The sequence below is a fragment of the Magnolia sinica genome, chromosome 4, assembly GCF_029962835.1.
Source record: "Magnolia sinica isolate HGM2019 chromosome 4, MsV1, whole genome shotgun sequence".
Taxonomy (NCBI): Eukaryota; Viridiplantae; Streptophyta; class Magnoliopsida; order Magnoliales; family Magnoliaceae; genus Magnolia; species Magnolia sinica.
The window spans coordinates 1,323,391-1,467,569 of NC_080576.1; the positions used below are offsets into that span (position 1 = coordinate 1,323,391).

General features: G+C 40.8%; 11 protein-coding genes, 2 long non-coding RNA genes and 1 pseudogene across 15 annotated transcripts; 6 read left to right on the top strand and 8 right to left on the bottom strand.

Annotated features, from left to right (window-relative positions):
• Nucleotides 1-30,133: 30,133 nt before the first annotated feature.
• On the bottom strand, nucleotides 30,134-31,551 carry LOC131242087 (wall-associated receptor kinase-like 1). Its single transcript, XM_058240488.1, has one exon. The coding sequence runs from the start codon at nucleotides 31,387-31,389 to the stop codon at nucleotides 30,409-30,411; it is 981 nt and encodes a 326-aa protein (XP_058096471.1). The 5' UTR covers nucleotides 31,390-31,551; the 3' UTR covers nucleotides 30,134-30,408.
• A 4,679-nt stretch (nucleotides 31,552-36,230) lies between these two features.
• Nucleotides 36,231-37,397, bottom strand: LOC131241972 (wall-associated receptor kinase-like 18). The gene has a single exon (XM_058240329.1). It carries the CDS (start codon nucleotides 37,395-37,397, stop codon nucleotides 36,231-36,233), a length of 1,167 nt encoding a protein of 388 aa, XP_058096312.1.
• Nucleotides 37,398-43,919: 6,522 nt separating this feature from the next.
• Nucleotides 43,920-48,366, top strand: LOC131242091 (disease resistance RPP13-like protein 4). Of its 2 annotated transcripts, none has more exons than XM_058240493.1 (2): nucleotides 43,920-44,038; nucleotides 45,380-48,366. In XM_058240493.1, the coding sequence occupies exon 2, from the start codon at nucleotides 45,389-45,391 to the stop codon at nucleotides 48,002-48,004; it is 2,616 nt and encodes an 871-aa protein (XP_058096476.1). In that variant the 5' UTR covers nucleotides 43,920-44,038; nucleotides 45,380-45,388; the 3' UTR covers nucleotides 48,005-48,366. The 2 variants fall into 2 exon arrangements, with proteins under 2 accessions (XP_058096476.1, XP_058096477.1); XM_058240494.1 differs by lacking the exon at nucleotides 43,920-44,038 and adding an exon at nucleotides 44,292-44,875.
• Nucleotides 48,367-50,832: 2,466 nt separating this feature from the next.
• Nucleotides 50,833-56,657, top strand: LOC131242093 (ATP-dependent zinc metalloprotease FTSH 6, chloroplastic-like). The gene is given in 6 exon segments (XM_058240496.1): nucleotides 50,833-51,877; nucleotides 51,879-51,998; nucleotides 52,092-52,632; nucleotides 54,321-54,634; nucleotides 55,680-55,920; nucleotides 56,147-56,657. Coding segments are annotated over 6 exon segments (2,025 nt in total). The 5' UTR covers nucleotides 50,833-51,410; the 3' UTR covers nucleotides 56,489-56,657.
• A 498-nt stretch (nucleotides 56,658-57,155) lies between these two features.
• Nucleotides 57,156-59,495, bottom strand: LOC131242092 (pentatricopeptide repeat-containing protein At3g47530). Its single transcript, XM_058240495.1, has one exon. It carries the CDS (start codon nucleotides 59,477-59,479, stop codon nucleotides 57,272-57,274), a length of 2,208 nt encoding a protein of 735 aa, XP_058096478.1. The 5' UTR covers nucleotides 59,480-59,495; the 3' UTR covers nucleotides 57,156-57,271.
• Nucleotides 59,496-61,546: 2,051 nt separating this feature from the next.
• On the bottom strand, nucleotides 61,547-64,196 carry LOC131241973 (protein RKD3-like). Its single transcript, XM_058240330.1, has 4 exons — nucleotides 64,099-64,196; nucleotides 63,866-64,008; nucleotides 62,569-63,038; nucleotides 61,547-62,009 (listed from the first exon to the last, which is right to left on the bottom strand). Exons 1-4 carry the CDS (start codon nucleotides 64,194-64,196, stop codon nucleotides 61,788-61,790), a joined length of 933 nt encoding a protein of 310 aa, XP_058096313.1. The 3' UTR covers nucleotides 61,547-61,787.
• Nucleotides 64,197-64,320: 124 nt separating this feature from the next.
• On the top strand, nucleotides 64,321-70,844 carry LOC131241974 (pentatricopeptide repeat-containing protein At2g36730-like; annotated as a pseudogene).
• A 498-nt stretch (nucleotides 70,845-71,342) lies between these two features.
• LOC131244326 (uncharacterized) lies at nucleotides 71,343-74,783 on the top strand. The gene is made up of 3 exons (XR_009170253.1): nucleotides 71,343-71,468; nucleotides 73,340-73,410; nucleotides 74,695-74,783. It is a non-coding gene; the product is annotated as an uncharacterized LOC131244326 (long non-coding RNA).
• A 1,460-nt stretch (nucleotides 74,784-76,243) lies between these two features.
• Nucleotides 76,244-77,688, top strand: LOC131241975 (ABC transporter B family member 9-like). Its single transcript, XM_058240331.1, has 3 exons — nucleotides 76,244-76,450; nucleotides 76,864-76,922; nucleotides 77,055-77,688. The coding sequence occupies exons 1-3, from the start codon at nucleotides 76,244-76,246 to the stop codon at nucleotides 77,686-77,688; spliced, it is 900 nt and encodes a 299-aa protein (XP_058096314.1).
• A 997-nt stretch (nucleotides 77,689-78,685) lies between these two features.
• Nucleotides 78,686-81,998, bottom strand: LOC131242094 (pentatricopeptide repeat-containing protein At2g36730). Its single transcript, XM_058240498.1, has 2 exons — nucleotides 81,782-81,998; nucleotides 78,686-80,869 (listed from the first exon to the last, which is right to left on the bottom strand). Exon 2 carries the CDS (start codon nucleotides 80,794-80,796, stop codon nucleotides 79,234-79,236), a length of 1,563 nt encoding a protein of 520 aa, XP_058096481.1. The 5' UTR covers nucleotides 80,797-80,869; nucleotides 81,782-81,998; the 3' UTR covers nucleotides 78,686-79,233.
• Nucleotides 81,999-82,728: 730 nt separating this feature from the next.
• On the bottom strand, nucleotides 82,729-83,737 carry LOC131242095 (uncharacterized). Its single transcript, XR_009169504.1, has 2 exons — nucleotides 83,607-83,737; nucleotides 82,729-83,270 (listed from the first exon to the last, which is right to left on the bottom strand). It is a non-coding gene; the product is annotated as an uncharacterized LOC131242095 (long non-coding RNA).
• Nucleotides 83,738-87,306: 3,569 nt separating this feature from the next.
• LOC131244327 (beta-amyrin 11-oxidase-like) lies at nucleotides 87,307-88,950 on the bottom strand. Its single transcript, XM_058243954.1, has 3 exons — nucleotides 88,416-88,950; nucleotides 87,698-87,784; nucleotides 87,307-87,564 (listed from the first exon to the last, which is right to left on the bottom strand). Exons 1-3 carry the CDS (start codon nucleotides 88,608-88,610, stop codon nucleotides 87,370-87,372), a joined length of 477 nt encoding a protein of 158 aa, XP_058099937.1. The 5' UTR covers nucleotides 88,611-88,950; the 3' UTR covers nucleotides 87,307-87,369.
• Nucleotides 88,951-96,574: 7,624 nt separating this feature from the next.
• Nucleotides 96,575-108,252, top strand: LOC131242096 (uncharacterized). The gene is made up of 8 exons (XM_058240499.1): nucleotides 96,575-96,731; nucleotides 97,281-97,585; nucleotides 98,803-98,874; nucleotides 104,049-104,116; nucleotides 104,352-104,508; nucleotides 104,654-104,734; nucleotides 104,847-104,936; nucleotides 107,871-108,252. Exons 2-8 carry the CDS (start codon nucleotides 97,292-97,294, stop codon nucleotides 107,991-107,993), a joined length of 885 nt encoding a protein of 294 aa, XP_058096482.1. The 5' UTR covers nucleotides 96,575-96,731; nucleotides 97,281-97,291; the 3' UTR covers nucleotides 107,994-108,252.
• A 13,015-nt stretch (nucleotides 108,253-121,267) lies between these two features.
• On the bottom strand, nucleotides 121,268-127,459 carry LOC131242097 (probable arabinosyltransferase ARAD1). Of its 2 annotated transcripts, XR_009169505.1 has the most exons (5): nucleotides 127,316-127,459; nucleotides 125,363-126,361; nucleotides 124,414-125,067; nucleotides 122,681-122,967; nucleotides 121,268-121,794 (listed from the first exon to the last, which is right to left on the bottom strand). XR_009169505.1 is itself a non-coding variant. In XM_058240500.1 (3 exons), exons 2-3 carry the CDS (start codon nucleotides 126,347-126,349, stop codon nucleotides 124,546-124,548), a joined length of 1,509 nt encoding a protein of 502 aa, XP_058096483.1. In that variant the 5' UTR covers nucleotides 126,350-126,361; nucleotides 127,316-127,459; the 3' UTR covers nucleotides 124,201-124,545. The 2 variants fall into 2 exon arrangements, 1 of the variants encoding a protein (XP_058096483.1); XM_058240500.1 differs by lacking the exons at nucleotides 121,268-121,794; nucleotides 122,681-122,967 and having other exon boundaries at nucleotides 124,201-125,067.
• Nucleotides 127,460-144,179: the final 16,720 nt, after the last annotated feature.

Genomic DNA, 144,179 nt, shown 5'->3' on the forward strand with positions numbered 1-144,179 from the left:
TTAAACCTATTAAAAAGTAGAATTTATAAAAAAAATAATAATAATAATAATAAATAAATAAATAAATTAGGCGGCGTACGCAGTGCAGATACGCTGCATGCATGAGTGCATAAATACTATTTTCACATCCAGCAGGTTTGGCCGCCTAATTTGCAACGCTCTAGACTACGGGACTGTGACCACTGGGCATTGAAAAACCATTTCCTCTCCCAGCTTGGTTTCCTCCACGTTCTAGCAATGTGTTCATCTTACATGATGGGCCTTATTTTGAGCTTGTGTAATATTGGTCTTGTTATAATTAAGCCCATCAGACGTCTTGTACTCTTGTCTTGTTTTTTAGCTGTCCTATTCCAATGATCTGATGGAGAAATGTGGCTGTAGGTTGATTTTATCCATTGGCTCACTCTTGGCCATAAATTGGCTGCATCATCAAGCTGCTTTCTGATCAGAACAATCCAGTTTGTCTTGGATAGCCAGGATGACCCCATCATATATACAAGCATAACCAAAACAAGAAATATGCTAGTAACACATGGAAAACACACACACACTTACACAAATTCTATAATTCAAGGCTTGAATTGAAATTCTCATTTGCATCTATACACAAGCTGTGTTTCAAGTCACATGGCCAAACAGCTACCAAAGAAGAATCTTGCGAGCATTCCTCAAGGAGAACGCCCCTTTTTTGTATTTGTCTTAGCCCTTGCGCCACTTCCTTCATTGTCGGCCTATCAACTACCACTAAACAAAAATTAATATTAATAATAATAAAAAAAGAATTAAGGATGAACAAATTGGTCAATAAGTCAGCTTTGCCACTAGTTGATGATTACTTCCAGTCAAATGGTTTGAAATTTATACTTAAATGTGTGTGGTTAGGTTTGAAATTTATTCTTCGTGGAATAACCCAAAGAAATCTCTCTAATCAGATAATCTTATGGGTCAGAAGGTTTCCCTTCTTTTCCAAACCCAGCAATTTTCCAATGCATGGATTATAATTAGGATCATTTGTTACCATTACTCTTTGGAACCATAAACCATTCATGCGAAAAGACCCACCAAATTGATGGTTTAAATGGTAGGGTGTGTTTCTTCATAAGCAATCTTTCCATCCATTTTGCAAGTGAGTGATTATATGGCTACGAGTCATCATATGGTGATTTTTACAGGATAATCTGATGGATTGATTGGATCTTCCACGTATCCCTATCTAAGATGGAGACTGGACCATTTCTTAGTTCTAAAATGCCATAATATGATCAATCAAGAGGATTGATGCGGATACTATAATCAGCGGAATCCATTGAGTTCGGTTGTGTACCACTGAGAACATCTCCAACATGTCATTCCACATTTTAGGGTGATCTACGCCACTAATTGGGAGTCCCACACAAAAATCAACATGGTCTTATTATGATATCCTCCAACCATCAGGTCCATCACAGCATGCATGCTGGCCCATTCACATGATAGTTCACCACATGAACATGGCCAATTACTATACACGTTACTGCACACTAATGCCTGCATTGCGTGGACTTTCCCAAGCGTCCATGTTTCTAGCATTTGCCTTTCTCACTAGATGTTGGTAGAATTTCCCTTTCAAACAAGTGGTGGTGGAATTTGTCCAAATGGATGGAATCTTAAAATTACAGGGGGAAATTATAGGCTGCTCGGCATTATAACACAGATAATGTGCAGAACGCACCTCTGCTGTAAACATGGCACCTACTTCATATCCAAACCACCCAAGTAGTGGGACCCACTGTAGAACCGCCATAAATGCGAACCCATAAATTCAGCTGAAAATATTGGCCCATTGGTGGAAGTTTAATGGATAGAAAAAGGAAAAGCAGCAAGCAGATGAAATTGAACAAATTTTCTAATCACAAGTCTAAATTGTTCAAGAATCTATTTATTGGATATGACCAATCTATAACAGGATCCACCATTTGGACAGTTTGGATTTGAGCATCATGTGTCCGAATTAAGGGAGCCCTCAGCACCTTAGATATGATGAAAAGCAGAGCACCCTATCATTCCGCCAAATGGAGAATACAGTCCTGCAGCATTTATATTACTTGCATAGTATCTCGTATTACATGGTAGCATCAAGTAAGAGGTTTCTTAATCCCATGTGCATGTTTAAGGTAGTCCTTCTGCAGGCTATCATCTATGTCAATGTTGTCCGTGGCCATCCATCAGGTGGGTCTCACCATGTAGATGCCCGGGCCCATAAATCAGACCAGCTGGCTTGTCATATACGGCATAACGTCAGGACAAACAAATAGCTCAAACCCAGTTTCTAAAACCAAAAAATCAGGCCAATTGACTCATCATGAGTTTAAAAAATAAAAAAATAAAAAAGTGTGTTCCATTAGCTGTACAAAATTGTGCATCCAGAAACTGATAACAGGAACCATCAAAATTCAGGAGCCAAAACTTTTGGGGATGTGTAATATGCATTTTGCCCATGCTTAATTGAAATCCCCGACTCTCTTTCATGTTTGATGACTGTGTTGGGATATGTGAGTCAAAATACAGAGCTATATATAATTCCATCTTTTCTGTTTTATCAGCCAGTAGCTATATATTCAGCAGTGATATCTTCCATGGTCCCTAAATCACAGATCTTTATTATTGAACTGTGGAACTGAATTTTAGCAACTGAAAATCCTCTTCAATGATCCACATCAGCTAAACAGAACGATATTTAGAATCATGTCAATTCAGTACCATTCATGTATTTTCCCAAAAGATGGATAATTGTTGGACCACATGTGCATATGGGCTCTATTGGGTATCTGTAGTCATGGAATAGGAAAAACAAATCAACGTCATCCATCAAAATATAAATTCCATTTGGGTGGACAATTGTCCAGCCATGTAAGATAAGGAAAATAGAAGGGTGGGAGTGGCACTGAAAATAGGAAAAATCCATACTTTTTTGAAAACAGGTAACAAAATAAAGTATTAAGTTATCCATTGTCCAAAAATTGAAAATTTAAAAGAGGTAAGTATTCATTCTATTCGAAGGACTGGATCACTGCCCAAATTAACTCTTGAAAAAATAAAAATAAAAAATCAGTGGACAAAAAACACTGCTCCAAGAAGCATCTTCCAACTAGATATTAAGGAGCCAATACCTACTACTGCTTTGAAGAACTGAGGCATTTCTAGAAGTCCAGATCTCAGCATTCATCATCACCACCGATCATCACTTTCAATGTAATAGAAGCATCACAGACCCAAAATCAACACGGAAATCCACAAAACCAAAACATTTCAAAGGGAACCACCACCATAACAAGAGCAGAACTAGCCATCCATATTTGTGGCTTCCACGATCATCAATTTCCAAGGAAAACCCCCTGTATTGGACCGTAAAAAAGATAGAGAAAAGAGAAGAGGAGAACAATGGCCATACAATTTCTCAGATGATGGCCATCCTCTATAAGCCAGCAGCACTTGGGTTGCTAATATTCATGATTCCAAAAGCCATCTCAGGACATCATTAAACCAGCACCATGAAAGAAAGAACGAAAGATGGAAAGAAATAAAGGAGAAATAGGGAATTTCATAGCCATAAACCAGCACAACCAAATGATACCCACCAAACAACAGTTTAACATTCCTACAACTTTAAATCCAGGAAAAAAAGGGTGTTTTACATGGATTACCTTGGAGAAAAATCTCTTACATCGGAAAGATCACTAACATCGGAATGTCTTTCAAGATCACTAACATCGGAATGTCTTTCCCTTTCTGTCCTAAACATTGGTTCGTACGAGTACCTTAGTATCCTTCTGAGCTCCTGATGCACTTCCTCCATGGAAACGTTTTCCGTTTCTGTTGTATTCCTTGTTTCCAAAGATGATCTTATTATCCTTCTAAGCTCTTGAACCACTTCCTTCATGGTTGGCCTTTCCTCACCCTTTTCTTTGAGGCACCTTGATGCAAGCACTGCAAAAGCCAACAATTGCTCCGTCTTTCCCTGGCTCCAATTGCCAGCATCCAATTCCGGGCGAAGCAACTTATCTTCAATGAATGAAATGGCCAAATCAAGGGTTGCATCTGTCGCGGATACCAGAAAACGATTACACTTTCCAGTAAGCAGATCAAGCAGAAGCTGCCCGAAGCTAAAGACGTCGCACTTTTCTGTTACTTGTCCGTACAGGGCGTATTCAGGACAAATATAACCATATGTGCCTCGAATCCGGTCCACTATTAGTTTTTCTTCTCCTAAGGGAATCGACATTGCCAAACCGAACTCAATTACCTTAGCAGAATAGTTGTCATTCAAGAAAATATTAGAAGGTTTTAAGTCCAGAAGCACGATGGGCTTGACAGTGGCTGTGTGCATGTAGGTGAGTGCATCTGCAACTTCCGTAGCGATTCTTAGACGGTCTTCCCATGAAATTCTTCTCCTTGGGCCGGAGAGGTCCGCATCATCAATGTACTGAACAAGGCTTCCATTGGAGACGAATTCGTAGACAAGCATGGGAAGTTCCGTCTCAAGGCAACACCCCAAGAGCTTCACCACGTTCTTATGCTTCATCTGTGATAACACGGTCATCTCGTTGAAAATTTCATCACGAATACCAGACAAGCGTCGGTACTTCTTTACGAGAATGGTACGGCCAAGGTAGGTTCCCTTGTAATAATTTCCAACGCTGCCGGGGAAAACTGGATTGGTGTTGCCAATGGCCTTTTCTAGCTCTGCTGCTGAGTACATCCGGATGGGATTCACTCTGCCATCACAAGAAGAGATGAATTCCTCCAGCATCCGCCCTCCGTTCTCTATGAAATTTCTCTCTTTTTCTTTTTCTTTTTCTTTTTCTCTCATCTTCTTTAAGCCCAACTTCATCTCCCAAAATAACAAGGAAAATCAAAATAGCTTTTCTTTCCTTCTCTGTCTGACGGAAATTAAATATACAAAAGAGACTGCAAGGGAGGAGTCTACACAGTACGCTCGGCTTTCAAAACAATTCGCTTGCAGTTTCCAGGAAATGTCAGCCGTCCCGCGTTCTCGATCAGGCTTAGATGCTGATGACGTCTGATTTCTCCATCAATTAGATTTTGAGGTCAGACGACCTTTCCTCGTCTCTTCGTCTCCTTTCTGGACGCGGATTGCCTCGAGACGAATGCGGATTGCGTAGTGAGTACGCTTTGGGGCCACCATCGCTGTATGTGTCTGATGCACGCTTTGGGGCCACCATATCCAAAGCTCAAGTAAACCACATTGTAATAATGATATCCACCATCCAAATCTTCCTATGGCTCATACTCATAGAATCACGCTATGAATGAAGGGAAAATACAAATATCGGCGTCAACCCCTGTAATAATATTGTCCAACATTCAAACCTTCCTAGGGCCCACATCACATAGACATAGATAAACGGAAAACACAAATACCACCTTGAACCAAAAATTATGTTGTCCTGTGAAGTTTATAATAAGCGTTCAATTAATACTATTTATTGTGGTGTGGTTCGTCTACATCACTTGATCAATACAGCTGTTGTGTGAAGGCTTTTGTCTAAAAATATAAAAACTAGTGGTTAAACCTTTTGCCATATTATGTACAAGCAAACGGCCAAGTATACCCTACAAACAAAATCTTCAAGGATATCATTAGGAAAATGATAGAGGATAATCCGTGGGTGTGACACTTAACATTGTCTAAGGCACTTTTTTTTAGAATATTTTGCCATTAAAGTGCGGATTGATAAAATTATGACATTAAAATCGCTACGGGTTTATTCACTTTTATGAGTTCATATAATTCATGTTTCATATGCTAAAAAGGCTCAAGTGTTGGTGGACCCTTGAAATAGTATTTTTAACACTTATCTCTTGAAATTATGGCTTTGATTGTAAGTTATGTTAGAGTTAAGAGAGAGTTAAGATTTTTTGTTTTTTTTTTTTTTTTTTTTGAGAGCCTCCAATGTGAGAGAGGTATGAGTTTTTGCCGTAAGTTCTCTCTATCCTTATAATATTCTCTTAATAGTGATTGATTATCACTTTATGCTATGGTTTTTCATGCAAATGTTTTCCACATAAAAATCATGTGTTATGTATGTAGTTGATTGGATTTTTCATTTTTTCTTTTTTGTTTCAATCTAGATTAATGTGTTTCCACATGGCCGATTCTCTAATAATATTTCCTTCAGTTGATTGATTGTAAACATACCTCCCATGGATCAAAACGGCTCTTAGAGCCGCAATTGGACAGGTATAGTCCGTCATTGTAATTTGGCCAAAGCCCATGAATGCTAATATATATGGAAGGATGTAATGGAGAGAGGAATCATGTGTTGAATGAAGTAGAAGATATTGAAATCTTGGGCATTTGACAAAATTACAAGGGATGCCACCAATGTAAATTATAGTTTGGAATTGAAATGGACTGTGCTATGCATCGAGCGTGGAGATTAAATAAACTAGATAAAAGGCATACCTGATTGGAAAGTATTGCCATAGGTAATTGTTGGAATCTGTTGGAATCTTCCGCACCTTACACCCATAGAGAAGTATCACAGTGGGAAGTAGAGGTTTCATACAAATGTATTAGTTTGGGTATCTAACTCTTGTTTAAATAATTGCAAGAGAGAGGAGTTTGTAACCCATCCAAACACCTCCTCCTCAAATAAACTTAGTACTGAAAATCTGTTTGACAATTTTATATATATATTCTTAAGTATATTTTTTCACACAAATTTATTTAGTAAAGATAAACTATAAATGTTTGAAAGTTGACAACTTATCATATTTGTTCCAATCGTCTTAACTTAATATCTTTTGTAGAAAACGAGAGAAAACCAGTTATTGCCATGCCTTCAAATTTGGCACACATTTGTCCAATCCAATAAAATTTCAATAATTTCCCACGAAATAAAGCCAAGTAAATAAATGGTCCAGTTCTTTTATGCTTACTATGTGCAATAACATGAATTGAATGTAAAGAGGCAATTTGATGGTGCTCATCACAAGAATGTGTTCATACTTTAAATTTCTACAAGCATGGCCTTTAATTACGTGGTCAAAGTGCATTGGTGAGACCTGCCATACCATTGATGGACTTCATTTTAGATGGAAAAATGACTCAAGGATTATACGTATTGGATGATTTTAATCCATCTAAATTAGCATATTAATATTGTAACTGATTTAGTTTTAAACATCCATTTAATAGCCACAAATTTAATTGCTAGACCTCTTAGATGACCTTAATTTTGATGCTATGATCTGTTTAAGATAGAACCATTGTTTGGACAATCTGAGCATGCATACATCAATGCAATGCAATGTATTTGCTACGTTATGACGAACTATCAAAATAGTCTCCAACGGACTTGGACTCAGCGAAGTCAGTGTGAGTCGTGTCACTACAACAAAAATGGGTTTAACCAGCAATTTCAGAGTGGTCTTTTTTACGGCGCTAAGCAAAACCGGGCGCTCCTGAGCGGATCTATAAATACAAAAAAAAAAAAAAAAAAAAAAAAAAAGAAACAACCTACCCATCGGAATCCCAGCCCCAACTCTCACCTTCTCCCCGCCCCTGACTCTCTCTCTCTCTCTCTCTGCAACTCCACGACGCGATGGAGTCATTTCAGCGACTCTGAAACTTGCGGCAGCAGCTTCAGGACAATCTCCTCTCCCTCAAGGACACAGGTCAGTAGATCCAGGACCGGATCGAAAATCGACGGCTCCACCAGCACCACCTCATCGCCTCCCTCCAATCCCTCGTCCCCAACCTCGTCTCCTCCCTCGATCTCTCCCTCCAGCTCATCTCTTCCTTCAACGGCCAATCCTACACTCCAAACCCTAACTCTAACCCTAATCTTAGTTAAGTCACCAAGTTCTAGAACCATGTTTTGGAACCATAATTTTAGAACTATGGTCTACCATGTAGAAGCTATAGTGGATGGTCCATGGTTTTTAAAATTATGCTGGTCTGATGATTTGAGCCATCACTTCTCTTCATTTTTCCCCCCTGACTTGCAACTTTTAACCGAGTGAAGATTATTAACTCTCTCAACATGGCTTAATCTGTAGTGTAATCAGAGTCCAGATACACATCGTTGGTGGGGGCAATTGATTCAGCAGCAAGAACCAGTACACCTAGATTAGCTTTCTAGTGGGTGGAACTTGTCCTAAAGACAACAATCCAAAACGCATTTGGACTCCTCTTCTTGTAGTTTCAACAGTCAAGAATACATGGTACAATGCGAATTCAAGAACAGAAATTAAAATAAAATCATGGGTTGCATGGTAGGCCTGCACATGAACTGGGGAACACACAGCGAAGGTTGTGGTTTTGGGACCAAATGAAGAACACCCAATTTGCTTATCCGTCGGAGCTCTTGTGCCACTTCCTTCATTGTTGGCCTTTCCTCCCCCTTCTTGTTGATGCACTTCAAAGCAATTTCTGCAAATGCAATGAATTGCTCCATCTTTCCGTCGTTCAAAATCCTTTCTTCCAAAACTGAGCCAAGGCGTCTCTCTTCCATTGAAGAAAAGACAATCTCCCCCAACCACATGTTCCCTCTGCTTGCCTCAAAAGCCGCCTTGCCAGTTAAAAGCTCAAGTAGCAAAAACCCAAAGCTAAAAACATCACTCTTTTCTGTTAATTGTCCTGTGCAAATGTATTCAGGATCAAAATGACAGAGAGTCCTTGCTTCAGTTGATTCTACATGCTTTTGACCCAGCGGAATTGATACTGCAAGACCGAAATCAATTAGTTTGGGATTGTAATGTTCATCCAATAAGATATTTGTGGATTTTATGTCATTGTGCACCCTCCAGTTAAGCTGACCATGTCTTGGATGAGTTCATGTCCACAATTCCCTTTCATCGGAAGTTCCAAACTATCCCAACACATTACCCATGATGGCCAAGATGAGTTTTCAGAAACACTCCATGAAAAAAGAATGCCCATGCGCCTGATGGATGGACGGTTTGGATTCATCTTATACCATGTGATCAGACCCACATGAATAGCTGACGTCACTATGGCTAATGTTATGAACATCAGTCAATCCGTTTCTGCAACAGCAGTAGTATAGTTCAATACAACATGGATATTGCTGGTATGATGCATATCAACCAATCCTCCTCTCACATTCACAGTAGCTATTTATTAGTAGTGTATTACGATACAACAAGTATTGCTTGTAGCTGATATGAAGCACATCAGCCTATACGTGTGTATAGCCATATATGACACATGGGCCCACTTGTACATCAGCCATATATAACACGTGTGTACTTCAGTCATATATAACACACGTGTGTACATCAGCCAATACGTGTGCACATCAAGCAATTCAATTTTACATCAGCCAATTCACCCGTATATTAGCCAATTCACGTGTGTATAGCTGAGTGCATGTACAGCTGCCAACACATGTATACATCAGCCAACATGTGTAATCATGGGACTGATACGTGAACACGTGTACACATGGGTCTGATGTGTACACGTGCACATCATTTAAGTACTTATGTTTACACGTATTTAAGTTGAGATATGTCACAAGCAATTCATGTACACGTGTTGTAGTTGAATACAACAACTTATGTATACCATGTTATTGGTTTATGGAATGGTCCACATGTAGTACTCCATGCATGTACACAAGGTGTATGGAATCATAAAAGTCTACATGATCACCTTGGTCCATCATTGTCGGGTTCACTTGCACATGGCATACGTGTATACAAAATTCAAATCCAATCCACTATACACATGGATTCCAATCCAAAAAAAAGGAAGGGTTACTTACCTTTTTAGATGAATATAATCGAAGATCCGCCGTTAAATATGCTCTGATACCACTGTAGGGAAGCGCGGAAGGTGAGCCCTCAAGATCTGACGGTCTACACGATATTTGGAACCTTTACAAAGCAGAAGATTGACGCTCCAATGGCCCGCCTATCTACTACTGGAGCAGATGGAACTATTCACACCTCTGATCCTACAGTATATAGTGGCCCCGGATCGCGATTTATGAATTAGATAGTCCTAAGGACAAGCGAGAATGGACAGACTCTCGTGCGCAATATTTCTCTCTCCGTTTACTCTCAGTATTTTATATATTTCATAATGCGAGAGAGAGCGCAAGCCTTTTTATAAGAAAGGAGAAGAGTTTGAATGAGACCATATCATCCGGTCTTATCTCTATCTCCTATCATAAATCAAATTCAATTTTGAATTTGAAATATAACAGAAAAGGAGAAAGGCCGAAGATGCTTAAACTTATGGGACCCACCCACTAGTTATTGCTCACCAGTGGGCCCCACCGGCCTACGTCCAACAAAAACATACTCTGCACTTCTTTGGCTATCATTCCAAATTATTTCCCTTTTAATGAAAATTGGCCGGCCTTGGTACAGACCCTTATAATTAGTACTGAAGCCTCCACAACCAATTTGGAAGTAATTCGCAATAATCATTTCGATCTCACCTACAGAGAATATACGGATGGGGTTTTTAACTTTGCCATCGCAGGAAGACATTAGCTCCCGTAGCAACCCTGCTCCGTTTTCTAGGAACCATTGTGCCTGTTTTCTCTTCTTCACTGAGCTACCTGCAAAAACTATAAGATTGAAAATTCATTCATTTCAGCGATAAGCAAGCATGGTGACAGAGATCAAATGTGGGGATTTTCAGAACGTAATCAAATAGTTGTTGGGTGAAGAGTAGGAGAGCTAACCTTTAAAAGCCATTTTTCAGAAAGCTATAGGTGTCTTCCGAGGACCCCAATTGCTCTAAATGCAATGAAAAATGCCTAATTAATACGGGATAACAAATGCAAGTGATGGAAAGGCCGCCTACATGCAACATGTAACATGTATTTGGAAACTCCCGGGGAAGAAAGAGCATATAAAAGATGAAGATCGTATTGCCACCTTTGGAGAATTAATCCCAGACTGCAATAGGGTGGATAGCTGATAAAGAGAAAATAGATGGGAAGGGGCTCAATTATTTTCAGTCAATGCCTCGAAATTCAAGTCAACTGGTCGAAATTTTATGGGATTTCATGTCTATCAATGCTCAAAAGTCAATGAATTGAAATTTCAAAACGGATTAAAATAAAGGACAATTTACCACCAATTTTTAAGTTGTTTCACCCATCGTTTTATCATGCTTTATAGGCTTGGCAATCCATACTGTCCAAATGACCAAACGACCAGCATAAAAAATTCAATCAAATAAATCAGATGGTTGAGATTGTTTGATCAGTGTGAATTTCGGGCTATGCTCTAACTACAACGCGATCCACAACTTGTCCGTACAGGGTAGGGTGTCTACAAAGGGCTATAAAATTTTTTGATCAAACTTTTGTGTGTGTTTTCCTTTGATCCAGGTCCATGTGACCTTTCGACAGGTTGGATGGCAAATAAACATTATAGTGAGCCTTAGGAAGTTTTTAATGTTGGGCTCATGATCACTACTATTTTCCTCTAGTGTGGTCCACCTGAGATTTGGATCTACTTATTTTTTAGACCTTGTCCTAAAATGAGTTTGAAAAATGGATGGGCAGAGTTGATATACAACACATACATTAAGTGGACCCCATGGTTAGGACCTCACTCTACGTTGCTACCCTTGCCTCACCTAATCTGCACTTTGGAAGAATTTTATAAACCCTAATGAGCCCGGCCAGGTCTTGTTGGGCTGACAGGCTTCTGGACATCCTTAGTCCAACCTAACCCATTTATAAACATGCTTAAAACTTAAGCCCAAGCCCCAATGTGGGCCTAATTCTCCAGTTCGAGCTCAGCCCAAGGTGAGCTAGGCTTGGAAACCCGACAGACCAACCCGACTCATTGACACCATTAGGGGTCATTGGATGCCTATAATTTTTTTAAGTTGTAAACACATTACACTTGAAAGGAGTTTAAGGTGTATTTGGTTTACATGCTATTTTGTTTAGCTTTTAAGTGGTAATCTGTTTACAGGAAACAATTTGTGTTTAGCTAGCCTATAAAATATTTAATTCCCATGAATAAAGCAGGTATTTATACTAGAGAGTTTGGGCGGTGAACCTTTCAAAATCTGCAAAAATCACATAAGAAGGACTTGATTTATTTTATTTTATTGAGCCCTAAGAAGATATTAAAGCATACACTCACAAACAGATTGGCTCCAAATGCAATTTAGAAGTTTTTAATGGTGGACGTCCCATCCTTCCCTTGTGCGGTCCATTTGATAATGTTTTAGCTATTTTCTTAAGGCTACGGGAGAGCATCAATGGAAGTACATGTCGGTTGTACCATACACATTATCATGTGGCCCACATATCATGAGTGTACATTGACCATTATATTCTAATATGTATAATGACTTTTTAATAGTAAAGACTTTACCTGTATTATGAAACACATGAAACATTGACTTTTTAATTACCATAATTTTTTATTATAGTTAAAAGTTGTAATCTATTTACATCCTACCTTTAGAAACAAATACGTGCATAAATCAGAATACCTGTAAGCCCAGGACTTTACAGGCATTCAAACGACCGCCTAGGTATACGTCTCTAGCTCCCTATATAATGTTCATTTACACCAAGCGTGGCACCATGTCATGTGGCTTCTTTTGGATGGTATGTTCTGGGCGTGATCGATCGGGTGTAAACAGTCCCATTATTATGGTTTCTGAACCAAGGGCCATCAGAGCATATTACACTGGTTGCACGGTCGGGATCTACAGTCTCACCTGCCACGTGTAAGGTAGAAAGGTCATCTATCGTGTTAGTAAAGAGACTGTCTCTGTCGCATCATTTCCAAGAACCATGTTGCCATTACCGACTCTCGATCTTAAACTTGCATATAAAGCGTGTGGAGCTAACATTTTCCACATTTTGAGTTTCGAGATCCCACTGCTTAGAATTTAGAATTGCCAGAAGATCAATGTTACTTGCCCACTCTTCCACATGCTATGGTCGAATACAACCGAAACGTATGTGCCAGTGGCCCACATGTCAAGATCCAGGTATGTTACAGGCAGATCTGACAGCGTTTGGAAAATAAATAAATAAAATTCAATTCCATCTAACGTATTAGGCGGGCCACACATGTGCTGATAAATGTGGACTGTTGGTTCTTATTTTAGCTGCCCATTTTATGGGCACATGCATCCCATCTGATGAGCACACCGGCCTGATTTTGCGGTTTAGATTGCTTTCATTGGGTGGAGGGAGTTGTTCCAGTCAAGGCTTCCAAAAGGTTAGTGGATTTATTCGAAAGAACGTGCAAGGAAATATCAAGAAATCATTTGATAATCCATCTTTTCTAAACGAGAAAAGGGTGGAATGACAGAAGAGGGTTCTTGTAGCCGACTCTAACTAAATTGCATAAGGTTTAGATGATAATGATATTGAGACCACATTCACTTGGTGTACACCTAACGAATAGCAGCCGGTGTTTCACGCGCATGTGCCAATTCCAACAGTGGGACCCATCTGCTCGGAATTTGAGAATGGTTCAAGAAAAGAGATATAAACAGGCATGGTCTCAAGTCCATCTATGTAGAGCCGATGCCAATGATGCAAATAACCCATCTAGTAGTCCTGCATCAGATGGGCAACTATTTGAGCATCATGTTGGTCAGGCATTTGGATCCAACTGTTAAAATTAAACTGGCCATAAATGATAGAAAGATACAAACAAAAACTCTCTCAGTTATCAGGAACTAGCAACACAATGGAGAATGATGACTAGCAAAAGACATCAAGTGAAACTGTTCCAGGGGCTAAGAGATGGCCTAAATGGAGGGACCCATTGGAAGATAAGGACTTCAGCCCTCTCTCACATTTACACGAGAGCTAAGAAATGAAAAGCCTCCTGAGTTTTTATCCAGAACTCAAAAGCTTAGGGCTCTATTTGGGAGCCTATATATTAACAAACGATAAGACTCCTAATCTGGACATAAGTAGAGGCTTACCAATCAAAACACTTTGGGCCTTTTATGGAGGACTTTGGACATAAGGAGAGGCTTACCAATCAAAACATTTTTGAATCTATGGACCAATAAGCAAAGAGATATAGAACAAAACAAAAAAGGAACTCTTTTCCTCTCCTTTCAGCTTGCTTTGCCAAAAGACCAAAATTATATATTCACTAGGGTCATGTGGACAAAAAGGCTGCTTAAGCCATATATGTGGGTCCCACCTCCTGATGTAGAGCGGGTCGCGGACAGTTACATGGCTAAAATGGATCAGAAAAGGCCCGGTCGACGACAGAAGTTATCGAGACCATCAAACCTTAAATCGGGCGTATCTTGCAATCCGGAATGAGTTATCTGACGTAAAATATATGATTTTGGAGTAGAACGAGCTACTTTAGCCAACCAACCCCGTTATGCCGGGTTGCGCAGCCCGAAATTGCGAAAAACCCCTAGATCGATGGTCGTTTCCCTATTTTAATTTCGTTTTTACTATAAATAGTAAGTTTTAGCTTAATTATAACTCTTCATCCGTCGGGCTTTAGGAGTTGCGCCCAACGTGAAAAGAGCTTAGAATAATTAGGAGAACGGGTTGGTGAAGCCAAATAGGACACTAACTATTTTTGGCCGAAAACCTTGCGCACTAGTAGACATCACGACCGTCTATAAATAGTAAGTTTACTATTTATAGTAAGTCGCGGATTCTAAGAGTTTGAGTTGTAGTTTGTATTCTAATTTCCTTCCCATTGCTTGGTACCCCTATTTAAAGGGTTGTAAACTCGTTTTTATTCATCAATTAATCAATTTCGAATTTATTAGAATTTATTTCTATTTTCTGCTTTCTTTCCTCGTGGATTCGAGAAGTCTCTGTGAGGAGTCCAGAGAAGCTCCGTGAATTCGGAGTAGTTATCCTCATCACGTTCTGTAAGACCCGTGTCCTAATCCGTACCATTCCGTTAGCTTCCGCGGTCCTTCCGGTCAAATTCCGGCAACCTTCGCACCGTATTCGGTGTTTGCGCACGATCCTAAGCCAGGTCCCGCGCACTGATGTCGGCTTGATCCGAAAGTTGTATCATAGCGACCGCGTCGTCGCCGCGATTCCAACGCCGTGACTTGCGCACCGAACCGATACCCAGGCAAGAAGATGCCGATCAGCGTTTATTCCGAAGAAACACCGCGCGTTGCGGATTTCGAGGGAATCTCTACGCAATTAGTCCCATTAATCAACATTAAATGCATCCCATACATCAAGTACTACACCCATTCCCTCTTTTTTCAAAAGTCCACCATTCTTTCCACCTCACCACTCCTCTTTTCCAAATTTCAACAACAACCATACACCTTTACAATTTTTTCAACCCAACCCATCACTCCATCACCTCACCTCACCCATCCATATCTTCTTTCTCTCTCTCATTTCTCATATCTCTCCCAAGCAACTCAACCCCCCTCACGTCCAAGCTTTCTCTCCCTCTCAAGTGTGGTCCACCTTTCATCATCCATCTACACCCTCCCATCTCTCATCCCCACCATCAAGAGTCCATCATCCTCCATCAAAGTTGAAGCTAAGGGGCATTGGAGTCTAAGAGACCAAGAAGAAGGAAGATAAGGTGGGTGATTTGTCATTATTTTAAATTTTAGGGCCCACTTGTTGGTGGAACCCATTTGGATGTATGTGATTTAATCTAGAGGGCCCATAGTGGCGGGGTTCCTCTACCTCACCGAATATCTCTCTCTCTATCTCTCTCCCTTTCTTTCTTTGTAATGGTGTAGATCCCACCAATATGTGTTACATCTACCCCGTCCATCTACATCAGACGGTGTGGCCCACTCTATTGCAGGTGATGATCCACACCATCCATTGTTTAGATGGCCCAATGCTTTATATATATATATATACATATATATATATATATATATACATTATGTATATAATAATATACAGTATCATATATAAAATATGTATAATATAATGTGTATCATATATATAATATAGTATATATTATATACATATAAGATGGTGGGCCACATCTACGTGGGACCCACCATAGCAATGAGATTAGGAGTTTGGTCGCTGGACGTTGGAAGTGAAGTGTGTGCACTGACGTGGATGTGTACCAGCAAACACAAAAAAAAAGAGGGGTTAGTTGCCTTTTTGGGATGGGCCACCTATGTAGGCCCCACCTTGATGTATGTGCTCAATCCAATCCGTCCATCTTCCTCTCCAGCTCATTTTAGGCGTTGAGCCAAACTTTGAGGGTAATCTGATTCTCAGGTGGGCTATACCATAAGAAATAGCGGTATCACCCTTGAAAACCACCTAGATCCCTTAATTCGTCAAAAGCAGGCCGTATATTGGACTCGTTTGATCGGTCTTGGTCCATGGAATCCGATGGCTGGAGTGGATTCATCCGATGCGGGCCCCACACAGGAGTTTCTGCAAAAAAATAATTTTTTTCAAAAAAAAAAAAAACAACAAACTAAGGCAGCAGCGCCTGCTACTGCCATTGTCAGGACGCCAGAGGGCGGACGGACGGACGGACTGGTTCCACGTCCAGCCGTGGGCCCCACCATGATGTGTATTTTGCACATCCACACCGTCCATTCATTGCCCACCTCCCTGGCCGTGGGCCATTCAAAAAATCAGCCTTATACGAAATTCATGTGGGCCATACCATTTAAAATCATGTGAAGACATGTCAAAATATATAAGATCACTTGGTGGGGCCTACCTGAGTTTTGGATGTTGCTGAAACTTGGTCTGTACCGTCATTTATATGGGACCCACATAATGGGTGGGCTGGATTGTGAATCACATCTCGGTGGGCCCCAAAACAAAAAAAAATATATATAATAATAACATTTTTAAAGCAGCAGTGCTGCTGCTGCTGCAGTGACGAGCGGACGGACGCTGGGGCCTCACGGCTCCAGCTGTGGGCCCCCACGGTGATGAATTTCGATCATCAACACCGAGCATTTGATGGGTCCCCACAGTTCATCCGTCCACGCCAAAAGTCAGCTGTATATGGAACTCTGGTGGGCCACATCATTTAAAATCATGTGTAGTCATGCCTAAAATATATAAAATCGTTGGTGGGGCCTACCTGAAATCTGGATGCGACTGAAACTTGGTCTGTACCCTCAGCCAAGTGGGACACACATAATGAGTGGGCTGGATTGTGGACCACATCACGGTGGGCTCCCTATCCATGTGTAAAATAAAATAAAATAAAATAAAAATAAAATAAATAACGGTGGGCCCTACCCACGGTCCGTGTGACCTTATGAATAGTTTGGGTGGAAAATAAACATTCCAGTGGGCCCAGTCCAGTGGGCCCTACCTTGGTTCAAGTAGCTTTATGAACAATTGGGTGGAAAATAAACATTATGTTGGGCCTTAAGTTGGGTGGAAAATAAACATTATATTGGGCCTTAGGCTGGGTGAAAAATAAGCATCATGGTGGGCCCCACTTATGTAAGTATTGTAAACCACACCCTCCATTGGTGTGGGCTCCATCAGGATGCATGTGTTTCATTCGACTATCCAACCATTTTTGAGATATTTTAAGGCCCATTGTGGAGGCCCATCTTCATGTACTGGTGATCTTTGTTGAGGCCCACCTTGATTTGTATAAGGTCCATATTATGAGGCCCATTGTAATGTACGCAAGGCCCATGTGACTAGGCCCATGTTGATGCATGTGTAGCCCGTCATTGAGGCCCACCTTGATATGTATATATGAGACCTATGTATGGGGCCCATTTGATGTGCTGGAGGCCCATAGGTCAAGGCGCAATAGGACATACATAAGGCCCACTGATAGGCCCATGCTTGCAGTGTAATTCCGCCATGGTATATGTGTTGATTTTGTAACGGGTCACGTCTTGGGAGTAATGCTGGTTTGACGTCCACATTGATAATGTTGGTTAAATGTCCGCATTATAGTTCTCCCTAAGGCCCACTGATAGGCCCAAACTTGTGGTAAGTAGGCCGTCTAGGCCCATCTCCATTATACCTAGAACCCATCTCTTATTACATGTTTAGTATAGATGCATGATTCATGATCATTCGCACCATATGTATGCCTGATGTGAGGAGTGACCGATCATAGCATATACCTTTTGATAGACCGTTTATGGGCTCCCTGATAGGTGGAGTTGCCTCATATAAGTGCATGATATATACAGAACCGTTGCATGACTGATAGTGTGACTCATGCACTTGCATTTGTGTGATTGTAATTACTGTATGCCCTAGCGACATCAGGGCCATAGCCTCCATAGACACATCGTGGATGGCTGAGTTGGATACCGAAAATATTTGGTTCTAGCATACGGGCGTCATAGACGTCCCTGGGTGAAAATCCCTAAACCCGATGGTACCAGAGGATGACTCCAATGTCGAGACCGAGTGGAAATATGAGCGCACGAGGGCCGAATACCAGGAAGCCGCGTCTCCCACTGTGTCGTGGTCGGTTGGAAAGGGGTGTGGCCTTACTCGCCCGAGAGTAGGAGGCAATACTAGGCTGAGTTTGACCAGCTCGCGAATGGGTCCGCTATCGACGTGCCGGATAGGTATTGGCAGACTATTGGCCAGGCGGATAGTGAGGTTTCTTATGCTCACTTGGACTGTGCGGCTAGGAGAGCGACAGTGCCATTTGGAGTGTATTGAACCCCGGTGATTATCCAGAATGAGAACTGTACTGATACATGATGAGGATTGGCATGCTTGAGTTGCATCTCGCATCGCATGGCTGTGTTATGGCCGATAGCATTCATATCTTGCACCGCATAGCCTTGATACGGCTGATTGCATTCATGTGCTCATCACCATGATTCCGCATTACTCTGACCTTGCATTTTGAGCACGTTTATATTGCGCACATACTTACACCACCCTCTAAGCTTTCCATAAGCTTATGCACGATTGATGCGTGCAGGTGACGCCAGGACGCAGTCGCAGCCATAGTCTCGCTGTAGTTGGAGCGTGCAGCCGAGCTTCTGGAGTTTTGTTTCTTTTATTACATTGTATTTCCCCTTTCTGCCGCATTGTACTCAAAAGTTTTTGATCATAGTGGATTTTGTGGTGGTGTTCTTGTGGTTATTGTTTGTGGGTTATGCTTTTGTTATGCTCATTATGAATTAGACTGATGACTTGAAATCCTCCTTGTAGTATCCCAGGATCGGAACCTGGTAAATGGGTGCCGGGATCCGAAAATGGGGTTCTACGGAGGCTGTCGGTGCCGGATTCGGCGATCGAAAATTTTGTGAGCCCGGTTTCCAAGTTCGGGGCGTGACACGTTCATCCCTGCGTCAATTGGTATCAAAGCGAGGATTTTCCTCGGGCCGATGGCAAACAACGAAGGTATGAATCAAAATCCTGTGGACGGTGATTCAGGGATTCGTTATCTTTCGGAAAGAATGGAAGCTTTCCACCGGGAGAGTCAGTTGACTATGTAAGGGCTGCAGGCAACTCTCGACCGTCTTGCGGCTGCCCCGAGCCCTAGGCGATGCTCCACCACCCATGGTGGCTCCACCACCCATGGTTGCTGTACGACACAACCCCGATTTTCGTAGAGCACTACCAGTGGCAAACCGTAGGGCTACACCAGATGATTCAAGTTCTAGCGACGAGGACCTTAATGAGGGTTTTGCTCGACGACTAATCCATAGAGGTGATCATCTAGATCGTGCTGAAAGAGACTATCGAGGTAAGGCTGAACTTCCTAGTTTTAATGGTTTATTACGTATAGAAGATTTTCTCGATTGGCTAGCCGAAGTAGAGAGATATTTTGATTACATGGACGTGCCAGATCATAAAAGAGTAAAATTGGTAGCGTTTAAATTAAAATCTGGCGCTTCTGTATGGTGGGAACAATTACAACTCTCACGAGCCCGCCAGAACAAGACACCCATCTCATTATGGCCACGGATGAGACGTCTTCTTCGATCACGATTTCTCCCCAGTGATTATGAGCAGATATTATTCCAGCAATATCAAAATTGCAGACAAGGAAATCGAACTGTCACAGATTACACTGAAGAATTTCAACGATTGGCTACACGAAACGATCTGTCAGAATCTGAGTCACAGAAGGTGGCACGATTTATAGGTGGGTTGCGACTGATAATTCAGGATCGAGTTCAGATGTACCCAGTCGGGACCGTTGATGAAGCAGTTCAATTGGCGGGTAGGGCAGAAACACAACTTGCAAGAGCTCCTGCTCGTCCATATCCTTCAAATCGACCCTCCATGACGGGTTCCACGCAGGATCCAATGCTGCCACGAGGAAAAGACCTAGTACCTCAACTTCCTATAACCGCAAACCGTGATACGGGGAGTGGCTCATCCAGACCTCAACGTGCAGCACCCACAACAACAGGTCCGAGTAGGATTCCAAATCCTTATACTTGGCCAAGGTCGAACAATTGTTACCGCTGTGGCCAACCAGGCCACTTATCAAACACTTGTCCTCAACGTCCCGCAGCGCACTTGACTATAAACGAAGGGGGCACTGAAGATGAGGCCGCAGAAGAAGACCATCACTTTGATGAACATGAACAAACCACTGAAGAAATAGCAGGTGGCAATGAAATGACGGGCGAGGATCGTGGCAAATTTTTAGTTGTGAGGCGATTACTGTATGCCCCACGAAAGGAATTACATCCACAGCGACACAACATATTTCGTACTCGTTGCACCGTCAACGGAAAGGTCTGTGATGTGATCATAGACAGTGGTAGTAGCGAAAACATCGTCTCAAGAGTAATGGTGGACAAGTTGCGGCTACCAAAGATGAAACATCCTTCCCCATACTCTATTGGCTGGATAAAAAAGGTGAATGAGACCAAGGTAACTGAACAATGCACTATCTCGTTTTCAATTGGCAAAAATTATAAGGATCAAATACTTTGTGACGTGGTCGATATGGAAGCTTGTCATATATTACTCGGTCGACCTTGGCAGTCAGACCGTGATGCGACCCATCGGGGACGAGATAATGTCTACGTATTTGTCAAGGATAGTCGAAAAATAATCCTTACCCCTATGGCACCAGAGAACCACCTTGAAGCCTCTAAAGTGGAGGGGAGTTTCCTCTTAATCATTTAAAATTTTATGGAGGAATCTAAGGAAATCGGCGAGGTATACGCCGTAATAGTGAAGGGCGAGGAAGAGGAACCCTCAAACATCCCTCTAAGTTTAAGACTATTACTAAACGAATTCAAAGAAGTCTGGCCTGAGGATTTACCTGATGGATTGCCCCCCATGAGGGACATCCAACATCACATAGACCTCGTCCCAGGGGCTAGCCTGCCCAATCGCCCTCATTATCGGATGAGTCCGAAGGAGTGCGAGATACTTCAGGGGCAAGTGGAGGAATTGATCCGTAAGGGTCTCTTGAGAGAGAGCATGAGCCCATGTGCCGTGCCAGCATTATTAACGCCAAAAAAATATGGAAGCTGGAGCATGTGTGTCGACAGTCGAGCAATCAACAAAATTACCATCAAATATCAGTTTCCAATACCACGGTTGGACGACATGCTCGATATGTTAAAAGGGGCTAAGGTGTTCTCTAAACTAGATCTAAGGAGCGGGTACCATCAGATTCGTATTCGACCCGGTGATGAGTGGAAAACGGCATTCAAGACTAAGGAAGGGTTGTATGAGTGGTTGGTCATGCCCTTCGGCCTATCGAACGCACCAAGTACTTTTATGCGTTTAATGAATCAAGTTCTAAAATCGTTCACTGGCCGATTTGTGGTAGTATATTTTGATGACATATTGATATATAGCCAGGATGAGGCGGAGCACAGGAAACATCTCAGGCAGGTGCTACAGGTCCTACAACTTAACAAGTTGTACCTCAACTTGAAGAAGTGTAGTTTTTTAACTGACAGCCTATTGTTTCTAGGATTTGTTGTAACGTCCACAGGCATTCGTGTGGACAATGAAAAGGTGCGAGCTATTAGGGAATGGCCGATCCCGACAAACATTCATGAGGTGAGGAGTTTTCACGAGTTTGTGACTTTCTATCATCGATTTGCGCGAGATTTTAGCACCATAGTCGCGCCTATAACAGATTGCATGAAGAAAGGACTGTTCCAGTGGACCGATAAAGCTGATAAGAGCTTTCATGAGATCAAGCATCGTTTGTCTACAACACCGGTCTTGGTGCTTCCTAATTTCGACAAATTGTTTGAGGTTTAGTGTGATGCTTCATACGTCGGAATTGGAGGAGTATTATCACAAGAAGGCAGGCCGGTAGCCTTCTACAGGGAGAAGCTCAGCGAAGCCCGAAAGAAGTGGTCGACTTATGATCTTGAGTTGTACGCAGTTGATCAGACGCTGCGACATTGGCGACATTATCTGATTCAAAGAGAGTTTGTTTTGTACACTGACCATCAAGCATTAAAATTTATTAATGTCAGACTAACGTGAATCGTGTGCATGCTAGATGGGTTGTGTTTTTACAGGAATTCACGTTCGTTTTGAAGCACAAGTCAGGGCAGCAAAACAAGGTGGCTGATGCACTTAGCCGTCGTGCATCACTACTAGTTAAAATGAGCAACGAGGTAATCAGCTTCGACTGTCTCAAGGAGCTGTATGCCGAGGATGAGGACTTCAAAGATTCTTAGATGAAGTGTCAAGAAGGTCACCCCAGTGACCTTCATATACAGGACGGTTTTCTCTTCAAAGGGAATCGATTGTGCATCCCCCAAAGTTCTCTGAGGGAGCAGATTATTCAAGAGCTACATGGAGGTGGCCTTGTTGGACACCTGGGACGAGACAAGACGCGAGCTCTTGTGGAAGAGCGGTATTACTGGCCGCAGTTAGTACGCGATGTGGGAAAAGCTGTACAACGTTGTCATGTTTGTCAGACCTCCAAGGGGCAATCTCAGAATACGGGCCTCTACACCCCGTTACCTGTGCCTAACGGTCCTTGGGAGGATTTATCAATGGACTTCGTGCTTAGTCTCCCACGAACACAACGCTGCATGGATTCAGTGTTCGTGGTGGTAGATCGTTTCTCAAAGATGGCGCACTTTATCCCATGCAAGAAGACCCTCGATGCAACACACGTGGCGAATTTATTTTTTAGGGAGGTTGTTCGGCTACACGGGGTCCCCAAGACCATTACTTCCGATCGTGACATGAAGTTCATTAGCCACTTTTGGCGAACTTTATGGAATCGATTCGATACACGACTTCAATTCAGCAGTGCTTACCACCCACAGACTGATGGGCAGACCGAAGTTGTGAATCGCACATTGGGAAACCTCCTTCGCTGTATTTCAGGAGAAAAACCGAAGCAGTGGGATTTGTCCTTATCCTAAGCAGAGTTTGCATTCAACAATATGGTGAACCGCTCGACAGGGAGATCACCATTTCAGATTATCTACGGACGAGTGCTTCGCCACATACTTGACTTGGTCCCTCTACCCAAGCACCCGGGCACGAGCATTGCAGCAGAACATATGGCAGACAAGATCATGGGCATCCATGCAGAAGTGCAGACCAAGCTACATGCCTCGAACGAGAAATATAAGGAACAAGCGGACAAGTATCGACGACAAAAGGTGTTCGAGGTGGGCGACCGCGTTATGGTCCATCTGCGCAAAGAGAGATTTCCGACCGGGACGTACAACAAATTGAAAAATAAGAAGATTGGACCCGTCCCAATCATCCGAAAGATCAATGATAATGCTTATATTGTTGATCTTCCAGATGACATGGCAATCTCACAGACTTTCAATGTCGCGGACCTGACCGAGTATCATGAATCAAAGTATGACGAGAACTCGAGGACGAGTTCTTTTGAAGTGGAGGAGACTGATGTAGAGCAGGTCGCGGACAGTTACATGGCTAAAATGGATCAGAAAAGGCCCGGTCGACAGCCCGGTCGACGACAGAAGTGATCGAGACCATCAAACCTTAAATCGGGCGTATCTTACAATCCGGAATAAGTTATCTGACGTAAAATATATGATTTTGGGGTAGAACGAGCTACTGAAGCCAACCAACCCCGCTATGCCGGGTTGCGCAGCCCGGAATTGCGAAAAACCCCTGGATCGATGGTCGTTTCCCTGTTTTAATTTCGTTTTTACTATAAATAGTAAGTTTTAGTTTGATTATAACTCTTCATCCGTCGGGCTTTAGGAGTTGCGCCCAACGTGAAAAGAGCTTAGAATAATTAGGAGAACGGGTTGGTGAAGCCAAATAGGACACTTACTATTTTTGGCCGAAAACCTTGCGCACTAGTAGACATCACGACCGTCTATAAATAGTAAGTTTACTATTTATAGTAAGTTGCGGATTCTAAGAGTTTGAGTTGTAGTTTGATTCTAATTTCCTTCCCATTGCTTGGTACCCCTATTTAAAGGGTTGTAAACTCGTTTTTATTCATCAATTAATCAATTTCGAATTTATTAGAATTTATTTCTATTTTCTGCTTTCTTTCCTCGTGGATTCGAGAAGTCTCTGTGAGGAGTCCAGAGAAGCTCCGTGGATTCGGAGTAGTTATCCTCATCACGTTCATCCCTGCGTCAATTGGTATCAAAGCGAGGATTTCCCTCGGGCCGATGGCAAACAACGAAGGTATGAATCAAAATCCTGTGGACGGTGATTCAGGGATTCGTTATCTTTCGGAAAGAATGGAAGCTTTCCACCAGGAGAGTCAGTTGACCATGCAAGGGATGCAGGCAACTCTCGACCATCTTGCGGATGCGCTACTTCCGTCCCGAGCCCTAGGCGGTGCTCCACCACCCATGGTTGTTGTACGACACAACCCCGATTTTCGTAGAGCACTACCAGTGGCAAACCGTAGGGCTACACCAGATGATTCAAGTTCTAGCGACGAGGACCTTAATGAGGATTTTGCTCGACGACCAATCTATGGAGGTGATCATCTAGATCGTGCTGAAAGAGACTATCGAGGTAAGGCTGAACTTCCTAGTTTTAATGGTTTATTACGTATAGAAGATTTTCTCAATTGGCTAGCCAAAGTAGAGAGATATTTTGATTACATGGACGTGCCAGATCATAAAAGGGTAAAATTGGTAGCGTTTAAATTAAAATCTGGTGCTTTTGCATGGTGGGAACAATTACAACTCTCACAAGACCACCAGAACAAGGCACCCATCTCATTATGGCCACGGATGAGACGTCTTCTTCGATCACGATTTCTCTCCAATGATTATGAGCAGATATTATTCCAGCAATATCAAAATTGCAGATAAGGAAATCGAACTATCACAGATTACACTGAAGAATTTCAACGGTTGGCTACACGAAACGATCTGTCAGAATCTGAGTCACAAAAGGTGGCACGATTTATAGGTGGGTTGCGACTGATAATTCAGGATCGAGTTCAGATGTACCCAGTCGGGACCGTGGATGAAACAGTTCAATTGGCGGGTAGGGCAGAAACACAACTTGCAAGAGCTCCTGCTCGTCCATATCCTTCAAATCGACCCTCCATAACGGGTTCCACGCAGGATCCAATGCTGCCACGAGGAAAAGACCCAGTACCTCAACTTCCTACAACCGCAAACCGTGATACGGGGAGTGGCTCATCCAGACCTCAACGTGCAGCACCCACAACAACAGGTCCAAGTAGGATTCCAAATCCTTATACTTGGCCAAGGTCGAACAATTGTTACCGCTGTGGCCAACCAGGCCACTTATCAAACACTTGTCCTCAACGTCCCGCAGCGCACTTGACTATAAACGAAGGGGCACTGAAGATGAGGCCGCAGAAGAAGACCATCACTTTGATGAACATGAACAAACCACTGAAGAAATAGCAGGTGGCAATGAAATGACGGGCGAGGATCGTGGCAAATTTCTAGTTGTGAGGCGATTACTGTATGCCCCACGAAAGGAATTACATCCACAGCGACACAACATATTTCGTACTCGGTGCACCGTCAACGGAAAGGTCTGTGATGTGATCATAGACAGTGGTAGTAGCGAAAACATCGTCTCAAGAGTAATGGTGGACAAGTTGCGGCTACCAACGATGAAACATCCTTCCCCATACTCTATTGGCTGGATAAAAAAGGTGAATGAGACCAAGGTAACTGAACAATGCACTATCTCGTTTTCAATTGGCAAAAATTATAAGGATCAAATACTTTGTGACGTGGTCGATATGGAAGCTTGTCATATGTTACTCGGTCGACCCTGGCAGTCAGACCGTGATGCGACCCATCGGGGATGAGATAATGTCTACGTATTTCTCAAGGATAGTCGAAAAATAATCCTTGCCCCTATGGCACCAGAGAACCACCCTGAAGCCTCTAAAGTGGAGGGGAGTTCTCTCTTGACCATTCGGGATTTCATGGAGGAATCTAAGGAAACTGGTGAGGTATACGCCGTAGTAGTGAAGGGCGAGGAAGAGGAACCCTCAAACATCCCTCCAAGTTTAAGACTGTTGCTAAACGAATTCAAAGAAGTCTGGCCTGAGGATTTACCTAATGGATTGCCCCCCATAAGGGACATCCAACATCACATAGACCTCGTCCTTGGGGCTAGCCTGCCCAATCGCCCTCATTATCGGATGAGTCCGAAGGAGTGCGAGATACTTCAGGGGCAAGTGGAGGAATTGATCCGTAAGGGTCTCTTGAGAGAGAGCATGAGCCCATGTGCCGTGCCAGCATTATTAACGACAAAAAAAGATGGAAGCTGGAGTATGTGTGTCGACATCCGAGCAATCAACAAAATTATCATCAAATATCGGTTTCCAATACCACGGTTGGACGACATGCTCAATATGTTAGAAGGGGCCAAGGTGTTCTCTAAACTAGATCTAAGGAGCGGGTACCATCAGATTCGTATTCAACCCGGTGATGAGTGGAAAACGGCATTCAAGACTAAGGAAGGGTTGTATGAGTGGCTGGTCATGTCCTTCGGCCTATCGAACGCACCAAGTACTTTTATGCGTTTAATGAATCAAGTTCTAAAACCGTTCACTGGCCGATTTGTGGTAGTATATTTTGATGACATATTGATATATAGCCAGGATGAGGCGGAGCACAGGAAACATCTCAGGCAGGTGCTACAGGTCCTACAACTTAACAAGTTGTACCTCAACTTGAATAAGTGTAGTGTTTTAACTGACAGCCTATTATTTCTAGGATATGTTGTAACGTCCACAGGCATTCGTGTGGACGATGAAAAGGTGTGAGCTATTAGAGAATGGCCGATCCCGACAAACATTTATGAGGTGAGGAGTTTTCACGGGTTGGCGACTTTCTATCGTCGATTTGTGCGAGATTTTAGCACCATAGTCGCGCCTATAACAGATTGCATGAAGAAAGGACCGTTCCAGTGGACCGATAAAGCTGATAAGAGCTTTCATGAGATCAAGCATCGTTTGTCTACAACACCGGTCTTGGTGCTTCTTAATTTCGACAAATTGTTTGAGGTTGAGTGTAATGCTTCATACGTCGGAATTGGAGGAGTATTATCACAAGAAGGCAGGCCGGTAGCCTTCTACAGTGAGAAACTCAGCGAAGCCCGAAAGAAGTGGTCGACTTATGAGCTTGAGTTGTACGCAGTTGTTCAGGCGTTGCGACATTGGCGACATTATCTGATTCAAAGAGAGTTTATTTTGTACACTAACCATCAAGCATTAAAATTTATTAATAGTCAGACTAACGTGAATCGTGTGCATGCTAGATGGGTTACGTTTTTACAGGAATTCACGTTCGTTCTGAAGCACAAGTCAGGACAGCAGAACAAGGTGGCTGATGCACTTAACCGTCGTGCATCACTACTAGTTACAATAAGCAACGAGGTAGTCGGCTTCGACTGTCTCAAGGAGCTGTATGCCGAGGATGAGGACTTCAAAGATTCTTGGATGAAGTGTCAAGAATGTTACCCCAGTGACCTTCATATACAGGACGGTTTTCTCTTCAAAGGGAATCGATTGTGCATCCCCCAAAGTTCTCTGAGGGAGCAGATTATTCAAGAGCTACATGGAGGTTGCCTTGCTGGACACCTGGGACGAGACAAGACGCGAGCTCTTGTGGAAGAGCGGTATTATTGGCCGTAGTTAGTACGCGATGTGGGAAAAGCTGTACAACGTTGTCATGTTTGTCAGACCTCCAAGGGGCAATCTCAGAATACGGGCCTCTACACCCCGTTACCTGTGCCTAACGGTCCTTGGGAGGATTTATCAATGGACTTCGTGCTTGGTCTCCCACGAACACAACGCGGCATGGATTCAGTGTTCGTGGTAGTAGATCGTTTCTCAAAGATGGCGCACTTTATCCCATGCAAGAAGACCCTCGATGCAACACACATGGCGAATTTATTTTTTAGGGAGGTTGTTCGGCTACACGGGGTCCCCAAGACCATTACTTCCGATCGTGACACGAAGTTCATTAGCCACTTTTGGCGAACTTTATGGAATCGATTCGATACACGACTTCAATTCAGCAGTGCTTACCACCCACAGACTGATGGGCAGACCGAAGTTGTGAATCGCACATTGAGAAACCTCCTTCGCTGTATTTCAGGAGAAAAACCGAAGCAGTGGGATTTGTCCTTGTCCTAAGCAGAGTTTGCATTCAACAATATGGTGAACCGCTCGACAGGGAGATCACCATTTCAGATTATCTACGGACAAGTGCTTCGCCACATACTTGACTTGGTCCCTCTACCCAAGCACCCGGGCACGAGCATTGCAGCAGAACATATGGCAGACAAGATCATGGGCATCCATGCAGAAGTGCAGACCAAGCTACATGCCTCGAACGAGAAATATAAGGAACAAGCGGACAAGCATCGACGACAAAAGGTGTTCGAGGTGGGCGACCACGTTATGGTCCATCTGCGTAAAGAGAGATTTCCGACCGGGACGTACAACAAATTGAAAAATAAGAAGATTGGACCCGTCCCAATTATCCGAAAGATCAATGATAATGCTTATATTGTTGATCTTCCAGATGACATGGCAATCTCACAGACTTTCAATGTCGCGGACCTAACCGAGTATCATGAATCAGAGTATGACGAGAACTCGAGGACGAGTTCTTTTGAAGTGAAGGAGACTGATGTAGAGCGGGTCGCGGACAGTTACATGGCTAAAATGGATCAGAAAAGGCCCGGTCGACGGCCCGGTCGACGACAGAAGTGATCGAGACCATCAAACCTTAAATCGGGCGTATCTTGCAATCCGGAATGAGTTATCTGACGTAAAATATATGATTTTGGGGTAGAACGAGCTACTGAAGCCAACCAACCCCGCTATGCCGGGTTGCGCAGCCCGGAATTGCGAAAAACCCCTGGATCGATGGTCGTTTCCCTGTTTTAATTTCGTTTTTACTATAAATAGTAAGTTTTAGTTTGATTATAACTCTTCATCCGTCAGGCTTTAGGAGTTGCGCCCAACGTGAAAAGAGCTTAGAATAATTAGGAGAACGGGTTAGTGAAGCCAAATAGGACACTTACTATTTTTGGCCGAAAACCTTGCGCACTAGTAAACATCACGACCGTCTATAAATAGTAAGTTTACTATTTATAGTAAGTCGCGGATTCTAAGAGTTTGAGTTGTAGTTTGATTCTAATTTCCTTCCCATTGCTTGGTACCCCTATTTAAAGGGTTGTAAACTCGTTTTTATTCATCAATTAATCAATTTCGAATTTATTAGAATTTATTTCTATTTTCTGCTTTCTTTCCTCGTGGATTAGAGAAGTCACTGTGAGGAGTCCAGAGAAGCTCCGTGGATTCGGAGTAGTTATCCTCATCACGTTCATCCCTGCGTCACCTCCACATGAGGAAGGACCCCCAACAACCTGTGTGGAGAGAGGAATTTTTAGGCGGCATATGCGGTGCGGATAGGCTTCATGGGTGCATAAAAACTTGTTTCGCATCCCAGCAGGTTTGGCTGCCTAATTTGCAACTCTCAAGACGACGGGACTGTGACCACTGGGCATTGAAAAACCATTTCCTCCCGGCTTGGTTCCCAGGAGGTGTGGAGATACTATTTCCACGTTCTAGCAATGCGTTCATCTTACATGATGGGCCTTCTTTTGAGCTTGTGTAATCTTGGTCTGTCTTATACTTAAAGCCCATCAGATGGCTTGTACTCCTGTGTCTGGTTTTTTAGCTGTCCTATTCTGATGATCTGATGGAGAAATGTGACCGTAGGTTGATCTTATCTATTGGCTCACTCTTGGCCATAGATTGGCTGCATCAGCAAGCCACTCTCTGATCAGAACAATCCAACTTGTCTTGGATGGCCAGGATGACCCCATCATACAATCATAACCAAAACAAGAAGTACGCAAGTAACACATGGAAAACACACACACACACACACACACACATAAATTCTATAATTCAAGGCTTGAATTGAAATTCTCATTTCCATCTATACACAAGCTGTGTTTCGAGTCACATGGCCAAACAGCTACCAAAGAAGAATCTTGCTAGCATTCCTCAAGGAGAAAGCTCCCTTTTTTGTATTCGTCTTAGCTCTTGCGCCACTTCCTTCATTGTCGGCCTTTCCTCTGCCTTCTCTTTGATGAGTGCTATGGCGAATTCTGCACAAGCTTCGAATTGTCCCATCTTCCCCTCTTCAAAAATGCTAGGATCTAATACCAAATTAAGCCGCTTCTCGTTCAAGGACGAAGCGACGAAATCCACTAATAGAACATCCTCATCCACATGTGATCTCCTTAGATCGAAAGCCCTTTGACCAGTCAAAAGCTCAAGCAACAACACCCCGAAGCTAAAAACATCATGCTTTTCTGTTAATTGGCCAGTACGAAGGTATTCAGGGTCGATGTGTCCAAGTTTGCTTGCAAAACCCGGTTTTACATGTGTTTCACCTATGGGGATGGCTATCGCCAGCTCAAAATCTGATAGTTTGGAAATATAGTTTTCGTCCAATAAGATGCTGGAGGCTTTCACACCCCTATGAACAATGGTCTTGGGAGTGGCAGTGTGTAGGTATGTAACTGCATCTGCAATTTCAATAGCGATTCTTATACGAATTTCCCATGAAATTCGAGTTGAAATGGTGGTCTCTCGGATATGGTAGGCAAGACTTTTGTTGGAGATGAATTCATAAACTAGAACGGGGGATGCCGTCTCGATGCAACAACCCAAGAGCCTCACAACATTCCTATGGTTGATCTGTGACAAAATAATGATTTCATTGAAAATGCGGTCAAGGAAACGCTTACAGGTATTTTCATCATGAGGAACAATTACAAGCTTCTTTGCAACAATCGGACAGTCATGGTAGGTTCCTTTGTAACTGATGAATTTTCCCTCCCTAGTCAAAATCCGTCCCTCATCATAGTTGTTGGTGGCCTTTTTGAGCTCTTCTGCAGAGAAGATCCTAATAGGATTAACTTTTCCATCGCAAGAAGAGATCAGATCCTGTAACAGGCGAGCTCCGTTTACAAGGTACATTCTCTCTTCTTCTATTTTCTTTGATGAGCCCTTACCTACTAAAAAATTACAAAACAAAAATCAAAATGGTTATTATGGAAAGATGAATGCTTTTAAATTTACAGAAAGTAGAACAAAGATCTATGTGAAACACTGTCATCACGATCATCTACGCTTTATCCCAAAAATTTACATTCAACCAGGAGATTGTAGTCAGCCAATGTAATGGATCACAACTAGATAGCATTTTATTGTAATAAAAAACTTCACGTTTTCAGCGGGCATTAAACTTAGAGAGGTTACCTCCATGCATGGAGGTTACCTATTATGCAAGAACTTCCACCATGAATCTGAACAAAAAAGAAGAAGAAGAAGAAAGTTGAGAGATAGATAGGTTACCTCCATGCATGTTTTTTCTATGTTTCCTCGAATGCCTGTTGCTGTTCTATTTCAATTTTCATCAACTACATGTAAAGATTAAGAAAGTGACCCGGGCATTGTGGCATCCAACCTACGTGTCCCACACATGTAATCAAAGCACATATGTAGAGAATCTAATCAACTCATTAGGTGGGTCACCAGTGGATATGTCTTGGTGCAAAAATTAGGTTACCTGGACAATCCTAACCAATGGGCTTGAGCAGTGAATTTGGAACATTGGTCAAGCTTATTTGAGCCATCCATTTTTATTTTTTATGTCCTTCCAATGCAGAAGGCCTGGATTGTCAACCACTCTGGGTCCAGCTGATAAACAGATCTGAAACTGTACGCGTGTGCTGGCGTGTAATACAGGGTACCAATATTATAAAAGAAAGAAAAAGGGCCGAAGGCACTTGGAAAGTGCTTAACCTTTTCAACATTTTCCTCCATTTCCTTTTTTTTCAATCTACTTCTTGGAATATTAATGGCAATTTCACACGAGTCGGCCAATGCCCTACATTTCTGACTGTCCGACAGAGCTTTGGTGTTTTATGCGTAAGGGATTCACACGTGGGTGCAAGGGTATTTCAATAATGTTTCAATTTGCTTTTATATAATAATGTGCCTTAATATACAATATATAACATAAGAAGCCGAGTATATTTTTACTTGTTCAATTAGTTTTATGAGGGTGGTGCCTTTTAAATTTTATAGAACATTAAATGAGATTTTCAATACAGATTGATTACACTAATGAAATTTAAAATATATGTGTGCTTATATATAAGCAGCTTGGATTTTAGCTGCATCTCAGGAGGACTTAGATCTTACCTGCCCCTTTTTCGTGTAGCCCATCCCCACCTCCCTTTGCAATATCGTATAGCCCACACCACACACCCATCCAACAAAGTCTATGCGGGGCCACATGATACCGTGTAACATTAAACATACATTTGTTTTGCCGCCTCATATAAGACATCAGCCTAGATAAGAGGCGGGTCTAAACAAGAGGCAGATCTAAATTTGAGTGGGCCACAAAACAAGAAAAAATGTAGATGGTTCGTGGATATTTTTGCCCTTATAATTAGTTGTTAGACTAGAAATGTTTTGGCCTTGTCCTACATGGAGGGATTTTGGTCCTTTCAACTCCTTAGGAATAAATAGCATGCACTTCATCATTTCTTTAATGTTAGGGAGCCTGTGTGACAAAGATTCTTTGGACTGAATATGATGAATATGTAACATCTACACCACATATCTATTGTGTTGGCTCATGTTAAGATATTGGTGCAAAAACGAGGGGTATCTGAAGCTCAAGTGGGTCACAGCACCAGAAAAGGTGGGCATGGGCTGCCCACCCTACTATAGAAACCGTCTTTTCTCTCCACATGCAACCACGATGTCCAAGCAGCGATAATAAGGCTCCCCCAAATCTATTGTTTCTTTCTTCCTTGGAACCTCCTAACTATTTCTATCAATCAACATCACATTTCCATCACTCATTCTGAGGTTAGCAGAATCACGAGTACCAGCTATGGGCAAGGATTAGGCGTTGTATGTTGGGATCCCGGCGAAAATGTTTCATGGGGCTTTTGCAGCAACAATAGACTTCATAGAGACATGTGAAGTAAATTTTGAAATCATTCCGGTTGGCCTTTACAAGTTGCTCTGGTTTTAGTTGAATTCTATTCGAATTGAAGTGCACTCAAAGAACATGGATTAGGCGTTGTATGTTGGGCTCCTGGTGAAAATGTTTCATGGGCTTCTGCAGAAACAACTAACTTCTTAGAGACGTGAAGTAATTTTTCTAATTATTCCGGTTGGCCTTTACAAGTTGCTCTAGTTTTAGTTGAATTCTGTTCAAATTGAAGTACACTCACAAATCCAGCTGCAAGGTAGCTTGCATCCAAACAACACAAATTCTCTCTAGTTTCCAGGATCACAGCATGCAACTTTTCTTTTAAACCCACTCACACACAAACCAGATGAGCACTCGAACCCAGGACCTCATTGTTGAAATGCACTCTGTTTATCATTGAGCCATGGATTAGGTTCCCACTCACAGCAGACAACTTGTTCCCTCTTGTCATAGCTGAGTTTTTTACATGATGAAGGAAGCAAGGATCTGCCCAAACTCCTTTGCAAACAATAATAATATTAATATTAATAAAAAGGGAATAGTTTGATTGTCTTGCAGCTGGGCTGCGCAACTTTACTCTTCTTCTTGTATTATGCCTCTTCTTTGCTTTGTTCCCCTGACCTGTAATTAGGCTCTGTTCCTCTTTGGTGGGTAACAAAATCTGTTGTTTACCTTCCAGAAAAATTAATAATAATGAAATGAATTTTCAATTTAGTTCACCATTACCATTGAGTTGCAGTCTCTCAGCTGTTGTATACGTGGCATGCACGTTCGCCAACCACACCAACTAAATCGTGGGGCTCATGCCAACGGAGCAATGCCTGAACGTGAGTGGATAGCTGATAAAGAGAAAATGAGTGGGAATGGGCTTAATTATTTTCAATCAATGCCAAAAAATTCCAGTCCACTGGTCGAAATTTCTTGGGATTTCATGTCTATCAATGCCCAAAAGTCAATGAATTGAAATTTCAAAACGGATTATAATAAATGACAATTTACCACCAATTTTTAAGTTGTGTTGTCTCACCCATTGTTTTATCATGCTTCAGAGGCTTGGCAATCCATACCGTCCAAATGACCGAACGACCAGTAGTCAAAATTCAATCAAAGAAAACAGATGGTTGAGATTGTTTGATCAGTGTGAATTTCGAGCTATGCTCTAACTACAATACGATCCATAACTACTTGCTCAAATTGCTGTGCACTGTGCATTTATGTCATGTTTACAATGGACAGGACACCATAATTAACTGAAAGAATGATAGGTTTAACCTTGATTGGATCGGTGAGACCGGTGTCGGCAGGATCTGGTCATGGATCAAGTAGGGTCGGCCAGTTGAGCATATAGAATTTTATACAAACCAAACACTACCCACTTTGCTATGCGTTTAGTTATTAAATTTTATCATCTCGACTATTTAAGTAATTTCATGATTGAATCAATCGCCCCATCTGAGTTTTATGACATTGGGATGTAACTATGTAATATTGGGATGACCATGGCAGAACAACCCCAGTAAACAGTAATGCGAAATGTCAAACATCCAGCTGAGGCAGGGGTGATCTCAGTCCCAACTCTCAGTGATGAACTGAGGGTTCTTTGCACCACGAGCACCTATTGCTGGGCCACCAGATGTGTAGTCCGGATTCGAGGACCATACAGCCACAAAGCAATGGGCCAAGAATGGGCCTGAAAGCTCCTCCAAAGCTCAAACTCAAGAACTATGATGGAGAACTAATTACAATACTGCCCCTTCTCCATCTGAACTCTTTTCATCATGATCCAGCTTGTCCACAGGTTTCTTCGTCGAGCACAAGCAGTATTTTTTCTCTAATTTCATTTACACAAGTATTTCAGCATAAAATTAAAATCATAAACACTCTCATTACCAGTCTAAAATCATCAACATACATGGCTAAATAACCTCATAAAACCCAATCTTACATTCCAAAAGGCCATGCAACAGAAAGTCTGTAGAGAATGAAAGAATTGACAAGAGCCTGCTTATGAAAATGTTGAGAAACACGGCCATGCTTACAGTGAGATCCTTATGAATAATTATTGGATCCTATTATTCTTCTGAAACACGGTGATGCTTAAAGTATCAAGTTCTCCGTTGTCCAAAAATTGAAAACTTAAAAGAGTTAAGCATTCATTCTATTCGAAGGACTGGGTCACTGCCCAAATTAACTCTTGAAAAAATAAAAATAAAAAATCTGTCGACAAAAAACACTGCTCCAAGAAGCACCTTCCAACTAGAGATTAAAGAGCCAATACCTCCTGCTTTGATGAACTGAGGCACTTCCAGAAGCCCAGATCTACGAATTCATCATCACCACCTATCGTCACTTTCACTGTAATAGAAGCATCACAGACCCAAAATCGACTAGGAAATCCACAAAACCATACATTTCAAAGGGAACCACCACCATAACAAGAGCAGAACTAGCCATCCATATTTGTGGCTTCCACGATCATCAATCTCCAAGGAAAACCCCCTGTATTGGACCGTAAAAAAGATAGAGAAAGAAAAGAGGAGAACAATGGCCATACAATTTCTCAGATGATGGCCATCCTGTATAAGCCAGCAGCACTTGGGTCGGTAATATTCATGATTCGAAAAGCTATCTCAGGACATCATTAAACCAGCACCATGAAAGAAAGAAAGAAAGTGAGAAATTAAGAAGGAGAAATTGGGAATTTCATACCCATAAACCAGCATAACCAAATGATACCCACCAAACAACAGTTTAACATTCCTACAACTTTAAATCCCGGGAAAAAAAGGGTGTTTTACATGGATTACCTTAGAGAAAAATCTCTTACATCGGAAAGATCACTAACATCGGAATGTCTTTCTGTTTCTGTCATAAACATTGCTTCGTACAAGTACCTTGATATCCTTCTGAGCTCCTGATGCACTTCCACCATGGAAACGTTTTCCGTTTCTGTTGTATTCCTAGTTTCCAAAGACGATCTTATTATCCTTCTAAGCTCTTGAACCACTTCCTTCATGGTTGGTCTTTCCTCACCATCACGTTTGAGGCACCTTGAGGCAAGCACTGCAAAAGCCAACAATTGATCTGTCTTTCCCTTGCTCCAATTGCCAGCATCCAATTCCAGGCGAAGCAACTTATCTTCAATGAATGAAATGGCCAAATCAACGTTTGCAACTGTCGTGGATGTCAGAAAACGACTGCGCTTTCCAGTAAGCAGTTCAAGCAGTAGATGCCCGAAGCAATAGACGTCGCACTTTTCTGATACTTGGCCTCCAATGGCGTATTCAGGACTACAATAACCATTTGTGCCTTGAATCCTGTCCACAGTAAGTATTTCTTCTCCCAAGGGAATCGACATTGCCAGACCGAACTCAATTACCTTAGCAGAATAGTTCTCATTCAACAAAATATTTGAAGGCTGTAAGTCCATAAGCACGATAGGCTTGGCAGTGGCTGTATGCATGTAGGTGAGTGCATCTGCAACTTCCGTAGCGATTCTTAGACGGTCTTCCCAAGAAATTCTTCTCCTTGGGCCGGAGAGATCCGCATCATCAATGTACTGAACAAGGCTTCCATTGGAGACGAATTCGAAGACAAGCATGGGAAGTTCCGTCTCAAGGCAACACCCCAAGAGCTTCACCACGTTCTTATGCCTCATCTGTGATAACACGGTCATCTCGTTGAAAATTAGGTCACGCTGCCAAGAAGTACGATCACTGTTCAAGTTGAACTTCTTTATGAGAATGGTACGGCCAAGGTAGGTTCCCTTGTAATAATTTCCATCACCATAAGTATATTTCCAAAGTGGATTGGTGTTGCCAATGGCCTTTTCGAGCTCTGCTGCTGAGTACATCCGGATGGGATTCACTCTGCCACCACAAGAAGAGATGAATTCCTCCAGCATCCGCCCTCCGTTGTCTATGAAATTTCTCTCTTGTTTTGTTCTCATCTTCTTTACGGACAATTTCATCTCCCTAAATAACAAGGAAAATCAAAATAGCTTTTCATTCCATCTGTGTCTTATAGAAAATAAATATATAAAAGAGTCCGCAAGGGAGGAGGAGGAGATACATCTAGAACCCAACCCTTCTTTTATTTTTTTTTCGTTTCTTTGCCGTCTTCTACGCCTTTCCCTTGATGCGTCTCTCATCTCTGCACAGTATGCTCGGCTTTCCAACCAATTCTCTTGCAGTTTCCAGGAAATGTCTTCCGTCCCCTATCAGTCTTAGATGCTGATGATATCTGATTTCTTTATCAATTAAACTTTGAACTCAAACGAGCTTTCCTCTTCTCTTCGTCTCCCTTACTTCCGGACGTGGATTGCCTGTAGACTGGTAACTAAGGATATCCCGACTATGTGGGCCCACCATGAACTATGTAATTTATCCACGCCATCCATCCGTCTTGCCAGAGCATTTTAGGACATAATCTAAAAAATGAAGCAGGTCCAAAGCTTAAGTGGACAACACCACAGGAAACAGTGGGGATAATGACAACCACCGTTGAAACCTTCCCAGGGCGCAACGTGATGTTTATTTGCCACCCGAAACCTTCACAAGGGCATGAAACACAAACATCAGCTTCGGGAAGTTTTGAACAGTAAGCATTCCATCCATTTAATGTTTCTGTAGTCCACTTGACCTTTGGATCTGCCCTCTTCATGTATACAATGATTGGACAGAAAGGATAAATGTCATGGATAAAATACATACATTACAGTGGATTGAGAAATTTCCTACTGTACGACTCATATATGGCCACGAACCTTTTTAAGTCCACTTACTTTTAACTTTCAAGAATAAGCCCCATCTGTACGGACAACTTTTCTCAGGTCGTAAATGCCCCTGCTTTTCCTTCTGGAAGGCGATCGGCTAGAGCTTGAAGACAAGCGCTGACGCTCGTCGAACTCTGAGTTGTATGAACGGTTCAAAAGAGATCAAAGTTACATGGCTCTCACAGTCATATATTTATTATATACACAACGTTCATCCATATTTCGAGATCATTTCGGAGCATTATCCAAAAAATAATCATGTCCAAAGATCAACTGGACCACACCACAGAGCAGTAGGAAAATTAATTTTCACGTTAAAAATTTTGTACGGCCCACCATAACATTTATTTTCCATCCAATTTTGTAGGGAACCATCTTGATGTATGTTTTGGATCACTTTGAGGGGCTCATACTGGCGACCCTCTCTCTCTCTCTCTCTCTCTCTCTCTCTCTCTCTCTCTCTGATGTGTGGCCCACTTGATGTGTACATGGCAGCCAGACCGTCCAGCAAGGACATAGACGTCCAAGCTCACATTGCTGGCCGTTGGGCCTGCATGGGTTGGACAGCCACACAGGCCTGGTGAATGGAAAACATGATTAATACCTTAGGTCTGGATGTGTGCGGCCCATCCAGGAGGGCCCTACCCTGATGCATGTGATGTATATCCACCCATCCAGCAACTTGTGGGTTACACCATGTAGCAGCACGTTGCTGTCAACTTTTTAGGCCCACATTGCTGACCATTTGGATGGAGTACTATCTCCATTTTCAGCTTGATTTTTTTTATGGGAGTGGGGTGGCCCACTGGCGTGAGGACCCCACCTTGTTGTATGATTAAATCCACACTGGCCAGCCTTGGAAGGATGCCCCTGGACTGGGCCCGACAGGCCTGGACAGTCCATGTTCAGGTACGGTCCAGAAGTCTTGGATGAAGGGAAAACTATAAATATCAGCTTGATCGTTGGGGCTGGTGGGCCACTCTTGTGGACCCCACTTGTTGTGCATCTGATAAATACACTCCATTCATCCATTCCCTCATATCCAGCAGGCCCTGGGCCCAAATTTGAGAGCAGGTCCAACGACCAAACTAGGCCAAGACGCTGCTGGACTGACTGTCCAGCAGCTGTCCATCTTTGATATATGTGTTTTATCTTCTTCATTCACCTCATTTGTGGCCTGCCTAATTGAGACCCACCTCAGGTATATGTGTAGCATCTAGGCTGTCCATCTATGGGACGCCACAAGAAGGGCCAGCAGCCCATCTGCTGGACACCCCAACTAGGCCAATGTCTAGCAGGGGTTGACCGTCAGCCCTGCATGGCCCACCACGATGTTTGAATTGTATCCACACCGTTCTCCGTTTTTGTGGCCCACCTAGACGTGGCCCACCCCCTGGTGGGACGTCTACATGCGGGGCCCACCTTGAGTATATTTAGGCCAGCCGTCCAGGCCTCTTGGACCGTCCAGCAGGGCAGGGACGCTGCTAGACTCGTTGTCCAGCAGCAGGCCCACCCTGATATATGTATTGTATTCATGTCGTTCATCTGGTGGGGCCCACCGTGATATGTATGGGCTACCATGAAGTGTTTATTTTATCCAGATAGTCTATCTAGTGGACCCTAGTAAGCCCAGGGAGATGGGAGGGCTAGACATCCAGCAAGGGCCCCAATTACTGCCTGAAATTGACTATTTTGAAGTTATGAGGCCCACCAGGTTGAAGGTGTAATGCATACACACTATACATCTATTTTCCTGGACCATGGGCCCCCACCAGAACCTTGTAAGGCCCACTTTCCATTTAAATGAATTAGAACCATGCTGTCCAGATTTTTGGACGTCCAGCAGGCCCAGATGAGCTGGACGTCCAGCCTTAGAGCCCACTTTAATGCATGTGTTGCCCATCCATTATGTTGATATTTGTGGGCTGTTTTGTAAGCCCACCATGATATATGTGTTATACACCTTGCCCAGCCATTTTATAGAGTATATGGGCTGCCCCATGAGGCCCACCAGGATGCATGTGGTATGTCTTCCCTAGCCATTTATTTTTCTAGGATATGGGCTGCCCCATGTGGCCCACCTTGATGTATGTAGACCATGGGCTGTTTCTTGAAGCCCACTATGATGTATGAGATGATATGCATGCTGTCCGTTGATTGTATGAGATGATATGTATGCTGCTCATTCATTTCCTAGGTAGTATACGGGCCATGGGCCCCATTATAAGTTAGATTTCGTGATGGACCGCACTCTAAGGGCAATGGTGGTTAAATGTTCACATTGTAAACATTCCTAGGGCCCATTGTTAGGCCTATTCTCATCACCTCTTATTGGGCCCCCATAAGTATTACCCATCTTACCTTAGTGGGTTAACCCAAACTGTTGGGCCCCATTGATGCTAGTAAGATTGTCCAAACCTTGAAGCCCCACCTTGATGGGTCTGTTATATGCATATAGTCCATCCATTTTAGACCGCAGGCTGCCTTGTGCAGCCCACCATATTGTGTGTTATAAGCACACTGTTAGTCCACTTCCGAGACTTTAGGCTGCCCACCCTGACATATGTGTTCTACACGCGCTACCCAACCACCTTCCCAGCTAGTCCAAGGGCCGTGGACCCCATCGTGAGTTAGATTCGATTCCCGGTGGACCGCACCATAGGAATAGTGGTGGTTAAATGTCGAACGTGGTAAACTTCCCTAGGGCCCATTAATTGTTAGGCCCATATCCTGTTCTTCCTTCTTTCACCCAACACTCTGAATCTTACCAAGGCCCGCCTTATATTCATATCGAACCCCCATAGGAAAGCCCAGCGTTACACGACAAAGAGAGTGAGGAAGCCCACTTAACTCACCCCATGAGATGTATCCTACCTTTGTAATAGGTGGTTAGGACCTCGTGTTATATATGTATCATCCACACCGTCCATTTACCTTCTTAGGACGAGTGTGAGATCCATCTTTGATGTTAGCACATCATCATCACCCCCTTGCTGTAGATGGAAGAATATGTGGTATCATGTTTGGTATATCAATTATATAGAGCCTATCTCAACGTATGGACTAGACTCGTCGTCCCCGTCTTGGATTATGTAGAGCTTTGGGAGGCTAATGTAAGACATACCGCATGGACTCCTATAATTGTAGAAGGAGCATGTCGTTTAGTTTATACTCTGGGTATATGACATGCCGATGAAAGTCAATTATGGATTATTGTTGTTTGCCTTATCAGATCATCATGGCTATGTACTTTATTACATCATGGCACATGCACATACGCATCATATGTATGCTTGTTATAAGGAGTGATTGATCATAGCATATGCCATTGGGCTAATTTATTATGGGACTCCTTATGAGACAGAGTTACCCCACATGAGCGCGCGGTACGCACAGGTTTGATGCATGACTGAATAGTATGACTCATGCATCTCGCATTTTATGACTATTTGCCCTAGCGACATCAGGGCTGTGGCCTCTACAAGCATATCGTAGATGGCCAGATAGGACACCGAAAATGTTTAGTTCTAACATATGGGCACGTTCGATGTCCGTAAGTGAAAGTCCCTAAACCCCCGTGCCAGGGATGCTCCAACGTTGTTCACACCCCAAGTATAGGGTTGTGATGTAGTAATAACGGTAAGATCGAGGTCGAATCCACAAGGATTAAACCTTGTACGTAATTTGAAAATAACTCGAACTAAAACTAGGATAAGATGAAATGTAAATCAGGTAAAAGAAATGGAATAATTGTGAATTTATTTAACTAAAACTCGTGAAATTCAAAAGTAGGAAACTAGGGTGTCAAGGATCCATTTGTATCAATTAGGAAGTTACCTTATATTGATTAAAGGACACAACTGTAATTGGACTCCTATCTTATCCATTTGGTAAGAAAAGATTTGTCAAAATTGCTAGTATTTCAACTTATTCTGATATTGTATGACTCATTAACTTGCCAGTATTTCCATCTTCTCTGATATTGTATGATTTATAGGCTTGTATTGTATGTTTAGCATATACCTTACGCACACACGTACACCACCCTCTAAGCTTTATATAAGTTTATGCACGACCGTTGCGTGTAGATGACGTTAGGTCGCAACAGTGTTAAGGTAAGAGCGTATGTCAGAGTTTTTTTTTTTTGGAGTTTTATTTCATATATTTATTTTCCATTTCAGCATTATACTCAAATGATTTTATTAGTGGATATGCGGTAATGATCTTTTGTGACTCGGTTATGTTTATGGCTATGCTTCTTTAAAAATAAAAATAAAAAATAAAAAAAAATCATACTGAAAATCCTCCTTATAAGATTCCATGATCGAAATTTTGTAAGTTCGATTTCTGAGTTTAGAGCGTAACATTATATATATATACACACTACAGAGCCTACCGGCTGAAAAGTCCACAGTAGCCATGTGGTTGGAGCCTCCTAGTATCCCGTGCTATTCATTGCCTGTCTAGGAAAAAGATTTGGCTTGGGCAGACTTTGACCTTGAGCTGTTCCAATCACCAAGGGAGTACTACCGTTTGGCCCCATGGTCCCACGTCACGGAAGCGGTGCAATGAGGAAATTTCTACCTGGTTTCTCCTGGTACTTGAATGGTGAGCAAGAAATTTCCACGCAACAAGTTCGCTAGCCCCACAGGCTCCGCTCCACACGCTTTCAGTTCCTGCCTGCCAAGTAAGCAGGACATTTGTGCGCTGAAGGTGGACCCTGCCATCCACATGGACACACTCAAAAATCAGTCTGGTCAGCCCATCTAGTGGACCAACCTCTTAGTGTTTGGAAAACTTGCGAGATTCTAACATTCAATATGCATGACTGGCTTTAATTTTACATAATCATCCTTAAATTGTTGGGCACATAAGCAATCTTAGATCTGATTTAAACAAGTAATAGAGAACTAAAAAAATTCAAATAAACACAAAATACACGTCAATTTTAATGTAATAAATTCCTGCAAGAAAATATCATGATACAAATGAACAACCAATCCACTATAATTAAAAGAAGATTATGAGGGATAAATAATCTATTATAGAAATTGTATCTTTCCTTTTAAAAATTATAAACACTTGTGGTAAGCTTTTTCTTTCATTCACTATAATTGTAATCAAGAGGATGTTTATACATTTTAATTAGACCGATAGGAACCAACTCAAATCACTGATCGAACAAAAAAACGTACAAAAGTGTCCCACCTAACACCTAAGAATTCACCTCTAATTCAATCCTACTGAAAATGATACTGGTCAAATTGAGGGAAGATTTCTCTAAACTAAGATTAAAGGCACTCAATTAACATAAACCACCTCACAAATGCCGTCCAAACTTACCAAGATGGAGCGTGTAACTCCAGGAGAATCCAAATATAGCAAGTGCTAGTTGTACGGAAATCTAGATCGTCCAAATTGCTGACCAAATTGTGGATTGAACATAAACCGAAAAATAAGACTATAAGACCATCTGATCATTCACTTAAATTTGGACCACCAACTATTTTACTTTTAATCTATTTGATAACAATTAGTTGTACGGTTAGGATTACTCGATCCATGTGACTTTAGGCATAGATCCATTCACAGTGTGCCCCACAACCTGGATGGTCTGGATAGACGTACAGGAGTGCCACGTGTGAAGAGGATGAATCACCACCATTTTCAAATGTGGAATTTTGGATGATAATTCTACTTCTTTTAAAAGTCAAAGTCAAAAACGAGTTGGAAGACTTCTTTTTAATAAAAGGGGGGAGGCTTCGCGTCCTGGTTCAGTCAGGCTTTATCCATCAATTGGTTTGGTCTGTCCGCAACTCCTACTCACCCTTAGATTTGTAAGCTCTTCTCTCTCTGTGCTATGATCCATCTGATCTGTTTTTTCTTCTTATTTCATTTCTTTTCTGAATTTTTGCTATTTTTTCCATTTGTTGGTAGTAATTATTTTGGTTCTACTTACAAATCTAACACGCAAGGGACTAATAAATAATTTATTTTAAAAAAAAAAAAAAACCCATCTGAGTTATTTTTTATCATCATCAACAACAACAACATCAATTCCTCTAAAATATATTTGTGTCTTCTTCTTCTTCTTCTTCTTCTTCTTCTTCTTCTTCCCTTTTATGATGAGTGGCTTAAAAACTGAAGTGCAATGATATTGGGAGATGCGCCGTAGATGGGCGCGGATTCAGTCAGGTCGGGAACTGACCGAGTTCCGTCCGGTCTTTTCTGTGGGGCCCACCTCGATGTATGTGTTCTATATTCACGCCGTCCATCCGTTCTCATTTTAGGGAATAGGGCCAAAACTGAAGGAGATCCAAATCTCAGGTGGACTACACTACAGGAAAAAGTGATAATTGACCATTAGAAGCTTTCTGTGGGCCACAAAAGTTCTGGATGAAGCTGATATTTGTGTTTTACCTTCATCCAGGTCTTTGTAACATTATCAACAGGGTTGGATGGCAAATAAACATTACGGTGGACCCTAGGAAATTTTTAATGGTGGGCGTTCAATGATCACTGTTTCCTGTGGTGTGTTCCACCTGAGATTTGGATCTGCTTCATTTTTGGGATTAGGGGCCATGCCCTAAAATAGGTGGAAAAGCGGATGGACGGCATGGATATACAATGAATACATCTAGGTGGGCCCCACGGAAAAGACCTGACAGAACTTGGTAAGCTCCCGGCCTGGCTGAATCCGCCCGTCCGCCGTAGAGATAAGGTTTTCTAGCATATTATCTAAGAAATTTTACAAAAAATACTCCCTAATTAAATAGAATTTACATTCCAGTGCCTTTCTCAGAAAGGTTTTCCTGCCGTTAGATTTATTAACAGCCGTGCGAGCAAAGCCATCACCTGCTCAGGTGGGCCACACCCTGATGTTTATGTGAAATCTACCCATCCCCTGTTAGGCCCAACACAACAAACTCAGCTATTCCTGTGGACCATTAGATGTGTAATCCCATGTTAGATCCAGGGTTAAAAAATCAGCATGCCCTGTGATTCAGATTGGCCACACCAAAGGAAACAGTCGTGGGCCATTTATCTCCTTATAACCATTTTGTTTCATGCCATGGATGGCATAGATGGATGATCTAGATCAATTTTCTTGGCAGTGCATCCATAATCATGTCTGTCATTCCGTGGATAGATGTTGAAGTGTCGATTGATATTTGCAGATCAAAGAAATGGCTGATGCAGTCGTTAGTGTCTTCTTGGAGAAATTGGTTAATGCTCTAGCAGAGGAGCATCGAACCGTGATTGAATTCCAAGAGCAGTTTGAGAGGATGAAGAGGCAGCTTCAGCTCATGCAGAGTTTTCTCAAAGATGCTGATAGGATGAAACGGAAGAACCAAACTCTTCATACAATAATGAAAGACCTCAGAGAGTTGGTTTATGATGCTGAAGATATATTGGCAGATTGCCAAACTCGACTCAACGAGGAGACTGAGATCGCAGGGAGCTGTTTGATCTGCTTCTCTCCTACAGAAATTCCGTTCCTCTCGCAAACAGGAAAGCGATTGAAGGAAATCAACAAGAAAATTGGTGAGATAAGAGAAGACATGAGGTCTTACCTAGCTCCTCTGCCTGTCAGTCAGACAAGTGCAGAGGACTACAGGAATGAGGTTCAAAGATGGAGCTCGCCGATCTTCGACCAGACCCAGATTGTCGGATTGGAAGAAGATGCAATGAAGATCAAAGGGTGGCTATTTCAAGCAAACGATGGGTTGAATGCCATTGCATTTCAAGCAAATGATGGGTTGAATGCCATTGTATGTCAAGCAAATGTTGGGTTGAATGCCATCGGTATCGTTGGCATGGGCGGTCTGGGTAAAACTACCACTGCTCAAAAGGTATTCAACGATCGGGAGGTGGAAGATCACTTCGATAGGAGAATGTGGGTGTCTGTTTCTCAAACATTCAGCGAAGAAGAGATCATGAGAAGTATGTTGAAGAACTTGGGCGACGCTAGTCTGGGAGACAGTCGAGGTGAATTATTGAATAAGATTCACCAATATCTATTGGGAAAGCGGTATTTGATAGTCATGGATGATGTTTGGAGCTTAGAAAATGGCTGGTGGGCACGGCTATGCGATGGGTTGCCTAAAGGAAATGGGAGTGGCATCATCATCACTACAAGAATTGAAGAAGTCGCACGGAAGATGGGAGTCGTCAAAGGTCGAATCCATCAACCCAGTTTGCTCTCCAAGGAGCTAAGTTGGTTGCTGTTTTCCAAGATAGCATTTGCTGGAAGCCAAGGCGAGTGTCAATATCCAGAATTGGAAGATGTCGGGAAGGAAATGGTCGAGAAATGTGGAGGGCTTCCACTAGCAATCAAGGCAGTTGGAGGGATAATGTTGTGTAAATCCCCTTCTTTCGATGAATGGAGACGAATTGCAGATAATTTCCGTGATGAATTGGCAGAGAACGATGATTCGGTTATGGCTTCTTTGCAGCTGAGCTACGATGAACTCCCAGCTCATCTCAAGTCATGTTTCTTGTCTTTCTCCATCTATCCAGAAGATTGTGTGATATTGAAGGAGCAGTTGGTTCATTGGTGGATTGGAGAGGGTTTTGTTCCCACAAGAAATGGCCGTTTAACAATCGAGTTGGGAGAAGCTTGTTTCTTGGGGCTGAGGAACCGATGCTTGGTGGAAGCAGCCGACAAGAGCTACCATGGGAAAGTTCTCACCTGCAAAATTCATGATTTGGTGCGTGATTTGGTGATTAAGATTGCGAAGGAAGAGGGGTTTTGTCAGTTAAACAGTGCTCGTTCCCGTCGTCTGGGTCTCCGAAGCGACATCAATGGGAGGCTCTTGCAAACCAATTCTAAGCTACGGGCATTGTTGTCGACGACGAAAACAGGTGAAGCTAACAAGGTCAGTTCGAGCGCTGCAAGAAGGTTCCGCGAAATTCAATACCTGAGGGTGTTGGATCTTTCAAAATCGATATTCGATACACACCTTAAAGATATCTTCAGTCAGATGGGATCCCTCAAACTCTTAACATATCTCAGCCTGCAGAACACCCACCCAATGATTGAAGTCCCTCACTCCATCGGAAAGCTCAGCAACCTTCAGGTGTTGGATCTAAGCTATTGCCACAATCTCAAAACACTTCCTACATATATCACAACATTGGAGAAGCTAACCATCTTAGATGTGAGCAATTGTGGCTCGCTTGAATACATGCCTGAAGGTTTGGGAAAGCTTTCCAATCTTCAGGTGTTGCTGGGCTTCAAACCTTCGGGACCAAGCTGTTCAGATGGTTGCCGGGTTGCAGAGCTGAAGAGACTCACTCAACTCAAGACCCTTGAGATGCGAATAACACGTGGCAATGAAATCGCATATGATGAGCTGGGTGTATTATCGCACCTCCAACAACTGCAATTTCTAACCATAGATTGCTTCGACAGTCATGGGAGTGATCTTGCAGGGAAGCTGGATAAACTCTCTTTTCCTCAACAGCTTCATGAGCTCTCTATTAAATTCTTTCCAGGAGAGCTAACGCCTGCTTGGCTCAACCCCATCTCCCATCCCAGGTTACAGTATCTTTCTATTTCTTCGGCGAATTTCTCTCACATGAATCCAAGGTTTTGGGGTACAGATACTAGTGTTTGGAAGCTGCAGGGCCTGATGTTGGAATCGCTATCAGACTTGGAAGAGGAGTGGTCGAAGGTGCATCAGGCAATGCCATCCCTCAGAATCATGAGTGTTAGCTGGTGTCCGAAGTTGGAGTCATTCCCCGTCGAAGACTTCGGTTTTAAAGGGGGTGTATGGAGAAGGGAAGAAGAAAGGCGGTAGAAGAAATGAGAGTGGCTACTCTTCTCTCTACCAACATAAAACTACCATATTAATGTGTTGATTGCTATTTCCTTGCCGTCCATTTCTTTTCGTTAATGTGTTGATTGCTATTTCCTCACCATCCATTCCTTTTCAGCATTTGATTTTCACCATTTAAGTTTTTATCACTATAAAGATTCATATCGTATTATTATTTTGATTCTCCTCTTGTATTCTTCCTCAAGGATTGTATTATTGTTGTAATTGTCCTCTTGTATTCTTCCTCAAGGATTGTATTATTGTTGTAATCGTCTCCTCTTTTATTCTTCTTCAAGGAAGCATTTTTAGAGAATGGAAATGATCAAAATCTGTTTTTCTTTTTATCCGCAGCAAAAGGATTCATTGGAAAAAAAAAGGTAAATACAAATAAGCCGAAACAGAAACAATGCAGTACTAGGGACCTTAAACAAGACCTTAAACTGCAAGCTAGCCAGGATCAGACTTGCATTGAGGTCTTCAGAGATCATCTTGATATGTGAAGGTCATGACTATGCATTTGATCATTTGTGACTGTTAATCCAGTGGGCCATCACCTGGTAAAAATTGCAGTGAATCATTATCTTACAGTTAGATTGTTACAGTTTCGCCCATTAAATGTGGACTCCTTTTTTTATGTCTGAAGCCTTGAAAATTTCTATCAACCCTCCATTTTTAGTTGGCTAAACAGATGAGACATCTATGGTCAGTCGATTCATTGCCCACCAAATCAATGATTCAGCTCAAAATGAACATATGCAATGTGCACAGTTAACATGTCTCCAATTGCTTTGCAGAATTCCTTGTAGCCAATCCATTTGCTAGCAATTCATCAGCTAACTTGCATAAATGGAAAACCCAGGTGGGGGACATTTTCTGTGGCCCCCACCAGTGGATGATGGCCCATTCAACAAAAGGGAGCTTTGGCAACTAAAAACTTCCAGGTGAGGTTTTAGTGCCTGGAGCATCCTGGGGGGCCATAATGTCGACGGTATGGATCTCTGGTTCGTGAGCCCCACTTGTTCAAGACAGGAAACCCCTGTGTACTGTGGATCTTCTGGGTATAGCTCAAAAGCGGAAAACTCAATTCAACTAGATGTCTAGCTACGATGGGTCGACCCGAAGATTCAACTCGAGTCAACATTTAATTACTAATTAGATAAGAGTATTTAAATAATAGCACCTATTTAAATTGTATGAATATAAAATAAAATAAAAAGGGGATTTTTATGGCAAAATGCCTTTAGGATTTGGATTTTACCAAATAGTGCCTCTAGGTACCCAAATTCTTGGAGTGTTTTTTCTGATGCAAAATCATAATGCTGCCCTCTGTTTTTTTTCTTTATAAAGTGGAGAATCTAAATTTATGGGGTGCACTTAGTATGTGTCTGACATCTAACCCGTCCAACAAATGCACACCAACAAAATTATTAGGCTAACAAAAAATATGGAGAATCTAATTATAAGGTGGGTCAATCTATAAAAAATAATATACACCACTCAAAAAATCTAAATTTGATCAGCTTGATTTTTTGTTTATACCATCGCTATGGTGGGTTGCATATATTGGATGGCTTGGATATTATATACATACCACATGAGTCTCACAAGTCTCGACTTTTGCTATATTTTTTAAGAAAAATTTAGATGAGAGCATTTGTATAATTTCCTTCCTCAAAAAGTACCTCCTTATAATATCTAATCTTTCAGGCATTATTTAGTAAAATGATAATTCCTGAAGAATTTTGCAGTAAAATTCTCTAGAAAAGTTAAACTTTGAAAGCCAAGTGCATAGATTGGTGGTAAGAAAAGCACGGGCTTGAATCTCACCCTCTCCCTTTCATTTTATGAAAAGCAATCACCTAGCAGAGTTACTGTAACTAGTCTCATCGAGTTGACCAAGTCTCAATAGAGTCAAGCTCGCCAGCGAGTTTCAGGGTGACTCAGCTCAAAATCTCATCGACTTGACTCAGACAAGTTTCTGCGATTAAAGGATGTGCAACGGCACACTTTTCACAATTTTCAATCCTAAAAAGTGGGACTTATGGTTCAGTAACCTGGACCGTTGGTCCACTGAGTCCCACCATAGGTGGACCATGCCCAAAAAATCACTTTAATTGTGCAGCCTCCAAATGGTCCACAATCAACTGAAAAATTCCAAGATGGATGGTTAGGATCTTCAAATATGGCTTATTTTGGGCACATGGTCCATCCATGGTAGGACAGAGATTAAGGAAGCTTGGGTATTTGTCAGAAATGAAAACCCAAGTATACTGTGCACAACTCCACTCTCTCCAAGATTTTGTAATCTTTGAAAACGGTCCCACCTTACTCCCCTCGTTCATGAACCTTCTAGCGACTCTTCGGGCTACTCACAACCACATATTTTTCAGGATGGCCTTGTGTTCTCAGTCTGGAAGAAGAAAAATGCATATTAAAGTCCCCATTTCCTACCATGGGTCTCCTCTCCAGCATCTCCACTGCATACGTGGCACAATTTTTTATGTTAATCGGAACCACTAGATTGACAACCCACCAACAATCCAAAAAATAATAATCAAACTGAGGTAAGAATCCAAGCCATCTTCTCACCGTTGATCATTTATTTGCTCAGCATATTATTAACTGTCCATTTCTGGATTGCTAATGCCAAGGCCACGATAACCCAATCACACTGACTTCTGAGCTTCGGCCCTTTCATGGGGTGGTCCACTAGAAACACTTACAATAATCTCATAGTAGTTTCCACCAATGACAAATATCGAAAAAATAAATAAAAATCTCTCCAGTTTTCAATTTGCGCAATTTGCAATCTGATTACAGCTTACCACCTCCTTCAATGATGTTCACATGCAAGACTTTTATCTTCTTTTAACCAGGAACAACAGTATCCTGTGAAGCAATATGCCACCGTCCACGTGTGTGGCCCCTCGACGAGTCTTCATACTTGGAGAAGCATATCCCATTGCCCCTGGCATGGACCTACACAGATTCTTTTCAGTGTCCAACTCAGACTCCACGGCACGTCCAAGTGTATGGCTAGCAGAGGCTAACAATCTTCTAATTTGGACTCACATCTCTCATTGCCCTTGACATGGAGCAATGTAGAGTCTTTCAGTAGCCATCACTGTCGAAATGAGTATCAACAACCCTCTACTTTCACAAATCAGCACCCTCTAGACCCTTCAAGAAAGAAACAAAGATCCAAAGCTAACGAAAGAGCTAGAAGCATCACACTGCTCTATTAATTAACCATTTGACATTTCCCTCAAAACCACCTACTGGCATTACTTGAAACTCTCCAAACAGAACAAAACCCAACATTTCAAAGTTCCTGACTCCATCGTTCAAAAACCCAAAACAGCTCATAAATCTAATCTGAGGGGGGGAAATGGCATCCACCTTATCCCTATCGATTTCCCATCTACCCATCTGCAAATCACAAGACCATTCCAAGGAAAGCTTTCCTAAAACCACTGCTAGAGAAAACCTGAATACCAGAACATCTTCAGATGTCAACTACAGCAGAAGGGGCTTCCTAAAATCTACTGGTTTGGGCCTTCTAGGAGGAGGGTTGTCTTTAGTTCAGCCTGCAAGAGCTGAACCAGAGAGCCCACAGGAGGCTACTTCCAGTAGAATGTCTTACTCGAGATTCCTGCAGTACTTGGACAAAGGAGCCGTGAAGAAGGTAGACCTGTTCGAGAACGGCACCATCACCATCGCTGAGATATTCAATCCTGCACTTAACAAAATCCAGAGAGTCAAAATACAGTTGCCAAGATTGCCACAGGAATTGCTGAGGAAACTGAAGGAAAAAGATGTCGATTTCGCCGCCCATCCTATGGAAGTCAACATGGGACTTGCTTCTCAATTTGTTGGGGAATTTAGCCTTCCCTTTGCTTCTGCTTGGTTCTCTATTTCTGAGAGGAGGGCCGATGAATACTCCAGGTGGCCCCAACTTGCCATTCGGGCTTGGAAGGTAAGCACTGAAATACTTAACGAAATTTGCTTACTGTTAGAATGATGAAATCATGTGAAGATTGATATAAACTGCTCTGTAAAATTACAACAGGAGCAAAGCCAAGTTTCAGATGGAACCCAACACTGGCATCACATTCGATGATGTAGCTGGAGTTGATGAAGCAAAGCAAGATTTCCAGGAGATTGTTGAGTTCTTGAGAACCCCAGAAAAATTTGCGGCAGTCGGAGCACGGATTCCTAAAGGGGTGTTGCTAGTTGGCCCACCTGGGACAGGGAAAACATTGCTGGCTAAAGCCATAGCTGGAGAAGCAGGGGTCCCTTTCTTTTCTCTTTCAGGTTCAGAGTTCATTGAGATGTTTGTCGGGGTGGGTGCTTCAAGAGTGAGAGATTTGTTCAACAAGGCAAAGGCAAATTCGCCTTGTCTGGTTTTTATTGACGAGATTGATGCAGTGGGAAGGCAAAGGGGAACGGGAATTGGAGGAGGAAATGATGAGAGGGAGCAAACGCTGAATCAGTTGCTTACAGAAATGGATGGATTCAGTGGGGACAGTGGAGTGATTGTTATCGCTGCCACTAATCGGCCTGAAATTCTTGATTCAGCTTTGCTTAGACCGGGAAGGTTTGATAGACAGGTAAGAAATTCAGTTCTTTCAAATGGTTTGCACCTGTTTTTTTTTAAATCGATAACAAGGATTTCATTGAAGCATACAGGACTGAAATAGTTCACACCATGGATAGAGGATGCATTTACTTGTTAGGCAAGCATACCCAAGAGTAGAACCAGCCATGGTATGGCCATTATGTAACAATAAGGGTGGTAACCATTACCATTACGTGTTACCTGTTTTGGGAAAAAAAATGGCCATAACAACTGTTAAGGTCTGTTTCATAATGGTCATAATGGTGGCTGTAACGGCCACCATTATAATCTCTTCAATGTTCGATTCTACTCTATGTTAGAACATTTCTTTGAATGTTATTCCGATCTTAGTCTTATTCCATGTCCCATGCTAGGAAGCATTACTCCTCTTTTCATTCCAAATTCAAGAATATGACCGATACGATTGATTGGTCTGTGCGCCTCTCTTATTACTTTTTGTATCCCCCTGTTCCTCAGATGCAATTGGATCCTTAGACATTATGGAACACCTTGGATCCAGCACATCCACAAGTCAGTGCAATTATAATACAGGTGATATTATCATGAGAAATTAGTATTTAACAGTAACATGCAGAAAGAACATCCATTGTAGTGAGAGTATACTAGAGTAGGATAGAAATAATACAAGCAATCATTAAATCCAATGATCTACAACTATGATCCTAGACTGGAATTAAATCACATGAGAATATTACTGGATAATGACAATTCGAATTGAACCGTAACTGACAAAATCGTATATGAGTTGTATGATTTGATAGAAGATGGAATGACACCATGTAAACTGTTGGTTATGCCATAACATAGCGTTGCTATAGTTGGTTTTTCCTTCTTTCTTTCTTTTTTAATGCAGGGTGGGTGAAGTGGAATTGCAGGTAATATGGGTCTTTCTCATGGTCTACTAGTTTAAATGCTCCATATAGTTCATTATTAGATTCTTGTATGTCAAATAAATTTTATTGTGGTATGTCAAACATATAAGTTTCTTTTGGCCCACATTTATAACTGTCCATCTACACACCAGTGCATGTGCTAATATGGCTGACATGCAAGATTTGAGCAATCTATTAGGTGTGCCAATCTGTATAGATGTTCTGGCAAAAAAAACTCAGGCCAATCCACTCATCACATGGGCCACTGAATGAAACAGCGATGGCCATAAAAAGTATATTTTTAGCCATCCATTTGTTTTCTCTGGGCCACCTGAAGAGTAAACAGCCTGAGGGATAGGGTATCTACAGGGTCTGGCCCACCTGATGGACTGCTCAGGTCTGGCACAGGTGAACCAATTGCACTGGCATGTTGATGGCAGGGCTATGCACATGTGATGCGTGTGGGGTTAGCAAACCTCTAATTTTGCAGCTATAGATTTTGAAATTTATGATCTGATTTTAAATTTCGATTTGGTGTACTCTCTTTACTATTCACAATCCGGTTTGATTTTCAGAAACAATGGAGAGCCAAATTAATTTCCCACTAGATGCTTGGTTGAAACAAAAAAATTTGAAGTAGAATTCTTCTATGAATTTTTCTATCTTTTGCTCTGATTTCATAATAAGGCACTACAGGGCTGTGGCACATTTCCTATTTGTTTGTGTTAGCGCAGATATATAGTTGTTTTCCAGCAAATAAAACTCATCTGGCCCGTTCCTTAAACAGGTAACTGTCGGATTGCCTGATGTCAGAGGGAGAGAAGAAATCCTGAAGGTCCATAGCAAAAACAAGAAGCTCAGTAAGGAACTATCTCTCAATGTTATTGCCATGAGGACACCAGGGTTCAGCGGTGCTGACCTGGCAAACCTCATGAACGAAGCTGCCATTCTTGCTGGCAGAAGAGGCAAAGAGATGATAACAGTGAAAGAAGTCGATGATTCCATCGATCGGATCGTAGCAGGCATGGAGGGCACCAAGATGACAGATGGAAAGAGCAAGATCCTTGTGGCTTATCATGAAATCGGGCATGCAGTCTGCGCGTAAGTTTTCTTGAATTATCTCTGCATGAGTAGTAATATACTTCCAAGTTATTGAAATGCTCTCTGCTTGTCAATTTATCTATGATTTTGAATTTGTTCCTGGAAGATGAAGGATGGGTTTGTAACTGATTAATTCCTTGTCTAGGCACTAAAAACCATATAGGAGAGTTTTTAGCACATTTCTCTGCAATCACTTGATTTTAAGAATGCAAGTTTTTGTTGTCTCTAGTTTATTGTAGAAATGCTTCGGTTGTCTTGGTTAATCTGTGATTCAAGCATCAATTCAACTAACACTATTCTTGAAATAGAAGGCCATCGTAAGCAAAGTTTGGAACCTTAAAAACTCTTTTGCGAGAGAACTTAGAATTCAAATTTTCAATGGTCCACAACTTCGCATGGTTAAACACATCCATCTCTTTCTCTAAATCCTAACACCACAAAAGATTAGTGAAATAAAATACTCCGAAGCCACCTGCAGAATCTAATTCTGTCCACTTCTCAATACCGTTGAAAATCTCAAATGCCCAAATCACGTGTTGCTTGCATGTCAAAACAGGTATCAAGGGAAAACCTAAATTTATGTTTTTCATTATTATTATTCTTATATATTATGCATGCCAGCCCCAATTAGTTGAAATAAGGCTTAGATGATGATGAATTATATATTATGCATACAGTTGTGAAGGGTTTCTATTTCTTTGGAGAGGAGTTATATGATACGTGACCCACATCTTTGTACAGTATAAAACTACAAATGGGTTCATTTCTGAAAAGAAGGGCCCATGAATCAGTCCGGATAATTGGTGTGTTGTCCCCACATTGATGGACCAAGCATAAAGAACCACCTAGGAGAATATTTACCATTCAATTTTAGCCTACAGATAGATGGTTAACAAGAGAAACACAGCATGCCTAAAAAATCTCCTCCGTAGGACATTATTAACGTTTGGATTTGTGGCCTACATTGTCTGAGAAAGGCAGTAAACTCCATAAATTACAATGCAGGTATATAGACTAAATGGCCTTGTTAATCTGCTGATAACAGGACATTGACTCCTGGGCATGACCCAGTACAGAAAGTTACTCTTATTCCTCGAGGACAAGCCCGTGGTCTTACTTGGTTCATGCCTGGGGAGGATCCAGCTCTTGTTTCGAAACAGCAGATCTTTGCTAGAATAGTCGGAGGTCTTGGGGGCCGGGCTGCAGAGGAAGTTATATTTGGAGAATCGGAGGTTACTACTGGTGCAGCTGGAGATTTGGTGCAGATCACTCAAATTGCAAAACAGGTAAGATGCATGAAAATGCTCATCTCTGGCTTTTATTTCTTGTGATAAGCTATGAAGTGCGAGTAGTTGTGCCACAATTTCTCGTATTTTGGTAAATATGAGTTGGATAGAGGAAGCATGTAGTTTCGTTTCTATTGTGGAAGTTCTCTTCTTCTTCCTCTTCTTCTTTTGTCCTCTAAGTACATGAAAGCTAATGGGTAGGCGCGTTCCTTCTCTCTCTCACCAGATGGTAACCATGTTCGGGATGTCTGAGATTGGACCATGGGCATTGACTGATCCAGCAGTTCAAAGCAGTGATGTGGTACTGAGGATGCTAGCAAGGAATTCCATGTCAGAAAAACTTGCTGAAGATATCGATAAGTCGACAAAGGCAATTATCGACAATGCATATGAATTTGCAAAGACCCACATAAGGAATAACCGGGCAGCCATTGACAAGCTAATAGAGGTTCTCTTAGAAAAGGAAACTCTAAATGGAGATGAATTCAGAGCAATCCTATCTGAGTTTACTGAAATACCCCTGGACAAAATCAATACAAAACCTGTTTCTGAGCTGATTACAGCTTGAGCAGCCTTGACACTGTACATCGTGTGTAATGATAAATAACCCATGGTAATTTGAAATACAGAAATGGAGTAATAAAATCTTGATCTCATGTTCAATAGAAAGAGTTTTCATAATAGTCTGTTTGTGCACCTCCCATGGCTAAACTTTAGTACTTCCCATGAATTTTAAAGACAGACCCCATCAAACTTCCATATTTAGTGATGAAAGCACATGAGCACACCCACACACACACGCAACCCAACCCAACCCCACCCAAGTATATGATATCAGCCAGGTTTTCATAGGATGGGGAATTTAGAGCTCAGGTTTAGGCCTAAGCTCCATCCATGGAATCACCCATTCCACAAGTTCTGGACTGTATCTTATAAAATAACTCAACATCAGTCCTCCAAGGAGCAGGTAAGATCTTTCCATGACATGGTGTCGCTGTGAGCAATCAGTAATGATCATTGAAATCCACCTCTTGGTTGTGATTAGTTGAGAGATGATCTCCATGTTTAAGGATCCAATGAAAACCACATTGTGAACTGTAGTACCTCATTCCCACCATAGCCCAAACTGTACAAAGGACATTTGAATTACTACAGTCGGATTTTGTGATTATCTGACCACTTGGTCTCAACTGCTCGCATTTCACCACCAATGAGCATAGATGAGGTCGTCCAGCTGTAGGAACTGACAAGTTTCATTTGATTTCTTAATATTCTGGTTTTGGGGGGCAAGACGTCCATCAGTCAATGCCCCAGACAGTACCTTTGCACATGATTTGAAGTAAAAGGAGGCCTACCAGTAATCATTACAGGAACATGATCCTTCTCGGAAATGGTGGAACCGGCTGCGATCTCTCACAACTACCTCCCGGTTATAAACCCCGGATAGAACCTTTGCAAATTTGTGGCAATCAACACAGATGCGAAGGTTCTTGGCAATTCTTATTGTCGTTCCAGGAGGAGTCATGACCATCCCAAAAGCAATGGCCAACTTCTCGCTATGATAAGAGAGAGCATTCTCCTTTCCTTCCATATGTAAGTTGTGCAGCTCAGCTGTCATATCTGGAAAATAACCAGCAATCTTCAGTTGCTTTCCAATTTCATCCAACATCTCATAGATCTCCTCCTTTTGTGGATGTGAATCATCATCCACAACAAACTCATGGACTTCTCCTCTTAGTTCGATTGTACTACAACCGGGCCTTGTTTGGATTCCTTTCTCTTTCATCAACCTCCTCACATCTGCCACCTTCTCCCAATTCCCAGCAGAAGCATAAATATTCAATAACAAAACATAATCCCCAGCTTGTTGGGCTTTTAACTCGATCAAATGCCCAACAACACGTTCACCGAGAGCAATGTGACCGTGAATTCTGCAAGTGCCAAGCAGAGTCCTCCAAATTGTCGAATCAGGCTCGACCATCATTGAATTTATAAGATGGTAGGCCTGATCCAGCAGACCTGCACGACCCAAAAGATCCACCATGCACCCATAGTGATGGATGTTTGGCACTAATCCGAATTCAGACTTCATTAAATCAAAAAACTTCAAACCTTCATCCACCAATCCACCATGACTACAAGCTGATAAAACACCTGTAAAAGTCTGGTCATCTGGCACAATACCTACTCTCTGCATTTCCGCAAATGCTTCAATGGCTTCCCTTCCATGGCCATTCATTGCCAACCCAGAAATCATTGCACTCCAGGTAACGACATTTCTCTCAACCATCTCATCAAACACCCTAAAAGCCTTATCCACACACCCACATTTTGAGTACATCACTATAAGTGAATTGCACAGATTCAAAGCATTACTGAAGCCTCGTTCATTGATGTAATTATGAATCCGCTCACCGAAATCAAGCGTGCCCAAGTGAGCACAAGCCTGGAGGAGAAGCAAACAAGTGACATCATCCGGTTCAGATTCATAGGGCGGGGCCTGCATAACGTCAAACAGCCCCAGGGCATCTTTAGTCCGACCGTTGCGTGCATAGCAAGAAATCAAAACGTTCCATGCGACCGTGTCTCTCACGGACATTTCGTCGAACACTAGGCGTGCACCATCGCCATTCCCGCATGCAGAATAAAAACCCATCAAAGAGGTGAGGAGAAGAGAATCGGACTGGTGGCCGTCACGAAGGATCCGGGCATGAATCTGTATGCCTCCTGTTAAAGACGGAATTCTAATGCAGGATTTGAGAACGAAGGAAGAAGAGAATGGGGTCGGACGAATGCCTTGCTTCCGCATGCGCGAGTACAAGTAGAAGGCCTGGTCAGGGAAGCTGCTCTGAGAGTAGGCTTTCATGATGGCGTTGTAAAGAGGAAGGGTGGGGTTGGGGATTTGAATGAAAATTTGGCGCGAGTAGTCTAGGTCTTGAGTGGTGGCGGAGGATAAGAAGGGGGTCAGAATGGTGGGGTTTTGAATGAGGGATGTACGGATCAGATGGCCGTGGATTTGCAGAAGGTGGGCCTTTGTTGAGCATGACTTAATGATGGAAAGACATGTATCTTCAAACCTACTACAAAGGTGATTCTGTTGTTGTTGTTGCTGCTGCTGCTGCTGCTGTTGTTGTATCAATGGCTTTTGCCGCTGATGCTGTAGTTGTAGTTGTTGGTGAATGTGGTGACGGAGGAGGTGATGAGAAGAGAGATGAGTTTGATAAGAAGAGAGATGGGAACGGGTGAGTGGAATCAAAGCCATACCATCATGTATGGAAATTTGGAAGGTCGGTGGATTAGTACAAGGACATTTTTCAGGTTCAATGCTCGCTTTTTCCGGGCAGGGTAAGAAGCGATAGAGGTAGGGTGTCAACGGGTTAGGCCCGGCAGAGCTCGTCCAAGCCCAGCCCCTCTTCTTCAACATTGCCCAAATCCGGCCCGGTCCTGTAACGGGCCCAAATTGTTCAGCCCAAGCCCATCCAAGGGTATGTTTGGGAGCGTGGATTTTGAACCCCTGGATTTGAAATCCTCTTGTTGTATTTGGCGATTTGGATTCCATATCCCTTGTAATCCAAAAGTAGCTATGCATAGTATATTTACAGTGGTTTGAATTTAATTATTAAATCAACTTTAATATCTTTAATTGGTGTACATATGTAATGTTTGGCACAATGATTATAATAAGCTCATTGAAATATATACCTTGCCTGTAAATGATGGCAATCCAAGTCAGAGGCATAAGATCACATCCAAGGCATTAACCTATGATTTAAATTTTGAATTTTAAAATGGTTAGCTGTCTGGGCTGACAGGCAAGTCTAAGCCTAACCTATTTAAGCTCGAACCTAGCCTGCCTAGCCTACGGGCCTTATACTCCAACCCCAGCCCCAATCCGAATGCTCATCGGGACTTATAATCCTGTAACTTCAGAGGGAGTACCTCCTCACAAAAAAAGTCATAGGAAACAAGTCCTAACAATTGTTCACCAAAACACAAGCCTCTGCAAAGTCATAAGATTACGTGTGAGGGTAGACGCTTGCTAAGGTCAGAAAATGAAGGAAGTTAATGACCCAAGGACAGTGTTATATCCACTTCGTCCATCCATTTTACCAGATAGGCCATAGGCCACACCAACAGAAAAAAGTAAGGACGGTAACAGCCACTATTTAAACCTTCCTAAGACTACCTTCCTGTTAACGGGCATTCTAACTAAACAAAAAGGAAAAACACAAATTTCAATTCTTAAAAAAGCTTAAGGAGGAGCTTCAATTCCTGCTTTTTCTTGTGGTGTGTCTCACTTAATTAAGTTTTGGATCTTCATCATATTTAGACTGATGTCCAAATGAACTAACCAAGCAGAGGAACAGTGTGGATATAACACCAATGTCATGGTGGGCCCACAAAGATTGGGGTTGGTAGAAGGTAAGTCATACCTTTTTTCACTCTTATATAACCGTGATGTAGGCACATGCAACCCACATGAGAAATGAGAAGTGAGATAAGATTAAAATTTAAAAATAGAGAGAGAGAGAGAGAGAGAGAGAGAGAGAGAGAGAGAGAGAGAGAGAGAGAGAGAGGAATGGTTAAAGCATGTTGATAAAGAGAGTGAAGTCCTCAAGTGTTCTAAATTTAGGCGTCTTACCTTCACATTTTTCGGGTTCAATGACCCATGCAGGTATTAGATCTAGAGGGCTTTTTTCTCACAAGCTCCTTAAATAGCTTGTTTCATACAGCCATACAAAATGAATGGGAGAGGGAGCCAAGGCTACTCACAAAAATACCCTTTGATTAGAAAATTCCTTCACATGTCATGAGATTTTGTGAGGTAAAACTTTATTTGGCTTTTAAATTTTGAACCTAAAACTAATATTAACTCATTTAAAGAATTTTATGAGTGAAATTTCAAATGCATACCACTGCTTTTTTAAATTTATAAAATATCCTTCTTTTTTATTTAAACGTATTCCCATTTCCCTTACACATTCAAAGTCCTCTTCATTCCAATCATATAGCTAAAATTAGCCAAACGCCTCTTTCATTATTTATTGTAGAGAAAGATGGGAGGAAATAAGCAGCATTGGATATAGCAACTTGCTCGGTCCATTCAACCTGTGGGACTGCCCATGGATTACTGGCAAAGATTGCTACGGTTTGGGCCCCTGCCTGTCCAATTGCTAGTCCAACACTGCTTCTTCTGTCCACCAAATATCATATGAGACAGGTACATTGAGATAGCAATATTGTGGTTGACTCCCGTGTTAGTTTTGCACCACTAAGAAAGTAGCAGTGACTCGTCCTCTGACATTTGGCACCCATGTATAGCTATCCAGGCCATCCAAATTGTGGATCCTATCGTGGATGGACCATATTTCCAAGAAATCAAAAATTGAGAAATGTTAGCCATCTGACTGATGGCTATAAAATGGATGGTTAAAAGTAAAATGATGAGTTGTCCAAATTTAAAAAGAACACATGAAACATTACGTGGTCATTTGAAGGTAAATGCACAGGTATGGGGAACACCTAATTTATACTTTTATGTTACCATATAAAATAGTATACTCAGCGTCTTCAATTTGTAGACATATGGTATAGAGATCCAACCGTTAATTTGTCATGCCCCAACCTTAGATGAACCCGTAGTCGAAGACCCTAGCCACCATTCTTGGGGCCGTCTCTCTTTGAAGGTAGACCATTTCTGTAGAAAGATTAAGAGTCGACCCATTGAGGAGAATTTGGGGACATGGTCCGTCCATGGTGTTTGGCCACCAAACCCATGGTCTGCATCACAAGAAAAAGGAGCCCACTTTCACATGAAAACCCAAATACAATGCATATCCCCATATCAAGGATCAAATAATTCCCTTTCAATCTTGCATCCATGTATAGCTACTAGGCTGTGAGTCCACCATCCCCATAAGCTTTTTCTTCTTGTAATTAGCCTTAAAGCAAGCTTGTCTGAGCTTCTTCGTTTTCTCCCCAATTTCCATGGCTGGGATTTTCTCCATCATTCGTTTCTGCTGCTCCAACACCTCTATGGCAGTCCTGAGCTGGGATTCACCTACTTCTCCATCCTCCCTCCCCAATTCCTACAGTACCACCAATCATGCGCATTACATCAAGAATGCTCCAATCTGGCCTCTGTTTTTGGACGTGGACAGTCCAATCAGAGACCTGGACCGTCCATTTCATCCAAGCAGCTCTAAAAAGGGCCACCTCTAAAAAAAATACAGATCAAGGGTCAGTTTCATTTGATCAATTGGCTAGAAAATGGACGGTTTGGATCATTTGCATTGTGAAAAGATACTATCCTGGCCGCACATGGGAGAGATCCAAGCGGCTCATGAGGAGGGGTTATCACAGACGACCTGGACCAAAATAGGCCATTCCACTTTCCGTTATGACACGTGTGATGACTGAGAGCTCATGGTCAAACTCGTTAACCATTCATTTCTTTTTCACACGTGTGGAACGCCTGATGAGTGGGTCAACCTGAACTTTTGGTCAAGGAACCAAGTTGGTCTTGTCCGCTTGATGATCAGCTTGGATAAGGCACGTGTGATCTGCAAGCAAGTCTCAGTAATAAAAGCTTGTTGTATGGTGCATGTACGGTGAAAGTCAGAGAGAGAAAAAAAAAAGAGAAAGTACCTGGACGTTCTTGATAAGCGTTTGTAAGCTCTTCATCTTCCTGTGGGGCCATCTGGGAATACCCAATTCCCTACACCTCTTCTTCAACAGCGTCAATCCAACGTTCATCTCCTTCGCTGCTTGTGTTATGGGCATGTAAAAATAACGAGATAGCTCTTTGAAGCTTATGCTTCTATCTTCTCTGCATCTTTCCACCTTTTTCTCTTTCAGCTCCTCTCCATTGCAAAACACCATACCTTCTTCTCTGGCTCTTTCCATCTTCATCTCTTTTGGCTCCTCACTACTAATCTCTTCTCCATTGCAAAACACCATACCTTCCTCTCTAAATCTTTCCTCCTTCCTCTCTTTCAACTCCTCACCACTCTCTTCTTCATTGCAAAAAACCATATCTTTCTTTGCTTGAGGTTTAACACTCAAATCATCCAAAACTCCAAACCCACCATCAAAGGAATCGTACCAATCATCTGCACCTACCAAAACAAGTGCATCCATCATTGAAAGAGGCCGATTGATACTACTAGCTGGGCATGCGTATCAATGGTCGTAACTATTCAAGAGGCTGGTTGATACCGCCATGAACAGGAATTGCCTGTCTATGGATAGAAAAAATCGTAGAATGGCCAACGTACAGTTTACTTAAGTCCATTTGTCGAGTGGCTGGGATCAGTACACTGATTGACATGGCCCAGCTGGCGCATTACAATTTCATTTCAGTGGTACTACTGCTACTTTTGCCCATTTCTCCATTCATGAAACTATCAGATACAGCAGGCTGTATCTGAAGTTATGATGCATGTAACATGTGTAAAATATCCAATCCATGCAAAAGGTGGCTTACACCATGATGATCACCTGATACGAAAATCAAGCCAATCCACTGACAGAGTAGGCCATACCAGTACACCTTGAATCATACCATTGAATCTCCACTGATTTTGATCTTGTCTCGAATCAACGGTCTGATTTTCATATCAGGTGGGACCCACATTTAAACGGATCGGATTTTCTACACATGTGACATATTGGCAGGAAAAGAAGTGGTTGTATAATAGCTTATGATACAGCCACTGTACGTGGTCATTTCTTTATTCGAAAACGATACGAAAAAGAGGGGGAAAACAAGTGCTACCATGTTTTTGATGTGAAATAATATTTACACCCAACGATTTTACGTATACATCCCTTCTCTTTAATTATTACAGTGGAAGTGAAACAGAAAAGTGGCGTATGCAACAAAATAAAATAAAAATGGAGTAGAATATAATTAACTATTTTTCAGCAACAAATAGAAATTCACCTGGCAACATGTTTGTATGGTCAGGCAAGAACTCCATGGATGAACAGCAAGGTTCATGAACAAAGCTCTCCATTAATGGAGGAGCTCCAAACACATCCTCCTTTATAGGAACTTCAGCTTGCCAATTCAGATGAGACTCCCCACTACAAGTAAAAAGAAAAAAGAACTCTTCAAAAGCATATAGAAGTACATATATCAAAAAAACAAAACTAATTGCTATGTTGGTTTTTTACCTGAAATCCAGCAGCTGCTGGTATTGGAACCAAAAGGGCTCTTCTTCCTTAGCTACTACTTCAAAGAGAGGCCAGCTATCCAGTGATTGCTTTTCCATGTTTGGAGAAAAAAAAATGGAAAATTTTCAAAGTGTTTGGATGTGTTGCTATGCTATTTGAGTTGGGGAGTTGGAGTAAGCCTCTATATTTAGAGGAGGAGAGAAGGTGGCGTAATAATGAGTAATGACTGGGAGATCGTGTGCGCCGTTGCATGAACCAGCCATGCATGGATGTTGATGGTGGAGGCGTGTGAGAGTTACAAGATTAGAGAAGATTTTCGGGGGGAATTTAATGGAGAAATGCTCCAATGCTCTCGAGAGCACTATAAGTCATAGTGCTCCTAGTTACATCGGTTCATTTGAACATTCCAATCGATCAATCTGAACTGTCCATTTAGTCCTGAAAATATTTCATGGTCTATGATTGAAAAATAGATCTGATCATATATCTAATCAATCCTACATTTTGTATTATTTTTTTAAGCCATCCTTTTTCTAAGCCATGGATGGAATGGTTACAATTGCCTTAAAGAGATGATTCTTTAGAATAATAATCAATCCATGATGGTTCCTAAGAAATAGATGGATCAAATTATTGGTTGGACATATGTTTGTACAAACGATCCTGACTGTCCATATTTAAAAGACATTCATCGAATGGTTAGTATTTATCTTATTGGTGCGATTTTCGTACGATAGCCTATGAAATTTTTGATGGAGCCAATGAACAGTCTAGATCAATGGATTGGATTGTCTAAGTGTCCCAATTAATACCACTAAGAGCACTATAATTTACATTGCTCTTGGAGCACTGGAGCATGTCTCTTTAATGAAAGGTGGATTAACCGAAACCAGCCCATCGAGCCAATGAGAGGACTCTGCAGGAGTAGGTTCTCTAATCCCACGCAAGTGGACATTCCTCTACATGCACCAGTAATACCTATCCTAAATCCGATCTGCCCATCAGGTGGACCCGAGTACTTAGACTCTATGATAAAAGATTAGGCCTATCTACTCACCAGGTGGATGAGAATGTATAGAACAATTTGAGAGCTTAAATGTCTTGTTTAGTTGTCCATTTGTTCCGTACATTAACGCTAAAAAATCAACAGGCCAGCCTTTTTTTTACCATCGAAAGTAAATGGTGGGCCTTATCCTATGAACGGATCCGATTTTGTGAAAGTGGGCCATGTTGGTATATATGGAAGCCTGTAATGTGACTTAGGTGTACACGCGGCTAGCAGACGTCCCACTTCAACGCCATGATTATTTTGGCTAGTGACGAGAAAAACGAGCTCCATGAAAATGGGGCGTTATGGTACCATGTGTGATTGCTACAATTTAGCAAGTCGTGGCAACGTATCCAGGGTAAGCCTGCATGCACAACTAATCCAGACCGTTCAAACTGTTGGCCCATTACGGATGGATAATATCGCTGTAGGAAAATCTTTTAACTATATAATCTTGCCCATTGATTTTCAACGACTAACCATTTTTTACCCTCACCTCATCGGGTGGCTGGCCTGAAATCAGAATCATTTATCCGGTGGACCTGGCCATGGATTAGCCATAGCCCAAAAATTATTGACGGGTTGATGCTAACTAGCTGATTGCTTTCCTAAAAATGGACGGGTGAGAGACATTGAATGGTCCACGTTCGGAAAAGGAAAAACATTTTCAGATATATGGTTTTAAAAAGTCGCCGATCCCATTCGGCGATCGGCAGGCTTCCTAGCCGGGTCAGTGTCAGAGACCGGTTTTTTACAGAATATTTCGGTCGAGTGAATAGTAAAACTCGGACGAGTTGAGTGGAGATCCACGATCCACTCGTCTGCTGGGTCGCTGGCTCTCTCCGTGGGAGGCGGATTGTGTAGAGTGGAGCACATCACGCGATAGCGTGGTGTGTATTATATGTGGGGCGTACCGTGACGTATTTGTTTCATCCACACCGTCCATCCGTTATTCTGTTCATTTTAGCTAGTGAACCAAAAGATTAAACATTTAAAAAACTTGAGTGGACCACACCACAGGAAACAGTGACCATTGAACACCTACAATTCAAAACTTCTTAAAGAATCTGAAGTTTTATATCAAGCTGATATCTGTTGTGTTTTCCATTTATCTAGGTCTGTGTGACTTCGTGAAGAGGTTGGGTTACAAATAAACATTACTCTAGCAATTAGAAAAGTTTCAATGGTGGACGTCATTATCCCCACTCCTTTCGGTCGTGTGGTATATTTCAGATTTAGATAAGCTTCAAGTTTGGCCTCATGCCCCTAAATGAAATGGACAAACGGATGGACGGAATGGATAAAACATATACATCACGGTGGGCCCCATCATAATCCACAGCACGCTCAAGCGGGTGCTCTCCTCGCTAAACAATTCGGACGCGAATTGCGTCCTACCCCCGGGCGGGGCTCTGTGGGGCCCACTTCGATGTAAGTGTTTGATCCATTCCGTTCATCGCTTTTATCAGATCATTTTAAGTTATGATCTTAAAAATGAGGCAGGTCCACAGCCCTAGTGGAACACACCAAAGGAAGCTGCACTGATAATGACACTTACCGTTAAAACCTTTCTACGGTCCACTGTGATGTTTTCTTACCATCCAACCTATTAATAAGTTCATGTAGACGTGGATGAAGTGAAAACACAAATATAAGCTTGATCCGAAACTTCTCCAGCTCCCAAGAACTTTTTAATGGTGGACGTTCAATCCCCACTTTGTGGTCCATTGGAGCTGTGGGCCTGGCTCATTTTTCGGATCATACCTTAAACTGATCTGAGGAAAGAGATGAACAGCGTGGATAAAACACTTACATCACTGTAGGCCCAACAGAGCCCTGCCCGTACGGATTACCGTCGGGGCGGGGGGTAGGAGGCAATCCGCGTCCAAACAATTCACCTGCCTAGTCGAAGTGTTGAGAACCCAATGGCCCATGATAACGTGTTCGTAACATCCAGTCCATCCATTAGATGAGACCTCTTGTTAGCAAAAGTTCCCAAAAATCATTGGCGGGTAACAACAGAAGGACAAAGGGGAACAAGGATATCCTCCCTACAAATTCTCTCGGAGCCATTGTGTTTTTTACTTGCCATCCGACCCATTAATTAGGTGAGACACATGAGGATGAATAAACATCCAGAAATCACCCTGATCAAGGGTCGAGTGGAGATCCACGATCCAATTGTCTGCTGTCTCTCTCCGTGGGACACGGATTGTGCAGAGAGGAGCACACCACACAGTGGCCATTGACCATTAAAAACATGTTGTAGGCTACAAAAAAGTTTTGGATCAAGCTGATATTTTTGGATGGAAAATAAACATTATGATAGACCCTAGGAATTTTTTAACGATAGCCCTTTAGTGACTACTTTTTGTGGTCCACCTGAGATTTGTTTATGCTCCATTTTTTTGGAACATTCTCTAAAATAAGTTGTTAAAAAGGATGGACGTCATGGATATAAAATTCGTACATAAGGTGTGCCCCACGGTCAGGGTGCCACCCACAGCTTTGGTTCCGGGTTGCAGCTGAGTCCTCCTTCAATGTAGAATATCTGATCTTTGAAAAATGTTAGCCGCACCTTGATGATCGTGCGATGTGGAATAAGACATAACTACCACATTGGGTGGACCACACTAGTCTGTAGAGTCAAATCATCAGTTATCCATTGATTTCAATGTTGTATCCTGCCCAGTGAGTATATCAGGATGATGCGGCCGCCTTTTTAATGGATATTTTATCCCATATGTACGTCAGGTTCGCAAGAAAGAAATGGGTGCATTGGAAAATGTTCACATGCAAGCACTGTGTGTGCTCATTTCTCATTTTGTTCGGTCGAATCGTCCCTTTTCTACACCCTTCATGCAGCCTGCTGGGCCAGCCCAATTAAAATTTGTGCCTGAATTTAAGCCCAGATATGGACCACAGGCCCTAATGCCGAAGCTTTGGTGCCCCCCCCGGGGAGCGGATTAGGTGAGACCCCGGATCCACCGCGGTGAGAGGGACCTCTGACTGTGGGGCCCACTGTGATGTATGTCACTATATCTCCACCGTTCATCCGTATTGAAAGCTCATTTTAGGGCATGATCCAAAAAATGAAGCAGTTCCATATCCCAGATGGACCATAGTACAGGAAACAATGGTGATTGACCATTTAAAACTTCTTGTGGGCCACGAAAGATTTGTATCAAGATGATATTCGTGTGGTCTCTTCATCCAGGTGTTTGTGACCTTATCAACAGTTTAGATTGCAAACGAATATTCCATTGGAATCCATGAAGTTTTTAATGGTGGGATTCAATCACGACTGTTTCCTGTGTTGTGGTCCAGCTAAGATTTTATCCAACTTAGTTTTTTGGATCATGCCCGAAAATGAGCTTCCAAAATGGTTGGACGGTGTGGATTTAAGGTACATACATCACTGTGAGCCCCACAGTAAGGCGTCCCACGCACGTCAGCGGATCCGGGGTCCCACGCACCTGTGAAAGTGGACTGAAAAACTTCTTTAAAAAAAAAAAAAAAAAAAAATCAACCTTCTTCTATGTATTTATTTTCTTATCTTCATTTGAAGGCCCGACTGGCTGGCTAGGATTATCTTGTTAGTCGTGCATCAACAACAATGTGGCCCACCTGATGGACACCACTGATCCAGTCCCCAACGCCCCGTGATGAACAAGCATAACTATGGTCTGCATTTAATGGGGAAAATCAAGGACCTATGATTTTCCCATCACTGTAATTTATACATCATCATGGTCCACAAATGGACCACCTCCAGATCATCCAACCGTGCAGCCACGTGGGGCCCATCATGGACCCGCCCAAGTACACGGCCCTCATTTCTTCGCGGAGAACATTACAAAGAACGGATCGCTGCATGGGGCGGGTAAGATAAAACCCATTACATAAGCAGATTGCCAAGCTCAACTGCCTACCTCCATTACCCGCCAAAAAATCCGAACGGTATTTTAAATTTCGTTTCCATAAAACAGCAATACCTTTATCTTCTAATCCTTTGTTCTTCCATGAAAGGGCTCCACCAAATCCACGCCCAAATTCAAACCTCCGACCTCAATCGAGATGGCTTTCTCGTGAGCGAAGTCCTGAGATCCTGCGCACTCGCGCCTTCCAGGAGCGTATATTACACACGCTCCTTCCTCAACGCCGCCCTCAATCTCATACCCGCTTCTTGGAACTTTGTCATCAAAGGCTACGCTGGGAATGACTGCCCGAAAGAAGCCGTGGAGGTATTCGTCGAAATGAGGACGACGGGAACAACACGCAACAAGATCACCTTCCCCTTCCTCTTCAAGGCGTGCGATCGGCTCTCCAATCTTGAAGGAGGGCGGCAAGTTCAAGCGAAGATTGTGAAGAATGGAGTGCATTCAGATGTCTATGTTCTAAACACTCTGATACATTTCTACGGTCTTGTGGGCGAATATGTGATGCACACCGAGTGTTTGACGGAATGTGTTTCCGGACTGTCGTTTCTTGGAACACGATTATATCTGGGTATGTTGAGAATTCGGAGTCGGATGAATCCTTAGCAGTTTTCACTCTAATGAGAAGCTGTGGCTTCAACCAGATGGGACCACGATGGTGGTTTTGCTCTCAGCTTTTGCGGAGCTTGGAAATCTGAGCTCGGGGAAATGGGTTCACCACCATGTGATAGAGAAAGGCATGGTAATGAATCTTCAACTGGGGTACGGCCCTAGTGAACATGTATGCAAAATGTGGGGCCATTCATTATGCCCGTCGCATATTCTATAAAATGCCTGAGCGGAATGTGTGGACTTGGAGCACAATGATCTTGGGTTTAGCCCAACATGGTCAAGCAAAGGAAGCTCTTGAGCTTTTCTAGCTACTGAAGCATGAGCCGATCAAGCCCAATTACGTCACTTATCTTGAGGTCCTGTGCGCCTGTAGCCATGCTGGATTGGTTGATGACGGGTACCGTTTACCGTTTCTTTCGGAACATGTTGTGTGTCCAAGGCATCCAACCCATGATGTCACATTATAGTGCTATGGTTGACATCTTAGGCCGCAGGGATCATCTTGAAGAGGCTTATAAGTTCATTACAAGCATGCCCGTTGAGTCTGATGCCATTGTGTGGAGGACATTGCTCAGCGCATGCAGCATTCATGATGTTACTGATAGCAGTGGCATTGGAAAGAAAGTGAGGAATAGGCTGCTTGAGCTAGAGCCTAAGCGGAGCGGGAACTATGTGATGGTTGCTAACATGTACGCAGAGGTTGGTCTGTGGGAGAAGTGGCAAACCTTCGTAGGGTGATGAGACATGAAGGCTTAAAGAAGATGTCAAGAGAGAGTTGCATCAAGGTGGTCGGGTCGGTTCATAGATTCGTCTGCTAGCATATATCTAAAAACGGGCCAAGTAGAAAATTAGTTAATATAATGTCCAAAGTAAAATATAAAATGCTGAGCAGAGGTAAGCACTGGCGTGCTTAGCTATTTGGGCTCAGCCACATGGGCTGAAATTTGGTTCAACTTCTAAGCCTGTTGTCTTACTCAGGCCTTAACAAATAAATGGGCTAGGTTGGGCAAATACTTAGCAACATTTGTTCAATTGATGCCCTGCCTGACTCTGACTCTAGCTCTATTTATAGCTGCTATTTGCTGGGTTTGAGACTAACTATCAGGCTGGCTGTCTGTAGCAAGCCAAAATTTCAGGTGGACAGACAAGGGGGAAAAAAAAAAAAGCACTGCCCCCATCTCCCCATGTCTCTTTTTAAGTGTAGAGCACTTTGTTACTCAACTACTCTTAGTTAAAATGGTTGATGCTTGGAAAGAATTGCAGCCCAGAAGAGGTGACTTTTGTCACAAGACTGGTAATTGCTGATTGTCAATAGGTTTTCCTAGTGAACCATAGACTGTTTTTTGGATGATTTCCATGGGTTCCTAAGGACCCATTTTATAGCACAAACAATCCATAACCACCACTCTTTTTACCTTAATGATGATTAGAGAAAGTTTAGTCACCTACTCACCTCCCAATAAACTGACAACCATTACCTTCGCATCTTTGTAACTAAAGACCATTACCATTACAAGCTTCCATGGCCATTATACCAAAGGGTGCTTTGGGGAACTTGTCCAAGTTGCTACTTTTGGGTTGATATCAATGTGGTAAGAAGGAACAAAAATGACGCTGATTTTGTGCAAGGCATGACTGTGCAACAGGTTGAGGCACCTTTGGATCCAAAGAAGGAGCTGGAAAGATTAGTATCTGAACACAAGTATGGGGAAGCATTCACTTCAGCCCTTCAAAGAAGTGATGTCACCATTGTGTCCTGGTTATGTTCTCAGGTACGCAATATTGTCATCTTCATATTTAAGGGGCCATGCACCAGGTCACCACTGGGTCACTGATTCATTGGTGAGTTGGTTCATTTGGGTAACATCCAGCAGAGTTATTTGGAGGCTTTCTAGTCAATAGCCTCTCCACCTACCAAGCGAGGATCCCTATATATGTTTAGAGTGCTGCTGGCATCGTATCATGTTTGTTGATTCCTTATTGCCAACAGCACATCGATAAATGCAAGATACAGGATAAATAGCATTTTATTGTGGCAGGCTCCTGGCAATTTTATCATGCTATTAAGTGCCTGTTTGGGGGTCTCCTCAGCATAGTTTGAAAGCCCAAAAAAATCAACCTGATTTGATTTCCAATTGACTTGGGTCCACGTGAGGATTTATATGGGTCTTTACTTGATCTACTCGATATTTAATAGTTAAATTAATAATATTGTGTTTTTATAAACACTGAAAATGGTTATGTATAGTTAAAATATAACATGTTTCTGAATTAAACAGATGTGGAGCTTATGCTTTCCACTCTGACAGCAGTTGCATATTCGAAACTCGGTTTGAGTCGTTGTGAGCTGCGTTGAGTTGACCTAGTCAGCAATTCAGTGAATGCCATTGGGTCAAGACTGAGTCACACTTAGAATCCAGTTTCTTAATGACTCAGCATGAAATCCAGTCAAGTCGAGTGGCCCCGCAACTGACGTTTGAGTCAATGCATGGAGTTTTAGAACTATGGTCTTCATTAGGGGCAACCATTAAGCCCTTGTTTACATCCGTTCTTCATTAGGGGTAGACATTAAGCACTTGTTTGCACCTGTTATAGATGATTCACCACTAGTATTCAGGATGGAATCCCTTCTTGGTGTTGTTCGTGGATGGTGTAGTGCAGGTCAACGAGACCAGCTTACTCACAAGTTCCAGTTGGAGGTTTGGAGGTAGGCTTTAGTATCTAGAGGTTCAAGATTTAGCAAAACCAAGACTGTGATTGAACAATAAGAATGATAAGATAGAAATTTGAAGGAAGGATTTAGCATCTGGAGGTTTAAGATTGAGCAAAACTAAGACATTGTGATGATGTCTTAAGAATGTAAGATGGAAAATGGATTCAGTTGAAAGGGGATGGAAGACGTACCAGTTAAAAGAGCTCGATCCACCTTTGATTGCTTTAAATTGCTAATAACTTCGTGGCAGTAGTATAGTGGAGGAATCTCACCACAGACTAGAGCACTATTGTGGAATCAAACCATAAACTAGAGGAATCTCATCTTCCGATTAGAAGCATCATTCCCATCATTATCATCATTATCTAAGTCATATCCCAACTAATTGGGGTAAGCTACATGAATCTTGGTCAACATCCCACACTATCAAGGACCATATCCTTATCTAAACCCATGTCCTTTTGACCATCCCCCCTGAGGTACATCTCGACTTCAATCACCCTGTCCTAATTCAGTGAGCAACATCCTTCTCAATCTTTCCATTCTTAGGAATTATCGAGCTACGATATTGGAAATGGTCATTTTGGGATGTTGAAGCATCTCACCTCTAAAAAAAATTATGATCAGAGGAACAAAAAAGGGAAAAAAAAAATCCCATTACAGGAAACGAAAAAAAAAAAAGTACTTTATTTAAATGGATAATATTTTGTATTTTCCAAAGTTCCATGTATATATATATATATATATATATATATATATATATTGCCTTGTTTACGATCCTCCTTAAATACATTGGAACCAAGGCATAATTCCTATTGGCCAATATATGGTGTGTATTTTGTGTATCGTCCTATAAGTTGCTGGCTGGACTTGTATGTGTTGTAGATTCAGAAAATGAAGAGTCATCCATGTTTCTTCTCTGTGCTGTAGATTCAACTTCAAAGACTCCTATGGCAACTCACATTATCACTAGCACCATTGATCTTGTCCTCTTTTGGTGGGTAAGATTCTGTACCTGTCATTTCATTTACCCCTTCTTCCAGAAGACTTAATCCTCTGGTTATCAATCTTGTGAGATCCAGGGCTCAGTGTCCCCTCTGTATTGGGAATTACCTTCCTCTCCTTTAGCTTAATGAATTATCATCATCCTTCCAAGAAGAAAAGAAAAGAAAAGAAAAAGATTATGTACCTGTCATTAATCTCTATCGACAGAACTTTTTTCTGTTTCTTTCTGAGAATTAGTGAAGGGTTTTTCAAAGTAAGACAAATAGTACAAAATAGGGAAAGAGTTGCAATTACAGAGCATATCATGAACATGTTCTATGTCTGAGGTATTGGCCATGACATTTCCTTCTCCTTTTCATTTGGGTAAACTAAATGTTCAGCCTATAAATGGTAAATCTCCTTAAACATAACAGATGGTGGCCAAGGCTCCAATTGGTTGTGGGAAGACTTGTCATTTCTAGAATCACCCCTTTTCAATGGGCATTTAACCCCCACCTCCAAGAAATCCACCATTCTCATTGGCCCGGATAACATCAAAGAATTGAGCATTTATCATCATTCACCTCCAAGGACCCCATGTGCAAACAATCAAAATTCACTCTACCAACCATGAGGAGCCTCCATATGTAAGATTCTCCTTCACTTTCTTCGGAATAAATCATGAGCCTTGTTAGCAAAACTCAAGTTCAAAATCCCTTCTTCTTTTTTCTTTCTTTTATTTCTTTTAAGGTAAATTGACTAAATGTTTAAAACTCTGTATTTTTAAGAAGATGGGCAAAATTAAATAAATATTTGGACAAACCAAAATTAAAACTCCAAATTTTAAAGAAGATAGGCAGTGAAGATTTCAGAAGAAACAGATCAATTTGTATGGGGAATACTTGCAAAGGAAGGATTCAAGAGAGGCAAAAGTTAATATTAACCCACAATTCGATTACCTTTATAATAGTTTCTTATGCATGTAGAAATTTTAACCATTTTAATTGAAATTTTTACTCTAACCTTATTTTAAACACAACACAACCATATGCATATATAGCTGTTTTTTTTTTTTTTTTTTTTTTTTTTTTTTTTATAAATTGAATTGGAACCATGTTAAACCCAAACTTTTCATTCTCCATATTTCTGGCATTTTGCTTTTTTCTTCTACCAAACCTTCGACTAAAATTTTAATGATAGAGATCGATTTAAACCTGAACATTTCCCCCTACTATTCTTTTGACGTTTTGTGTTTGTCAAATATGTTCTAATGTTATCTGCCTATCCTGCTCATTCTTCAGGTTGATTTACAAGCAATTCTATCAGTTCTTCCTCTTCCTCTGAGTCAAGGAGTCCTGCTATCCCTTCTCCAACAGCTAGCATGCGATATCAGATTTTTATTTTCTAGGTCTGCAAGCGAGAATTTAGGGATTAAATACACCCAAAGTGGGTGTTAACCTTAGTACGTAATTGAAGTTAAGAAGAAACACAAGAAATGCCCAATGTTACCCAACATGCGTGTGTAGAGAATAGTGGATCATGTTAACAAGTCAGCGCATTTTCAGTCGTAGTTGAAGACCTCGTGACTAATTAGAACCCTAAACCCTAAAGAATAAATAGCTAGGAAGCCGGAGTGGAGGGACTGAGGGAGAGTCCAAAGTGGGAGTGGGAACCTAGTTAGAAGGATCCTGCAACTAAAAACTATGACTTTTTTTTCCTTCTTTTTCACTGATAATAATAACTAAAAAAAACTCTCCTGTAAATTGGTGGATATATTGATTTGTATGGAATTTTATGGATTCATATCTTTCGATTGATGTTGTCATTCTGCAAATTCCTCTTTCTTGGCGATAAAGTAAACAGAAATAAAAACCAATCAAAGAAATCTAAAACGTTCATGATGTTCTAAATAACATAAATAAGCAAAACTTAAAATATGATCTAAATCTGACTAGTGGGCCACGATCATGAGATCCCATGATGGGCTTTTCGTGACTATCGGGACTGAGGGAGAGTCCAAAGTGGGAGTGGGAACCTAGTTAGAAGGATCCTGCAACTAAAAACTATGACCTTTTTTTTTCTTCTTTTTCACTGATAATAATAACAAAAAAAACTCTCCTGTAAATTGGTGGATATGTTGATTTGTATGGAATTTTATGGATTCATATCTTTCGATTGATGTTGTCCTTCTGCAAATTCCTCTTTCTCGGTAACCATCCTTGCAAATTGAAGATTTTAAAGGAATCTATCTCTTAACATTTTCATTGATTTGATGCACTTGGTTCTTTATTTACATTTTGTATTCATGTTGAAATTGAAAAATCCTCAAGGTATCTTCTACTTCAACAAATATAATTTATATGACTTGGACATATAAACCAGGTTGCTGTTAGACATGGATTTGAGAGGTTCAACATTGCAAGCTCAGAAAACCCAATACACTTCATGTCTCTACATTTATATAAAATGTAACACAGAATCTATGAACAACTGTAGCTTCATTGAAACTACATAAGTAATGCATTAATCATCATCATCATCATCAGCATCCATAGAAAAAATTATTGTGATTGGCCGATACTAACCATTATAAATGGTGTAGAAATCGAAAAGTCATTGATGTCCACTCGGTCATTTTTTCCAAAACAATTTTCACATTTTAGGATTTTCTAATCAATGTGACTTTTGGTCCATTTCTGGACCCCCGAGATCCAGGACAGGGAGGGGATTCCCCCAGATCAGCAGAGGCTGATTTTCGCTAGAAAGCAGTTGGAGGATGGTCGCAAGCTTGCTGATTATAACATTTAAAAGGAATCAACCTTCCATCTGGTGCTCCGTCTCAGTGGTGGCATGTACATTTTTGTGAAGACTCTCACTTGGAAGTCCATTACTCTGGAGGTCGAGAGTTCTGATACGATTGAGAATGTGAAGGAAAAAATCCAGGACAAGGAGGGGATCCCACCAGACCAGCAGCGCCTCACCTTTGCTGGTAAGCAGCTTGAGGATGGGCACATGCTGGCAGATTACAACATACAGAAGGAATCCACCCTTCACCTTGTACTCCACCTCCGTAGTGGTTTCTAAGCCTGTACCAGGTTTTAGATGAATTGGCATTCTTGGTAGTATGGTTTGGTGAAAAACTCTACAACAGTCCTTTAGCTTAAGATTCTGATGGTTGGTTTGAATAAATGCACTGTTATGATAGTTCTAGGTTTTTGAGTGTGTTAGTTATTTGGAATTTTGGATGATGTTTTCAGACATTAGCATGAGATATGTACTGTTATCTACCAATCTCTTCATACACTGGTGAGAAGCAAGTGATCACGAAATATAACAAGTCTTTGGAAACTTCATACCAGTCCACTGTCCGACAAGGGGTGGCCTCTGGATTAGGAATCGCCGCTGTTCTGTTTATCATATTCAGTAGCTATGGATTAGCTGTGTGGTATGGCTCCAAATTGATACTCTAGAAAGGGTACACCGGTGGCGATGTCATCAATATCATGATAGCAATCGTGACTGGTGGAATGTAAGTTAGAATCGGTTATTACATACATGCATGATCAAGTAAAATTAATATTTCAAAGAAAAATAAAATCAAATTACAGAAGCAATTAGGTCACCTTGGTCTTGTGCAATCTTGCTTCTTTTTTTGAACCAGGACTCTAGGCCAAGCTTCCCCATCTGTGAATGCATTTGCAGCAGGGCGAGCAACAGCATACAAGATGTTTGAGACCATCAAACGGAAACCAAAGATCAACTCATACGACATAAGTGGAATTGTGTTGGAAGATATCAACAGCGATATAGAACTGAGAGATGCTTGCTTTAGCTACCCTGCAAGACCTGACATTCATGTATTTTCTGGGTTCTCGTTGCATGTTCCAAGCGGCATGACTGTGGCTCTAGTTGGAGAGAGCGGCAGTGGGAAGTCAACAGTGATCAGCCTGTTGGAGAGGTTCTATGACCCCCAAGCTGGTGAAGTGCTTATAGATGGCATCAACTTGAAGAAGCTGCAACTTGGATGGATCAGAGAGAAGACCGTTCTTGTTAGCCAAGAGCCCATCTTATTCACAACTACTATAAAGGAGAATATCACATGTGGTAAGGCGGGTGCTACATTGGAAGAAATCAGAACAGTAACTGACATTGCTAATGCTGCAAGGTTCATAGACAAGATGCCACAAGTCGCTTGTACTTTTTTCTTTTTCTTTTTGGTAAATTCATACTACTCTCTCAAAGATGTTGCGGGTGGAAGGCTAGGAAAGGAAGACATTTGTAGTTTGTTTTGGTAAATTAATTGTTTTTTTGATATTGTGCTGATTATTGTCTTGATGAATGTTAAATGGGTGAAATATGCACAGGTTCAATCATTTGTTGATTAGGTTAAAAACTAAATTTAGCCTCGGTTGATGCCAAAAGAGGCTAAATCCATCTTTAGTCTCGTTTCTGACTTAGTTATCTAAACAGAGACTATAACTCCCGTAGCTAAAATTTGGATTTAGTCTCAGTTGGAAACAATAGAGGCTAAAATTTTGATTTAGCCTCATTTCAAGAAAACTGAATCTAAAAAGGTTCTTTTAGCTTCACTTGAAGAACCGAGGCTATAAAAGTTATTTTAGCCTCAGTCGCTAAAACTGAGGCTAAAGCCTTTAGCCACGAGGGTTTCAACCTCGGTTTGGATAACTGAGGCAAAACTAAGGCTAAAGGCTTTAGCCTCAGTTTTTAACCTTTTTAGCCACAGTTTTGAACCAAGGCTAAAGCCCCCTTTTCTTGTAGTGGATCCACATCAAAGGTTGGCCCATATGATAGATGATAGATGTGAGGGAGACCAAACTAACTTGAGGCACAATTGCTTATGATGTTGGAAACCAAATTTACATACTTATGAATTGAATAAGTAGAAACTAAGATAAGCTACTCATGGCATGAGTAGCTTATCGATCCCCCCACAGTGAGGTGAGATGTGGCATGCCAGAATTGAACTTATCCATACAATGTACATCGGGTAGTAGCTACTCTTGCAGCCTTGCAATCCACGTAAGAAAAGGTTGCATGGAAAGCACCACCAGATACCATACTCAAAAGCTGATATCAAAGGTCCACTGGCTTGGCCGTAAGTTGGGGTGGAAATGAGCCAGGCTAGCAGTCCACGTAAGAAAAAGTTGCATGGAAAGCACCGGATACCATACTCAAAGTTGGGGTGGAAATGAGCCATAAGTTGGGGTGGAAATGAGCCAGGCTAGGGCCATAACTGGGCTAAAAAGATAGCAAATGATTCGAATGATTGAAGATTTGAAATAATTATAATTTAAGAATTTTTTAAGGCTTCATTTACAACGACTCGCCATCATATAAACAGTCTAGATCATTAAAACATAACACATATACAACCTGACCCCAGTTCCCATAGCCTAAGCTATGCGGAGAGTATAGGAAAAGATTTGAATGATTAAATGTTTGAAATATTCAAATCTATAAGATTTTTTTGGGCATCCATTCTCTACAATGAGTCTCATCATCTAAAAGGTTTGATCATTGAAACAGAACCCAAATCCAATGACCTTCTTCAAAATACATGTATGGTAAATGGGAATTGCTCAAAAGTATCTTTAAATCGTAATTCTTTTTGTATGATGGTGGGTGTGCTATGGTCCATCCTGGCATGGAAACCTGGTCTAGATTTCAAGCCTGGACCCAGCCTTAGGGCCAAGTTTAGGTCCCAGTCCCGACCCTCCAGGGTCAGGTTGGACTGCCCGTCTCATTGCGAACCATAGCCCCAAGAGTGAAAAATCACAACACTTACTACTCTGAGAGCATCTTCCAAACTAAAACATAAATCAATCTGCTGCGCTCGGGAGAGAAAGGCCAGCAGTCTTCATCTGCAGATTCAATCCTTCCATCAAGCGATAGATGCTCTCAAAATCATTGCAAGAATCATCCCTGCAAACGAATCTATGAACCGACCCGACCACCTCGATGCAACTCTCTCCTGCCATCTTCTTTAAGCGTTCATGTCTCATCACCCTACGAACGTTTGCCACTTCCTCCCACAGACCAACCTCTGCGTACATGTTAGCAACCATCACGTAGTTCCCGCTCCGCTTAGGCTCTAGCTCAAGCAGCCTATTCCTCACTTTCTTTCCAATGCCACTGCTATCAGTAACATCATGAATGCTGCATGCACTGAGCAATGTCCTCCACACAACGGCATCAGGCTCAACGGGCATGCTTGTAATGAATTTATAAGCCTCTGCAACACGACCCCTGCGGCCTAAGATGTCAACCATGGCACTGTAATGTGACATCATGGGTTGGATGCCTCGGACACACGACATGTCCCGAAAGAAACGGTACCCATCATCAACCAATCCAGCATGGCTACAGGCGCACAGGACCCCAAGATAAGTGACGTAATTGGGCTTGATCGGCTCATGCGTCAGTAGCTGGAAAAGCTCAAGAGCTTCCTTTGCTTGACCATGTTGGGCTAAACCCAAGATCATTGCGCTCCAAGTCCACACATTCCGCTCACGCATTTTATAGAATATACAACGGGCATAATCAATGGCCCCACATTTTGCATACATGTTCACCAGGGCCGTACCCAGTTGAAGATTCATTACCATGCCTTTCTCTATCACATGGTGGTGAACCCATTTCCCCAAGCTCAGATTTCCAAGCTCTGCACAAGCCGAGAGCAAAACCACCATCGTGGTCCCATCTGGTTCGAAGCCACAGCTTCTCATTAGAGTGAAAACAGCTAAGGATTCATCCGACTGTGAATTCTCAACATACCCAGATATAATCGTGTTCCAAGAAACGACAGTCCGGAAACACATTCCGTCAAACACTCGGCGTGCATCACATATTCGCCCACAGGACCCGTAGAAATGTATCAGAGTGTTCTGAACATAAACATCCGAATCCACTCCATTCTTCACAATCTCCGCTTGAACTTGCCTCCCTCCTTCAAGATCGAAGAGCCGAGCGCACGCCTTAAAGAGGAAGGGGAAGGTGAGCTTGTTGCGTGTCATTCCCCTCCTCCTCATTTCGACGAATACCTCCACGGCTTCTTTCGGGCAGTCGTTCCCAGCGTAGCCTCTGATGACAAAGTTCCAGGAAGCGGGTATGGGATCGAGGGCAGCGTCGAGGAGGGAGCGTGCGTAATCTAAGCTCCCGGAAGGCGAGAGTGCGCAGAATCTCAGGACTTCGCTCACAAGAAAGCCATCTCGATGGAGGCCGGAGGTTTGAATTTGGGCCTGGATTTGGTGGAGCTCTTTCATGGAAGAACAAAGGTTTAGAAGATAAAGGCATTGTTGTTTTATGGAAACGAAATTCAAAATACCGTTTGGATTTTTCGGCGGGTAATGGAGGTAGGCAGTTGAGCTTTGCAATCTGCTCATGTCATGGGTTTTATGTTAGCCGCCCCATGCAGTGATCCGTTCTTTGTAATGTTCTCCGCGAAGAAATGAGGGCCTGTACTTGGGCCATGAAAACATGCCAGCAATAAAATAATTTTAAAGATTAGAATATATATCACTACATAGTTAATGCTAAAACTGCAACATATAACAACTGAATCGAATTTTCAATTTGTCAATCAGTTCATCTTAATAGATAAGAAAACATGCAAACTTTCAGAAAGAAAAACCAAAGCTCAATATAGGGAATCATTCTCCAATAAATAGTATGGCAAACATTATTTTTTTTTTAAATGCCAAAGAAGATGCAACAAGTGGATCTATGTCCAAAATAATATGGACAGTTAAAAATTTTGAAAAATGAACTGGATCCATCATAAATGTGACCCACCTAATGATTGTACTGGCATGGCATCACATAAAAGGTTCAAACATCTGATGGAAGGCCCGATAATGAAGCAAAACATGCCTCATGGACCAACTGTATTAGATTAGATACACAAGGGAGCCATATGGTTTATGCAATAGTCACAAGTACCAAACTGATTAGTATATAAGCATATCTAATAGCACTCTATTGGTACAAGTCCCAAAAGAGTTCCCGGTTGGACTTGACAGCCCCACAATCCAACCATATGGTGTACCTGGCCGTCCAATTGACTGTGCGCCCTGTTGGATGGAACATCTGGTTCGATCGGTGTGCCCCACATTCCAATTGGACCATAAATCATGGCCGGATTTGCATCCAAGCATCAGTGGGGTCAACCGTGGACCATCAGATGGCTCAAATAGTCCTGCAACATCAGACTTCGCATAAATGTACCATATTGGCACATTTGAGAGAGTAGGATTCAAAATCCTATTGCTGTGAATAGCCATAGAAGGCTGCAAAAAGTAAAAGAACTTTCACTTGTCCAGAAGATGAACTGATTTTGCATCAGAGGAGCAGTATTTAAAGAGTGAGTACCTCAGGGGCAACATAATTTGGCGTTCCGCATGTCCCTCTTGAAGAAGTCCAACAACGTGCACATGGAGAGAGGAACAAACAGCAATTAGACATGCAGAGTAACAAATGGCTGGAGCACCTTCATGGATGCAACAGACTGTCAACTTACTTGCTGGGGCAATGCACTAAGGCCAAAATCTGAAACTTTGCCTTGGCAATCGACAAGAAGATTTTTAGGCTAAACAAGGAAGATAATCTGTTGCTCCAGTCTTTGAGCTCCATAAACAGAGTTGAAAACAGAGTTGAGCAACCCAAATAGCCACGCCTCCCTCTTCAAACAAAACTGCTCAGAAAAGCCTCAAAAGAAACACTTAAGTGAATAATACTAGCCATGTCTATGATAAATGAAAACAAGTGTTCAATTCTAAATAGATGGTAATTGACATTCCAAGCGATATAGCTGTAGCAAAGAATCAAGGGCCATGTATACTGGGACCATGTATGCTGGTTGTTATCACAATTCCCAACAATGTTTGTTGGCTGATGACTTGTCCGGATATTGGCAAAAGATGCGAAGACCTCAAAAAAGGTAAGAAATATGAAGGCCTCAAGGAATAAAAAGATAAAAAAATTCTGATGCTTGAACAAAGGCTGGAGAGTGATATGTTCAACCAATAAAAGCATAAGAAACTCAGATTGTTGAACAAAGGCCTCAAAATACAAATGGGCTTTTTAGGCTAGGTCGTTATATACTAGAACCATACAATACGAGGGGTTTTCTTTTCTTCTTCTTCTTTTTCAGCATTCACAATTATCACTACCGTTTCATCTGATTCATTGGTCAACCTTAAACTATCTTCCCAATAATGGGTCACAAAAAGTTTCAGTAAATAAATTTAGAAAAATAAAAAGAAATAGAAAAAAAGATGAGCTAATTGCCAACTCTCCTTCTCTCTTTCTTTCTTTCGTTCTTCTTTTTTTTTTTTTGGATCAGTAATAGTAAATTTTATTGGAAAAAAAAAAGGTCCAAAGATTGAAAATATAGGCCAGATTAAAGGAACAAGAAAACCGATCAAGAAGGAGGATCTTCCCCAAATACAGAGAGGGGATTGCAACCTGCTGCTTCCGCCCAAGAGTAAACAAGCTGTTAACTCTATATGAGACTTCGTAAGCCGACGAGCAAATACCATCAAACAAAACATGAAAGAGCCAAAGATTTAATAAATATCGATCATAAATTAAACATGTGATGTGAAGGTGCCAGAGTATTGATTCCTCAGACCCTCAGCCTCTGTGGTGTGAGGAGAATGTATGAAACATTATGTAAACGAAGGAGAGGAACTGTTTGACAAACAACTGGACCCTGTCTACTCCAACAGGCTTACAACAATGCCAAATGTATAACTTCAATATTATCACGACTAGTTAACATTGACAAGATCCTTATGATGCACCTTCTAAAAGGAAAAGGAATACCGAGCAGTGTTGCCATTGTTACTGCAAAATCAAGCTGGAAACAGTGAATGAAATGCACATCCAAAAGATAATAGAAAAATATTCAAATCAAATTTAGTGAATGAATGCGAATCCATGAGATGCACTATCTAGGAAAGAAAGCTAGTTCTTCCAAATGCCTGTTAGTCTTAATCACAGCTACATCACATCTATTCCTACGAAAGACAAATTCATTTCATCCTCCCCAAGTTGCATCCATTCCACATTGCCAAATCTCGACATTGTTACAATCAATGCCAACCGGAACCATGGCCAAATGAGAAGAAAAGAGAAAGCAATGACAGATGGAATGGATTTTGGAATAAAAACGGGGACTTCGAGAGAAGCTCACCCACGGCAGGAGAGATATGCCTGAAATCCTTCAAAGATTCGGAGCTCACCCACCGGCGGAAGAAGAAAATGAGAAACCAGGCAGAGCTCGAGCGTCGTTCGAAAGAGGGTTTTGGAAATCCCTCTTCTGAAATGAGAGGTTAGTTTCAAATCCACAACTTGTGAGTTTTCTATAATTTAACACATTAACTACATTAATAGCTATACATTTAAGGGACCGTTTACAGAATGATTAAGATAGGTTTATACATGAAAAAATATAAATATTAATCACTAACAACTAGAACCATTATTTAGATGGTCTGGATAATTCTATAGCATTTCTACTATTAATATGAATGAGTCACCACTGTTTTACATCAAACACAAAACTCACATGTTGCCTCAATAAATAAATAACGTTACTTGCCCGTTGGGTCTGGTAGGGCTCTATGGCCCCACCCTTATTTATATGTTTTAATCCACGCCGTCCATCCATTTATACATATCATTTTATGGTTTATTTCAAAAACTGATCTCGATACAAATCTCTACTGGACCACACCACTGGAAAACAGTCGAGATTGACCGTCTAAAAAATGAACCTCTAGCTACGAATATTGTACTTAAGCTACCGATTTTAGCCGTAGGTATTTCCAACGGCTAAAAGCCGTAGCTGAGACAGCCACACGTCCATTTTCTTTGCACTTTTTTTTAGCCCTTGCCTGAACGATTCTCTACATGTCCCAACTGGATGTAAGTATTTTAACCACGCCGTTCACCGATTTTTTCGGATCACTCGAAGGTATTATACTAAAAATGAGGTAGGTACACGGCTCTAGTAGGCCGCGCTAAAGGCAGTTGCACTGATAATGATACCCACCATTGAAACCTTTCTAAGGGCCACCGTGATATTCTTTTACCATCCAACCATTCATAAAGTCATGTAGACATGGATGAAGTGAAAACACAAATATCAGCTTGATTCGAAACTTCTCCAGCTCCCAAGAAGTTTTCAATAGTAGACATTAAATACCCACTTTATGGTCCACTTAAGCCTTGAACCTTCCTCATTTTTTGGTTCATACCTTAAAATGATAAGAGAAAATCGTTGAACGGTGTGGATAAAACACTTACATCATTGTCGGCCCCACATAGCCTTGCTTGGACGAATTACCGTCCAGGCGGGGTAGGATGCAATCCGCGTCCTTTTTTGGTAGTGAGATCTCCCTATTTAGTAAGGACATACGGTATAAGGATTCAAACTCCAAACACGTGGGGAAATCTCTCGAGATCTTTGGCGAAGATCTTGGAATTCAGAGCGTATTGCTTGGAGAAGATCTCAGGCGGATTTCTCTTGGATAATATCTTATTATTCAAAGTCAGTGGAGATGTGCAGTATGAGGCCGAGATAATCATATGCGACCTGAATATCCGAACGAGGTTCAAGCCTCCCCCTATCATCGGCTAAATGACCGACCTTCTGACCTGCCTCAAGAATCCGAAAGTGGTCTTGGCCAACCTGTATACTCGGATGAGCTTCGATCCTTCCCTTATCATTGGGTAGATGGTCAACCTGCATACCTGGATTCATATGTAGTAAGTGACCGACCTCTCTCTTCCTTGGTCATTGAGGAGCTCATTGGTCATGACCTGTGCTAGCCGACCTCGTGTCTCACGGAGATGTCTGAACTGACCTCTTCTCTTTACCTAGCCCATTTTTACCCATAATAATTTATTTTTTTATATAAAAAAAAAAAAAAGCAAAGCTATTTATCATACACATGGAGATATAAATTGAATGGTTTTTTAAGAAGAAAATTATTATTTTCGATTAAAGTTGGGAAAACAAAAAATTAATTTTCACAAAAAAAAATATAATATATTTTTGCAAAGATGGAAAAAGGGCCTATGTGGAATTCAATTTATTGGAACAGTTCATTAGGTTATGATGTCATCTAATGGCGTTTTTTTTTTTTTTTTTTTTTTTCCCTCCTCCATGAATCCCTAAAAATGAGTTCATCTTATCATAGACAATCAAAATTATGTTCTAAAGATCCTTTCTAGTTGGGTTGAATGATGGAAGACAAGGGCCTAAAAAGAATGAATAGCACATGCTGGTAGTAATACCTATTGCAATGATGTGTGTGTAATATGTGTCATGCAACATGCAAGTTAGCCCAATGCAAATGAAATGCCAAAAAGATAAAAAGAAGAAGAAAAAGAATATGATTAAATAGGATAAATTACACCAACTTCCAGCTACATTTGACACTGAATATTCAATTAGGCCCATCTACTTAATGTCATCATAAATGGAATGACTATGGTTGTCCAATTAAAGTAATTTTTGTGCTGCAAATCATGTAAGGCTCTGCGTTATTGCCACTTAGAACCTATTTGTATTGAAGGTATAATAAGGAAAGCATTCAATTTACAACAACTAAGGGCCTGTTTGGGTGCGTGAATTAGGGCGGAATACAATGGATTAGGAGGGATAGGATTATGCAATCCCACCTATTCTATCAGTCGGCTTGTTTGGGCCGCGATGTATACGGAGGACTCTCGTATTCAGACGGATTCGAACGAGATGGGGAGGGATTGCGAAATCCCTCATTGGAATCGTCGCCCTCTCTCAAACATCGCATCGAGCCCATTCCTCTGCTCTCGTACGGACCAGGGATGGGATTTATCGTTCCCTTATGCTGGCGGGAGAGATGGCGGGGATCGATAATTTTGGCGCAAAATCGGGCGTTATTTAGGGATGCGATGTGGTTGCAGAGCTGATTGGGTGGAGGGGTGTTGCATTCGCGAGCTGCCGGATTTTTGGCAATTAGGTACGCCTTCTTCCTCACTGTCGGGATTCAAATACCACCGTGTATATGATTGCAGTTCCCTTTTGTAGAAAATCTGTGTGTTTTCAGTATTCTGAGAGGGGCAGATAGAAAATTATGTGGTCCTCCATCCACCCCTATTTTCGCCGTTGAAATAGGCCCTCTGAGATCATTGTCTCAGGGTTGGCTGCCATAGATTCGGGATTTCCTCTTCATGCCCAAATAGCCGCATGTTGAAGGTGATCAGGATTCCATGATGATAATCTTTTATATGGCCCTCTCAAACTGTGAGTTGTTGTAATGATAGACACCAATCTTTCTTTGTGGTTTGCATGCCAGAGCTACTGAGTAAGGACCTCGACGCCCTTATGTGATCTTACTTTGCCAACCAAGTACTGCCATCCAACCATCTTCCGTAGTTGAATGTATGTCATTAATTGATATTGTTCAAACCCTGTTGATCTGTTTCTTGAGGTGTATTATAAAATGGTTTTGGGTGTGGTTGGAATTTAACGCCTACATCAGGATTCAGAAGCTCCCACCTGCTTGAAACATAATAAATCTTTAGATGACAAAATGCAAATCATGGATAGATGGTTTTTCTTTTTAAATCTTTATGACTCATTTACTTGTACTTGAGGCATACATGGTAGAGGAACATGATCACTTGAAGCCTCGCAAAGTTGTTTCCTGGACACTATCTTGCACCATGCTCAAAAACAGTGTAAGTTCCAACCTATGGCTTCGAATCCTGTCAGCGCTCCCAGATCATGGTTAGTGTCATTCTGTCTGCCTTTGAGCCGCTTCTTCAAATTTAGTTTGTTTTTGTACTTACACTCCATCTGTCCGGATTGAATGTTAATGGATCATCTAATAGGCGGGATCGACATGTGTAGAGTGGATCCACACGATGACTTTCCAATTTCTTTGGGATCTTGTAGCTTGTTCATCTTAAAAGTACTTCAAAATTGGCACAAGATACAACACACATCTAATATTAAACAAATCATGACACTTGGGTTTATGATGTTTCATGCATGTTTTTTTTTTTTTTTCATACTTATCGTTAAGAATTACATTATCTTTCACCACTCTTCTGAATGAGAAGGGTGACACATTGGACAAGCAAATCAGTTCATCAGTTACCTAAGTTCAAATGAAGTGTATTTAGATATGGAGTGTTTAAATCTATTTTCAGATGTTACTGTATATATATGTGTGTGTGTGTGTGTGTGTGTGTGTGTGTTGTCATTTTTTCCTTTGTGAAATTGAAGATTACCTTTGAAGTATACTTCATTTCTTTGATATCTTCAGGTGTAAGAAGCTCGTCCTTAGATTTCCTATTTGTGATCCCATGTATCTCCTCCTACACCAATACCCCATGGAGAATTAAATGAAATTTCATATAGTTTATTCAATATCCCTCATCCAACAAAAATTAATCATGGAACTCAAAAATGAGAGACGCATGTTAGTGTCGGAAAGCACCATGTGACGCTGTTAAGACGTGGTTTCCTCACATATCTTGTGTTGGCTCTCAAATAACAGTTAAGGAAACAGAATGACGTCACAAAAATACTACATTATCTTCATAAGGATTATCAAGTCTGGATGCCCCCATTGCATATGAATTCAACCTATGACTAGTTATTCCAAATCATTGAGCTAATGGTCCCAACCATGGACAGCATGCCCCAAAATCTTCTGGATTCCAATATCTAATCTTCTTTTGACTCACATGTATTTTTATATATTATTAACTATCTATTTGTTAGGCACTAATCAAAAGGTAAGGATCTTCCTATCTAGATGTCTTTTGGGGATCCCCCACGCCACAGTGGCTCCATCAAATCATTGATCTATATCACCAAATCTTTGGCCCCTCTTGTAAGGATTTGGTGCATCGTGACATTATTTGCATCCTGAAATTTGGAAAACAGTGCTTAGCAATAACAAGAGCATTAGCAGAATTGGGAGGAGAAGTAATTAATCTTCACCTTGAGTTTATTTAGTACTGATGGGTACCTGGCAAGATAGTAAACGGCCCACGTCATGACATTTGAGGTAGACTCATAACCACCTAAAATTAAGCAAATTATGTTCTCCACCACCTCCACAACACATATCTTTTCTGCATTTTCATCAGTAGAATCCATCATCATCTGCATGAAATCCTGTTTCTGAGTGCCCATCTCTTTCCTTTTCCTCACTTCATCTAAAAAGATGCCAACTAGTTTCTTCCTACACTAAATACCATAACAGAAAAAAAAAAAGAAAAAGAAAAGAAAAGAAAATTTCAAGTATGTTCACCATTTCTTAGGCTACATTTGGATGTTAAGATACAAAGTTCGTGAATGATGGATGGGTTGCATTCAGTTTTCACTTGCTGACATCTTTGTATGGAGTCTGCTTTTTAATTAAATACATGTATAGTTTGAACCTGTTGTCAGTTTCAGCTCAGTAGGGACAGACATTGAGATGGAAACTGTTGGATTTTTCTCTATTTTGGTGAATCTATGTTCAGTAATGGTGTACCTTCAGATTCAGATTTACTTTCTGAGAGATTTTGAAGGAGTCTGTATTCTAATTAGATACTTGTACAGCTTGAATCTGTATTCGGTTTCATGAAGGTTCAATGTACAACTTGAATCTGCCTTCGGTTTCATTTCTATAGATTCTGATTGTTTGTTCTGTATGCGTGTGCATCCACATATCCTTGTAAATGATGCATCTCTCCTTGCAATTGAATTTGAATGTTTGAGTGGTGTATATTTTTTTTATGGATTGGCCCACTCTATGATTGGATCCTCCAAAACTTTGGTTTGCATCTGCTGACAGGTTGGATTTTTTTGCATCTGCTAACAGGTTGGATTGTACACACATACTACATGGGCCCCATGATCCTTAATCCCCACTTTGTGAATAAATATAAACAAAGGCAGTAGTGTAATTTTATCTCTAAAACAGCACTCGCCATAAATATCAGTTCGGGGGCACTATTTGGTAAAATCCAATTCTGGGATGAATTTTGCAGTAAAAATCACAAAAACTAAAGGTTCTGGCCATGCATTTGGTTGCACCAAACATCATGAAATTCTGCAACAAAATAGACTGATGAATCAAGAAATATGATGCAACCCACCACACCCTTGTTCCAGAAATTTTAGTTTTCTACTGACAGGGGCATTCCGCAAAGTGGTATTTGGCCACTCACAATCTTTTTATCGGTTTTCTGCTATTGGGAATTGATATATACACCCAACCCAAATGATTTTTCATACCCATTTCCCCACTTTAGGGATTGGAACAGTCCAACAATTTCCTATTCATTTCAAAAAAAAAAAAAAAAAACAGAATGGCAAGTGTGTGATCGTCACAGCCATAAAAAGCTTCTCTGTTAATTTAAATATATTCAGAGACAGAGTTAAATTGGGTTTATAGATTCAAACTAAGGTCCATAGACTTCGGTTGGATGGAATTATAGCATTGGGTTTCATTGAATCCTTAATTAAAACAAGAAAGAAAAAAATTAGGCTACAAGATAACATGGTCTGTAAGAATTACTAGTTTTAGCAATATATGAACGTTTTCTGCCTTGTTGTTATTGAAACCAAAGAGAAAAACTTGTGCCTGTCTATGAAAAAGGTTGCAGAAATCGTAGCCTCTCTTTCTCTCTCTCTCTCTATCTATCTAGACGTCAATCTATAAATAAACACCACTCATTGTTTTTTTCTTAGAAGAAACTGTGATTCAACATTCATCACTATTCATACATTCTTATAAATTTGACCATTAATTAACAGGTGTTTATTCTACAATAATTATATCTTGATTGGTTATCAGTCAATTTCTTATGATTTTTGGACCATCTTTTATTGAAATGATGTTAATCAACATGCATCATAATTGGCTATTATTGTATACCTTCTAAATGTTTGTTTTGTATATCTGTGTGTGGGGGTTTGCTTTCAGTTTCACTTTCATTCGGCAAAAAACTATGAGATTTAACCTCTTTACTCATTGTTGGCATACGATTTGTCAATACCCACTGTATAATTATTAAGCGTTTTCATTATACTCTATGGGACCTCCTAAGGGTTTACGTGATTAATTAGAATTTTTACATAGGGCTAGTAAAGGTGATCATATAGTATTTTGTATCCGCAAGTATATGTGAGATTTAGGAGATGGATAGCGACGATGAAGAAGAAGTAGACGAGACCATGGTGGTGCAAGCTGTGGCCGCATGCGTAGCTGCTGTTGGTGAATATTGTCGTCACTATATGTTAAGAGAACCAGCGCGTCAAGGGGATGACGATCGGGCAAGGTTTATAAATATAATCGTACGTGCAAGTGACAATGATTATTTTACGCAGTTGAGGATAAAACAGCAAGGTTTCTTCTCATTATGTAACGTACTACGCGACAGAACGCACCTACGTGATACTCGACATGTTAGTCTTGAGGAGCAAGTAGTTATCTTCCTCCATACCATAGGACATAACGTACGTAATCGTGTGATAGGACACAGATTCATACGTTCAGGTGAAATGGTAAGTAGTCACTTTCATCGTGTCCTTAATGCGATAGTGTCCTTGTACCCTAATTTTGTTAAGCAGGCGGGTACTGAGACCCCCTTAGAGATTGAATCGAATCCTCACTGGTAAACTTACTGCTAGGTAACATTTTTGTCACGAGGGCCACTTTCCGTTTTAATTTTGTCATAAGCTTATATTTGTCATATTATCTTATAAGTGAAATTCGATGTCATCGACGATAGGATTGTGTTTGGTGCAATAGACGGGACGCATATTCCTGTTCATGTGGAATCATTCCAACATCCAAGCTTTCGCAACCGGAAGGGTATCGTGTCTCAGAATGTACTTGCTGCTTGTTCTTTTAACATGATATTCTTATACGTGTTAGCTGGATGGGAGGGTTCTGCTTCGGATGTATAGATCCTACATAACGCGCTGACCCGAAGTGATGATCCACTAATTGTACCAAACCGTAATTGTTTCTTCATAATTAACATACAATATTCTTCACCTTAAACATCATTCTCAACACACTAACCCCCATCACTCTAACTTTTACGCAATGTAGGAAAATATTTTATCGTCAACGTAGGATACGCTCACTTACCTGGGTTCATGGCGCCTTATCGTGGTGTTCGATACCACTTGCACGAATATCGAACAGGGAAAGCACCCATGAACAAGAAGGAGATGTTCAATTACCAACACGCGCAATTGCGAAACACAGTTGAACGTTGTTTTGGGGTAATGAAGGGACGGTTTCCTATCTTGAAGACAGCTGCACAATATCCATTTGAAACCCAGGTGAAGATTGCAGTAGCTTGTTGTATATTACATAAATTCATTCGTCAAGAAGACGAAACTGGAAAAAATTTGGAGGATGCTGGTATAACCGTGGGGGATGCAGAAAGCAATCCTACTCCAAATGAGGTATCAACAATAAATGAGTGCCGGTGGCTATTACAAGTGACACAACAGGAGAAATCTGCATGGATCAATGTTCGAGATCAGATTGCGGAGCGAATGTGGACCGACGCGCAAACAAATAGTAGGACTACATAGGGTCCTTTTATTTTAAAGATACATTAACTGATGTGAATGACAAACACACACATATATATATGTGTGTATGAGAGACGACAGTCAAGATGAAGTCTGACATTTTTTTACGTACATATTTATTCGATACAATTAACTGCACTTTCAGTAATACATAGTTGCTAGTATAATATTGATTTTCATTATTGTGTAAGTTGGTTTTTAACTGTTTGTTAATCCATGCACTAGGTAACATGTTTGACTATTCTATAAGAGATACACAAACTCCGACGCAGTCCCCAATAAGAACTCCAGTTCTGCCGACAAGATTCTATCCACGCGCGAAGACTGTTAAATTGCTTGCTGAGCAGCTATCATGCACGACAAAAATTAAATGGACCTGGAATATGAATCAAATATTATTCAACGCTTTGCTTGAACAGATATCTATAGGCAAGAGAGCAGATAACAATTTTAAGAAGGAGGCATATATTAAGGCCGTTACGAATGTGTCGAGAAAGACGCAAATTACGGTGAACTGGCAAAACGTTCAAAACCGAATGCGGTATCACAAGCGTGAGTCTAACGAGCTGAAGGACATGTTGGCCGCAAGTGGATTCGGTTGGGACAGCGAGCGTATGGTAGTAATCGCACCCGACGAGGTCTGGGATGAGTACCTGAAGGTAATCATTCCGTATAACCCCTCATATTGCAAATCACGATTGTATCAAATATGTTTACTAAACTAATATCTTTCTTGATTTTAGTCACATCCAAGAGCAGAAAGGTTACGCGGTAAGCGGATTGAGCGAATGGATGATTTAGCGGCGATTGTTGGTTCGGACCATGCAACAGGCCACTACGCTCAGGGAAACAGAAACATGGCTACGTCTTCCTCTAGTATTCAGCGAGATTTGAATGATGTTTAAGTTGGATGATAAGACAGATGTACCTATCGATCTTTCCAAGGATCATACCGACTGACTCTGAGAGTAGTCGTAGTGGGAGTGCGTCTACGAAACAGATGTGTGCTACTTGTCCCTGTGACGTCCTTGCCAGTTCCCTCGAGGGTGTGGCTGAAGCAATGCAAAACTTTGGACTTGGGAAATAGGTAAATCGCACTAGTAAAGTGCTGGATGTCCTCGAGGAGGTTCAGGGACTGACCAACACAGAGTCTATAGAGGTTGGTCAGATGCTGACTCGGGATAAGCAGCTAACGTCCTTTTTCGTAAGTTTTCGTCTAGAGTGGAGGGCCGATTGGTTGAAAAAAACCTTGTCTGATATGAATGGAGGGATTGCTGGGAGTTCTTCTTGATGGATTACAATACTTTTATTATACATCAAAAAGAAATTTCTATTTGGTGGTTTTGTAATAACTATATACTAATTTGTGGGGAAAAATTACTTCTTTTTTTTGTGTGTATGTTTTTTCGTTTTAAATATACCTGGATACTTAGCCACTATACCATTCTGTTTGCGTTTACATGTTTATGATGTAGCAATACAAACAGATGATGTCACCCTAAAAGTCAGGGAATCGGTGACAGTATTAATAGTTGCAATCTTGGTTTTATTCTTCATATTATATAATAATTAAGCTGTAGTTTTAGATGGTGTTGCACCACTTGCAGTTTAAATTTTGGTAGACAATAGATAACTAATCCAAGCACATGTTTGATATAGCATGTATAACTGAATCTTAACTACAAATCTCATTATATGTAGATTTGAATGTAAATTGTGATAGAATTGCATGCATTCATTCTTTCTTTTATCCATATCTCCCTTAATCTCCATTAGTATGAAGTTACTTACAAATGAAGTGCAACCTTTTGAACCCAGTTTCCCAAGGGCCAGGTATGACTTCTTGAAACCCAGATTAGATTACTATATCATTTCCCAAGTAACGTGTTTTTGTGTGTAGGCGATAGTTGTTTGTTTGGAGGGTAACGACCACATCAATTTAGACACAGGTGAATTTAACAGTGAGTAGTAATGCCCTTTGCATATTTACAATCGTCTCCACGTGTGTAGTCATATTGTACTTACATCACTCGGACATGAACAGGTAAATCTATGCATTTTGGTAGAAGTATGTGAAAGAACATTTGACTGAGAGTATGGTGTTCTCTTCCTTACACTATCATTACGGATAGGTACAATGTTTGCACATTGACATCATGAGTTTTGGTTTAGTACCTATTTATATTATATTCATTTTTGTATTAAACTCTTTACATGTTCACCTGAGGGATTAGCCGAGAATCGTTATCCATGCCTATAGTATACAATGGTTAAGAAGACAATCTAGTTGCCATTGAGACTGCCCCTCCAGTATGCAATGGTTTAGAACTAAGGTTGGCGCGTGCTTGCGGTGTCAAATGGATGTCGAATGTTTGACGGTGGTGTCAAGATTGACAAATTTCATATGAAAGATGTTTTCATACAACGGTTTAGTTTCCTGATCATGCGTCGATTGGGTGGAGAATCTAAGCCGTTGTATTTGTAAAATAGCCCATTGAAATCACCTGGTGAAGAAACTGGAACAATATATTCATTAGAGGGGCCACATCAATTACACAAAGGTATGGATGGTGTAGATAACGAGATGAATGGACCATCCAGTTTTCTCATTTTATTTTAGGGGAGCATTTCATACTCGAGACTTTTCTTATTGTACAATGCTCGGGCATTAATGTTTTGGTTTTCAGTTTGTATGAGTGGGCCTATGGTTCAGTGATCTAAAGCGTTGAAACTATGGGGTCCAACATGAATAAATTATGCACCAAAGATCTGAGCCATAAATTTTTTATCATGTAGTGCATGGGCCACCCAAAGTGTAGCCCGTGATATCCACTGTTTAAATTCACGTGACCTCTACAGTGCAGGTAAAGGTTCCTCAAAATCACGCTGGTCTGCTAATCTGGTTGCCCAAACATGTCCAGCATAAACTGCTGGTTAAAAATTAGCGAACGTTATAACCACAACTGAACTTGCGTGGCTCACCGGATGTATACTTCTCAACTTTGGACCAGCGAACTTAACTGATGAAGCCCACCCGATGAACGACTTGCATCTCGCACAGGAGCACGTGTCATGGCCAGTGCACCCACCAGGCATTCCTACCTTTTTGAGCAGGGTCAACTGAAGTCAGCACTACGTCTTCTAGATGCAGAGCCGAGTTTTCCAAACAGCAAAAGCGTTGAATAATAGTTGGTAGGATGGTTGCAATACCACACCATCCAAACAGAGCCAATGCTGGTCATGGGAATGGCGTCCACACCCAAACCACCTGACCATCCCCTGACAACATTAAATGCATCTGATTAGTTAATTCCATACACCTAAATACACCCAAAACCATTTGCCCTAACAGGGCCTAAATCTCTACACTTGCTTGGGAAGTTGAGGATACTGCGAAAAATTATTTGCTTCTATGTATCTTTCCTAAACAATTGATTATAACTATATTTTTTTTGAGCTGGATGATGCCCGATGTAATGCTTTTAAATAAGGCTTGTTTCTTTAGAACTGAAATCCAAGCAATTTCAAATGCAAAGGGGGAACATTTTGTGAGACTTTTCTATAGCGAAGTAAATAAGGGTAGGCATGAAAGGGTTGGCTTTGTCTATCATTAACTGCAAATTATCTCATTTTGCTTCACAAATTATTATTTTTTTTTTAACTTTTCCTTGTAGTCTTACTGCTCAGTGGCAGACTTTTAAGAGTTTCAACATGAGGTCATGGGTTTGAACAACCAAAGTGAGTGCACGGGCTCGTGCTCGTGTGAGGTGTGTGAATGTATTCGTATGTACAAAAAAAAAATAAAGTGTTAACATGAGGTCATGGGTTTGAGCAACCAAAGTGACGTGAGTGCACGGGCTTGTGTAAGGTGTGTGAATGTTTTCGTATGTACAAAAAAACAAAACAAAGTGTTATTATTTTTTAAAGGAAGCAAATATATTTATTTTTAAGTTTCCCACTCCTATTCTATTAAGGAATAAATTTCCTCTAATGGCAAGAGAAAACTCTGACGGTGAAATAAGCGGCTTTGTCTACAATTTGCTACCTCTCATCAGACCATCCGCCACATAATTAGTCTCTTTGGGGCACAAAGAAAATCTTTATATTAACCAGACCCTTCAATAATAGGGTGTTATTTTAGTTAACAGTAATTCCACATTAAAGATATTGGTAAGAATTTAAGTGGATGTAAACAAATTAATACTTCTATACAAAGAATATGCCAAATGCACAGACCGTTTCAACATGATAATAAAAAACAAGAAGCTTCCAATGCAAAAACGGTGGCAATCAATATAAGACGAATCATTTGAATAGGCAAACAAACAAGGTTTAAACATTTTATTTTAACCGTTGAACTAATGACAACCAACGGAATGGTTAAGATCATCCGATCAGTGAAATTCTTAGGCTGCAATTTATCCACAACCAGGGTCACATATTGGACAGTCCAGATTCACGTAATTACACGCCTCGGCTTCGATGAAAGAGAGCCCACCACCATTAAACACGGTGCAATTGTAAATGAAGACCCAAATACGTCACGATCTGATGATGTTAGGCAGACGTTACCGAGCTTAGAGGTTCGGGGCATCCGAACCAAGGAAGCCAATACCGAGGCTATAAAGGAGTTCCTCTTTTTCTACGCCGCGTCTTCGTTCAAACAAAAGCCGCGGTGTTTCTGACATTCATTTGCGATCGGGAGATTTTCAGGTACCTCGTTTCGAATTCATCCTCTTTTTCTTTCAATGATTTCGCAGAATAGAAGGAAATCGCTGCGTTTTGGTGTAATTTTCCTGGAGATCAGTGATTTTTAGGGTTTCATATACGCCATTTGATTTTTTCACGGTTTTTGCGTTTTCTTTCTTCCGAATTTTTTGGTTATCTCGAGTTCTTTCTTTTTTTTTTTTTTTCGGTAGATCGTTTATGATTATCACGTTTCTGAAATTTTAGGGGTTCTTCAAAATTTTCTAGGTTAGGATCTTTCGCAGGAAGTTCCACGGATTTTCTACGACTTTCTTCAAAATCATTTTTTTGGAGTTTCTTGAGTGTTTCTTTGGGAAGATTGCTTCTTTAAGCATGTGTAGATCGAATTTTTTGGTTTCTTTGCCTACAGGAGGGCAATTTCCTCTCTCTCTCTCTCTCTCTCTCTCTCTCTCTCTCTCTCTCTATATATATATATATATATATATATATATATATATATATTCAGAATAAATTATTCGAATTCTGAGGTGATTTCTGTTTTTCATTTGAGGATAGGTTATTAAGGAATGGGAGATCATCTAGTTTTGTACGTTGACCGTCTCGTAACACCTTCAACCTTAGAATCCATACCAGGGGCAGAAGTTCCGGAATCCTCCGGAGCAAGCTCTCATGAGAATTTTCCAGTCCCTTCAGGTTCTTCTCTGCCAGAGGGGTATCTTGGAGATGATAAGAATGTGGAGGAACGTGATGTCTCTGAGGAAGAAGAGCCACTTATTCAGACCATGGAATGCCGCATTTGCCAGGAGGAGGACCATGTCAAGAACCTGGAGACCCCTTGTGCATGTAGTGGCAGTTTGAAGGTCCATTTCCCTTAACATACTTTACTGCAGTGACATTGCATTGTATGGGCACTCATGTCTTTTCATCATCTCCGTGGCTCATATGGTAGTGCCATCAGTCATTGCTAGATTGTTGAATAAAACTTTTGGAATTCAGGAAATGATTGTTGCAACTTCTAAATCTGGGATTTGTGCATTGAAAAAGAATCTTTGTTCTATTTGTTGGATAACTGCATTCATATGTTCAGCTGTGTTTTTTCTTTTCAAAACCATTGGTCATATATCCCTATCTTTTGTTAGGAAATTCAGCTAGAAGGTGCTAGTGTGCCATTTGGATTGATATTTTAAGCACTGCAACTTGTAAGCCTGCGCTCGCATGTTTGGTTTTAGACCTGGGTTGAAAGACTTGTTTAATGTTCTGCATGCTTGATGTTTTGTTGTCCCAGGATGGTGTAATTTGGGCTCCTTCTTGGCATATGGATTAATAAGGCTGTCAATGGGTCCGGCCTGTATTTTGATCTATTCCGGCTGGGCCTGTGGCCAGGCCAATTCAAAATTTCGATTTCACTTGACCTGATCCCGGTCCATTGGAAGCCCTATGGATTAAGTAACTCCCTTAGCAGAGGCAGAGGCCGGGATACATTACCATTTATGGTTATTGCTTAGCAGAGGGAGGGGTTGTCAATAGTCATTGTGAATAACATCCCTCTCTCTCTCTCTCCATCTATTTTTCTCTGTGAAAGAGTTGGCATGCATTTAATGGTTTGATAGAACCATAGACTATGTTTTGTTTGGAGCACTTAGCTGACTTAAATATCTTGAAGGAGTTGTAGTTTTCCAACCAATCATAGCACTGTAATGTCTTCTGAATTGATTGCGTAACGCTAATGAATCAATATTGCATAATAGTTGCAACTTTGTAAGTGGTTATGGCAATTTATTTTAAAATTTCCTCATCATGTCATATGTTTACTTCTTTGTCAGCTTAGGAAATGGTTCATTTGTAAGTTTATATGCTTGTAAGGATAAGGTAGTTAAAGGTTATCTAATATCTCTTTTGGACTTGTTATGTTTCCTTTTTTTTCTTTTTTCTTTGCTAAGAAATGGTATGGGAAGGCAGTTTGTGGTGGCAATTCATTGCAATTGGGAGAATTTATCTGATCATATGTTTAAGTGCCTTCTGTTTTTCAATCCATTGCTTATCTGGAGTACTGAATTGGGAACCTTGTTGCATTTAGTTTGCACACAGGAAATGCGTGCAGCGATGGTGCAATGAAAAAGGAGATATAACCTGTGAGATATGCCATCAGGTCAGTCCACAAATTTACAATTGTTGTACTCTCTCAGTATCTCTGCATGCAGTAAATATACTATATGCTATTGCTACTATATATCTACAAATAGACGCTTTTCTAATTCAGCCTGGTTGCAGTTTCACCTGCTGACCCTTAGCCAGGTAAAGGAGGGTTGTTGTCAGCTGGGCAGCTGGTCAACAAACTTTTGCACAGTACCATGATAGTGTATCCCGTTTCAATCTCTTGAGGATTGGAGAAACAGGATTTGAAAGGTAGATCCATGATAGCCAAGAGACATTATGATGGTGGTGGTGGTGATGATGATGATGATGATGAGTGGATTATTTAGTGTTTTCCGTATTGTATTCAGTTTTTGTGATTAATCACAAGAATATGGTTAATTATCAAAATAAATTGGGAGAGTATATTGGGAGAAGTTTACAAAAAAGAAGAAAAAAGAGCAGGCAATGTTGTTTGGTTCTTTGCTAGGGGAACATGATAGAGATTTCTAGCGGTTCTCAGGGTTGAAAACAAGAAGTTAAGAATGTAAATTCTACTAATCGATTTCAAAAGTTGGAACTACAAAACCCACAACATGTATCATTTGGCTTAGCCAAAAACATTGACCCTGCTTCACTTTGGAATTGATTGAGAATCGTGATCATCTTTGCTAAGAGTCCACACCCACTTATCCCTAGAGCTGCCATCATGTCCACTTCCTAGTGCAATGAAGAGACTTGACAACTCCTCAATCTCTTCTTCCCTCAAATTTCTTCTAAGGTCGGGGACCCCACACTGCCCTTTCCCTTCAAAGGATACAACTGAGATATCGAACCTTCTGCACAGGTAACCAATGTGTATAGGTTCGGAGGCCTATCTTTTAATATTGTGTTCCTACACCACCTATTTGTCCAAAATTTCACCTTGGCCCCATCTCTTGGTTTAAAGGAGATGCCACTTCTAAATTCGGTTGTACCACTTGGGATTGCTTTCCATATACCGGATGCATTGTACAACATATTGGTTCTCGGGAACTATCCTCCCTACTGTTTGCTGTATTTTCCTACGATTATGCTCTCCCAAAAACTAATTTCCTCTTCCTCCCGAACATCCAGAACCATTTCCCTAACAACACTTCATTCACAATTTTCAGATATGTAATGCCCAATCCCCCTCTTCCTTTGGTTTGCAAACATCCCCCAGCTAACTAGATGGATTTTTATTCTTCTTGTTTTTTTGCACCTTGTCACAACAAAATAACTCTGGACCTTCTCCATCTTGTCGATGTCACTCTTAGACATTTGAAGAGAGACATTTTGATTCCAAATTCCCTAACCCTCATTGAAACCCTAAATTCCCAAGTTCCCGTTTTCTCCAATTTTAAAAAATCCTAATTCCAAAATCTCCAAATCCCATGAAGCCTAAATGCTCAAATCTCTAGTTTTCTTTCCCCTAACCTTAGTCTTAGAACTTACTAGTCAGCCATTGAATGTGGATTGTGCCTATGTTAACTTGGAAATCCTATCCTTCCATTGTGACTAGTTTTAATTGATTTATATGGTTTCATAGCATGTGAGTATGTGATTTAGGTTAAATCAGATTTTATTTCCTATTGTTTACTCTTAAGTATGTGCTAGGTTAACATTTTTTGCTAGTTGAATTACTTTATGAACTCTTTAATAATCTCCACATTATATGCTAGCATTAAATCATGTGTCCTATATCAAAAAGCCTTTTTTTATTGATATGGGGGGAGGTGATTGTTTCGGGTGTGTTTTTTAAGGGGTGCCTGTTATGACCCCGATTTGCATAATGGGCACCATTTATACCCTAACATAACAGCCGTTACGGTCATTATGCAACTGATTTGGGACACCTTGCTTGCATGTGTACCTTTCCCTAGAGAACGTGATGTAGCCACCACCTTCATGTTGAAGAGATCTTTTAGTTCTTTTGTTGGTGGATTTAGCGATAGGTTGGAGACGAATAGCATCACCCATCTTTTCCATTCACAAACCTTTCCTTTCCCTTTTCCTTTCCTACTTAACAGTTCTCCACTCCCCATCACCATCACCATCACCATCTTCTACCGTCACTTAGCACAATACGTTCTTGGTCCTAAGGTATCAAAATTGTGGCAGATCGAGGGCTCAACCTAGTTATCATTGAAGGAGATTCCAAGAATGCCATGTCGTGGATGATATCCACCAGATTCCTATGGAGGTTGGCATACACTTCTATTGGTTCATTACATGTCCATATATTGCAATCAGCTTGGGGAAAGGAGTTTCAACGAATGCACTGTAGGCTTCTAACTGCAGCTAGAGCCGTACACGAGTCGAGTTAGCTCGGTTAGCTCTCTCAACTCACTTGGAAAAGCTCGACTCGCCTGGGCTTGAAATTGGATTCGGACGGAGTCAAGTTGGTTTTTGGAGCTCGAAAAAATTTCGAGGCAAGTTCAAGCTTGCCCGAGCTCGACTCTACTGACATTGAGAACCTCTACTCAAATTGACTTGGATCGAATCGTCTTGGTGACTCAGTTATTTTGATATTGACACTGCTCGCCGAGTGTTTGATGAAATGACTTAATGAAGTGTTGTTTCGGGTGCATTACATTCTCCGCAGGATCGGCTGATGGCGAGGAAGGAATGGATACGAAACAAATCATTACAAAAAAAAAAAACTTTCCATTATAAAACTACCTTCATATATTGAACTTTGATGCTGCCGCCAAGTGTTTGATGAAATATCTGTAAACTGCTGTTACTATTTTGCATTCTGTGAGAAATTGAAGATGCACTCTATGTGTTTGAGAAAATGTCGCACATGCTCTAACTTGGCTCGAACTGGCTTGAGTTGCTGATCGAACCGAGCCGAGTTGGCCAGTTAGGCTCGAGGACCAAGCCGAGCCGAGTTCAAGGTGGGCTTAGCTACTGGCCGAGCCGATCCAAGCTATGCCAAGCTCGACTTGGTTCGACTCATGTACAGCTCTAACTGCGGCAAGTAGTTTGGTCAGCCTAGCATCAGACATCTGTTGGGTGTTAGGGGTTTTGTTTTTCCGATGGGCCTTTGTATTTGTTTCTTTGGATGGAGCACAATTGTCTTGTTCTAGCCTTTTACTTTGAACAAATTTCATCCAATTTATTAAAAAAATAGAAAATAAAGTAAGAGACATGCATTGATGTTGGATTGATACAAATGGTAGAGTTTAAGGTAACTCTCTCTCTCTCTCTCTCTCTCTCTCTCTCTCTCTCTCTCTCGTGACATTAGTGCTAGTGCAACACATCATGAGAACTAAATGAAGAATAATTTGCAAAGAAATAGCAGTTGCAATGCTAAAACATTCAAACTTCGTAATGAAACTCACCATCTAGCAATAATGAATGAAAGATTGCACCGTAAAATCCAAGACCACGATTGTGGAGAGGTTTCACAGCCATCTGGCTGCTAGTAAATCCCATAACCCAACTGCTGCAACTTTTCACAAAAGAAACCCAAGTCCCAAATCTGCTTCAACAACTCATTCAATTTGTCTACTTTTCTCCTATTTGATACGGTCATAGAAGCTACAAATAACAAGTCGAGCATTCCCTTAGGTTATTCTATCTTTACTTTCCTTGGCAGCAGCCCTATCAAGCCATCAATCATAGTTTCCTTTTTGATGATGAAAGTATCTTCTTGCTCCTTATGTAACTTATCTCACTGTTGTCTCCATCAAGCTCGAGATGCAAATTCTATTTGATCGGTTCCTTGCAAGTACAACATAATCTGAGAATTCTTTTTGCCTGCTTGTGTCTGATTAGGGCTGAAAATTATTTATGGGAGACAAACGCATAAATGGGGTGTGATCGTGCAAGCTCTACTACTGGATCCATAGTTCAGAATGCATGGGTTAAAGTACTACCATAGTGGGTGACCCCTTTGGGTTGGGAAGTACTTGGCGTTGTACCCTCATTGTTTGGGTGAATCATAGAACCCAAAGCGTCTAAGGGAATGAGAAAGATGAGAAATAAAATTGTCAGGTCCCATCACACAAGAATGCCATCTGAATATTCCAAAGATACATGGGTGAAGTAAGACTAATGGAAGAACTAACCCAATGTGTCTAGAGGAATGAGAAAAGGAAGAAAGAAAATTGCGTCGGGTCCTCTAGACAAAAATGCCAGCGAAATGTTTCAAAGATATACGAGTGAAATAGGACTCATGGAAGAACTAAGCCAACTCCAAACTGTAACTTCCAGTAAAATTTCCAAAAAGAAAACTTATTCACATGAAAGTGGAAAAGCTAAGGAAATAATACTTTCTTAAAGTATACTTTGATTTGCAACCTTGCTCTTTTATTTGTCATAAGTTGTTCCATTCTCTCTTGTATAGAGCTATGTTACAATGTTTATATAGTCTGAAATTTGTTCCATTGTGTTGATCCCATTTGTTGACCTCATTGCTTAAGATCATGAGTTCATCCCATGAACCATAAACATTGTAATGCATGGGCATTTTCACACTGGGCTCAAGTGGGGTGGCTTGTGGGATGCAAGGGCATACTTGGAGTGGGCGGCCTGTGTGAGGCGGGCCCATGTGATGTGGGGCCCACTAGGGAGGTTCGGCCGAGGTCCTAACCCATGGGACGTGGGGCCTGGGCTATGAGATAAAGGGATTAATTCACCATGCTCTATCAATTCGAGCTTTTAGAGCAAGTGGTTAATTGTTTTGCATCAAATTGGTATCACAGTGGGAGGTCTCGTGTTCGAGACTCCTCACCGGGGGTGATTAATGCGGGGACATTTTCACACCGGGTGATGTGGGGCCCACGAGGGGAGTTCGGCCGATGTCCTAACCCATGTGATGTGGGGCCTGGGCTATGAGATAAATGGATTAATTCGCCATGCTTTATTAGTTTGTGCTTTTAGATCAAGTGGTTACTTGTCCTGCATCACATTGTCTATGAACTGATCACTTAGGGCTATAATTGTAATTTTATGATTGTGCTTGACCAAAAAACTCATCTTTTGGAATATTTATTTCTCCAATGATGCTTGATCGATCCTCATTGGTCGAGAACCTTCTCTTCCAATATATGGATGTCTTATTACTTATTGTCTTAATTTGAGTATCAATGTGATAACTGTCCTTCAAAACGTGCATTCTATGACCATTTCCTGCTTTGTTATGAATATTACAATTTACAGCCATACGGGCCTGGTTACACTGCACCACCTCCGCGTCCTCTCTCTGATGATACCATCATTGATGTCAGGCAAGTTTAGTATCTTTTTATACTTTCATTTTCTTCTTCCATGCATTTGGATGATAATTTTGAACTTGGGGTTCATTACTTGATAATCATCATTGGTAGAGAGTACATTCCTCTCCTCTCTCTCATTTTCTACAATTATGAATTAGAAATCTCTTTTGGATGTTCAGTCTACTGATTGAAAATTTCCCATTATGATTGTTGGCTTATCTGATATGGCTTTTGGCTTGAGTTGCAGTGGAGGTTGGACCATTTCAGGAACTCCTTTGGATTTGCACGACCCTCGGCTCTTGGCAATGGCAGCTGCGGAACGTCACTTTCTGGAAGCCGAGTATGATGAATATGCTGCAACAAATGCCAGCGGTGCTGCATTTTGCCGCTCTGCTGCTCTAATTGTATGACCTTTTTGGCTTTTGAATGATCAAGATGCAATTCTCCTTTTTATAAGAAAAAATGGACATATTGCTTACAGAATCAATTTAAATTTCACATGTCCCATCAACTGGTCAAATAATGTATGCTGGTTTTGCTTCATTACAGTTAATGGCACTTCTGCTTTTGAGGCATGCATTGACCATCACCAATGCTGACGGGGATGATGATGCTTCTACCTTTTTCTCTGTAAGTGGATGGTGAAATTCATTTTTCATCCAAACATCTTGCTTGCCTTGTTTGTTTTTTGGCTTGAAATCTTAATAATGGCAGCCTAGGTTAACTTTTTGACTATGAACAGCTTTTCCTGCTGCGGGCTGCTGGGTTTCTATTGCCATGCTACATCATGGCCTGGGCTATCAGCATCTTGCAGCGTAGAAGGCAAAGACAGGTCAGTGGATCCTTCGTCTCTCATTACACCTCTTGTTCATGCTTCCTCCTCTGATTCTTTTGTCCGTCATTCACTTGTCATATTGGAAAACATCTGTCCACTGTCATCCACACTACAATTGGCATTATCTGTAGTATGGATGTTTGGTTTCTCTGTAGAAGGTATATACAGTGTTTTAAGTATTGATGATATCAGCCGATATATCCCATGATATATCTTGTATTCCACCCGTGCGATACAAAACACATAAGTAGTAATGGGATATATCCCACATGTTCGATCTAGTGAGCATTTTCGATTTTCCATCTTTTTTTTTTTTTCTCCTTGCAAATCGTGTTAAATTAGTGTCAAATTGTTACAAATCCATCTTTTGCATGAAAAATCATGGATTGAGAGCTTCAATTTTGAGATTTGGTGGAGATGGGCGGAGTTGTGAAAAAATAAATAAATCAAAAGTTTCCAATTTCTCTCAAATCAGTTGCAATCTTTGTATCCGAACATATAATCAAACATCTATGTAACCTGATCTAGTGCTTCTTCTTTTGCTTTTGAATGTATTGCTTGTGTTTCCACACGTCTTCTTACATTTATAAATTATATGAATATACTGAGTATTCTTGCATCAATTCAGTTAAACAATGCATATATTAGGACTCTGTACAAAGAAAACTTATTATGTGCACTTGAGCTATGGATCGGTGTGGCAATGCTGCCCGCACCCCCAAAAAAAAAAAAAGAAAAAAGAAAAAAAGAAAATAAAATAAAAGAAGAAGAAGTGTATTGATGTCTTTTTTAACAATCATTCACTGAAGTTTCATTGAAAAATTCGACCAATTTCCCAATGTTTTCTCATGTTTCCAACAACAGCGATACATTACGCGAAATAACCAATATATCCCATGCGATAACCAATATGTATCTATATCCCAAGGGTGCTATACGTAATGCGATACCGATATTTCGAACATTGGGTATATAGTCTATTAAGGATCAATAACTCATGGCTTTCACGATCATAGTGCAAAATTTTCAATTATATGGGTTCTCAACCTTTATAGGAACAATCTTCTAACCTGGTGTTACTCAGGCTCATGAATCTTGCTCCAACGCCCACTTTCTTTACTTTCAAACCTACTACGAGTCCGTGCACCGGTTGGTGCTGTCATGATTTCATCCACCATTGAAAGACTTATTGGGATTGGTAGTTGCTGAGGGAGGGTCAAGGGGGAAAATGGCAATCAGAAAATAGGGGAGGTGGATTGCGTCCTGCCCCTGCATGGATGATAATCCATCCAAGCAGGGCTCTGTGGAGCCCACCTTGGGTCCTTGATGTATGGGTTTTGTCTACACCATCTATCCATTTTTCCTGGTCATTTTAGGTTATGAACCAAAAAATGAGGTAGATCCAAGGCTCAAGTGGACCACAACACAGGAAGAAGCGGTTATAATGAAACCCATCATTGAAACCTTCCTAGGGCCCATCATAATGGTTAATTGCCATCCAACCTGTTCATTAGGTCACATAGAACTGGATGAGGGAAAAACACAAATATCAACTTGATCCAAAACTTCCATGGACCCCAAAAAGTTTTCAACGGTAGGTGTTTAATCCTAATGCATGGTCCACTTGAGCCTTGGATCTGCCTAATTTTTGGGTTAATCCCTTAAACTGATCTGGAAAAAATGGATGTATGGTGTTGATAAAACCCATAAATCACGGTGGGCCATATGGAACCGTTGCCAGGATGGATTATCATCCCGGTTGTGGCAGGACGCAATCCACTTCCGAAAATAGGCCAAAGATTGAGAAAGGGTTGAGATCTTCCAACCTGGGAGACTTTTGGGGCATCCCCTTCTATGATAGTGCTTATCAGATCAGTGGCTGAGAACCCCACGGTTCATCACTTGAGACCAGCAAACTGACTCCAGGCCCTAATTTAGTCATTGAGTCTCCCGGACAGTCGAGTTGATCTCAGAAAGGCTGTATGTTCAAGTGCCTGAGTTTTTTTTTTCTTTCTTTCTTTCTTTCTTTTTGTAGTATTTCTACAAATAGAGTAGCTGTCACTCGATGGATGGTAAGAAGGTTGGTATCTTGACTTGTAAAAGCCTCTTCAAGAAGGCATGCAGGTAGATAGCATCTTCCTTGGAAGGTGGCACGCTTCTAATGCAATTGAAACCTATGTTCTGGTGGTAGGCCTGGATTTTGAACTGGTTGGGCTCGGATTACTGGGCTGGCCCTATTCAAAATGTTGATTCTGCCCAGCCCAGGCCTGGCCCATTGTGAGCCCTCTCTGGTAGGGCCACCATGTGAAGTGGCTCAAAATTACAGTGACCAGACTATCTTAGCAATCGCCTTAGGTCAGAAAATTGAAAGCTGAGAAAGTTGATAAAAAAAGAATGATGCTTAATATACAACTGCAAATATTACATGGATTGGATGGTCATTTTGAATCACTGCATTTTTTTAGGCTATGTGGCCTGCCCACCAGATCAGCAAGTTATGATTGTCCTCGACTTACGCCACATGTGGTGGAGATCAGCAGTTATGATTGTCCTCAACATGTGCCACATGTGGTGGAGATGCTGGAGAGAGCAATCTTCCATCTCCAAGGCTCTTGCAAGCCTCTCCAACATTGATAAATGCGGCATCCTTGATTTTGTGCCGTGTTCCCATTTGCATATTTTCTCTTAGTGAGTCATCACCTTGGATCAATCAACACTTCCCTTGCATTTGTCCACCACTTTGGTATCTGTGGAACTGGGAAATTTGACTGCTAACTATGCTTCTGTAGTTCCCAAGATATTTTTTTCTATATCATTGCATTTAGTTTTGTCAGACTGTTGTCTCATTATTTCTATAGAACTTGTCGCATTCTTCAATTCATATTCTCTGAAAGTGCTTTTTTTTGTCATCGCCTTGTCACTTGAAATCAGGAAGCGGCTGCACTGGCAGCTGCAGAAGTAGCTTTTGTACTGCAGTCAGTGCAACGAAGAGGTCTGCAGTTTCCAACAGCCCCAGGACCTGCAGCAACTCCCCATCAGGAGCCACTTCCATAACAATCTCAAATCTGGTAAGATGCACGCTTAGATTGTCTGCACTTTTAGAAGAGAAAAACATTTGAACAGAGGACCGACTTTCGGGTATAACTTGCGGGTGAGAGAAGTTGATTGTTTTATTTACATTTGATGCTCCGGTTGTATTCATGCTCTCTCAGATTCTTGAAGATCAGAGGTTGGCATTTATGTACATATAATATTCGATTTGGGTGTGGTTTTAGGTAATGCTGCTGTAGCAGTTAGGAGCTGTTCGGAAACTTATACCTGTCCCTAGCGACCAGCATTTATTCGTTTTAAATTGAGTGCTTATCAAAAATTTCTCACTGGGCCTTTGGCCGTGTGAAGGTGTTTAGGTCATCACCTGCATTTGAGGGTGAAGCACAGTTTCTATGTTTGGAAGAACATGGAGGACCCATTGTTAGATGGGTTTTCGTTTTTTCAATTTACCTGATCTGTGAATTGGGTACTAAATGGAAAACCTGAGATCTGGACCGACTGTCAGACAGGCCCCCACCTTCAATGCGCCTGTTGCCAAGTATCATTCTGATTTGATGATCGAACTGCCCGATTGGTCCTTTGCCACTTGAATGTTTGGGCGATTTCTTTTCAGGGAGTTATATGATACTCGGGTAATGTATGACACTCAGTACACGGGCATTAACTCAAATTAAACTGACTAAATTGGTATACTTGGTACACGGGCTTGCTATTGGTAAGTCTTCGAAAATCACTGTTTGAACAATCCTAACCTTTGATTTGTACACATTTGTTGAAATACAACAAATGAGTAATTTTCATTTTCAACCGTCTGATGAATCTGAGAGTCAGATAATTAAATAGGCATGACTTTTGGTTGTAGACATCAAAACAAGTAAACATAATTTGGAGAGTTTCATTTGATTGACTTGTATGACAATTGACAAGTATTTAATTTCTAAAGTAATTTCTAAGTGGCTTTTCTGAGCTAAGGCTGATTATCTACCATAAGCAGGCGTGATGATGTCTTGAAATTTTGTGCTTGCATGGCAAGAAACGGTAACAAACTATAAATTTGTTGGTTTAGTTATAAAACTAAAGTAACAGTTAACATCTCCATTACTAAAAATTACCAAAATGAACCGTGAATATCAGTATCTGAAAATTTGGTGGTAGTATTTATTATCTGACTATGCACGTACTCAATATATGAGAAATGTGCATGGTACGAAAGTGAACTTCACCTTCAATTCACTGCATGTGAAATTTACGTGCGATGTGCATGAAGGCCGCTAATGCAAATCCCGCCGGCCCTGGCCTGTCTATTAAGTAGGCCTCTCTGTATGGAAACCAAGGATAGTTATGCGAGACCTGCCAACGGTCTGATTCAATATGTGCATGGCGTGCCTGATGAGTGGAATGAAACATCTCATTTTTCCATGCGCCAGATGCTGCCCATGTGATACTTGGGTGCATATTCCCCCCATTGCATGAGGTGAACGATCCTCGTAGGGTACGGTGATAATAATATACTATTTACGTGAATTATTACACGTGCAATCTGGCGAAAAGGATGCCGATGTAACAAGAGGTGCCGTTCTGGCCGATACCAGTAACTATCCCCCAATACGTACCGGTATCGTTTGTGAAGGGATATGCACCGTTATCGTTTGTGAAGGATGCACCCATCTTCACCCGTTTTGGCCTAAAGCTGAGTCCGCCCAATTTAGAGAGGATACAACCCTGTATTAGTAGTGACGTAAAGACCGATTTGCAAATCATGCTGGTTTTAAATGAGGTTGGCTTCCCTGTTTGCAGTGCTGATCCTTTAAGCTGATATTGGCTGAGAATATTGGAATTGTGTGGGCCTGATACCCGGTATCACGAAATATTGCATTGTATTTGTGAGATATCGATGCAATCTGATATTTTTTAGACCCTGCAGTTGAAAACTTGGTATCAATGAGATAGGTGATACCATTTCGGCCGAGAGATTTCCCTTGTTTAAAAAAATAAAAAATAAAAATCCGAGAAAATTAATTTGTTTTCTAAATCTTTTTCTTATAATCCATTCTTAACTTGAATTGGACCAACTCTTTTCTAATTTTTAGAGAAACAAGGAGATTTCGTACAGAAATCAAAATTAGAAAGTGAGTAGGCTTGATTCTCAAATGGTGAGATTTTTCTTTTTCTTTTTCTTACCATAAATTACTTGAAATCAGAAAACCATGATTTTCAACTATGAATTTCAACCTTTTATTTTAATAACCATTGCATTTTCTTTTCAAGCAATGTTGGTAATATCACTTGAAATACAAATTCCAATTTAAAGCAGATTCAAAGCATGCCTGGAATTAGAAAAAAACTGAAAAAAAAAAAAGTGTCCCATGTGGAGAGAAATCAAATAACAGGTAAGATAAGGACAACGGTCATCCGGATCGGTAGTGCGCTGGGTCTGTACTGCACATTTTTTATTTTTATTAATTCTTATAAATTTATAGCCGAAGATTCCACCAAGTTGCTTTGATCCAATGATTACTTATGTAGTTTAAAAAATTGAGAAATTCCTATCTAATGCTTCAACATGATACGGATTCCTGATATGCTGGATTTAGCATGCATGATGTGGATTGCCGCTTGAGCAAGGTACATTTAATTAAGAAATGCTCGCCTAGTTGTATATTCAACTAGTTTGTGTGTGGGGTCCACTATGGTGTTTGTACGACGTATTGCTAGTCCAACAAGGTTATCCCACATTGAAAACTGGATTCCCCAAAAATCAGTTCCATCCAACCATTAGTTATGCCTCACGTGAATGTGGAGCTTTTTGGGTGCTTATTTGTGATTTTTTATGGCGTGCCCCACTTGATAGTTGGATCCACCTGACTTTTGGGGTGTCCCATTTTCACAGTGGTACAGCCTTGTTGGAGGGTAGAGATTTCATACAAAAACGATGGTGGGCCTCGCACGCCAACTAGTTGTACGTACAATTAGTTGTGTGTGAACTTTTCTCCTTTTTATTTGAGAAATAAGAAGATAAATTCTCTGGTGCTCTCAGAGCATTGTAAGTTATAGTAATCCCAGTTTCTCTGGGGGGACTTAGACAGTCTAATACATTGATCCAGATTGTTCATTAGGTCCAAAGAACATATCATGTGCTACCATTTAAGCATAAAATATTAACCATTTGATCAATCGCCTTGAATATAGACGGTAAAGATTGTTTAGAAAAAAATAGGTCTAATCAACAATTCCATCCTTCTATTTGTTAGGGCCCATCATGGATTACCTATATATGATTCTAAAGATCAATTTTGTTTGGAAATCAAAACCGTCACATCCATGGCTTGGAAAAGGGACGGTTAGCAAAAATAATGCCAAATCAAGATAGGGTTGGATCTTCCAATCAGTGCGATTTCTTCATGGTAGTCCATGAAATGTGTTCTGGAGTTAATAGACACATCAGATCGATTGTGTGGACCGTCCTAGTTAATATATGCAACTAGGAGCACTGTAAATTGTAGTGCTCTTAGAGCACTGGAGCATTTCTCTGGTTTAATATCTTATTTCCACGTTCCTTATATAAATAAGGCTTCGTTGTTTGTATTCGTAATCATGTCGCCAGAACGTAAAAGCAACCATCGAGAAATATATAACTAAAGGGGGAATTATACAATCATGCAAGTGGGCTGGGATGAGGTTTTCAGTTTGCATGTGTGGGGCCCATATCTCGTTGATTCCAACCGTTCGTTTGATGTTACACGCTATGGATGGACGATGGTCTTCGAGTCTCCCAGATTGGAAGATCCTAGCCGCCAATCTTGGGGCCAATTTAAGTTTAGTGTGGACCCTTACTATGTTTTGCAGGCTTTCCAAACATCTTAAGAAAGAAACAGAAATCACAGGGCATAAACTGAAAGATATAGACTGAAAGGTATAGATAATGGTCTATCCATGGCGGGATTGACAATTAACGGTCAGGATCACTGAACCATGCATGGGCTTACCGATCGAAATCTGGGACCGAGCATGAGTAAGTTACGTATGAATGGGTGCACACGGTTCGGTTCGGTCTGGTTCTAGGGTGAAACTAGAACTGAACCGTTCCTAACGGTTCTATGATACTCGGAACCGGAACCGGACTATTAGCACCTTAGAACCGAATCGGAACCGGACCGTTAAAACCGGTTCGGTTCCGGATCGATTCCACGGTTCTGGGCTTTTTATAATCCAGCCCAATTGCATGTTTTATTTTATAATATATCTCATGTCCATTCGTGTTGTGATCCATTTGCATAAATGGTTTAGATATTGTATAAGGTGTGCAAAAATACATTTATGGAAACAATTAAACAATGCATTGTAAACCATAAATCATGAGTCAAATATAGAAACAATCAAAGGGTTCCTGGTTCGGTTCCAAGTTCGGTTCTACGGTTCGGATCCACAGTTCAGTTCTATGGATTGGTTCACAGTTCGTTTTGGTTCTACATACCTCCAAACTGAGAACTGAACAGTTGTAATCAGTTCTTCGATTTTTGGAACCGAAACCAGAACCGGACCAAATCGGACCGTTTGGTTGGTTCCGGTCCGGTTCCATGGTTCTATCGGTTCGATGTGCACGCCTATGTACGATGTAATTAAACGAGAGAAGGGGAGCTTGTAAATGGAGGTAAATGGAAAATGAATTGTGAGTAAATAGCATTAGTTAGTGATGCAGTGCATGACACCAATACATTCCTAGTATGGTTGGACCAAAAGAAGGTGAACCGTAAATTGACCATAACTTTTGATCCGAGTATCATTACAGCACACCAGACCGAATATCAAGAACCGAAGCAGCACGATAACTTGAAGACGAGTTCTTTTGAAGTGGAGGGGACTGATGTAGAGCGGGTCGCAGACACTTTTATGTCCAAAGTGGACCAGAGAAGGCCCAATATAAGGTAGAAGTCATCAAGACCATTGGAACATTAAAACAAACATATCTCGCAAATCGGAATGAGTTACTTGATGTACCATATATGACTTTGGGGTAGGACGAGCTACTATAGCCAACCAACCTGGAAATGCCGGGTTGCCTACGTGGAATTTGCAAGATTCCATCAGATCGACGGTCGAATTTCATATTTATTTTCGTTTTCACTATTTTTAGTAAGTTTTGGCTTGATTATAACTCTTCATCTGTTAGGCTTTAGGAGTTGTGTCCAACATGAAAAGTGCTTAGAAAAATTAGAAGACTAACTGGTTAAGCCACATAGTACCCTTACCATAAATAGTAAATTTACTATTTATAATAAGTTACGAATTTTAGGGAGTTTGAGTTGGAGTCTAATGCTGAAACTTCTTCCAAGGTTTGGTATCACTATTTAAAGGGTTGTAAATTCATTTTTATTATCAATCAATCGAATTACGAATTTTATAGAATTTATTTTCTATTTTTCTTGCTTTTTCCTCGTGGATTCGAGAAGTCTTTATGGGGAGTCCAGAGAAGCTCTGTGGATTCAGAGTAGTTATCCTTGAGTAAGACGGTGATCGACCTCATGTTTGGTTAGGAGTAAATGAAATAGATTTGAAATCTAAATATCATGTTTGGATGAGAGTAAATGAGAGGAATTGGAGTGCATTGAAAATTTTTAATATATTCGGAGGATCATATGTGATATCCAAATCAAATTTAACATACTAAATTAGTGTACGTATGTGATATTCAACTGAATGATTGTAATAAGCCTATTGAGATCCATACCTTAGCAAAAAATGATGAAATTTTGAGCCTTGGGTGAGCCACAAATGTAAGGATTACAAATAAGCAACTTGACAATGTCTTTTAATTGTCCATTTAGATGGCCAACTTTTGGATGGTTTGAATCATTCTATTCATGAGATTTTAGTGATGTAGCCTATAATTAGATTGTTTCAGAGTATCATCAGCATGCCTGCCGCACGTATGTCGGATGTGCTTAGTGGCACCTTTGTTTACTTATGCAACTCTTTAAGGAGTTAAAAAAGGCATTTCACCCCATTTACTTCCCATTCCTCCAATTTACTCCTATCCAAACAGACCCAATGAAATTAACGTTTTAACAGCTAAGAGGAGGAACAAAGGAAAGCATACGCTAAACATAATGGATTTCAGTCCACGTGGCATCCATGAAGTTCGTTATTTAATCTCAAGTTGCTGATGTTAGGATCCGTAGAACTTGATCATCAGAGATGATTTGTTCATCCTGCCAACACTGTCGCGGAATTTCATAATTTCATATGGTGTTTCATATAAACCTTAATGTGTTTCGGGTTTATATATATATAGTCATGCTCACCTGCACACCTACGCACGTGTGCGCTTTTGCACATGTGTCATGGGTGTCTAATCCGAACGGTCCATCTGATGTGGAATCCCATGAAACCCCAAGGGACAAATTTTCACCCTGATCTAAAATTCTTGTGGGCCATTGCAAAGAGAAATGCAAATCAAGGGAGGAAACTGTTTTCATTTTTCATGGCCCACCAAAGTTTCGAATCAAAGTAAAAATTGGGCCCTGGGGGTTTCATGAGGTGCGGCTTCACGTGGAACATTCAAATTTTGGAGTCACATCACGTATGATGAGTTCTCAAAAAAGTTCACACGAGTTCCATGCGAACTGGTGTGCAGTTGATCATTTGGCTATATAAGAGATTTCATTATATTGAAATATGCTTTTTTGTTTTTGCATTTGAACATAGTAGATCAGTGTGAATCCATTAACCTACCGAAAAGGAATTATAGAAATCTTTGTGTTGTTATTTGCATTTTTCTCTATTATTTATTTATTTATTTCAACCTTGTTCTATTTGGGGTCGAAAAGGAATCCTTCTCCCAAATAATTTATGATAGTAATTTGAACATAGGACCTTAAGGGCTAGCTTTGGTCACGGTAAAAGTTTTGTCTTGGCTAGCTTGTGTAGGTTAGACTATTTTAATTTTATTTGTCTAGATTAATTTTATCTTAGACTAATTGATCCAACTTTGTTTGTTGAGCATCAAAATTAAAAAGAATTATTTGGCATATATTACATATGCGTGATGCTTGAAGATGTATAAGAACATATGTGGCACATGCAAAGTATTTGAAGGTGTACGATAGCGCATGTGAAGGCACGTGCTGCAAAACGAACGCATAATTAATATGTTACAAATTTAGCAAGTGAAGGGAACTTGAAGGTTGATGTAGAACATTTGTAGAACTTGAAGATGGATAGTAGCACATTGTACTAAAGGAGGAAAATCCAACGTGTACCATAATCCTTACAACAGTAAAAGAGACTAGCAACCATAAGACACAAACACAATTAAATAATAGTCTAGTGTGTTAAATATTATATTTGGACCTGGGTCAGGGCAAACCAAGACCCACTCCAACTCGATGGGTTGGACTGGGTAGACACTTCGATGACATTGGCGTGAAAATTGCAACAAATACAATACAAAGAAATGTGACAACTACAATTTTTTGTTCAATTTTTTTACATGTCTGTTCCTTTAGGACTTATCATGTAGGATGCCTTTAATTTTATCAATCTGAGAGTGCACAGAAGCCCACATATGGTGCGACTAATATCTCAATGGTCTAATCGAATTAGTGAGTGAATCTTAGTTTATACACTGTGAAGATTTTCACGTTTTCAGTTCGACTAATGTGCGAGTCAGTTTGGTTTGGTTCGACCGACGAGTTATGCATATTAGAGCAAATTGAGATATTTAAGTTCAGTTTGTAAACTAGATGCGGAATTGTAAGGATTGTGCTATGCATCGGATATGGAGATTTGAAGAACTATATGGCATACCTTGTTGGGACGCTATTGTTGTAGGCCGGATGCCGTGGTCTTCCTTTCCTTACACCATTAGAGAAGCTCTAATGGAATTCTTACTTTTATTTATGTGTTGGATTGGGGACCCGGCCCTGTTTTATAATTATATATGGCAAAGGAGTTTGAAACCGATCAAAGCTTCTCTCCGTATGGCTCCACATGAATTGACAATCTTAATTCCACTTGGATACTGTTTGTGTGTTACAGTTCTAGCATCCCACCTCTTATACGAATTTTTCTAAAAATATCACACCGTGGTGGGCTCCACTGGTACACTCGATAACATTATCCAACATTTAGGATAATCTAGACCGTTGATTAATAGGGCATACCTTATAGAGTTCTTACATTCTCCCACTTGGGCCACTTTGATCAATGTTAATAATTGGTATTTTGAAAATATTTTAATCAATAAGGCCCACCTTATAGAGTTCTTACACAGTTTTGATTAGGGCTTGGTTATTATGAGTGCTTTATCTCTAAAGGCATTTTCATACTGGGCTCGAGTGGGGTCGCTTGTTGGATGTAGGGGCACACTCGGGGTGGGTGACCCATGCGATTTGGGGCCCACGGGGGAGGTCTCGTGTTCGAGACTCTTTACCAGGGGTGATTAATGCGCATTTCACACCGGGCTCGAGTGTGGTAGCTCGTGGGATGCGGGGACACACTCGGGGTGGGCAGCCTATGTGATTTGGGGCCCACGAAGGGGGTTCGGCCGAGGTCCTAACCCATGAGATGTGGGGCCTGAGCTATGAGATAAAAAGATTAATTCGCCATACTCTAATAGTTCGAGCTTTTAGAGCAAGTGATTGATTGTCCTGCATCAAATTGGTATAAGAGAGGGAGGTCTTGTGTTCGAGACTCCTCACCGGGGGTGATTAATGCAGAGACATTTTTATACTGGGCTCGAGTGAGGTCGCCTAGGGGATGCAGAGGCACACTCGGGGTGGGTGACTCATGTGATTTGGGGCTCACGGGGGAAGTCTCGTGTTCGAGACTCCTGGTGCCTGAGCTATGAGATAAAATGATTAATTCGCCATACTTTAACACTTGCTCTAAAAGCTATGAGCTTTTAGAGCAAGTGGTTAATTGTCCTGTATCAAATTGATAATTATAAGGTTTTGATTATAGTTGAGATATCTGTCGCTTTGTGCCATGATTTTTTCTTATAAGGATTTTCTATCTTAAATATTTTGTGCTTTGCGTGATTGGTTTATTGGCTATTGTTTATTTGATTATTTTATTTTTATTGAACGTGCTTCTGTAAAGTGCACATATTAACGATGGTACTAGATTCAAATTTCTATTACCTAGAGTTGATTTAAATTTGTTGTGCCTAGGGATATATTATAATAATGTGATGTAAGAACCGGTACTCCAACGGGACTAATGAGAATTGGATAAAAGAAATCACATTGCTAATAAGTTAAATGAACGGTTGCTGTTACAGATTCACATTGAACTCTCCCTACATGTGCTGATCAGATTTGATTACTCATGGCCCAGCGTGGATGGGAGCTGGGCAAAGATCACATTGGTCAGACGTTCCCATCTACTGTAGCCCATTTGTTTTAACTGTCCATTTGCAGGTGGCAGACTTGTATGCAATCGGTGCCATTTTTAGCACTATGACCCGTCCATGGCGCATTCTATTGGGTGATCAGTTCCAGTCACAATATCCGAGCCCTAGGATGCAATTGTGATAAGTTCTAGTCACAATATCTAAGCCTTAGATGCAATTTTCCTGGGAGATGATATGTTAGGGCTAGAAGAATTGGAATGCCTCGTTTCAACACTGAGGTCTTGGTATCGATCCCCGGTGGGGGTGGCTACCAATGTAGTGTGTGAACTGACACTGTTGTGTACAAACAAACTAACAATAAAAAGAAAAAAAGAAAAACTGGAATGTGGTAGTCATCTCTATAGTGCGCATGGCAGAGTCATGTGCCAAATGGGTATGTCCATGACATGGATGGCTCATGTCTTTCTTATTGAAACAATAAATATCAACACATCAACAGAAAACCAATATCCTTTTGCATTGTTTGGCATGGAATTCCATGCATCCAAACGTGGCCTATTTCCTTACCAGTATATAGGGGGGTCAGTTGGGTCAAACCAATGATCTAACGGTTATAAAAGATTGAGCCGCCAGTGGTAAGAGACTGGACCTTGAAGTGGGCTTGCCTTAGAACAAAAAAAAGAAAGATTTCAAAAGGACACGACACCAAAGAGAATCTCCAAAGAGAGCAAAATGATTAAAATATAAGGAACATCCCTCCAAATTGTTTTTTCCTTCTTTTAACATGTTTGATAATATAGTGGTGGGGCTCTATCTTCTCAGCTCTGGCTCGATCTCCAACAACTTTAAGAGGAAGGGTATCTATCAAGTACAAAACCTCAAAAAGGACGTATCCGTACCCAAGGGAACAATGCTCCTACTTCTAGGGATACTCCTTAACTATTCCTTTCTTCTCCCTCCTTTGCACAACCCCATGGCTAGTCACGTTTTCACGCCTGCATCTACGCATATGTGCATGCACACATCAAGAATAATTCATGGGTGCCGTGCATCCACACATTGACATGGGCAATTAATATTCATGATTAAGAACTGAGTCTGATACAACTCATCCATCTTAATTAAATGTAGACCATTCCCTTCGTTCATCTAAAACATATGTATATCTTTGTGCATGGATGGCCTACTTATCAATGGAGAGAGATTGAAAACATACAAGTTCGAATTAGGGATTTTATCAATTTTTGGTTTCAGGCTTAGGTTTGGGCTTACTGTCTTGAATGTCCTAGCCTATGCTTGTGGTTCCAACTCAGACTCAAGGCCCAATGAGTCAATCCAAGATGCTGAGTCTGTTAACCATGCTTGGATGCACATGTACATGCAAACACTGGGCTAGACTTGACTCTTGTGTTAGTTTAGTACTATTTTTAAATTAGTGGTGACTCATCCTTTTGACAAGTGTCACTGATGTACAACTATTCAGACCATTAATGTAAGTCTCATTGTGGATAAAGCATATCCAAAATCGCACCGATCAAGCAATCCTAACTTTCCAATCAATGGCTAAAAGTAAAATAATGAGTCGTCCAAATCTAAAGGGAAAATCAGATAGTTAATATATCTCCTTGGTGTAAAATTTTTTAGCTATGATCCACCCATAGTTGGGTCAGTGCTTTGGACGCTCTAGATTGTTGTAAGACTGTCATGTGTACGGTTGAAGACTCATCATCAGTTTTTAAATGATGCTAAGTTAACATTAGAGTCTTGCTCACAAACATGGAGGTTCTATGCAAAACAGTCTTTACTCACGGAAACCAATCAAACACATTGAAATATTCCAATCTGAGAGCTTTTTTTTATTATATATATTTTTAAATTTTTAAAATTTTTAATTTAATTTAATTTTTTAATGTATGATCCTGTCTATAAGGAGGCCCATCAAATAAACGGTTTGGATCATTTAGATCCAACGGTTATAATCCCAAAGAAATGGAGTAAACATGTACATGTACCATCCATGACATATGGGCATTTGACATGGTATGGATGAGTCATGTACCATGTAATGTTAGATATACCCTATTTCTCTTTTGCTTTAATTCAAAGGGAAAAAGCAAAGGCCCACCTACTAATACCAAAATGAAGTTGGGAGAAATTGGAATGGACCACGACCAGTCTTCCCTTCGACCATCTTAAAACCCATGAAATTCCATCCCTTGTATTTGATAAAGCATTACAACTTATGCTTTACGAGGGGTTTCTGGCTGCATGTGATTTTGTATATTATTATTAAAGAACGAGGAGCCACCACTAAAGCTATTCGCGTGAGTAGGATTATTCCCAATCCTACTTTGGCACTTACCACATGCACAAATGCGTGTGTGGGACCTACACTACCCATCCGTGGGCCCCATCATGTCTATGTGTTGTCGCTGAATCAGGCTGATTCCGATTCGGTGGATCCGTGATGGTGGGGTCCACCGTAATGTATTTATTTTATATCCATGAGAGTCGATCTGTTTTGCCAACTCATTTTAGGGCATGATCCCAAAAAATGAAGCAGATACAAATATGATCAGGTGAATCACATCAATCACCATTAAAAACTTCATAGGGCGCACTATAATGTTTATTTGCCATCTAACCCGCTGATAAGATTACGCAGACTTGGATGAAGGGAAAACACAAATATCAGCTTGATTCAAAACTTTTTAACTGTAGGCGTTCAATCACTAATGTTTCCTGTGGTGTGGATCACCTGAGATTTGGATCTGCTTCGCTTTTGGTACAACGCCCTTAAATGAGCTGGCAAAACGGATGGCCGTCGTGGATATAAAGCATATACATCACGGTGGGCCCACAGTCACGGATCCACTGAATTGTGGGCCGAAACGTGCATTGAGTGTGAACCGCTGGTCTATTCTCCAACCATCCATTTCTTTTGTACACATATATCTATCAATATATTGGACCGATCTAGCCAGCCTATGGTGGATGCCTCATTGTCATGCGCGATCGGGACGCAACAATGTCGAACACTAGCATCTAAATCCGCCCTGTGAATCTATGGCTCTTATTGCTTACAACGTCCTCAGTATACCTCAGTACCTCACCAATAGATGGCTTAGATGATGCATACGAGAGTGAGAGTAACTCTCGCGAGTATGCTTAGGATTTTTTCCAAAATGGAAAAAGGGGGAGTTTGGTCTACATAGAGAAACGAGATTAAAATAAAAAGAAAAAAAAAAAAAAAGAAAGAAAGAAAAGAGAGAGATGGAGAGTTAAGATAGGGAGAGGAGGAGAAGCTTTGAGATGGGTTTTGTTTGAAACTTTGAATGGGGCTTGGGACTAAGCAATCAAAGGAAAGAGAATGCAAGAAGAAGAAAGAAAAGCATAAAGAAGTCATATTCAGCACAAGAAACCAAGGCGTGGTGTTGTTTTTGTTGCATGGAATGGAGAGCTTGTGTTGAAAGGTGAATGAATTCTAAAGTAGAGAGAGAGTATCTGGAGAGAGAGAGAGAGAGAGAGAGAGAGAGAGAGAGAGAGAGAGAGAGTATCATGGAATGGCATAAAGCGAGAGTTTGGTTTGTTGGGTTTTATTCCCTATCTGCTCGCTCTCATCTCTACTTTAAGGCTTGCTTGCAACTGTAGCAAGCTAACCATGGCTCATGGCTTGGCTTTGGCTAGCTAGCCACTCTTAATACGAGAAAGACTTGGATACTCTGGTAGATTATGATGGATGATATGCAGGCACTTAGAAATTGCATACTGGCATGTGATTAATTCACATAAACCAGCCACATTATGGGTACCAGTTTACATGTTTCATGAACTAAAAAATATGCTTAATTTGATTGTCTAACTATCGAATTGGTTCACATCCATCGGACGGTAAAAAATGAAAAATATCTTGCAACAAACAGTGTTCAAGAATCAGAGGTCAGGATTGATTTTTGAAAAGCGATAGTGGGTTCCACAATTTTTTCGGTTTAAATTTGACTTAAACCGACTAAATTTCTAAATGGGATTTGGCCGGATATCATTTCTGAATGCCTAGGTATCAAGCATCATGCACAGCCAGAGTATCTAATAACTCCCCTTGTACTTACTGGCGAGTTTGCCTTTGGCCGGATCAGGCTTTGTTGCCCAATATCTGATGCATGGCCCATAGGTTAGACGATTGGAGAGTCCATCTGGAGCGTCCATCTAGTGGGTCCTCTCCATGGATGGACCGCTTCTGAAAATCACACATAATGGACCATTCTACACACATGAAAGCAGCCATGAAATTGACCATAGTAACCAAAAAATAAAAATAAAATGTTAATGACAAGCATTCAACAGAAAGAACTGATGGGTAGGATCACCCAGTAGGCATGGTTTTCAACATTAGACCTGTGCCAATACGACCCACAAGATAAATGGTCTGGATCCACTGTCCCAACCTGCCACCTGCAACCAGTCCAGCGGGTTGGATTAAAGATGCCATCATACATGATTTAGCAATAGTATCCTTGCTGTGAAAATTTCTTTAGTTACGTGCTGTGAAAACTCACAAATTCACTGAAACTTGGACTTAAATAACTAAACGTTATACAAAATTGTATTCACATAACAGTAATTTTCAGGATCTTATTTCATAATTAAATATTATCTTGCAGGTTTTCTGCTCAAATGACTCAGTGAATCTGGGGGAGGGTATTTCAGTCATTCATCTTGAAGGTACTAGAGCTGTTGATTCCCTCCTGTTTGTAGGTGATCATGACCCATTTTACATGTTATTAGTCACCCAAAGCTTTCAGTAATCAGTCTAAATTGAAAAACATAAAAACATTTTCATTGATGAAAAACATTGAAGCCGAGCCAAACCTACAATCCATCAGCTGGGTATTTTCAGGTGTATGCACACGTCATCATGGTCGGATGACGTGGCGGCCCACCACAAGTTCAAGGGTGGGCCTTTGCTTAATAGACAAAAGCAAAGCGAATGATAGAGAGGGAGGGAACCAATGAAAAGATGCCTAGCTTCTCAAGGGTGGGGTTCCAAATCTCTTTATTCAAGCCTGTCAGAACCTTCTAAAACAGCCTTAAATAGCAGCTCGGATTGCAGGCATATGATTGAAGTGAATCTAACTTCTTTAAGAGTTTTGGTACCTCGGGCTCTGTGCATTTAAGACCCAAATCCACAAAAGATAAAAACAGGCTTATATCTACAGGAATGGGCCATCAGAAGAGAGGGATCACAGTCTCATAGCTACTGATTCTGTTATTACTCTTAACAAGAGAGTTTGTATTTTGTCATTGTGAGTGTGGAAAAAACATGGGTTTCTGCACTTACAAAGTTCTTGTCATTCTCGTCTGTATTTGGTTCATAGCTCTTCAAACAGAAAAGGTTTCTGGCCTGAGAAGCACAGACCTTGTTCTCAGACGGAGTGGAGAAGACAGGGCAGCAGCAGATAAACCACGCATCCTTAAGGCTGTAGCCGTCGATGACCTGAACACCCAGAAGAAAACGGCACCTGGGCCTCCGGCGTTTGATCCCAATCAGTCGAGCAAAAGAAAGGTTCGAAGAGGGTCGGACCCCATTCACAATAGATGCTGATTCCATCACCTGTTTCTTACTTACTGCAGCGTCAATAGCAGAGGAGTTGATCAGAAACAGGCAGCTTGTCAGTATTCCTGATGTGGGGAAACTTAAGGAGAGTGCAAAAACAGCATGAGCCAGATTTAGAGGTTTTATCTATTTCTTTAGAAGGTTTTTCTTTGTTCTTTTTATCATTTTGGTTGGATGGTTTCTCTATTTTATTTAATAATTTAAAGGTTTTGGTTATAGAGAGGTATGTACAGAGCTGTTAAATGACTAAACTTCCAGCCGTTCAGTAAGCCAGCATCTGTGTTGTAACTGAGATTCTTGCTGATGATACAAAGGAAAAGGTGACAGGGGGAGCTCGATGCTGGTGGCTAGAGGATTTACTGTTAATGGGTTGTTTTAATTTCTTGAGGATTTACATCTGTCTGCATTAGCAGCTTTAGTTCTTGCAGATGATATAGTGAAATTCTTTCGCATTTTACCACTTTCTAAATGTCTCTTTCTAATGTATATTGGAAGTTGGGGAAGAGTTGATGCTGTATTCTGCTGGCAACCTGTTTCAAAATCTCAAAGCTCAGTTGTTTTACAGATTTCAATCTGCTCAAAATATTCATAGCAGGGTATTCTTCTCAGTGTTTTTTCTTACGTTACTATGGATTTTGTTTTGTTGGGTTCTTGGCCTAAAATCTCTGTTCAACTCTTTAATGTCTTTAATGGACGGTTTCAGGCACACACACACACACAGTATATATATATATATATAAGAGAACAACTCTTGGACATTTGTGCCCACATAATTAGTCGGAGAGGCGATTTTAGAGGGAAAATGGGGGCGTAGCTCTTCAACTGAACGAGGGCATTTTCGAACTTTCCATTTGTTCAAGTAGGCCCCTCCAGGTCTCCGCCTCTGAGTGTAGAGCCCACACACAAGATGAGGTCTGTGTGACAAAGGCTTTGTGGGGCCCACAGCAATGATTTGTGCAGTCTCATGTTAGGACTAAACCTCTCCTGTTTTACCTCTCCACGTGCATTGCATGTAACATTCCCCTGAGACTATTTAAAACAACTTAAATCAGGTGAAGAAACTCCTTATCTGAATCTTGATATCTTCTGGTTTCTGGAAAGCTTTTGGAGGTTGTTACCTGCAATGGCTCATGTTTCGGATGACGTTTCCCACACCCACCAACTTCCCCTCAATCTCCAATCATTTTGACAATATTGCCTCCTTATAGTTCATGTGGTCAAAATGATGGAAATCAGCAATGGAATTAAGAACTAAACAAAACTTGATTTTCAAACAAAAATGAATGACAGGTTTCTTCAAAGTTTGACACATGGCAGGAAACCTGCAAGAACATCAAGTTTTCAGTGATTTCTGGGACAACTGGCCTTGAAATTTCTCACATATAGTGGTTAACAAACAATTGAAACCCATCATATGTGATTGAAATAAATTAACCAAACCAGTAGGGAGCTCATACAGATCTTTAATAGAGAGATCGACATGGGTTTCCATCAAGATCTCCCATGATGATTTTCTGGCTGGCCAAGGACACATCCCAATCATTCAAGTCGGCATTGGAATCATTTGATTTCCCTTCTGAACCTTCCACCTAGTTAGGCTTCTTCTTGGGATGAAACTGATGGAATCTATTCTCCCTATGAAGTTTCAACCGGACAGATGGTATTTTACGGGCAACTGCCTCCCAAATCATCTGCACACTATCCCCATGTTGTGATGGGTACTGGTACTCGAAGTGATGGACGACTTCCTGTAATCTTTTCCACATCATCGTCCATTCGTCGCGCTTGATTCCTCTAAGTAGATTCAGTAGAAAGCCCTTCTTGACAGCATCTGATCCACGTACAAAGATGCAGAATTTGGAATAATCCAGGACATCTTCGAAAGGGAGTTCGATTTCATCACTGATGATCACTGGGATGCAGTGGCTCGCGATCGCGTCAAAAAGGCGATTCGAGGAGGGGGTGTCTCCAGCGATATTCAGACAGAATTTTGATGATCTCATTCCCTGACCCGCCCTATTAATCCCATTTCCCTGAGCGCTTCCAAAAACAAAGTGTACGTCTTTCTCGTCTTTAAGAAGATAGTAAAGTTCTTGACGAATGACCCCACCCTGAAATGTTAAATCAATCAAAGAGCAATGAATGAAATGGAATAATGCAAAAATTAAGTGTTAAAAAGATGCCAGATAAAGAAGATTAGAGCAATGGATGAGGGAAAAAGCAGATTATGGTCTCTGAGTTGATTGGAGCTCCTAAATCACTCTTGCATTGAAATTGTGGCCACTGGTGTATGGTTTGATCTCATACAAACACAGTTCAAGACAGCCAATGGGATTGTTGTGCAGCAAGTCTTGGACAGGCTTAAAACATAATTCAAAGACAAGTGATAAAATAGAAACAACTTACATCTTTCCTGTAGATTGCTCCTTGAAAATACACCAAGATTGGCCGTCCTTCAAATGGGGCCGAGTCATTGCCAACAGTACGCACAACATGCCTATAAGGAGCAATTATGTCCTTCTTGATGTTTGCTATTTCGACTGGATATCTCCCAAAATCCGCAAGCACGAACATGGCAGACCCAAACTTTGACCTTGCGCCCAACATGCTGTTCGGATGGTGGGCCACAATCAGATGATCGTTCCCACGCCATCTCTTCCACTCCTCCTGATTCACTAGAAACTCCACCAATTTGTCCTGCAACATCTTGTTCTTACTAACTTTTTCTTTTCCATGTAGCTTAGAATACCTGTTGTAACTCACGGATGAGAAAAACGGCACAAATACTACGTCTGCCTGACTTGAATCCTTTACTCTAACTGCAATGCAAGGCCTGACAACCCCTTGAACATTTGAGGATAGAAGATCCAGAGTAAGCCAATACTCCATACTATGTTGCAAATTCAGCCCACCTGGGTACTCCGGAATACTATCAATACTACCAACGTCCGGCCATATTTCACCACCTTTGCTCTTCCAACCCAACAACCCAAAATGAAATTCTGGAGGCAAATCATACATGAAAACCTTTAGTAACGCCTGGTTAGGATCACATGCCTTCCTAGTCTCTTTTCCTAAAACCCTAACCTCCCCGTCAGAATTGGAGCCTTGACGAGCGTTGTATTGGATTCTTGATACAGGTCTTTGAGCATCGATAATTACCGGAGATGAGATATAGGGAAGCTTACCAACACTACTATTGCTACTACTTTTGAACACTTGTGTGTTATTGGCAAGCATTAGCATGAGAACAGATTCAGGTAGCAAGGAGTTACTGCTAGATCTCATCAGGAAGAAACAGGAGCAGATCAAAATGACTATGGAGATGGAGAATAGGCAAAAGATGAACTTCCTGGTATCACATATTGATGTCTGCATGTTTCTTTCTGTCATAGGCAACAAGTCCTACAAAGCAAGTGCCATTGAATCAGACGATTGGTTCAATTGCAACTACAACTAAACATGCACTGAAAAGGACTATCAACTATATCAAATTGAACATTGGCAGAGATTAGAAACCATAGGTTTTAGTTCCTCAATGCATCAATTCAACTGATACTTCCCAAACACAGGATTTAACTCCCACCTATCAATGGAAACAGCTTCTTTTCCACACACACACACGCACAAATGAAAAGGAGGAAAACCCATCTCCTCTTTTGTGGAGTATAGAGATTTAAACCCTCGAGCTAAGGCCATTCAATTACAACTACGACGAAATTCACATAGAAAGAAACCAGAATTCTATCCGACTGAACACGGGCAGAGAGCGAAAAAAGAATATAGGCTTTAGCTTTTTGATGCATTAATTGAACTGATTCTCCCCAAAAGCAGAGGTTTTAACTTCAACCCATCACTGAAAACAGCTTGCTTTCCACTGAAAAATGAGTAAAACCCAAATCATCCTTTTTGGGGGAGTATAGAATCTTAAACCCTGAGGTGCTCAGATCTGAAGAAGCAGATTTCAAGCTGTTAGTGAATTTCTTCTACACATCCTCCACTAAAAACCAACTTCCTATTCTCTCCAACTCATCAAGAAAACAAAAAAACAATGTTTCAGTATGTTTCTTCAACAGAGTCACATCGCCAACAATAATCCTCAATCTACAAAGAGATTTAAGAGATGGGTTTTCGAGTAGCAACGTTTTCGTTTACTGGGTTCCTGAGATTCAAGATATTGGACTCGAAAAAATAAATAAATAATAAAAGGAAAAAAAATAAGAAGAGGAGAAAATGGAAAAATCTGAAAAGTAAGGATCGGAAGTTTAAAAAAAAAAAAAAACCAAAATTACCCAGTTGGGTTTCCATCTCATGTGCAAATCTTTGATTGGGATATATTAGAAATGGTGTCAAGAGTACCTGAGGGCTGTTATGTTTTTAGAGAGATTCCATGGCCGCCTTCTCTTTTCTTTTCTTTCCTTTCCCCGGGACTTTTTATCCGTGGTATGTGCTGCTGCTGTACAGAGGTCCCGCTAGAGGGAAAAACAACGACCCTTTTACTTCTTCATTATAATATATTATATTTATATGTATTTGTTTCCTCATTTCCTTTTTTTTTTTTAAATTTATTCTGTTATTTTATTTGTTTCATATTACGGTTTTTTTCAGTACCGTGCTGAGGCAGTGCGGCTGGAATGGGCAGGTTAGGTAGATGGCATCTCTCGTGTTTTGATTCCAGCAGAGACTATCAAAGCCAAAAACGGAACTGTGATGGAAGTGATTTTAAATTTTCAGTTACGTTTGATCGCTGTAATTGAAATCTTTTGAAATATAAAAAAGTTTTAGTCAAAGAGTAATTTGGTAATATATTTTTAGGATGATGTATTTGAAATATAAATTATTTTTAATATTCTGAAGATTATATATGCCTGGCTTGTCATATAATCATTGTAACAAATCTATTGAAAAATATACTTGGTAAAAATAAGGCGACTCCAAATCTTATATAGGCTACAAGGGGAGTCTATTAATTTTAAAATAATATAATTTTTGAGGTGTCCACTCATTCTAATGACCTTTATCTTTGAAATGGATTGGATGACGCATAAGAAATTTAGTGGCATGAAATTATCTCAGAAGTTTTAACTGGGGTGTTCATCCCTACTGTTCATTGGATGCTTCCCCACGCATGGTTATGGGATACAATGCCACTTCAGCCTTTCAATTTTGGGAAAGCAAAGTGAGTAAATTTTGTGGGACCCATCGTAGCTTTATGTGTATGATTCAAGCCTACATTTGTTTGTACATGACATTTTAGGTTCGTGATCCCAAAATCAAATCATATCCAAAGCTCAGGTGAACCACACCACACGAAACAGTGGTAATAATGATTTTCACCATTGAAGCCTTTATGGTTTACAGTGATTTTTTAAAAAATTCTTTTTCAGTGTCATCCAGCCTGCTTATAATGGCACGCATATACGTATGAAGGGTTTTTTAGTGTCATCCAGCCTACTTGTAATGGCACACAGATACATATGAAGGGAAGGCACAAATATCATTTTGATCCAAATCTTTTGTGGTCCTAAACAAGTTTTCAATGGTAAGCGTTCAATTCACACTATTTCTTGTGGTGTGGTCCACTTAGATTTACTTTAATTTCGTACTCTCTTATTTTCTTTTAAATCTAATTTAACTGTTTTTTATTTTTTTTAACACACAGCACAAACACCCCTGCACACTCACACCGTAGTGGGATTTCACCACCTATAAATACTCTAAACCTGGGCCGGTGTTGAAACTCCCGAGAGTCTACTCATACACTAAAATAAAAAATTGATGAGCGGGATGGGTAAAAGACAAATCATGGTGACTCAACAGAGTTTAGTTTACCATGTATGCAGTCCGACTTTCCAATTTGGGTCATCTTTCGGACTGTTTGTCTGAGGCATCTCACTATATATGGTGGACAAACTACAATTAAAAGATAAATGGGCTCTTTTGCATTGCATATGGACGGTCGCCATAAACTCTGTATAATCAGAAGGGTTGAGTTATTTAATATGGTAGTTTCTTTTCTTTGGCATCGCCCGTTCAAGAAGAGAGTCCTATCATGCTAATGGCTCGGGTCATCGAAGATCCTAATCTAAGGGTTACAAGTTCCAACATATCTTCCTCAGTACGTCTCAATGTGTTCTGGCAAATTTTAAGCTTTTGACTTGGCATAATGCGATGGATGATACGCAGGCACTTACAAGTTACTCGGAAATTATCTGGTGGGTGTTTAATAACGACTAGTTCCTATAATCTATTCCACTTAAGATTTGGATATGCTTTATGAGATTTAAAAACGGTTGGACATCATGGATGTAAAGTACATGTATTATGGTGGGCCAGGCCGACGGCCACCTATCCATGGATCCGTTGAATCTATGCCAGTTACTAATCCATTGCAAATTACAAATGTGGAATATATGCATTGTGGTATCCTATTTTTGACTCTATTATAGGAAAAAAAATAGCATGCAAATGATCTACAAAAGTATTAGGAACACTTTTTTAAAAATTACAATTGATATTGAGTTGGATGATTTACGTTAATCGATGAGGCGTGGCTGAGAAGAACAAAGATTGAAAAGGATAGAGAGAAGAGAAACAATTAGGGTCTGTTTGGGCAGTGGGATTAGAAGGGATTAGGCGGGATGGGATTCAAAAAATATAATTATTATCCATGGCAGGGATTGTCCCTGTTGCCATGGGATAAGATTAATGCCCTCCTTTGTTGATAATACGGTGGTACATTGAATGGATATACCCATCATCATTTGAAATTACTGAGAATAACACACGTGTTATATCTAAACTGTTCATTTGTTTTGTAACCTCATTTTATGGCATGGGCCTAAAAATGAGGTAGATCCAAAACTTATGTAGCCCCAAAGAAGTTTTCAACGGTAAGTATTCAATCCCCGTTGCTTTCTATGGTGGGGTCCACTTGAGCGTTAGATTTACCTGATTTTTTGGCCCACGATCTAAAATAATCTCGATAAGTGGGTGGACGGTGTGGATATAGCCCACACATCATGGTGGGACCTACAAGAACTTGCTAACATTGAGTGAAATTGGCACGGGACCCAATGCAATTCTATTTAATGTAATTCGGAGCTTTTCCATTCTTCCCAAACATGGAGTGAAAATGGCACAGGACCGGATGAATCCCATCCCACCTAATCCCTTCTAATCCCACCGCCCAAACAGACCCTTAGAAAAATACAAAGAGATAGAAGGATTTATAAGACTGCTACCATAATAGTTGAAGTAAGGAACAGAAACAAATACAAAATATATGTAATAAATAAGTCTATAAATAATATAAGAAATTCACCAAGCAACACTTTCATGCTAATCCAATAAATTCAGTCAAATTTATCTTATTTTATCTTAGCATAAAATTTCAATCTTAATTTTATCTTAAAAGTCATGGTAATCTCTTATCTATAATTAATTAATTGTAATGCAAGTTTACACCCATAGATTAGACTTTATCCATTCTCAATACAAGTAGTTCTTCATTCGCAATACTCGTTGCAGTCGCATCTCAATTAACTATAAGTATTTCTTTCTTGTTTGAGTTCACAATCACATATAAAAAATTATTTCATTATGAAAAATAAAACCGAACCCATTTTTAGAGAAAGAACCCCACTTTATAACTATCACTTGATCATTCTCTAAAATAATTTGTGAGTGGCTGAATAAGAAACTAATTTACTTAGATCTCAGTCATATATGATCACAATCACCATATCTACTTATATTGGTGCTTAAGGTCAAGTGTTCGGTTGAAATCGAGCTACATAATCGGTTCTCACACACCCACCCACATTATATGTGACCATAAAATCCAAATCGGAAAAAGTGCCAAACATGCATACGAATCATTTCAGTGATCATTATGACAACGAAAGCATCACTTTTACCTGGAAAATTATACGATAGTCCTTAAGAGCTTGTTTGGATACCATCGAATAAGTTACTTTTTAAATATTTTTTTTTTCCTTACAATGATAGATGAGTAACTTATTTTAGATAAGTATGTTGGTTTATAATTAATTATAAGTAACTTTTTTTTATTTAAAAGTGTTTAATCACCTCAATTAATTCTTTTAACTTTTTTACTTTTCACAAGTTGTACACAAGAGACATCAATAGAGACAAAAGAGAGGAAAAGGTGACAAGTGTGTTGTTTACTAAACATACTTATTTTCTTAAGAAGCAAAAACTAAGATAAGTTGTCACATAAGTAACTTATCCTAAGCAACTTAGGATCCAAATGCCCCCTTAATGGTATTGCAGGCAATGATCATGCACCCAATCATTGTATATTTTGATTATTAATCTAGGCCATCTAAATTGTGGATGCCACTAGAGATGGGTGTGAGTTGAAAACCATGTTGATTGGAGAATTTAAAGGTTTATCTGGATACTGATTAATAAATGTCATTTTCTCTTTACAACAGTTGATAAGTAATTTATTTAAGATAAGTGTTTAGTTTAAGATTAATTATAAATAACTTTTATACTTAAATCGATTAATTACTTCAACTTACTAAATAGAAATCAAGATAAGCTACTTAATGCATAAATAGTCAAAGTAACTTACTATCCAAACTTGCTCTTGCTTGGGTGGTAGACTCTCGGGAGTTTCAACACCCAGTGAAGTGAAGGGTTCGAGTACCCACGGGTGGTGAAAGCCCACTACTGCGTGAGTGTGTGGGGTGTGTGTGCGTGTGTAAAAAAAAAAAACTTGCTATCCAAATGCCCCAAAATGTCCAAATTTTTCTTGTTAAGCTTGAACCATGGGTCATTTTCTTTTTCAACTATTCATTTGGTGGCCCTCGATTCGATTCTGCTATAGAACAAATCCATGATGAAGTCAGTGCTTTAACAATCCAGATGGTAGAAAGGAGATTATATATATAGCGGAATGCTCAGCAGCACGAAGTCTTACTAACTTTTTTGAGAACTCATCATACATGATGATTCTCGAAAATCTGAACAGTCCACGTGATGCAGAACCTCATGAAACCTCTAGTACCAATTTTTACTTTGAACCAAAACTTTGGTGGTCATGAAAAATGAAAACAGTTTTTTCCATTGATTTACATTTCTCTTTGCTATGGCCTATTAGAATCTTAGATCAGGGTGAAATTTAGTCCCTTGAGGTTTCATGGGATTCCACATCTTATGGACCGTTCGGATTAGACGCCCATAACACATGTGCAAAGGTGCGTACATGCATAGGTCACGTGCGTAGGTACGTAGGTCAGCATGCTCCCCTCTCTCTCTCTCTCTCTCTCTCTCTCTCACGATTGGGAACCTACTCACGATCTGCATGCTTAGGTTACAAGTAAGTAAAATTATTAAACTGTCCAAACTGTGGGTCACAATCCATATATACCAGGACCGATAGCTAATCTGACTATCTGAACAATATTTTATTGGACGGTCGAAAACGAAAAAAATATCTCCTAACCCTATTTCAACAAACAAGTGGACCAATCAGAGGTTAATCTGATTTTAGGGCTGTGATTAAAATGTTGACCAGATACACTGCTGATGTCAGAACGAGTATCATCTACCATATTCTGCCAGAGAATCAGGCAACTCCGGTCTTGGGGATCTGAACATGTCCACACGCCGATTGAAATCCTCTCCAATTCCCGCTACAAGCAGCGCCTAAAACACCCAAGTTTTCCGACTCACCGTGTTGTATGCGTAAAATCCACTCCGTCTATCCATTTCTATACTCAATAGGGATAAAAAACAGCTCGTTCAACAACTCATATGTGTCACACCACATTGAAAAATGGGATGAGATCCAACCTTGGGTTTGTCTGTGGGACTACCGTCATGTGAATCTCTAATAAAACCCATTAATCAGGTTTAACTCAACAGGACCAATAGAAAATACAAAAATCAGCGTGATTAAAAAATTCAAGCGGGCCCCACCTTATGTAATTAGCAGTTTCGGTAGCAATGTACATTGTTGGCTTTGGTGTGGCCCACATGAGATTTTAATCGGCTTTATCTTCTCTCTGTACGGTCCAAATAATTGTTCTCAGATCATATACGGAGTGGATTTTAGATATACAAGATGGCCCACCCGACCGAGCTTGGGTATTTCTGTCCCCCTTTCCAGGTGCTGCCTGGACCCGTTTATTTGAAAGCTGACCAGACACATCATGAATATGACCGGGCACAATATTGAAGCCCGCCTGTCCACATGTGTAGGTTGAACGAGGGTTGTTGGCCTTCAGACCGTCGATTTCTATTCCTGTGCAGGGGGCCCACCTGATGAGTTCACTCGACTGGCTTTTGCCGCAGATCATCTTCAAAATGGGAACATGATGTGAAATCAACTCCATCCATCATCTATGCCAGCTCATGTTAGGACTTGACTTAAAAATTCAGATGGATCTAACACTGAAGTGGGCCGCACCAAAGAGGACATCCTAATGGGGATGGCCACCATTGAAACCCTCCCGTGGCCCACCGTGATGTTTATAATGATATCCAAACCGTTCATAAGGTGATGCACACCATCATGGACGTAAAAACCAAATATCAACCTCAACCAAAACATAAATAGGCCGCAAGAAGGTCAATGGCAGGTAATCCTTCCCAAGTTTTCCCTTTTGTGTGGCCCACTTCGGTTTCAGATAGGCGGTATTATTTTTTGGGCGCGGCCTAACACGAGAAGTTGACAGAGTAGTGGATGCCAGACACAGAACAAGGTGGCCCCCACAGAGCTTTTTGTTGCCCGGGATTCCTAGTTGCAGGAATTTCGCGTCCCTTTTACGCAACAACCTGTAAATCCACCTAAAGTTTCAGACTTGGATCCCTGTGATAGTTTAGCACCATTTACAAAATGGTGGTCTCCAATCCACCATATAGCATGGTTGTATGGTGGTCCAGATCATGGAAAACTCTGAAATAATAATCTATTGTGCATAATTTAAAACTACAAGAAATATGTGACAATAGCAATCTGATTTTATCCTTCCAATGTGGACCACTCACTATTTTGCTTTTGACAATTCGTTTATAGTCACCAAATAAATGGTTAAGATTTCCCAGTTAGTGGAATTTAGACATATTCCATGACGTACCCCACAAATTGGATGGTCTGGATAGCTGTACATGAGTGCCACACATGTGGAGGACAGTCACCACCACTTTAAAAGTTAAAACCAGCTATCACAAGAGTTCAGCGAAATTAGTACTAAGAACTTAAAAACTTACAGAAGGTGAAAGCGTTGCAAAGTAGGCAAAATGATGCCATCTCTGAAGAGAAGACATCATTATCACGTAGAGTCATGCGTAATCCGTTTATTTCCACATTATAAACTGGTTTTAATTAATTGCCGGTGGGGTCCGTGGTTCAGGAATCTAGACCACTGATCTATTGTGACCCACCATGGATGAAGTATGCACCCACAATCTCTTTGTTAGGAAAATCTCAACCTCTTGATAATTAGTAGCCCACACAGGTAGAGATTAAGAAAAAAATTATATACAATAACAATCTACAATCAGTTGAAAAAACTCCTATACCAAGTGCTTAGATCTTCAAATGTTGGATGTCTTTAGGACAGACAAAGATAGATTTTAATATTGTTCTAAAAAGTAATATAGGAATAAGATTATTATATTATCCAAAAAGTCGAATATAAGTGCCATTGTAGGGCGATTGGACATTCGCCTAATCTTTAACTACAAAATTTAAAAAATTAAACTATATATCTAATACATTTAATAAAAATATCTAAAAAGGGAAAAAAAAATATTTTTGATAAAAGCTAATATCAAACTATAAATCTTAAAATGTTTTAGTAAAAACTTATGGGATTTGATAAAAGATGGTGGACCACAATTATGATAGTTACCATCCAATTTTATTATGCAGAAAATATATTGTATATTAGTAATTAATATTTTGATTAAAATTACTATTAGTGGAGTAAATTATGAACCCTTGCTAATCAGGTCTATGATTATATCCCTATTTTATCCACTTTGAAGTTGAGTGATTGGATAATTAAGTAATTAAGTGAGATTGTTTGAACAACATATCCACATCCAATTTTCTTGGGTCGGAAATGTTAGTTAGTGAGTAAACAAATATCCATTGCCAACCCTAATCAGTGTTTTAAATTGCTTGATCTAATGCTCTGAGAGCACTGCAAGTTACAATGCTCCTTAGCTATGATTGTGATACCTAGGCAGTCTTACTTACTAATCTAGGCTGTCCAATAGGCAAAGAATGCCTATTATCGGCTACCAAGTTAAAAATCACACCAATCAAGCTATTACATCAGTGGCCTATAAAATGAACGGTCAAGGTCATTTTTGAAAAATGATAGACCTAATCAACAATTTGAGGCATCCACTTATTGGGGGGCATCATGAATTGCTCAAGTCATGTTTCTAAAGAATAACTTTCATCCGAAAACCGTAACCGTCCCATCCATGGTCTGAAAAACCGGTGCCATGAAAAAAGAAGTCAAATTATCAGAGGATATTTGGTCCCATTAATTTGAAATTCTCATTGCAGCCCATAAAATGTATTATGAACCTAGTAGATGGTACGGATCGATGGATTGAGCTGTCCAAGTTTTCTAATTCAAATAGGAGAACTATAGCTTCCAAGAGCACACGCTTATTAGTCATTTCTGCTGTTGAAGAAGCCCGGCCCAAGATCTAAATGCTTCCCAGGCCCACCATTTACTAACGAAGTCTTATTTCTGGCCCAGGCCAACTAGGGGTGGATATGGGCCGGACCAGTCCACACAAAAAATCACATTTTGAATACACCTGGCCGAAATGTTTCAAAATCCGGGACTAACATAACCCCAGGCCTGTGAACTGCCAGCCATAGGCGAACCCGTTGGCCAAGCCTCTAAGTCCATGCCCAGACCAGGCTGATGGTTTCGAAGAAGTCGGGCCTTCCTATCGAAACTTCGTGCCCACCAAGTTCAGGCCCGGCCCAACTCTTTAGAGGGCCTGACAACCATATCTAGCTGCAGCCATGGGCCTTTATCCTCACCTCATATCCCGCCCAAGGTGTGATCGACCCGAGCCGCCTCAGACCGGAAAGTGATTGCCTGTGCCCCCTGCTGTCGTAAGTTGTGTGGGGCCCACAGAGATGCCGTGACAAATCCACTCCGTCCATCAGTTTTGCAAGACCAAAATAGGATAGGAATCTAAAAATCAGGCAGATCCAAAACTCGTGTGGGCTATACCAAATGAAACAGTGGGGATTGAACGCCAACCACTGGAAACGTTATGGTGGCGACGGAAAGTTTTTTTTTTTTTTTAATAATATCAGGATGATATTGATGCATGCAGTTTATCTGAGTGGAAATAAACCTATGAACGGATTGGATGGAATATAAACATCATGGTCAGCTCTAGGAAGGTTTCAATGTTGGACGTTCGGTTACTACTATCTCGTTTGGTGTGGCCCACCTAAGCTTGGATCATCCTGATTTTTCGATTCCTCTCCTATTATTGTCTTGTTGTCTTGTAAAAGTGATGGACGGAATGGATTGGTGAAGGGAATCTCTGTTGGCCCGACACAGCTTCCGACAACAAGCGGCGCAGGAATTTCTCTGTGGCCCGGGGGCACAGACAATCTGCGTCCGACCGGGAACTCAGATAAAGGAGTCCTTTTCACTCTCTAATACCTCTCCGCACGTGTCACTACAAACTGGGCCATACATGATAACTGTCCGCATCCAACGGACATCTGAGCCATGCATCATATGAGCCCATTGTAGACATTACCTAGAACAAAAGACAGCTGGTCAAATCATCAGATGTACCCAGCATGTTGGTTTAGACGCGTGCCTATGGATACCAAACACATCATTTTTGGAGGCACCTTCTTTTTCTTCTCTCTCACTCTCTTTTTTTTAAAAAAAAAGAATAAAAAAAAAAAAAACGCACAAACACCCCCACACACTCAGACCTTAATAGGATTTCACCACCTATGGACACTCGGACCCTTCACCGGGTGTTGAAACTCCTAAGAGCCTACCTCCGGAGTAAGAGTAAGGATCCTCTTTCATTTTCCTGATTTCTTGTTTCGCTGGAAACGACTCGGGGCAGGGAAGAGGCCGAGCCCATTTGAATAGGTCCAGCCCATTGAGCCTGCAACCATACTTAAAAATCTGGGGGCTAGAGGAGTCGAGCTGGGCACGGCTCGACTCGGCTCGCCCACTTGCTACGGTAGCTTGAACTTGGCTCAGCTCAGCAGCTCGGGCCAATTCTGTTGGAAATTATACAGATTAATGTACTTCTGTATAATATAGAAACCGAAAAGTACAAAATTAATCAGAAATCAGGACAGGCTGAAGCACGTTTGAAACGCTGTCCTTAAAGCGTTATTTGCACCTACTCAAGTGAATTGAGTATGCTGGTAGGTTACAGGCAAATAGCTTCTAGGATACGACGAGCCTGGTGTGGGTCTGCGTTCAGCAAACACGAAGGCCCACCAAATGGAACTCAATTACACACTTTCTAGCAGTATTACAATATAAAGGAAAAATCCCAAAAGAATAAGAAAGAAGAGAAAAACTTCTGCACTGGTCAGTTCAAATCTTCAGCTATTGGTTTAGTTGAACCGTTCTATACCACACCGCTGGTCTGTTCTTCAAGCTAAGGTTTAAGCCTTGCAATGTTGCTGGAAAACACTAGAATATTTGAGTGGAGAGGGGCTGGCTGTCTCAGTTCGTATGGGTTTGCTGGAGTTAGTTGAGATGGATTGGAAACCCATCCAGGTCCTCTTTTTATAGGCTAGGATGGCTAGGGGATTATGGTCCAGAGACTTAAATTCCATTAAGCCATTTCTAGCTGTTGAAAAACTAGCTGTTTTATGGCCGTTTTTGTAGAATATAAGAATAAAACATATATACCTTGGCAGAGACAACAATGCTTTTCTAGCAATGCAAAAGTACCGGGTCAATGTTGTGCTACATTGTCCCATTCAAGTTTGCGTTGGCCATGCCAACCTAATTTATACTGAGAGATTTCTCTCTCAGTCCTTTAGTCTATCTACTAACCAGCCACCCGCCATAGCCACTTAGTCGCACCGCGAGAGCGACCCTCTGCGACACGATGCGGACGTGCGAAGTGCAAAGTGCGCCACTAGCTCCTCCACAGCCACACTGCCTCACATGCCCACGCCCTCGCACCGAGCCCGTGACCGTGACCGAGACCGAGCCCGAGCGCGAGCGCGCGCGCTGGTGTTCCAGTGCGTAAGGTCCATAGTCCACGGACTAGGTAAGTAAATATTATAATACTCCACTTCCTTCATATAAACCACAGGTTTTTCTCTTCTCTTTTCCATGTGGGACTATTCCAAAACCAATAGAAAAGTGTTTTTCAAAAAATAACTTTTTATATTATATTATATTTTATTATTAAAATATTTTTATTAAAATCAATATTTTTGCAACAAATTCAAGCCGAGTTCGAGCCAAGTTCACCTTTGCAACATTTTCACAAATACATGAATTGTACCTTTAAAATCTCATTGTATGTAAAACAACAGTAGTGATTTTACAGGTATTTCATCAAACACCTTCTAAGCAATATAAAAATCAAGAAAAAAAAAGGAGGTATTTGTTTCATATACATACCTTCATTGCCACCCGCCACACTTTGTTGAGTCATTTCATCAAACACTTGGTGAGTGACATTATTGTCGGGTGCTGGAGAACGACGAGAAATAGAAGAGAGGAGAGTGGTACTGGTTGCCGGTCGCCGTTCGGGCGTTGAAGAAAGTCGAGTTTGAACTGGGAATAGTGTTTTTAGGGTTAGACAAACGGCCAAGATGAGAGGGCACTAGGGAGTCAGGATTTTATTTAAAAAAACCTATTTTGAGCTTACGATTTTTTTTATTTTTTATTTTTTATATACTTACTTAAAAATCGATCCGAGCCAAACCGAGTCAAGTCGAGTTAGGTCTAGCTTGGACTTGACTAAAAAAGTTTCGAGCTCAATAAAACTGGCTCGACTTGGCTCAAACACAATTTTAATCCGAGTTGAGTCGAGTTTTTTTGAGTCAAGAGTCGATCCGAGCGAGCTAACAAGCTAACTCGACTCATGTACACCCCTAGCTGTCAATTGGCGAGTCTGGCCAGTTGGACTCTTTGGTCTCAATCTCTTAGTGCCCGGAGCCCATTTATTAATTGGCTGGACTCTGCTAATGTCTGAGAGCTCGTTGGTCTGGCCAAGTTCGGGCGTTAAGGTTTGAAGAGCATTCTATTCATATATCATGCACATGGGAGCAAACTTAATCTACATCCCAGATGAGGCACAAAAGTGAGTGGCTGGGTCCAGGCTCCGGTCTATAGGCTGGAGACAGGCCCGTTTCTTTTATCCTTCAAGGGCTTTGGTGTTCTTGGGCCTAGATTTTACTTTGACAGGGTTCAACCTGGCTGAGGTCTGTTCAAGCCCAGCCTGCAAAGTAAAACCTAGACCTGAACCTGGCCTGGACCCATGACATGCTAAAAAGAGCCAGAGCCCAGCCCATAATTACTATGGGACCCCACAAGCCTAAGGCTGGCCATGGATATTATAAACCACAAGCCCGAGCGTGGCCCATAACAGAAAAGCTCTTGTTATCCATAAAAGGCCAAGGCGTGACAGGCTTACTTCTACTAAGTACGTGTCTGGTCCAGTTATTCAACGGGCTTAATTTTTTAAGCATAGACCCTGCTCTGGGCTTCATTTCCAGCCCAAATGTAGCTAAAAGATCCAGGCATGAAAGCCAAACGGGCCAGCCCGGCTCATAGAAAGCCGTACTTAGACACGACTGTTTATTTAATTATATCTGTCTGGAAATGGGCCTTGCTTGGGCCAAGAAAATGGAAATTTTGAATCGGGACAGCCATAAGGCCCGATCCGATCACCTCAAGTCGGGGCCCGGCCAATTGCCACAGGCTATCGACATCACTCCATTACAGAGTGCTAATGAAATAAAAAGAAACATAAGGCGCATAACATGAGTGACTTGGGTTTGGACAACAGGCGTCCACACCACATGCCTCTTCTCAGGTGTCCACACCATGGAATTTCTGGGGAATTCCACGTGGCATGCTGCAAAGGTAAACCTTCCACTGAGGGAGCTGATTCACGCATCTTGTTATGCTGTCCTACGTGGCACTTATCAGTCGGTTCGATGACTCTATTGGTCCTTCTACGGCTTTCATGATGGCCGCTTTGAACTCCGGAGTTCTACAGAAATGGAGTCCTGTCATTGATAGCTCCTCCCCGCACGTTATGTCAGCAGATGACGTGAATTCAATGCATCCAGTGATTTCCTGATATGGTGGGATTTGTTGGACCATATGCTATTGTTAGAAATTGGACAATGACATATGGCACAATCAGATCTGTTGGTAATTCCGTGAATGTGCTAAATTTACATCCATCAGCAATGGAGCATCTAGCTTAGTAAATTATTTTTTTTATTTTCTAGCTTGGACACTGTCTCTGTCTACTCAATTAACAAGTAGTCAAATTCTCTAGTACAAGGTTTGAGGCTTTCATTGCTTTTCAAATTTAAAATTTCACTTGTTATAAAACAAGACCCATGTAAGTCCATGTTTTAATAACACATCTTGAGCTGTTCGATCCGAGGCCATGTTTGATAATCCAAACCATTTATGAGACGAGCCTTACTACTAACGGAGTGGAAGTGGATTGCATGAGTAAAATATATCAGACCCAACTGGATGTATGTGTCATGTCCTCCATCTATTTTAAGGCATGAGTCCAAAATTTAAGAATATCCAAAGCTTGGGTGGACAATATAACAAGAAACAAACAATGACATTCACCGTTGAAAACTTCCTTGGGTTTGTAGAGATGTTTATTTGTTATCCATCTCCAGGCATGATGGATAAATAGAAAGCACAAATATTAGGTTGATTTAAAAAATTTGTGGCTTCAAGAAGTTTTCAATAGTAGGCATTCAATTCTCCTTGATTCCTGAGACGTCGTTAGCTTGAGCTTTGGATGCCATTCAATTTTGAGCTCATGCCCTAAAATAAGCTAGTAAAAAAGATGGACAACAAGGTGGGCCCCACAGAGTTTATTGCTTCCTAATTGAGTACACCTCTCGTTGAATATAGTGGCTCCTTTTAGACCATTGAGTTGAAGGCAAGAAACTCCGGATCTTAAAGATTTCCAAAGGCAGTCACCATCAATTGCTTTATTTTGTCAGATCAAGCTATAATCGGACATTGGCATAGGTTTACTTATCTTGGGCGCATTTAGAGCATGCTCATCTACAGGAAAGCGTGCTGTCAAGTGCACTATTTGATTAGATTTTCATGATTTTCTTGCATGAAAATTGGATTATTTTCCTGCTGATGTGGACACAATATACAAGACATACAGACGGTGATAACAAAAAATTTATAGCCATCCAACTGGTTGTAAGAACAAACATCGTTATAAGATCCATTTTTTGTACCAACCACTTACCCTCTTCCTGCTTTCATTCCATTTCCTCTCCTAGTTTTACTTATTATTACCATCAAGAAGTGCTCATGGAAATGTTCACACACAAGCAGCAGTATGCTCAATCGTTGGTTTGTGGGACCCACCATGCTACTAGTGTGACATCTAGCTTGTCTAACGAGGTTGTCTCACCATGAAAATCGAATGCCCTAAAAATAAAGTTAATTTTACTAACAGGGAATAGAAAATAATAAACAATCACAAAAAAATAAAATATATGTACATTAATGTGGGGCACATCTAATGGATAGATGGACTTGATTTCTGGGGCATCTCATTTTCATGGCAAGACAATTTTACTAGACTAAAGAGATGTTCTACAAGTGGGAGCGGATTAGGTGTTATTTGGGCCCACCTTATACCAAAAATTAAGAAGATCCTAATATGGTGTGGACGGTACTACTAGGAAAAGTGGTGAATAATTATTAAAAGCTTTTTGTAGGCTACAAAAGTTTTGGATTAAGCTTGTATTTATATTTTCCCTTCATGATCCATGTCTAATTGACCTTATCAAGGGGTTTGATGGCAAACAAACATTACAGATATGCTTACGTGGACCTTGGGAAGTCTTTTATGGTTGGCGTTCAATCTCCACTGTTTCTTATGATATGGTCTACCTGAGATTTGGAAATGCTTAAATTTTGGGGCCACTTCCTAAAATGGGCTGGAAAAACAAATGGACAGCATGGATATACAACACATCATCAAGGTGGCACCTATGGTAAGAGTAACACCTCATCCACTCCCCCTACAAACACCATGGTGGGCCCACATGCTAACTAGTTGGACGCATGCACAACTAGCTGTAGGGGCGCATTCCTCACCGGTTGAAACTACTGGTAGCTGTGCATGAGCATATCTGTTAAGACAGTGAAGTGCCTGGCGGGGGCCTACCGGGATGTGTGTATGGCACCCAAGTAATCAGCAGGGCTGCCCCGCTCTGAAATTTGGACACCCTATCATTCAACTGATCTAACCATCATTTGGGCCAAAGTGTGAATCGGAGATGCTTGAATGGTTGTCCAATATTTTCTATGGTCGGACCCACTGTGGTGTGCATGTTCCATCTAACTGGTGCATTAAGGGAGGTTCCCTAAAAATCAGGCCTTCACAATCATGAGATGGGTCCCATATAAAACAAGGGACAACCAATAGAAACTGTCCAAACTAAGGTGGTTGCCTACGTCATTGTTAGAAAGGCTCGATTTTTATGGTATTCAACTCTCTTAATGGGGTGGGTCATGCAATGAACAGGTTGGATGCCATGCATTCACCCATATAGAAGGAAGTAGTCCTAAGGAAAAGGACTTAAATTGTAGAAAGAGAGATGGACCAAAAGAAGATTTCATGTTGACTTTTGTTTTTCTTTTTTGTAATTGTTCGGTTTAGCATACACGACCCACCAGAGTAAAAGAAGGATCAAGAATATTCACTGCTACTGAAAATAAAGATATGATCAGTTCATGGGTCCAGGCCCAACCAAATCTTTTGAGCTTTTGCTGAGCTTAGACATTGGATCTTACAATGTCAGGCAAGCCATGCCTAGACCAAAGCCAGCCTATTTCCACTCCTACATGGGAACCTTACAAGGTATGAGCATGTGACACTCAAAAATAGGTAGTAAAAAAAAAAAAAAAAAGGCTTTATCATGGCATTGTGTCTGCAACTTCCCTGATGCCCGTTCAGGTTGGGTTGCTAGGGCCCTAAGTTGCACTGTACTTGCCATTGCCCATCCTAATTTCACACGGGCGATGACACCACCTATGTAGAAAATCTCATTAAATCCAATTATCATCTGCATCCAAACATCCCTGTGATGGCATAAATCAACTCTTAGGTTCGTATAACACTAGACTTATTATTAATTTCATTTCCCTAAGAGAAGTATAATGAGAAATGATCACATGCACTACATGCATGTGAGCTTAACATACAGCCCCATCACAATATCAATTTGTGACGTAGGAAAGGGTGTGAAATAAGGTGAAGAAGATCACCATCTTTCTCATGTAGGGAACCTTGAATCTTCAAGGTAGTTTTGAATCCATAGGATTAAAAAAAAAAAATAATTATATTATACAATAATAATTTCGAAATATTTGATTACACCACTTATGTGAAAGATTCAAATCCTAATAGAAGTCTTAATTCGATTAAAATATAACTTATTTGAAATAGTAAGTTTTGTAGAAACTAAAAAGTCTTGAGATACCTTTATCAAAACATTTCTAGCATGATTATAATGATAATTTTTTTTTTTTTTTTTAAGATGAAAGTTTAAAATTTTAAAATAAAGGATATAGAACAAAATTAAAAATTACTAAAAATAGTAAACTTTTTTTTTTTTTTAATTGCAATTTTAAACTAGAAGGGTGCTTAATTTCTTTTCATGAAATGGACGGACATCATCCATTATAAGGGCTGGTTGACTCGAGATGGTCCATTATATAAAGATTGATAGGTCATGTATTACATGACGATACCCAGATTATAAGTTTTTACAATCCAAACTTTGAATGACAAGTTTTCCCTATTGAAAATGAATTTCTTGTGGTGTAGTCCACGTGAGCCTTTATGCTCTAAATTATTTTGTTAAGATAAATAGATGAGATGAATGAATTATATATATCATGATGGCCGACAACAATTAATACTTGTGGCCGTTCACTCCCAATTATTTCCTTGTGGT

Bases quoted from the DNA above. Each gene is read 5' to 3' on its own strand.
- LOC131242087 (XM_058240488.1), bottom strand. From the start codon at position 31,389: ATGTACCTTGTAAACGGAGCTCGCCTGTTACAGGATCTGATCTCTTCT.
- LOC131241972 (XM_058240329.1), bottom strand. From the start codon at position 37,397: ATGAAATTGTCCGTAAAGAAGATGAGAACAAAACAAGAGAGAAATTTC.
- LOC131242091 (XM_058240493.1), top strand. From the start codon at position 45,389: ATGGCTGATGCAGTCGTTAGTGTCTTCTTGGAGAAATTGGTTAATGCT.
- LOC131242092 (XM_058240495.1), bottom strand. From the start codon at position 59,479: ATGGAATCCAAATCGCCAAATACAACAAGAGGATTTCAAATCCAGGGG.
- LOC131241973 (XM_058240330.1), bottom strand. From the start codon at position 64,196: ATGGAAAAGCAATCACTGGATAGCTGGCCTCTCTTTGAAGTAGTAGCT. The intron at 64,009-64,098 runs GTAAAAAACCAA...TTTTACTTGTAG, and splicing joins CAGCAGCTGCTGGATTTCAG to TGGGGAGTCTCATCTGAATT. The intron at 63,039-63,865 runs GTGAATTTCTAT...TTGTTTTGGTAG, and splicing joins CCATACAAACATGTTGCCAG to GTGCAGATGATTGGTACGAT.
- LOC131241975 (XM_058240331.1), top strand. From the start codon at position 76,244: ATGTACATTTTTGTGAAGACTCTCACTTGGAAGTCCATTACTCTGGAG. The intron at 76,451-76,863 runs GTACTCCACCTC...TTGATACTCTAG, and splicing joins AGGAATCCACCCTTCACCTT to AAAGGGTACACCGGTGGCGA. The intron at 76,923-77,054 runs GTAAGTTAGAAT...TTTTTGAACCAG, and splicing joins GCAATCGTGACTGGTGGAAT to GACTCTAGGCCAAGCTTCCC.
- LOC131242094 (XM_058240498.1), bottom strand. From the start codon at position 80,796: ATGAGCAGATTGCAAAGCTCAACTGCCTACCTCCATTACCCGCCGAAA.
- LOC131244327 (XM_058243954.1), bottom strand. From the start codon at position 88,610: ATGGGCACTCAGAAACAGGATTTCATGCAGATGATGATGGATTCTACT. The intron at 87,785-88,415 runs GTGAAGATTAAT...GTATTGGTGTAG, and splicing joins CAGTACTAAATAAACTCAAG to GAGGAGATACATGGGATCAC. The intron at 87,565-87,697 runs GTAATCTTCAAT...ATTTGAACTTAG, and splicing joins AAATGAAGTATACTTCAAAG to GTAACTGATGAACTGATTTG.
- LOC131242096 (XM_058240499.1), top strand. From the start codon at position 97,292: ATGGGAGATCATCTAGTTTTGTACGTTGACCGTCTCGTAACACCTTCA. The intron at 97,586-98,802 runs GTCCATTTCCCT...TGTTGCATTTAG, and splicing joins CATGTAGTGGCAGTTTGAAG to TTTGCACACAGGAAATGCGT. The intron at 104,117-104,351 runs GCAAGTTTAGTA...CTTGAGTTGCAG, and splicing joins GATACCATCATTGATGTCAG to TGGAGGTTGGACCATTTCAG.
- LOC131242097 (XM_058240500.1), bottom strand. From the start codon at position 126,349: ATGACAGAAAGAAACATGCAGACATCAATATGTGATACCAGGAAGTTC. The intron at 125,068-125,362 runs GTAAGTTGTTTC...TTAACATTTCAG, and splicing joins GAGCAATCTACAGGAAAGAT to GGTGGGGTCATTCGTCAAGA.